This window comes from Xenopus laevis, chromosome 1S (genome assembly GCF_017654675.1).
Source record: "Xenopus laevis strain J_2021 chromosome 1S, Xenopus_laevis_v10.1, whole genome shotgun sequence".
NCBI lineage: Eukaryota > Metazoa > Chordata > Amphibia > Anura > Pipidae > Xenopus > Xenopus laevis.
In genome coordinates this window covers 142,246,770-142,390,948 of record NC_054372.1, presented here as the reverse complement: position 1 = coordinate 142,390,948, position 144,179 = coordinate 142,246,770, and the positions used below count along the sequence as shown (strand labels likewise).

At 39.3% G+C, this 144,179-nt stretch overlaps 6 protein-coding genes across 14 annotated transcripts in view; all 6 read left to right on the top strand.

Annotated features, from left to right (window-relative positions):
• cltcl1.S (clathrin heavy chain like 1 S homeolog) overlaps positions 1-20,295 on the top strand; it is a 47,407-nt gene extending 27,112 nt beyond the window's left edge. For 2 of the 3 annotated variants that reach the window (XM_018244110.2, XM_018244109.2), the window contains 22 exons: positions 1,441-1,578; positions 1,702-1,866; positions 2,046-2,226; positions 2,694-2,857; positions 3,577-3,702; positions 4,278-4,420; positions 5,251-5,485; positions 5,574-5,696; positions 6,092-6,237; positions 6,342-6,525; positions 6,897-7,089; positions 8,364-8,521; positions 9,706-9,870; positions 10,323-10,430; positions 10,529-10,696; positions 11,343-11,492; positions 12,110-12,241; positions 14,488-14,598; positions 15,830-16,000; positions 17,985-18,206; positions 18,348-18,423; positions 19,565-20,295. In XM_018244110.2, the coding sequence (XP_018099599.1) occupies positions 1,441-1,578; positions 1,702-1,866; positions 2,046-2,226; positions 2,694-2,857; positions 3,577-3,702; positions 4,278-4,420; positions 5,251-5,485; positions 5,574-5,696; positions 6,092-6,237; positions 6,342-6,525; positions 6,897-7,089; positions 8,364-8,521; positions 9,706-9,870; positions 10,323-10,430; positions 10,529-10,696; positions 11,343-11,492; positions 12,110-12,241; positions 14,488-14,598; positions 15,830-16,000; positions 17,985-18,206; positions 18,348-18,423; positions 19,565-19,704 (3,399 nt within the window). In that variant the 3' untranslated portion in view covers positions 19,705-20,295. Of the gene's footprint in view, positions 1-1,440; positions 1,579-1,701; positions 1,867-2,045; positions 2,227-2,693; positions 2,858-3,576; positions 3,703-4,277; positions 4,421-5,250; positions 5,486-5,573; positions 5,697-6,091; positions 6,238-6,341; positions 6,526-6,896; positions 7,090-8,363; positions 8,522-9,705; positions 9,871-10,322; positions 10,431-10,528; positions 10,697-11,342; positions 11,493-12,109; positions 12,242-14,487; positions 14,599-15,829; positions 16,001-17,984; positions 18,207-18,347; positions 18,531-19,564 lie in introns of those variants that run through there. The other variant, XM_041580298.1, reaches the window with a different exon arrangement.
• A 9,161-nt stretch (positions 20,296-29,456) lies between these two features.
• slc25a1-b (solute carrier family 25 (mitochondrial carrier; citrate transporter), member 1 b) lies at positions 29,457-58,860 on the top strand. 2 transcript variants are annotated; one of them, NM_001098709.1, is given in 9 exon segments: positions 29,457-29,714; positions 51,654-51,761; positions 54,119-54,218; positions 54,542-54,680; positions 56,673-56,757; positions 56,856-56,960; positions 57,215-57,330; positions 57,871-57,944; positions 58,089-58,860. In NM_001098709.1, coding segments are annotated over 9 exon segments (1,005 nt in total). In that variant the 5' UTR covers positions 29,457-29,551; the 3' UTR covers positions 58,204-58,860.
• Positions 58,861-67,483: 8,623 nt separating this feature from the next.
• Positions 67,484-79,816, top strand: gsc2.S (goosecoid2 S homeolog). Of its 2 annotated transcripts, XM_041580297.1 has the most exons (4): positions 67,484-68,217; positions 71,556-71,707; positions 75,858-76,108; positions 77,932-79,816. In XM_041580297.1, exons 1-4 carry the CDS (start codon positions 68,144-68,146, stop codon positions 78,031-78,033), a joined length of 579 nt encoding a protein of 192 aa, XP_041436231.1. In that variant the 5' UTR covers positions 67,484-68,143; the 3' UTR covers positions 78,034-79,816. The 2 variants fall into 2 exon arrangements, with proteins under 2 accessions (XP_041436231.1, XP_018099597.1); XM_018244108.2 differs by lacking the exon at positions 67,484-68,217 and having other exon boundaries at positions 70,073-71,707.
• A 1,822-nt stretch (positions 79,817-81,638) lies between these two features.
• ess2.S (ess-2 splicing factor homolog S homeolog) lies at positions 81,639-96,809 on the top strand. Of its 2 annotated transcripts, none has more exon segments than NM_001091896.1 (10): positions 81,639-81,932; positions 85,883-86,051; positions 87,334-87,417; positions 87,589-87,758; positions 88,358-88,475; positions 88,715-88,848; positions 89,023-89,125; positions 89,350-89,459; positions 91,455-91,570; positions 94,540-95,024. In NM_001091896.1, coding segments are annotated over 10 exon segments (1,431 nt in total). In that variant the 5' UTR covers positions 81,639-81,779; the 3' UTR covers positions 94,814-95,024.
• A 1,826-nt stretch (positions 96,810-98,635) lies between these two features.
• On the top strand, positions 98,636-129,326 carry dgcr2.S (DiGeorge syndrome critical region gene 2 S homeolog). Of its 4 annotated transcripts, none has more exons than XM_018237164.2 (11): positions 98,636-99,092; positions 105,539-105,571; positions 111,716-111,838; positions 113,248-113,373; positions 120,090-120,300; positions 122,056-122,132; positions 122,270-122,440; positions 123,453-123,656; positions 124,755-124,907; positions 125,207-125,443; positions 126,292-129,269. In XM_018237164.2, exons 1-11 carry the CDS (start codon positions 99,014-99,016, stop codon positions 126,549-126,551), a joined length of 1,674 nt encoding a protein of 557 aa, XP_018092653.1. In that variant the 5' UTR covers positions 98,636-99,013; the 3' UTR covers positions 126,552-129,269.
• Positions 129,327-140,378: 11,052 nt separating this feature from the next.
• Positions 140,379-144,179, top strand: part of XB5797209.S (provisional ortholog of carbonic anhydrase 15 S homeolog) — a 9,548-nt gene continuing 5,747 nt past the window's right edge. The window contains exons 1-2 of the mRNA XM_018244105.2: positions 140,379-140,521; positions 142,228-142,263. Coding sequence (XP_018099594.1) covers positions 140,455-140,521; positions 142,228-142,263 — 103 coding nt within the window. The 5' untranslated portion in view covers positions 140,379-140,454. The remainder of the gene's footprint in view (positions 140,522-142,227; positions 142,264-144,179) is intronic.

Sequence of the window (144,179 nt, the reverse complement as noted above, 5' to 3'; positions counted from 1 at the left end):
TTTGAAATAAATATTGAAGATTTCCTACAGTCCTGTGTGCCTTTGCAATTCCTTTGCTGTACTAAGCAGACCAATTGCACAATTGCAGCATTTCCCATTCTATTTGAATGGGGGTGAGATCTGCAGCATATCTGCAGGGGTGCCATTACCCTTAGGAAACTACCACAGTCATGGGATTTGTCGCAAAACTAGATTTCTAATTACTTAGTACAACTAATTCTGAAGGGGGAATGTAATTGAAATCGCAAGCATTGTTTTAAATGGTGTTTTTGCGAACGTTGAGCTTGCATAGTAAAATTATTGACTAGCGAATTTTACATTGCTTATTAATGCTTAGCAACAGTTGGCGTTAACACCGGTTCTGGAGTTTCGTTTTATTACATTCACTGCACATGTTGGCAAAAGCTATTTGTTCTCAAACTTTGAATGGAAGACTTTGGAATTGCTCATAAAGGATGCAAACAATGAACATCTCGGTCGCTAACATTCATAAAGGTGTTTGTGAATGTTTTTTGCTCTAACGAAGCGTATTACATTTGCCTATTAATGTTTAAATAAAGAAAACAAATGTGTTCACCCATTCCAACAGTAGTAAGAGATGTTAGGAGTCTTTGTATCCAGCTGCATCCTCTAAGATTATTCATTCTGTTCTTATAATAAATTTAGATAATTATGGTGTGATTACTTCTCTTGGTTGCAGGATGCTGTGTAAAGCAATTATGGGTCATCTGTGGTGCAAAATGCATTTAAAGGTTAATTTTTTACATCTGTTTTAGTTTATAAATGTTTGTATGTCTAGAAAAATATGTTTACATGTATCCACATAACTAATATCTGTTCTGGGCATCAACCTTCTTTTGAATTGTATTGTAGCAGTTGGATTGTATTAAAGGAGAATTCAACCCTAACGTTAAAAAAACCCCTACCCTACATAGACCCCCCACTCTCCTCCCCCAGCCTAAGTGTTACCCCGGGCAAATGCCCCTAACGTTTTACTTACCCCTCAGTGCAGATTCAGGCATCAGAGTTCACGGGGGGCAATCTTCAGCCACTTCGGTAATCTTCTGAATGAGACCAGTGTGGCGTTGCATGCACAGTTGGAGCAATTTTCTGTTTCGCGACAAATGAGCATGCGCCAAAACTCACGAAAATTGCAGAATCACTGGTCTCATTCCGAAGATTGCCGAAGCGTCTGAGCATGGCGCCCGTTAACTCCAATGCCTGAATCTGCACCGAGGGGTAAGTTAAACATTAGGGGCATTTGCCCAGGGTAACACTTAGGCTGGAGGGAGGGGGGTCTTTGTAGGGTAGGGGTGTAGGGTTTTTTTAAAGTTAGAGTTGATTTCTCCTTTAAGTAATACCTGGTGGAACACTGTTATTACAGATGCAATTGCACTTTGTTTTTTCTCCCTATTCTTACCATCTTTCCTTGGTCCTTAGATTGTGGATGTTTTCATGGAGAACAGTCTGATCCAGCAGTGTACTTCATTCCTGCTTGATGCTCTCAAAAACAATAGGCCGTCTGAAGGCCACCACCAGACTAGGCTTCTAGAGATGAATTTGATCCATGCTCCACAGGTACTGCAGCTATCTTTCTTTGCTTATTTAACCTTTAGTGGTTGAGTTGGGTGTAAAACAACCTACCTACTTATTTGTTGGCATGTTATCTGTTCCAAACATAGATTTTCAATTTTCCTTTAGGTAGCAGATGCAATCCTGGGGAACCAGATGTTTACTCATTATGATCGAGCCCACATTGCCCAGTTGTGTGAGAAAGCTGGACTACTACAAAGAGCTCTAGAGCATTACACAGATCCTTACGACATCAAACGTGCTGTGGTGCACACACACCTTCTGAACGCAGAAGTAAGTATATTAGTGGATCTCTACAGTCCATTGCTAGTTTATTTTTGCCTTAAGCTACTTCTATTTCATAATTTCTCTTGCTGATGTTCTGTATTTCTAAATATCTGTGGATTTGGAGTCCTAGTTTTTATATGTGATTTGTACTCCAAAACTTTGATTTATGTTTGTACTTTTTTTAGTGGCTGGTGAATTTTTTTGGCTCACTGTCAGTGGAGGATTCTGTTGAGTGCCTTCGAGCCATGCTGTCTGCCAATATTCGGCAGAACTTACAACTTTGTGTTCAAGTGGCATCTAAATACCATGAGCAACTTGGGACCCAGTCACTGGTTGAGCTTTTTGAGTCATTCAAGAGTTATGAAGGTATCTCTTTAAATTATTTGATTGTCTTGTCTAAAAATCGGTGCTTATTAAATAAACAAGTTACGTAAAAGATTAAGTGATACAATTTAAAAAGACAAGAGAATGGGGGTCCCTGCCCCATAGAGCTTACAAATTAAATGTGTAATTATATCTCCTAAAAACTGGTCAAATTAATGGAGATACAAATATTCTATAAGCAGAGCAGGTTCTATTAAAAACTGATTAAATTACTAGATATAAAATATTCTATAAGCAGAGCAGTTTACCAAATTGCAATCTATAGAGATATAATACCAATAGAATCAAAATTTTGTGTTTTCCCATGTTATTCTGCAAATTCTGCACATTTGATTTCTTAGGTTAAGCATCCATTTAGCTCATCAGTCTTTTTATTTTGTTGTAAAGTAAATTATTACTGCTTGCTTCCTGGTGACTTGTGGTTTTTGATATAATGGTGCATCTTTCAGGTCTCTTCTACTTTCTTGGAACGATTGTAAATTTCAGCCAAGATCCTGATGTCCACTTTAAGTACATCCAATCAGCCTGCAAAACAGGGCAAATAAAAGAAGTAGAACGGATATGCAGGGAAAGCAACTGTTACAACCCAGAGCTTGTCAAAAATTTTCTGAAGGTCAGTTCTTCTTTTTTGGCAATGGTCAAAAAAAAATTTTCATTTTCAATATTTTAAGCATTGCACTTGCAGCATGCCACATGTTCTCATGGGTTTCGTACAAGAGATTTTTACTACACATTGCAACTTAGCCATTGATTTATAAAAGCCTTACCGTTTCAACATCCATTTACACAGGGGGCGATCCTGGCCCCTCCACTACCTGAGGCAGTTTGCTGCTGCTGCTGCCCCCCTCCCCCGTGCACTCACCTTTATGCGCTAGGGTGTGGTCCACAACGTTGACAGAGGGGTCCAGGAGGTTTGAAAAATGGCATATGACTGTGCCGTGCAATATGATATGATGATAATTGAGAATATTCAAGCAACAAATAATACATTTCAATAAAAAGAAATACACAAGAAACACTTAATATTTCAATATTTCAAACTTCAGAAATATTTTTATATTTTGATAAGCCTCCCGTTTCTCACTCCTAAAGCATAACTTCATATATCTACATTGAAACTGTGTCTTTTTTAAGCCCCCATGTTACTTCATTTGTGCATAACTGGCTCCACCTAGTTGCCTACCTTGTCTACCTCAACTTTTTCCAGTAGTGTATTCTGCTATCCATTTCATAACATATTTTCAACATATACTTTCCCTTTTTCAGATCCTGTCTGTCTGCTATATATCTGTACATTATTGGTTTACTGTTTTTTTTCTTTTATAATTATAGGAGGCTAAACTTACAGACCAGCTTCCACTGATTATTGTTTGTGACCGTTTTGACTTTGTCCATGACTTGGTCCTCTATCTGTACCGTAACAACCTCCAGAAATACATTGAAATATATGTGCAGAAGGTAAGAGCACACGTAAATATTTATTTTCATGATGTCAGAAGCCAATATCTGCAATTATTTCTATCCCATAAACAATTCATTGACACTGGTCCTTAATTAATGTGACATTATTGCAGCCTGAAATGCTCGGAGGATGGGGTTTACACCAGAGGCCTACCAAAGTCAAGACTTTTCAAAAATGTTTTAAAGAAACTAAAATTTGAGTAACTTTATAGTGTGGTTAAAAAGTAGGGTAATGAATGATGATATCTGTTCAAGTAACAACCAGAGTGAATGCTGCTTTCAGTAGCAATTCTTTTTACAAATAACTTTAAAAACACTGACAATTTTTAATAAATGTATATCGGAAAGTTGCTTAGAATTGTGTTTTCTTTAATTAGGTAAATTTTATGTTGCCATTGACTTGCCCATGAAGTATGTAATACATAACCCACAAAGTGGTTAAACCTTGTAACTACCCATTTCACGTCAGCATGATTTCATTCTGTTTTTAAAAATATTCATTCAATATTCATTTTATAGCGGTGGTTAACAAATGTGATCTTCAGACTTTTGCAATTTATTTGTTCTTGCAGGTAAACCCTAGCCGTATCCCAGCTGTAGTAGGCGGGCTTCTGGATGTAGACTGTTCTGAAGATGTCATAAAAAATCTGATAATGGTGGTACATGGGCAGTTCTCCACTGATGAATTAGTGGCAGAAGTGGAGAAAAGAAACAGGTGGGAAGGTGATGCAGACAATAAAAAGTAATATCTGAATGCAACTGTAATGTCATTCAGACATTATGTAGTTTAAAATGGCAAGTCACATTTTGCCACATTTAGCAGTACTGAATAAACTGAATGTTCTGACCTCTGAAATACTATTATGGGTCATTCTTCTTGCATACGTTAAACCGGTGATACATGCTAACTTATAGAATTATTAATTAGTTTTTTTGTAAAGGGCTGCTGCCCTTATTAAGAAATGCACTCAATTATATTCCATCCCTAGAAATTGTAATTTCAGAAAAGTTGGATTACTCTCCACATGTCTGTTGTAAACTACTCTAATGTCCAAAATGTTCTTTTTGTAACTGTGCTTTTATATAACGATAAATAGCTCTAGCATAGTTTAAAAAAAAAAGTGGTCTTTCTCAAGGAGTTCTTTGTTAAATATAACTGGCTCAAAGCATTTATGAATTGATCAGATAATTATTTTTTGGGAGGGCCCCATACACTGGAGTGGACTGCTGTGGGCACATTTGAGTCATATGTTTATTTTCTGTCCAAGATATTTTTCGTTTTATTCCACGAAAAAGTTACCCATAAAACAACATTTTCAAATACCATTAACTCTGTAGAAGGGGGTTCTGAGCAAATGTTGGCTCTTGGAGGGGGTGCCATAAGCTAGTTTCAACAGAAGCTGTAGTAAATGCATACTCCTGACTTTTAGTATATTTCATGTATAAATGCACATGTTGAATTTTAATTGTGTTACTTTAAGGGTGCAGTATGTTATATGGGATTTATATAAATCATTGCTTAGATATAATCTCTTGTCTCATTAGGCTGAAATTACTTCTTCCATGGTTGGAATCCCGAATCCATGAAGGATGTGAGGAGCCAGCTACACATAATGCTCTAGCGAAAATCTATATTGATAGCAATAACAACCCAGAACGCTTCCTTCGGGAGAACCCCTACTATGACAGCTGTGTTGTGGGCAAGTACTGTGTAAAAAGAGACCCTCATCTTGCCTGTGTGGCATATGAGAGAGGAGAGTGTGACCTTGAGCTCATTAAGGTAAGAAATGTGCACATTAGATGATTGGAATTGTGTTGGATTTAAGTTTGTGGAATATAATTTCTTACAAGTTTTGTCTGGTAACCAGGTGTGCAATGAAAACTCCTTGTTCAAAAGTGAGGCCCGTTACCTTGTGCGTAGAAAAGATGCTGAACTGTGGGCAAATGTCCTAGAAGAAAACAATCCATTCAGGAGACAACTGATTGATCAGGTTAGTTGTTACAGTGATCTTGTTATGGTGAGTTGGTTCACAGTCCAACATAAAACGACTCAGGACCACAACTAGGGCTGGGCAGGAGAAGCGTGTGCCATGGGTGCAATAGTAGTGGTGGTGGGAGCACTAGGCACGTACCTCTTTTTTTCACCTACTCCTAGTCTGGCTCTTGTAACAACACTTGTTCCTTTTGTGCGCTTATTTGCACACTAATTTGAGTGCCACAGGTGAACAAGTGTGTGCATTAATAAGCCCACACGAGTGAACAAGCGGGGGTAAGGGCGACGTGACTTGCTTGGTCTGGTGCTGAAACAACTAGAAAATGATTTGTTGGAGTTGACATTCAAAGTGCAGAGGTTAAAAGTCTATTTGTATACATTTTCTGTCCTCAGGTGGTGCAAACTGCTCTGTCTGAGACACAAGACCCAGAAGAGGTGTCAGTGACTGTGAAGTCATTCATGACTGCTGATCTTCCCAATGAGCTTATTGAGCTTCTGGAGAAAATAGTGCTGGATAATTCAGTTTTCAGTGAACACAGGTCAGATATATACGTCTTAAGGCACCATTGGGATGAATAAAACTGTATTATTGGTGGACTCGATTTTAAACAGATTGTGACTTATCCATACTTTTTGCTTGTAGAAACTTGCAAAATCTGCTAATTCTGACAGCAATTAAAGCTGACCGAACTAGAGTGATGGAATACATCAACCGTTTAGATAACTATGATGCCCCTGATATTGCCAATATAGCTATCAGTAACCAGCTTTTTGAGGAAGCTTTTGCCATATTCAGGAAGTTCGATGTGAACACATCTGCAATCCAAGTGAGTGTTTCATTTGAACGTTCTGTTTTGGTTCCTTTGCAACAATTAAATAACTTACAAAACAAGGAAGCTGGTTGACCAGTGACCATCATTGGCACATGTATGCAGTATTATTATTTATATAGAGCCATAGTGCGATTTTCTGATTTTGTTTCAATTACAGAAAACCAGAAATACCATCAAAAAGAATTATGGAACACATGGACAGCACACAAACAATAAAAATAAATTTGAAACTCAAACTTATTGCCCCTTCAGTGCCCTATTTTGCATTAGACACCCACTGGCCCAACTTGTGTTATTGTAAAGCTTACATACAATATGTGTTTTTCAAACAGAGATTATTTCTAGTAAATTCAAATTTTCTATAGGTTTTGATTGAGCACATAGGGAATCTGGACCGTGCGTATGAGTTTGCTGAGAGGTGTAATGAGTCTGCTGTATGGAGTCAGTTGGGCCGAGCACAGCTCCAGAAGGACCTTGTTAAAGAAGCTATAGACTCTTACATCAAAGCCAATGATCCTTCATCTTATATGGAAGTTGTACAGGCTGCTAGTAGGAATAGTAAGTGACTCTAACGTTATACTAAACAGAATTAACACTAGGGACAGGCATTGCTATTTATCTTCATGCTTTTCCTTGAATTATAGTATGTTAATGTTACCTCTCTTACTACTCTATTTATAGATGACACCTCTGTTAAAATAAAAGTAATCTATTGATTTCATAAGTATTGAGATTAGGATTTCCATTTAATTGTTGACTTAGTGCCAGTTAAATGCTAAAGGAAGAATTTGAAAACAGGAGATCATAATCTACACATGGGATTTGCAGCCACAAAACTCTTTTATAGCTGATTTTGGAGCAACATTTATGATGATATTCACTTGTCTCAAATGCCCAGCAACCTTGCCGATACAACAGTCACTTATGGGGAAACTTATCTCATGTGGTGCTTCTGGGAAGGACTAATGAGGATCTTAGGCTTATTTCATAATAAGGATCTGAGGTTCACGGCAGAAGGTTTTTCAGCTGGCAGAGAAGCGTCCAAATCCTCCTGTGTAGCATATTACAAAAGGTGACAGGTGGTTTCTGTTAAAGCTAATGACGGGCTCTTACTCAGGTTCAGGCATTTCTCCCTGTGGACAACGTATCCCTTTTGCCACGAGTCTTAAGGTGGCCATACAGGGGCAAATCCTGAATCAAATTAGTAGCATATCCAGCAGGAAGTGAAGAGGAGCAGCAGCTCCTCTTCTGTATTGCCAGATGAAATTTTTTAGCCTGTCCAATCAGCAAACCAACAAAGAGGTTGGGATTGTTTGGCCAGCATACATGTTCCAAAAATTGTACATATGTATTGGTAGGTCCTTGGTATCTGGAGAACCATTTGATTTACCAAAGTCTACCCTATATGGTCAACTCTTAGCAGAATAATTGTTTACTAAGCTTAGTTTAGCTTAGTGATTATTCCTGAAGTGAGTATGCCCTTTTATCTGCCACTGTTTCAATGATGGACCATCTCCCAGGCAGCTCTCAGGTACCTACAAATATATAGGTAATAATGAGTATCAGATTGGTGGATGAAGATGGGGGAATGCAGCAAAGTTTATAGAAACACATTGCAATTTATGTTATGGAGATATGGCTCACCTAGACTACTAGTCCGGGTTATCAGGGAAAACATTATTATTACTGGGGGTAATAATATTTTCGAACCCCTAGTGATTATAGCTTTTTTTCTTCTTATATATGTAATGCTGTACTTGAAGAAATTGTTTCTATCTGACATGTGGACCATTTTATTTCTCTCTCTCGCTTTTTTTGGGCTTGTGCTACAGGTAACTGGGAAGACTTGGTAAAATTTTTGCAGATGGCAAGAAAAAAGGCAAGAGAATCTTATGTAGAGACTGAACTTATCTTTGCATTGGCAAAAACAAATCGTCTCTCTGAGCTTGAGGAGTTTGTCAGTGGCCCTAACAATGCCCACATTCAACAGGTACTGACCCATAAATTGTATTATTCATGTTTATAAAGCACCAACACTTTACACAGCGCTGTACAATAAATGGGTGTATAAATTAAACAAACATCAAACCCATACAGGGGATTAAATGGACCCTGCCCAGTAAAGCTAAAAAGGACATGTAAACCCCCCACACAAAAATGTAATCAGTGAACAACCTCTTTGAAATCTTCAGATAACTGCCACTCTGGTTATTGAAAGGTTAACAGTAAGGCTGCATCATCCCCTACTTCACTTAGAATTCCTTCTCCTCCTCTAACCCACTCTGCCCCCTCTCTAGGGAATTTACTTTGGCTGTTGGCTCATGAGCATGCTCAGTTCTTCTCAGCTCAGATTACTAAACACACCCTCCAGTCTAACAGCCAATGAAGAGATAACATTGCTGGTTCCCATAGAAACGCTAGCTGTCTTTTCCTGTGTTTTCTCCTAACCACCTCTCCCGAGCTCAGCTTAACCATTAACTTTACAGTATACATGTCCTGTTTGCACATGTCAATGTTACTGATGATGTGACAGAGGGAAAATGGCCGACGGGTGAAAACTGATATTTGTTTTAGGAAAATGTGATGGCTCTGGCAAATGGAGGGGGTATATGAAGTACAAATGACTTGGTGGGGAAGATAGCCCCAATTTATATACATGGTAGGAAAATGTCCTTTAATAAAGACTCTTCCGCTGCGCACACTTTATATAGTGAACAAAGTACTCCCTATTGTAAAACATAGGTATATTATAAGTCACTGAGGAATTCCATAACTGTATAAAAACACAAGGCTAAAGGCATTGTGCTTTTTTTCAGGTCATGGAACTCTGAGTTTACTTCTAATATCCTCATATTTTCCAGCAAGGGGTACTTTATATATTATTAATATACACGTTTTAGTGAGTCAAGTTACAAAAATTACATCACTAAGCTCCGTTTATAACTGATGACATCACAAAGAGATGTTTATGAGGATATAATTTACAAGCTATTGATAGCTTTTGTGTATTATAATGATATAATTATCAACCAGGGTGGCATAATTAAAGCAGGTCCAGAGTTTGCACATAGAAATGTGTCCGTATTTAACTTCAAAATGTATTAACTGTGTGCAATTCTATTTCCTCCTTGCCTCTTATATACGAGTAATGTGCTATTATATTTGTAATGGCAGGTGGGAGACCGCTGTTATGAAGAAGGCATGTATGAGGCTGCCAAACTGCTATATAATAATGTATCTAACTTTGCTCGTTTGGCATCTACATTGGTACATCTCGGGGAATATCAGGCTGCTGTGGACAGTGCAAGAAAAGCCAATAGCACCCGCACTTGGAAAGAGGTAATTCAACTTATTTAGAGCCAGATGTATAGCCAAAAGTATACAGGCCATAAGTATTGCATGTCCTCAAATGGAACACTCACATCCTCTGCTGTGATAAATGGCATTACTTGCAGGCATTACCTGCCTTAAAGCATAATGTGTACGTTGTGGCATCAGTTGGGAGAAGTCCCTTTCCAGTTTTCAGCAAATTAATGCCCGTATGCACAAAGCAAGAGCCTTAAAGAATTTCTTGGTTGAGATGGAAGTGTAAAAACTTGACTGACCTACGTAGAGCCAACTCAATGCCTGTGGGATAAATTTGAAAGCCAGCTTACAAGCAAGGGCATGATCACCAACATCATTTCCTAATCCCACTAATAAGTCTACATGTAGTGGAAAGTCTTTCATTGGGAATTTATATTTTTGTTTTCATGACTCTTTTACATGTTTTGTACCGTTATTTCTCTTAGGTGTGTTTTGCTTGTGTGGATGGAACAGAGTTCCGCCTGGCTCAGATATGTGGCCTGCACATTGTGATTCATGCAGATGAACTTGAAGAGCTGATCAGTTATTACCAGGTAATGTCTCAGGCTGTTTTTCAGAAATTACTCTTGCATATTTACTGGGTACCCAATTTATTCCCACCTCTTCTGTTAATTATTATTTTCTTACACAGGACAGTGGATATTTTGAGGAGCTCATTGCTCTACTAGAAGCAGCATTGGGTTTGGAACGAGCCCACATGGGAATGTTCACTGAACTCGCCATTTTGTACTCCAAGTTTAAACCTCAGAAGATGCGGGAGCACTTAGAACTTTTCTGGTCACGTGTCAATATTCCCAAGGTGAGAGCACAGAAAATTAAATTTGTTAAACCATATTGCCAAAATAACTGATAACCAATAATAACAAATGTTTATAACACACCAACAATAATCTGTATACATCTAATATACAGATTGGATGCAACTGCTAACTTACACAAGAGGGAATGTGAACCCTGCTTGCATGGGCTAGCCGTGAAAATACAGAAGGGGCATGAGACATAACATGCGGGCAGGGCTTGGCAGGATGAGTAGTAAGAAAAGTGAGGGATGTGGCATTGAGTATTATTATTATTATACTTAACAGGTGGCAAGAATGGTCTTTCAGATCAAATACATAGTACAGGTATGAGATCTGTTATCCGGAAAGCCTGGCATCTGGGTTTTTCCAGATAAAGGATCTTTCTGTAAATAGGATCAGCATACTGTAAGTCTGCTTGGTTATGATCACATACAAGGTACTGTTTTATTATTAGAGGAAAAGGAATTTTTTTTTATTTTTTACTTAAAATCGACTATATTGAAGATGCCATTCTCATAATGCGGAACTTTCTGGATAAGGGGTCCCATACCTGTATTCTTTACAGGGTGGAACAGTGAAGAGAGGCACACAATGCTGAAACGTATTATAGTATAAGGTTAACATGCACATGCTTTTTCTTCATAGGTACTGAGGGCAGCTGAGGAGGCCCATCTCTGGGGTGAGCTGGTCTTCCTATACGATAAATATGAGGAATATGATAATGCCATTATCACCATGATGAACCATCCAACCAGTGCATGGAAGGAGGGACAATTTAAGGATATTGTTACCAAGGTAATGCCTTGTATTCTTTGTGGATGATGCCATTCCTTGCCAGTATTGAGGGATGCTGGTGAACCAATTTAGGCTGAGGCAAATTGTCTAAAAGCAATCAAGTAATCTCTGCTATGGGAAGTTTTATTTTTATGGGTAATGTCTGATTTATGTGATTTTTCTGTTTACATCCTCAGCAGTGACTGTGAACTTTTATCTTGGAATGTCTTTATCTTGGGGAGCAGACAGGTTCTGTGCTATGTCCAAAATTGTGTAACGTTCGACAGTTCATTTCAGCCGCTCTGTTGATTGCACAGGACTGCAGTGCAAATGATCTTAAATATTTGGAGGATAAATCAAAGAGTTCAAACATAGTAAAGTAAAAGGAAGCTTCACAAATGGGGTGGAATTTTTATTTTAATGACCTTGGTTGTATACAAAATAGTTCTGCTATTGCAGAATATAAGGCTGGCTCAAATGGTGTCCTTTCAAATCCTTCTGTAACTTAGGCCTTTTGAAAACAAGCAACAATGTATTATGTACTTTCATTATGTTTCTTTACTTACTGTGTTAAATGCTGCATACCTGTATTTTACTCCTTTCTTTGCACCCTTTCTGACTAATAATTCTCATTATAGGTTGCCAATGTTGAGCTGTATTACAAAGCCCTGCAGTTTTACATGGGGTACAAACCTCTTTTAATCAACGACCTCCTCATAGTATTATCTCCACGTCTAGACCATACTCGGACTGTCAACTATTTTTTCAAGGTACAGTAATAACTGATGTTACCTATGTAACTATGTTGCTATCTATTTAAAGGTATATGCATAACATGGACAGTGGTGGTGTAGTCAAAACTAAAACTGCAAGTCATTAACTAGTAGGGATGCACCGAATCCACTATTTTGGATTCACGAAGGATTCGGCCGAAAACTGAACCAAATCCTAATTTGCATATTATGCAAATTAGGGGTGGGAAGGGGAAAACATTTTTTACTTCCTTGTTTTGTGACAAAGTCACGTGATTTCCCTCGCCGCCCCTAATTTGCATATGCAAATTAGGATTCGGATTCAGTTCGGCCGGACAGAAGGATTCTGTTGAATCCGAATCCTGCTGAAAAAGGCCGAATCCCGAATTGGAACTCTAATTTGTATATGCAAATCAGTGAGGAGGAGGGAATTTTTTTTTACTTCCTTGTTTTGTGACAAAAAGTCACATGATTTTAAGGATTCGGATTCGGTTCAGCCAGGCACAAGGATTCGGCCGAATCTTAATCCTGCTGAAAATGTCCGAATCCTGGACGAATACCAAACCAAATCCTGGATTCAGTGCATCCCTATCATTAACACATTCATGGAACCTCAGAGTAACTAAACAAGGAAGAAAATACTCATTTATAATGCTATTTCAGTTTATAAATTAAAAAAAGGAAATCTAAAAGAAGGCATGACGGCTATTTAATATTTGGTCTTCTTATTATAATAACACTTGGCAGTGACCTTTATTCCACTGATAGATAATGAATAATACATAGCAGTCACTATGGGTTCACTTGAAAGTAACAGCTTCAAAATAAATCCTTGACATATGTAAACTGTTCTAAGGAGAGGCACAAATACCTTGTTTGCTAATATGCAATTGAGCCATGTACATACTGATTCAAAAATAAGTACAGAGGGCCCTATTCTGTAGGTGTTTTTTTTTATTAAACTCCTATCTAACTTTGAAAACATAAATCATTTGTTTAATTAGGCTTCTGGTGCAGTAAGTTTATGTTAGTATACAAAATAGAGCATTTCTAGCATTTTATACTTTAGTTCCCCTTTGCCCATTGCCCATACACCGACCAGTAGTGTCAGTTTAATAAAAAAAAAATACTGAATTTGTTTATGGGGATAAATGTGCACAATTTATCTCAGTGTAGAGAGAGTGATTGGGACACTTGGGGCAGATTTATCGAAGTCGAAGTGAATTTGGAATCTAAAAATGTAAATTTTTCGAGTTTATTTTAGTGAAATTCAACTAGGGAATAGTTAAAATTCGATTTTTTGATTTGAGTTTTTTTTTTTTTAAAAAAATTGAATTTCGAAATGTATCATGTACTGGCCCTTTAAGAATTCAAATTTGACTTCACCACCTTAAACTTTCCGAATTGCTGTTTTAGCCTTTGGGGGACGTCCTGGAATCAATTTGGAGTTTTTTGGAGACATCCTGAAAATCAACGTTTTTTTGCTGAAAAAACTGAAATCGAATTCTATTCAAATTTGACTCGAGTTTGCGGTTGATCCCATTTTCACCCGAATTTGAAAATTTTGATTTTATTTATTTTTTTTTACATTATGATTGGTCTTCTTTTTCCCGAATTTCGCAAGTTTATGGGAATTTTTACAAACTCCCATGAACTCGACATTCGACCCTTGATAAATCTGCCCCTAAAGGTAATAATTAGAGGTAGAGGTATATAAAAAGCTTGTTACATCTGAACTGTTTCATAAAAAATGGTACACTTTCCCTGTCACGAGACAAATACATCTAGTAAAGATTTAATTGTGTGGACTAGTGACGTACCTATGTTACGGCAGACCATTGCACTCCTGCCCGGGCCAATTGGCATATATGTACACATGACTGCATGGTCTTGGGTAAATGGATGCAGGGGACCCTATAAAAATCACCTTATGCCTTGTTGACTATATTGCCCTCACCAATGTGATATATCTTTTGAGCTCTGTACACTGTAACGTTTCTATGCTTGTTTACACTCTGCAATTATTCTGCTGTATGACAAAATTTCATAAATAAAAATATTTTTTTTAAAAAAAAAAATCACCTTATGCCTCATATTTGAGCTTCCATTATTCTTTATGAAACATACTGTGCATTTGTGCTGTTCATTTTTACATTTACACAGTCATATTAAGTGTTTCAACTTACAAATACATGAGTGTGAGTTTATTTGCTGCACATAACATGGCCCTAAATTCTCTGAACAAATTTTTAAATTCTCCTCAGGTCAATCAGCTGCCCCTGGTTAAACAATACCTGCGCTCAGTGCAAAACCACAACAACAAGTGTGTAAATGAGGCTCTCAATAATCTACTGACTGAAGAGGAGGATTATCAGGTAAATCATCGCGGTTTATTTGAATAGCTCTTTCAAGGATTATGACATATTAAATCTAATGAGGAAGTAGCATTGTGTGATTCTGAAATTGTCAGCGTTAAACAAAGTCTTTTTTTAAAGCCTGATTCGCCTCGATTGTTCTATATTTGGTAATGTATTGGGTGTTAACTACTCCTGTCCTTTTACACCATGTGTAATGTTTGAAATTATGCTGTACGCAGTGCTTCTAAATAAATCAACCTTAAAGGAGAAGGAAAGCTAGCAAAGCAGTTTATTGCCAATAGAGTAGCCACAATAGTGCAAGCTATAACACTATATTTATTCTGTAGAATGCTTTACCATACCTGAGTAAACAACTCTAGAAGCTCTCTCTGTTTGTTTAGGATAGGAGCTGCCATATTAGCATGGTGTGACATCATTTCCTGCCTGAGTTTCCCTGCTCACTCATAGCTCTGGGCTCAGATTACAGCAGGGAGGGATGGGGAGAGGGAGAGAGGATCAAACTGAGCATGCTCAAGCCCTGCCCTGGAGGTTTAAACTGAAAACAGGAAGTCTGATACAGAAGCCCATGTGTACACAATAGAAGGAAAGAAATGCTGTGCTTCTTTTGACAGAGGACTCAAAACTTGAAACTTTGAGGGTTTACTGGTGTATTTATATAGAGTAGACCTTTCTGATAAAGCTTACTTAATTTTAGCCTTTCCTTCTCCTTTAAAGGAAAGAAAATCATCAATCACTGGTGGTGCTAAGTCGCCCAGCCACAAATCTCTTTTTCGTGCAACTAATCTCCCCAAAAAGCCTTCCCGTCGGCAAGAATGTGAATCGCTGGCGGGATGGCACTTGGATTGCTTCGGTTTTACCTAGTGAGGCAACTTCGGGTGACTTCGGAAAACGAATCAATCCGAGTGCCATCCCGCCGGCGATTCATATTCTTGCCGGCGGGAAGGCTTTTCGGGGAGATTAGTCGCCCAAAGAAGAGGAGATTTGTCGTTGGGCGACTAATATCTGTGATCAATATGTCTTGATTTTATCCTACATCATGTCCAAATGTTTCATTTCAAATAGATTGCAAGTGAAATTGAGTAGTTTAAATATTTAAATCCTTTTAGGAAACAAATACCTTTGTCTATAAACCATTACTTGGATTATATTTATAAATGGACTGCAAATATTGTATTCACATTTCAGTTTGTTAAAGTTCAAAGATAGCTTGTATTTTCCTTTCTTTTAGGGTTTGAGAGCATCCATTGATGCCTATGATAACTTCGATAATATCAGCCTGGCCCAGCGACTGGAGAAACATGAGCTGATTGAATTTCGCAGAATTGCGGCTTATCTGTACAAGGGGAACAACCGTTGGAAGCAAAGTGTAGAACTGTGCAAAAAGGATCGGCTGTATAAGGTGAGATCGAAGGCAAATTAAAATATCTTTTTTGCCATCTATGGCTAATGTTATACAATGGAGAGATTTAAGACAGAAAACAGGCTGTAAGGGCAAAGACACGCTCAGATTCTGTGAGATTAGTCGCCCAGCATCAGATCTCCTCTTCTTCAGGGCGATTAATCTCCCTGAACTGATTTATAATGTAAATCACTGGCAGGATGGCAATCGGAGCGATTTGTTTTCCTAAGTTGCCCGAAGTTTCCTCGTAAGGCAACTTTGGAAAATGAAGCGCACTGATTGCCATTCCACCGGCGATTTACATTCTAGCCGATGGGAGGCAGTTTGGGGAGATTAGTCGCTGGGCGACTAATCTCCCCGAATCTGAGCGTGTGTCTCTGCCCTAAATGTTTCAAACGTGGCCATACAAAGACCAATAAAATCTGCTGACTCGTTCTTTCTAGGTCTGTTTATGGGGCCCACTGACAGGCTTGGTAGATCAGTATCTGGCAGATTTGATTTTACTATCCGACAAGGATTGCATCAGCACAATGATACGGTCCATAAGCCCTTACATATGATCCACCGATGAGTGGATCAGCCCTACGGGCCAGTGTGTTGGTGGAACAAGCAGATCTTTTAGTGTATGCCCAACTTTAGTACTATATAACGCAAATAAAGAATTCATTTGTTTACCCTAAATGCTTCTAACAGTTTGGCAAAACGGCCCAACCCAGCATGTATACCAAGACCTGGGCATGACCAGCCTAGAAAGGTAATTTAGACAGTTGCTCAATTTAGTGTTCCTTCATACTACAGTCATTATTGTAGCTACAGAAGAACAAAACTAAATCACACTTACAGGGATTGTTCACCTTCCAAACACTTTTTTCAATTCAGTTGTTTTTATATTGTTCCCCAGAAATAAAGACTTTTTTCAATTACTTTCCATTATTTATTTTTTACTGACTGTTTTTCCAAAATCTAAGTTTAAAGTTGCATTTCCCTGTCTATGGTGTTTTAGTCTGGCAGCTCAGTAATTCAGGCGCAGACTCTAAACTGTTATAATTTTGCAACATTGAGTTGATACATTTCTCAGCAGCATCTCTGGAGAATTCACAACTATTGTATCAATTCTTACAGCTGCCTGTAATGAAACCTAGACATTCTGCTTAGCAGGTACAAAGATAAGAAATGCATCAACTAAATGTATCCAGTTAGAACAGTCAACAGGGTCTGCGACCCCCCCTCCCAGAGCTGCTTCATACATTACAAATCAATATTAGAAAAACGGTCACACATAAAAAAGGGGTCATTGGAAAAAGTCGTAATTTCTGGTGATCTATCTGAAAACAATTAGTTGTTTGAAGGTGAACCACCCCTTACTCACACCAATTATTTTTTAGATGTAGAGCCCTTCCCTGAGCCTAATCAGGGTCTGGTACAGAGTTGTGTAAAGTCTGTTTATGTTACAGCCACCACCTCTTGATATACCAGCAGAGAAAATCTAAATCATACACAGACACAGAATAGTTGGAATTTGAGTAGGATTAAGATCCTCGAACGATCGGACTTTCCCATCTCCCGACCTGCCACTAACCATTCAGATCAAATAAAGTAGAAAAGAACAGATCAGCCGATGTTCTGCCCCTGACAGCAATCATATATGTCCAACAAAGGCTAGTGACAGTCTCCCACTGACAATCGTACGATTGGCAATACATGCAGAGATATTATCAGCAGCCGACTTTTTCTACTCTGTCTGAACGACCAAACGTCCGTTCTCCGCTGGACGAAAAATGTCGGGACTTTCCACACACAGTACATAAAATCGTACAAATCCTCAATTTGTACAATCGGATCTTTGCATCTATGGCCAGCTTTAGAGCCATGATCATTATTGTTCTGAATTTGCACTAGGTGTATCTGAACTGATGGTCACTGTTGCATAAAATGCCATTGTTATTGAATTGTTTAATTCCGTTATTGATGTGTACTTTCACAGGATGCCATGCAGTATGCTGCGGAATCAAAGGATACTGAACTGGCTGAAAAGCTATTACAATGGTTTTTGGAAGAAGGGAAACACGAGTGTTTTGCTGCCACTTTGTTCACTTGTTATGACTTGCTGCATGCAGATATTGTACTGGAGCTTGCCTGGAGACACCATATAATGGATTTTGCAATGCCTTACTTCATCCAGGTTATGAGGGAATATCTCACTAAAGTAAGGCGATTTTACATCATATACAAATTTGTATAAGTTCCCAGTTTTGCATACAGATACACAATGGTTGTTTGATTCTTTTTAATTATTTTTCAGATTAAACAGATCTGTTGTTTTTTTTTTAATTTGATGTGATTTAAGGTGGACAAGCTGCATGCTGCAGAAAGCCTGAGGAAGGAAGCAGAACAGGTTACAGAACCTACTCCAATTGTTTTTGGTGCGTATGGAATATAGCATCCCATCTGTACTAGCATTTTGTAAATTGTGCAGAGTGGGTTTAACTGGGTTAGTAGTTTTATCAGACTCCTGTCTCATAGCTCGTGAGCAACATGTTGCTCTCCAACCCCTTGGATGTTGCTCTCCGTGTACTTAAAGCAGGTGTTAATTTTTGAATACCAGGCTTGAAAGCAAGTTTTGGTTGCATAAAAACTAAGTATAGGGCCAAGTAGAGCCTCTTGTAGGCTGCCAGTTCACATAGGGGCTACCCCAAGGGACTTTTTCATGCTTGTGTTGCTCCCTAAATATTTTTACATTTGAATGTGGTTCATGGGTTAAAAAGGTTGGGGACCCCTGCTATAGAGAAATCAGACTCGGGTAGCCCAGGCCATATAGGAGATAAAGGGGAAAAGTTGCTCTAAAGTTTTTGTGAGCCCTAAAATATTTGTTGTTGTGGGGCCCGGTAACTTCTAGTTTCACACTTGAAGATGAATATGGTGATCACTGTGGGTGATGAAGCTTCTGATGGTATTGCACCTTGCTTGGAATCAGCCCCCCCCCCCAGCAGCCCATCATCAAATACCCAGCAACCAAATAACAGCTCTCTGGTAGATATTAGAACAGCACTCAATAGTAAAAATCCATGCCCCACTGAGACTCAATTACATTGAGTAGAAGAAACAATAGCCTGCCTGAAAGCAGTTCCATCCTAAAGTGCTGGCTCTTTCTGAAAGCACATGACCAGGCAAAATAACCTGAGATGGCTGCCTACACACCAATATTACAACTAAAATACACTTGTAAGGAGTTATTTACTAAACTTTCAATGCAAAAATCATGATTTTTTTTCTTATAAAATCGGACTTTTAAAAAAAAATCACAAATTTATGGCAAATTCCGAATCTGAAAATCCGGCATCTCAGACCTGTCGAGGTTGCATATAAGTGCAATGGGAGAAGTCCCAATGATTTTTTGACGTGCGCTGGGTTTCGTGCAATACCCTGAATTTTTCTTGAGTTTTCGGGTGAAAATTCTGAAAAATATTATGTTCATAATGCTATTTCTAGCCGATTAGAAAAAAAGTATTGCAGACATGCTTACAGCACTGTATAACTTTACCCTGCTATGGTTCCTCTCCACAGGTCAGCAACTGATGCTTACAGCTGGTACTAATGGTGTGGTGCCACCTCAACCCAACTTCCCCTATGGATATGCTGCACCCACCAACTTCACCCAGCCTCCTCCACCCTCTGTCTCTCCTGGCTATGGCTTTAACATGTAACCTCCAAGGATCCCTGTTCTTTCACCTACTTTAAACCAGGAAGAGCAATTGGAGCCCTCTTATATTGACTGCAGTTCATGTCGGACACCTTTATTTATTACATTTGCTCTTACAGACTATTATCCAAAAACTGCAGCTTTTTAGCAAGTCACAACCATAATATCTTGAAAAGTGTTTTTATTTCCTTGGGTTTTTTTTTGTTTTGTATAAAAGGGAATGACCTTGATTTATCAGCACTGGTTTCAAGATTATTCCATATGTTATTGGACAACCATTTTGTACTGTAAACTACTGCTCGTGAACCGCTGCAGCACCATGTCACTCTAATACCCTTCTCAACTACTGCTTCTATCTATGTATCCAAATTCACAAGATAAAAACAGTCAAAACTGAAATTGCTGCTGTCTCCTGAGTTAGAGTTAAAGCAGATTGTTTATTCCTATCACACTGGTAGAACAGTGCCCCTGATCCTGTCCATATCATTAAAAAGGAAGACCCCCCAAACAATGTAGGTCTCTATAAAAAGATATCGCATAAAACAGCTCATATGTAAAACCCTGCTTCACGTAAATAAACCATTTTCATAATAATATACTTTTCTAGTAGTATGTGCCATTGGGCAATCATAAATAGAAATTGCCATTTTAAAAAATAAGGGCCACCCCATGGGATCGTAGGATTCACGGTGCACACAAACATACCAACAAATATACTTGTTAGGTCACATGAGCCAATTAACAGACAGAGTTCTTTCTTTTGCTTCAATACTTCTTCCTGTTACAGTTATAGTGTTTCTGGTCAGGAGATCTCTAAGGCAGCACACAGACCATCATGAAATGGTGGCTCAAGGCAAGAGAGGTAAAAGGGCAATATTTACTTAAACATATAGACCAGTTTGGTAAGATTCTTTAATATGCCACTTAATATGTAAACTATCTGTTGCTTAAGTATTCATTTTTGGGGTATAGTTTTCCTTTAACGGTGAAAAAAAACCCTACCCTGCCTGGGCAGACCCTCCTCCCCCCAGGAGCACATTTATCAAGGGTTGAAGGGTTTATAAAAACTCCCATAAATTTGAAAAAAAAAAACACCAATCGAAATTTATAAAAAAAAATTGGAAGTTTTTAAAATTTGGGTGAATAGGATCGACCTGCAAATTCGAATCAAATCAAATTCGATTCGAAGTTTTTCAACAACAAAAAATTGATTTTCAAAAGTCCACCAAATTACATCAAATTGATTGTAGGAGGCCCCCCCTTAGGCTAAAACACAAATTCGGCAGGATTTATATGGCGAATATTCGAATTCTTAAAACTCGATTTGGATTTGGACTATTCCCTAGTCAAATTACACTAAAATAAACTTGAAATTCGAGTTAAAAAATTTGGATTTTCAATCTGCCCCTTAATGCATTTTCTCAGACTGCAATTTTGCAAATCCCTGATTGAGTATTTCAGACCTTATCTAGAGAAACACTGAATTAAGTCAGGTACAGTGTTAACCTTTGCCAGATTGACTGCTGAAGCCCCATGCTTGTATTTCTGCGCTCCATGAGTGGGAAACCATTTTTGATCAACATTTTACTGGATCAAGTCTTTTATTGTCCCCACAACCTATACAGTGAAATCATTCAAATAGTTCTACATTGTCTTTTCTGGTTTATTTGTTGGTCTGCTATTTAAAGGAAAACTAAAGCTAACATTCAAGTGGAAGGCTCTGCATTTAAAAATAATATAATGTGACTAAAATGAACAAAATATGCCACGTGAAATCAGTCATCAGATCATGAAATATCTCTGTATAGTGTATATCAAATATATTAATATATAATAAAGCAATCAAATACAGAAGCATTTTAAAAAGAACACTGACAATTGTGGAGGATATCTCCTCTAAAGCTATGAGGGATTGCTGGCTCTTTGCAGACCATGCTGTAATGGACTCTGTGACTGCTTGGTTATAACTTAAAGGACCAGTAACATCAAAACATTTTTTTTAAAAATTCATTAGTATACATAGAAAAAAACCACCAAGACAAATTAAACTTTAAAATCGCAAAGCCTTTATTAAGAAATAACTTACCAAAACTGCTTCCGCTCCTCTTCAGAAAAGGTGACACGGCGGCGATCCATCGTGCGGCGCTCGATTTCTCCTCCCTGACTATCTCCTATAAGGAAAGCAGGGAGGAGAAATCGAGCACCACATGATGGATCACCTGATCGCTTTCTGAAGAGGAGTGCAAGTGGAGTTTCGGTAAGTTATTTCTTAATAAAGACTTTTATTTTAAAGCTTCATTTGTCTTTGTTTTTTTTTTTTTTTCGATGTATACTAACGAATTTTTAAATGTTACTAGTTCTTTAATAGTACTGGTATCTCATTGGTCTGTCACATATGTGTGCTGTACTAACAGCTTTCACATTTCATGTGCTGCTTTTCATCTACATTGGGAAGCTGTTTTTATTTTCTGCTTCTTAAATACAAGTACCCCAACAATATTCAGCTGCTCAGGGGGTGGTTATTGCAATGGAAAACATCTACCTACTTGCTAAAAACAATGCATGATACTGCAGATATTACCAGTGCACTACATTTGTAGATAATATGAAAAGCACTGTGTATTCTAGCGATAGTTTTCCTTTAAAAATAACTTTTTTCTACATCAAGCCAGCATGTGCCAAAATGTTTTTTTTCTGTAGATGTTATACTATGTGTTAAAAAAACAATACACATATATATACAGTATATATATTATAAACAACTATATACTATTTTTTTTTTTTTTTAAAGCAAACTCTTGTTATTAAACGTTCGAGTTGCAGAATGTGCAGGTCCACTCTATGGGAACATCAGTGCTGTGCTAATGTCCTGGTTGAACAGCATGCTACTCTGTGCAATAGCCAGTGGAAATATATAGAAACTCTTTATCCAGCTAAGGAAAACTAATAGTAGGCAACAGGGACAGCATTTATTGTACAAATCTTCCAAGGATAATGTCCTATGAATAACTGTATTCTGTCTATTCATCAGGTGAAAATGTGAATGCTAATCCTTTTATCTGTCCATTTTACACAGTACCGGGCATGCATATTATTTACACTGTACCTTCAATTACAGATATATGCATTTGTATTGAAGTACGATTATCTCTTTGCCTTCTTTCTCTGAGGGTTCATTCATTGACCATACATAAAAGGCAATCATGGTTAATATTTTCCTTGTTTATTTTTTTTCTTTCTTTCTGTAATCCTTCTGGTGCTTTAGAAACTTTAATATCACAACGCATTTATTTATATTTTTCATATGATTTTGTTGTGCCGTGCCCTTTCCAGGCTACATATTTCTTTAACATTTTATGTACTGGTGTTTTATTGTATAATTTTTGACTTTGAGTATTGTGCAGATCACAAATATTATATAAAGGAAAGGCCTTCATAGCTTGTTATTTGAGCTGTGAGCTGTCCTGCTAGTGGAATGCTGCTGATTAAACTGTATTTCATTTTGTTGTGTTCAAAATAATAGCAGTATGTTTAAAAAAGTGAATAAAGCTCAGAATCCTTATAATCGCTTTTATTTCCATACACGAAAATGCAGTGGGAGCATTGCACATTCTATTCGAAATCAAAATTTATCAAATTTGTTATTCCTTTTGCAGAAAGTGAAGAAAAGGGAATATTTAAAAAAAATAGTATCAGCATTCTTCTTTACAAACTGCTGAAACAGTCACTGTGTAAACTGAAAAATTTATAAAAGATTTTGCTTTCCTTTGAATCAGTGAAAAAAATATTCAGTTGTATAATCAGTGTTTGAAAACTGCTGCACATCTGTGTTGCATTGAGTCGACCCCGACTTCTGGCACCTGTTACATTCCACAGTTCTTCTGTATTTCTTGGTTTTGCCTTAAAAACAGCATTTTTGATGTCACCCACAAGTTTTCTATTGGATTAAGGTCCAAGTATTGGGCTGGTCACTCCATAAGGTTAATCTTATTGGTCTAGAACTAAGATGTTGCTCATTTACTGGTGTGTTTGGGGTCATTGTCTTGCTGAAACATCCATTTCAAGGACATTTCCTCTTCAGCATAAGGCAACATGACCTCTTCAAGTATTTTGATGTATTGAAATTGACCCATGATCCCTGGTATGAGATAAATAGGCCCAACACCATAATATGAGAAACATCCCCATATCATGATGCTTGTGCCACCATGCTTCATTGTCTTGTACTGTGACTTGAAATCAGTGTTTGGGGTCATCTGACAAACTGTCTGCGGCCCCTAGACCCAAAAAGAACAATCTTGCCTTAATCAGTCTACAAAACGTTTCACCATTTCTCTTTAGACCAGTCAATGTGTTCTTTGTCAAATTGTAACCTCTTCAGCACGTCTTTTTTTTTTCAACTATGGGGGCGGCTTCTTGCCTATAGTTTGGCTTCACATAGACTTCTTCTAATTGTAACAGTACTTGCAGGTAACTTTAGACCTTCTTTGATCTTTCTGGTTATTCTTCTATCCATTCAAATTGTAGTTTTCAATTTTCTTCTTTCAGGTTTTGGTTGCCATTTTAAAGCTTTTGAGATCATGTTAGCTGAGCAGCATATCATCTTCTGCACTTCTTTATATGTTTTCCTGTCTCTAATCGACTTTTTAATCAAAGTTCATTGTTCTTCTGGACCAGTTTTACTCAGAGAGAAATGCACTCTAACCAGCATGCGCAACATATGCCTGCCTTCCTTCCTTAAAGGGCATGTAAAGGCAAAAAAAATAAAGCCTCATTTTTGCTTTCTTTAATGAAAAAGAAACCTATCTCCAATATACTTTAATTAAAACATGTGTACCGTTTTTAATAAGAAACCTGACTGTATGCAGTGAAATTCTCCCTTCATTTACTACTGTGGATAGGAATTGTCAGACGGTCCCTTACTGCTCTGCAGGGAAACAATCATACTTATGAACAGCAGGGGGAGCCCCCCGCCTTACTTCCCAGCCATGCAGAACCCAAGCAGCTTTGTTTGTTTCCCTGTAGAGCAGTCCGCGATTGTATAGAGATTTGTATTGGATTTTTATTTTGGCTTTACATCCCCTTTACTGTTTCCAACTCCAGCTGCAGGGACAAAGATCATGGTGCCAGAGTTAAACAGATAAACTGGGATTCTATTTAGAGGATGATTGTGCTGCAGCCACTGGTTCTGCAGAGTTAGAGAACGTTTGTATTAAACAATACAAAAACTATAACATCCACATTAGATTACATGACAACACAGGACCCAGTGCAGTCTGCCTTTTCTGATTATTAATCAGTCTTACTGTATAGGCTTCTGGCAGATATTTTTTTACGTGTTCTGTTTTGATAATTTAAGACGATCCCTAAGCAGCCCAGACCACACTGAGCATGTGCACAGTCTTGGAAAGATGTTTAACAAAATTACAAGATGGTGACCCCCTGTGGCCAATTTTGAAAGCATAAATCATTTGTTTTATTAGGCTTGTGGTGCAGTAAGTTCATGTTTATGTTTAGTATACAAAATACAGCATTTCTAGCCTTATTCTATTTTAGACTTTAGTTGCCCTTTAAATAAGGGCCATAATTGAAACCTGTTTTTTCACAGAATGAATGAGCTCAATAATTGAACTCCACACTGCTATTACATGGAAGAAGATACTATTATTATTTGGAACAAGCCTCAATTAATGATTCAGTTACACAGAATCAGCAGCATGCATGTCATGAATGTTGGGTCTGTTGGTTTCCAATTACTCTACTACACCTATTAGTAAATTATTTGCCATGTAGAAATATAATTTTTAACCTAAACAGTGATTGATCAGGTTAGTGATACTGGACTGCTGCTGTTATTTTGAACACAACTGTACATGCAATATTATTTATTGCTTATATTTATATACAAATTCCATTTTGACAGGTTTAAACATTTTATATGCCATGTTGACAGATACTGGGTCAGTGTATGGCCATTTTTGGCCATGTCAAGCCCTTGATTTCCTGTGTCCTGTGCTTGTCAGACCCGAGCTCCCGTCTAATACAGCATGGATCTGGTAGTCTGAAGATACACTCACCCTGTTAATAACCCTGCTTTGATTTTGTTTTTTTATGTCCATGAAGCAAACAGATTGCTCCTATTGGTTCTGAAGATAAATGTGCTGTTGGACAATATGATCGATTTCACACTTGAGCATAATATACAGAGTAATGGTTGTACCATGAACTTTATTCACAGACCATTTGAACTGTTTTTTTTTTTACAATATTCAAACACTGTATGTAGCAGTTAATCCAGAATAAAGACTATAATTTGCCTGAGAACAATAACGGCAGCAGACATGTTTCTCTTTTGTATCTATAGAGGTACCTCTGACATTGTGATAAGCTACCTATATTTTAATGTAAACCATTGTTATTCAATTTAATGTTTAATTTGTATTTACTGTGCAAGTTATTCCATGTTCTTTATCATTTAAGGATCAAGCACTTCTACTTTTAAGTATAAACTAGTGTCTTACTTCACTAACTACAGTCAGGTCGGTATAGCCTATAAGATTCTGCTCAGAGTTGGTTAATTCAAGGAGCTGGCTGACAATTGTATGTCTATGTAAACTGGACTCCATTCATTTGGATGGCTTAAAAAGCTACCTGTAGTTATGTTCAGTATTTGGCCCAATATATTCTAACTTTTCAGGCCACTAGAGGGCCATGTGGGATATAAAAGCAGTGTACTTATCCAGTTTGAAGAGGTTGTTTTTTTTCTTCTAAATATTGGAGATATTTGCCTTCATTAATACATATTAGTGGATGCACAAATCCAATATTTTGGATTTGGCCCAACCCTCGAATCCTTTGCAAAAGATTTGGCCTAATACCGAACCAAATCCTTATTTGCATATGCAAATTAGGGGTGGGAAGGGGAAAACATTTTTACTTCCTTGTTTTGTGACAAAAAGTCACACGATTTCCCTACCTGCCCCTAATTTACATATGCAAATTCGGTTTGGCTGGGCAGAAGGATTCGGTGAATCCCTAGTATTGACTGTTTCCAGCTTTCTTACTTGAATTCTCTAGTGACTTGCCCCTTCTTTAATCTACTCTGACACTGAACTTTTGCAGGTGTCCTGATACCTTTCAAGGGGTGTACTATTTAATTTCCAGCTAGAAAGTCCAAAACAAATTATACAAATAAACATAGTGTCTTCAGGCACACAGCACAATTTTTTTTAACCCCACACCACACTGTGAAACTGAAACCTGGGGGCTGCTTGCACAACAGGAGTAGTGCTTTATTTAAATATTAAAGGCTATGCACAATGTTTTAGCATATTCTCTTCAATTGAGAATTTTGTTTATATGACATTTTTGGTGTTTCTTGTTACATTGTTGGGGGGACATTTATTGTAAGCATTTCAATGTTTTGCCATGGTTACCAATATACTGTGGTATCCAACCCTGGTCTGGTCCCTATTGGATTTAGCTATTCCTGAAACTAAAAGGCAGTGTATGTAAGGGCTCTTACTCACTGGCGTTCTGACCTGCGCTCCCCTAGACGCATGTCATAGGGGAATAGACGCATGTCATTATTTCAAATGGGGCTGTACTCACTCAGGCGTGTGTAGGCGCCGAACGCAGGTTGAGACGCAACATGCTGCATTTTTCCTGCGTTCGGCGCCTACACGCGCCTGAGTGAGTACAGCCCCATTTGATATAATGACATGCGTCTATTCCTGCGCTCCCCTGCGGCTGAACGCCAAAAAACGGAACGCAGGGGAGCGCAGGTCAGAACGCCAGTGAGTAAGAGCCCTTAAAACGTTGATTTGATGTGCAAATTGTGATTTGAGCAGGGGTGTTGTTGGTGCATGCAGTTAAAGCACCTGCAAATTCTAGGCGTACTCAAAACCATGTACATCATTGGCTTTTACATTCAGTGTGGCACAAATATATAAACTAGGTCCTCCAGTGGTTCAGGGCCCCATTGCTACTGCAATGTGAACATTTCTGCAAATAACAAGCAGGCCATAAAGATCACTAAAGCTATCCCAGGAGGCTGTCAGTGGGGAGGGAGAGGGACTTTTTTTCTTATTGATGATCTAGTTTCTTCATTGTTCCTTTATCCTGATAAACTGATTTATTTGATCACCATTGTAACATCTAACATGTGCAACCTAATAGAGCAGGAGGGGAGCCATCAGTAGTGACGTGCTGATTGGTTGAAGTTGCATGGTTGGAAAGAGTGTGGGGCATTTATTGGGTCTGGGAGCCGCATTGTTTCCTAGGACATTGGCCATTGCAGAGTTTAGATAAGAGAGAATAGCGACCAATGAAGGGAGGTTGGGGGACTCAATTTGAGTGGGGGTGGGGCTATATAAATAATTGATTTCTAACGTGACCTTGCAGCTGTTTTTAATCTTTTCACTGCCAATGTTTAACACCTACGGCATACAGTGGGGCTCATTTATCAACACTGAGCAAATTTGCCCTTGGGCAGTTACCTATAGCAACCAATCCGTGATCAGCTTTTTAAAGCCAGCTGCAATTTGATTGGTTACAGTCCATGGCAAATTTGCCCAGTGTTGATAAATGACCCCTAGACTCCAGCTCATGGCAACGTGCCCAAATATGCCCTTTCTTTTGTAAAATTCGGCCAGAAAATACATGAAACTGTTGGTGGAATGAGCACAAGCGGCAGTTAACTAAATGCCAGGCTGTATGGGCGTGTCCCTGCTCAGGACCGGAGCACTCAATGCAGAATAAGCAATTTAGGCCTTAGGCCGAATTTGTAGCTGAACAAACAGCTGGGGAGCACGAATACGAAGTCTCCAATATACACACTAAGGGAATGAATCGTTCCGTAGACATTATTTATCGGCTACATCGTCCAATCACCTCTGGAAAAAGCGAAACCAGTGTCAATCCCCTCTGCCCTTAAACTGCCCCCGCCCCGCGTGTTTACTCTCAAACCCGAGCACTGTGACATCGTTATCTGGAGGATTCGCCTTCCCTTGGCCGCAATCATTCTTAAAAAGCAAATATGTCTGACTCGGACTACACAATTCTATCTAGAGCCGGAGCTCCCTCCTGTGTGTGCGTATGTGGCAGCGGGTTTAAAAGCAGACACTTGGTGAGCGGGTTGGTCAGCTGGAACCTCCAATAGGCTCTCCTCATATCTGCCGATAGACTGGCGGCTGCTGGCCCCGCCCATTTAATTGAGAGGCGTGTCAGGCGTGAGTCCGCTGCTATTGCTGCCGCCACAGAGATGTGAGGGCAAAGGCGCAGTAGTGTCATAATGGGTTACTAATTCCCCGTGCCATTTTTTTGTTTCAGTACAGACAATTGTTCGATAGATTCACAAACAAGGTGTGTGCTGGTGTATTATTATAGAGATTTGAGTGAATGGGCTTGAAGGAATGATTGCTATAGAGCGCTGTCTCACACACACACTACACTTATACACCGCGGTGCTGACTCGGTCCTGTGCCTATTCCTCCAGCACATGCGACAAGCGCCTCTGTTCTACCATGAACTACATTTCCCGTGCTCCTTTACGAGCTGAAGCTGAAATACAATAAGAAGCAGAGGTTGTCTGCTCTTCATTCCAGCTCGTGTTATTTGTCTCTTGTGGCCCCTCCCATCAAGGCGGCACGGACTCGGGTTATCCCCGGACTGGGCGGGGCTCAGGCTGGGAAATAGAATTAGCTCTGCCCCCTCTACAAGGATCCCGGACACAGTGGCTGCCGGAACCAGGGGAACCCGAGCTGCTCCCGGTCTCCACGTCCCAGAGAGGCAGCAGTTCCACGTCACTGTGTCCGGGCAGCGGCTCTCCAGCTTCCACCCTGTCAGTAATCATGGGCTCCAAGTCAGACTCCCCTTGCCTCCCGCAGGCACGATCACCTCTCTTTGCCCTCATGGGATCCCCTGTGGCAGTGCCAGTCGGGGCGCGATCTCTGGCTGCCGCCGCTCCTGCAGGAGGTTCCAAACTTACTCACCCGGGGAAAGCCATCCTGGCAGGTGAGTGACAGTGAGGCAGCACTTTCTGCCACTATATGTGTGTGTGAGGCATCCAACCGTACATTAGTTCTTTGTTTGTGTGTCCCTGGCAGCAGAAATGGCATGACTGGCTACTAGTAGCCGTGCCACAGGTGTGTGTAACCCCCCCCCAACTCTGGAATAATGGTACGTTCTGCAGGAGCACAGAACAGTGTGTGTTGCAGAGATGCTGCGCTTAGGGGGGACAGTCCCAAAGCAACACATTGATTTGCTCCAAAAGTCACGTACTGCTCTTTCACTTGCCTCAGACTTATCCTTTGTACCCCCACTGTGCTTTAGCTAGGCTGCCCTCCCCTTTCACTCCTTCATTCAAATAATGTCCCCCAGGTCTGCTGGAAGGTGAATAGGAACCGTGTCATGGTTATCCTTGTAAAGGGTTAACACATCTGCACAGGGCTGTTCTCTTCCAGCAGCCTGGACTTTTTCTCCTGTGTGTTTAACATCATAGAAACACTGCACACATCTATCAATACAGTCACTTAGACTATGTGCATGACTTCATCCTGCTGTCAGTGTGCTGCCTGCTAATGTAATATTACTCATCCATCATAGAATTACAAAACACTACTGTAATGCAGGAGTGCCCATACTTTACTAATGCAAGGTCTACATTTAATAATGTTGTCCTATTATGATCTACATCTATAAAAGCATTATTAGCATTCTGTTCAATGAAAAATATAACTTAACTATTGATTTATTAGAAAATGTATATTGTTATATTTAACAACTATTTCTTATGTAACCGTAACCTAATAAATATCTGAATGAAAAGAATGAAACAGGAGGCTAAGTTAGACAAGCTGATTGGTGACATCACTGATCTACTGGTTGATCCCAATCTTCCTTTTGGGCACCCTTGCTGTAATGTATATGGCTTTTCTTCCTGGGTAGGATATTCCCATGATAACTTTTTGCTTGTGGTAGCTGTGATAGCTGAACTAGAATTCTTCCATGATTAGTCTATTTAATGTATACACTGCAGCTACAGTTTCTGTGGATGAGAATGTTCAGTATGTGTCTGAGCGTGTCTGTGGGTGTGGGTGAGCGTGTCTGTGGGTGAGTGTGTCTGTGGGTGAGCGTGTCTGTGGGTGAGCGTGTCTGTGGGTGAGCATGTCTGTGGATGCAAAACCACAAATCCAAGCACTCTTAGAAACAAGGAGAAGAGAGAAAACAATAAATTTTTACTGGCTAATGGAATTTTGTAAAAATTTCCTAATTATATCACACAATTTATTGGTCATCTGTTTAAAAGCTGTGGAAATACGGGGTATCGTTATTCTTTTTTTAAAACACTGAATTTATACTGACATAGTAATACGCCTGGTACAATTCCAGCAAATCAAGCCATTTTAATAGTGGATCTAATTCTTTTTGCATAAACTCGTATGTCTGTGGGCGAGTGTGTCTGTGGATGAGGTTTCCTCTTTACAACAATCATTCAAATAACATGAAATGGGCCAGCTTCAATGAGATGAAAAGTGTCTCCTAATTCAGTGCCCCCATAGTTTTCAGTTTGATTAGAAAAACATATCTGTATCTTGGGCATTATGTTAGATCAAGGCACATAACAAAAAGATACATCTGCCAATATAGCAGCCTGCTTAGAAGATATGACTACACATTTGTGCTGACATTCTTTATAATATAGATGAATCGATTATGGACTGTTTGGTTCCTTCAAGCTGTGGCACAATAGCCCTGTACATTGTTTTTGCGTTAGGTGTGGAACTAAGAACATCCACAGCAGTGGTATCAGTTGAAGTTAGTAGGTCAATCAGAAAAAAATCTCTTTTTAATTCCCCAAATCACGATAAGCACAAATATGGGATTCTTTATCTACAAACCTGTTGTCCAGAAGCTCCTTATTACGAGTCAATAGACTCCTGTAGAATCCATTTTAAGCAAATAAATTCAAAATTGTATTTATTGCTTTTACTTATCTCTGTAATAATAAATCTGTATCTTGAAGTTACATGAATCCATATTGGTGGCAGAATAATCCTATTGAGTTTTAAATATTTTTTATAAGCCTTAAAGGAAAATGAATGTTCCAATACATAGGGGCTGCCAACTGTTAAGGCACCCCCCAAGGATTGTAATGGCTTATCTGATATCCCTGGCTGGTGCTCCTGTAAGCAGAAAACTGCACCAGCCAAGGGCATTAGCAAGTGAGCAATCCTCTTCCACCTTCTTATTTCTTTAGAATCCAGTGGCTGACTTCTGCACAGTACAGCGAAAAAGACAACTTTTTTAAATTAAAGCCAGTCTCTTAACTTTACTGTGTTTGTGCACGCATGCCTATGCAAAGAAAGAAGGAAGGAAGAGTTTTGCTCATTCACTAGTGCCCCGGGCCATTGGAGTTTTCTGCTAACAGGGGCACTGGTCGGAGGTACCAGGTAAGTCATTACAATCCTTGAGGGTGCCCCTATCAATTGAGCTTTCATTCTCCTTTAATCTAGAAAACCCAATAATTACTGAATAAAAGGTCTGTATGTTAACTAGCACATTAGTGAGAACCCCCACCAGGCCTCCCAGCAATGTCTGGCTCTGCTGTCTCTGTTGTTAAACCCCCGAGTGGCAAGTAGTACATAACTAAAGTTCAGAAACAGATTGTCTGTCCTGTTTTTTCTGACACTTTAGCAACCAAACCTTGGAGAGGCATTCATCAGCCATTCCTTCCCCTCCTCCCATTCATTACTCACAGTATGACTGGCGTATCAGAATAAATTCATCAGTCCTTTGCCTGTGACACGGTCTTTCTACTGTCTTTGAAGCACAGCTAGGAGGAAATACATGGACACATCAGATGATTTATATAGTTGATTCTAATAACACATATACAGTATCTTCAATAACCATCCAGAGCAGCACACAAAATCAAATCCATATGTCGGCATAGTCTTGGTTGTGGCACCTCATATTTTAAAGGTAATTTAATATCCCTCCCATATATTTATATGAGAGTAGTAATGCTCAGTGCTGCAAGACTTTTTCATCTTGCATCTGTATGTGACACGCTCCTTGGGAATTCAGAGATCTCACTATAAGGTAACCTTGACCCGGCCTTGCTCTACATGCACATATATTATTAGGGGGAGTGGATTGTATGGCAAGTGCTCCTAGATTTATTTAGCCTGATTATATTCAAATTGTGTCTCCAGTTTTTGCTGGGATTTATAGTTCAGCAAAAACCGGAGACATTATTTGAAGATAATCAGGCTAAATAATATTGATAAGATTGTATTCATGCATTACTTACCTGCTTGATCTGCTTTGCAATTTAGTTACTCTGCATGACCAATATAAGGATAACAATTCACATAGAATACACAAAAGACTTGGCCAAAGACTTACTAAATCCAGACAGTAATTTGCGTATTAAAATGGAGCACACTTGTTCGATATAGTTAGCAAGGCAGCTTTTGGCTAGCATATCTTGAGTTGTCTAGGGCAAGTAAAGCTGGCCATAGATGTAAAGATTTTTAAAAGATCCGATTGTCATTGTGAGACCACGATTATCTTGAAACGATCGTACGAATTGTCCATCAACTAAAAAGACCATTTGCCAGGAAAACAAAAGAGTAGCTGCCTGCTTGTCCCTGCAAACAAAGATAGATTGCACTGGGGCCGGTAAAGATTTTTTTAACCTGGCCGATCAATTTTCTGACAGATGTCGGCCGAAAAATCGTAAGATGTATGATCGTTCGAATCCCACTAACCAAACGATAATTTCAAAATCGGTTGTTCGGCAAGAAAAATCTTTGCGTCCATGGGGACCTTTAGTCACATCAAATAAGGGCTCATCTAATGACATCTTAAGCTGGCCATAGATGCAAAGATCCGATCGTACGAATCATCGTACGATCAGACTTTCCCATCTCCCGACCCGTCACTAACCATTCAGATTAAAGTCTTACCATTCAGATTAGTTAAAGAACAGATCAGCAATGTTCTGCCCCTGACAGCAATCGTACGATATCTATGTCCAACCAAAGCTAGTGACAGTCTCCCACTGAAAATCGTACGATCGGCAATACACGCAGAGATATTATCGGCAGCCGACAGAAATTTTCTAACCTGCCCGATCAACCAAACGACCGATCTCCGCCGGACGAAAAATGTCGGGACTCTCCACACACACGGTCGTAATATCGTACGAATCCTCGATTCATACGATCAGATCTTTGCGTCTATGGCCAGCTTTAGGGTCTCGACAAGTCTTATTTGCCATCAGGAAGCTGCAACCCCCATTATTCAATTAATTAGCAGGAGACTTTGAAATAACCCCATTAATGTCTGCTATGTTTTCAGATAACTGAAGGTGTAGGGTATACTTAGTGCTTTTTATTGGCTACAGGAAGCAATCCTAGCAAGTGATTTATGATTACTACTCCTTGTAGTGATGTAATGCCTAGTGTGTCCTAGCTGTTGGATTGTGGAGAGTTAAATAAATAAATAAAAAGTCAAGATTGTGGACAAATGACCTTTGTACTATTCTCTGCAAATCTATCTATTGCTTATCAGGTTAGTTTGCCTTTCTTTTTCTTATTATAGGTCAGAGGTCAGCAACCTTTACTATCAAAAGAGCCATTTTGCCCCCTCTTCCACTGTTACAACAACAGAATACAACAAACAAATATACAGTGTGCATGTGTAGGCTTATTTGAAATAAATTAAACACTGAATAGCCCTATTAATTAATACTAATGTTCACATCAGTTTAAAGGCAAGGGCTATAAGCGTCATTAAAATATGCGTCACATCCTCGTCTATAGCTCTTGCACCTGTTGCAGCTGAACTCTGGTTGTGGTGTGCGACCGCAGTAAGGACCATAATGAATCATCTTGCTGCGGCACGTTCTTGCCTGGCATGTCTATACAGGCCTCGCACCTGCTGGCGGCATCTTGAGTGTGCGACAGCGGTAAGCTAACGGTTAGCTTGCCACGGTCACACACTCAAGAAGCCGTAAAGCAGGTGCGAGGGCTCTATACACTATGTGACAGGCAAAGCCGTAAGACTGAGCCACAGCAAGCAGGATGAAGAGCCAAATGAGGCTCCGGAGCCACGGGTTGCCTACCCCTGTTATAGGTAGTTCCAAAGATCTATAAATGCACTTCTCCTCCTCTCCTTTCTACAAGTGTACAGTAAGCATTTAGCTCAGTTGCTGTTTGTCTTTATTTTGTTAGTGGCACTTTCAACTTTGTTCTCAAAATGAAATGTAAGCAAAAAATTAAAAGGAACACAAACAACTGGTATAGGGTCAACGAGCACATGGCATAAGTGGGGGAAGGCTCACTAATCACATTACAGTGCTTGGAAGTGAGATAGGTGAGAGAGTCTATGGAAGAAAGTATATAGGGGGGGAGCCACAGTCAATATATTTTTCTTGTATTTAAAGGGAAACTTCACTCAAAACCACCCACTCCTTTTTTTTTGCACAATGAAAGAAAATGTAATTCTAATTATCTTTTTGATATACATAAAAAAAAATTGCAAATGGTTTTACTGTTATGAAAAATTTAAATTTCCGTTAAAAGCAGTGTTTCTCCCTTTCTGTTCTCTGCGTCAAATTTAAATTTCCATTAAAAGCAGTGTTTCTCCCTTTCTGTTCTCTGGGTCTAACACTTTGACAATAACACACAGAGCTGTTTGTCGTGGCGACAGAATGCTAGAAAATACCCTGCGATATGCAATACAGAAATTTGTCTCTGCTAAGTCTCCTAAATAGAGTAATTGAATTTCTGAGTGTTTAGCAGAGACAATTTCAGTATTGTCTATGACGGTAATTTCTGGCATTTTGTAGCCATGACAAATAACACTGTTTGCTATTGCCCTAAAACAATGTAACTAAAGTCAGTTCTATTACGGTAATCATCTTTCATCATTTGTCTTGCAACATTGTTTCGGGAGTCAGAGCCAGGAGTGCAGAGATTAAAAACAGATGGATTCTACATGCCACTCTCCACATGAATACATTGATGCTAAATCAGGAAGTGCTGTATTCATGTGGGAAACAAAGTTCAGCGCACTGAATTGTGGAGTACAAGAACCTGTGGCCAGATGCGTGATGGCAGGGCAGGATGCAAGAAAAGAAAAACCTGGCGGCATGCACTTGTTGCTTGCTCCTTAAAGGGATACTGTCATGGGAAAAAAAAAAATTTCAAAATGAATCAGTTAATAGTGCTGCTCCAGCAGAATTCTGCACTAAAATCCATTTCTGAAAAGAGCAAACTGGTTTTTTTATATTCAATTTTGAAATCTGACATGGGGCTAGACATTTTTGTCAATTTCCCAGCTGCCCCAAGTCATGTGACTTGTGCTTTGATAAACTTAAATCACTCTTTACTGCTGTACTGCAAGTTGGATTGATATCAACCCCTCCCTTTTCCCCCCCAGCAGCCAAACAAAAGAACAATGGGAAGGTAACCAGATAACAGCTCCCTAACACAAGATAACAGCTGCCTGGTAGATCTAAGAACAGCACTCAATGGTAAAAAGCCATGTCCCACTGAGACACATTTAGTTACATTGAGAAGGAAAAGCAGCAGCCTGCCAGAAAGCATTTCTCTCCTAAAGTGCAGGCACAAGTCACATGACATGGGGCAGCTGGGAAATTGACAAAATGTCTAGCCCCATGTCAGATTTCAAAATTGAATATAAAAAAATCTGTTTGCTCTTTCGAGAAATTGATTTCAGTGCAGAATTCTGCTGGAGCAGCACTATTAACTGATTTATTTTGAAAATAATTTTTGTCCCATGACAGTATCCCTTTAAGGTGGCCATACACGGGCAGATAAAGCTGCCGATATCGGTCATTTGGACCGATTTGACAGCTTATCTGCCCGTGTATGGGGGCTTCCGACGGGTCTTCCCGATCGATATCTGGCCACGATATCGATCGGGAAGGTTTGATTTTCAACCGACCCGTCGGAGCCCCTTGGCGCATCGTAATTCGATGTCGCCAAACGATGTCTGCCATCAGTAAATAACCCCTTATGTTGTCATATTCACATATAAGATATATACAGTACATTCACTACCTATGCTTTGCCTAGAGACCATTAAATCAAATAATTGTTTTAGGATTTAAATATTTCTTTTTACCTGGGGAATACAGTTTTTCTCAGAAGCTGCCCCAACCATCTACTTTGTATATTAATAATACTGTTTCTTATCTGAAAGGCATGCAGAGAGCAATAGCCTTGTCTGTTACCATTTGATGCTTTAAAGCAATAGTCTTGTCAACTTTTACTCCTAATAAATATTAATGTCATTTGAAAGAACAGTTTCTGCTTATGTGCAGCTACACAGAGCCAAGCAAGATGATCAGCCTAAAAATTGCAAAAGCAAGCAATTTTGCTCTACTGTGCTAGGCTCTGTGTATCTGCACACAAGTAGAATCTGTTCTTTCAAATACAGCACTTCTCTTTGCCTCATTAATATTCATTAGGAGAAGGGGACACTAGTGTGCTCTCAACCGTAAGTACCAAGTCTGCCCATGTATGACCAACTTAAGTTGCTGATTTAGCCCCTTCAGACTGAGTCCGCAGATTATCCACATGTGTATAGGCCCTAGCAGACAGCCTATCCAGCATCCAATTTTTAGCCTCTTATCTATCAGATAGTTTAAAATTCCTGTTGGGACATGGGCTGCATCTGCTTGTTGATGGTCTGCATTTGACACCTATTATATCAGGCAAGGGTCTGGTTGTTTGGCAACTTTGCCAGATGAGTGGATCTTAAGGGGGAAGACACACAGAGCTACTAGTAACAGCTATTTATTATGGCTACAAAATAGACAATAGGGATAACTGTCTTTAGTGCCGGGCCGAGTTGTCTGGGCGCCCTAGGCAACCCAGCCGACTATGTTGTCACCCTCTACATGTGTGTGCACAAACAATCATGTGCGCATGCACGGACCAGCACACACGCCGAGATGCGTACGTGCACGCATGGAGGATTGTGATCGGCTGGGTCCGAACTAGGAGGAATCCGCCAGAAGAGGTATCATGCCTGGTGACCCTCCAACTTTGAGCCCTAGGCACGTGCCTCTTCTGCCTACCCCTAGTTCCGGCCCTGACTGTCTTTACTAAGACACTATGTGTGTTTTAGCAGAGACAACTCTCAGCATTGTCTATGGCAGGGTATTTTGTAGCCACAAAAAGTAGCTGCTACTAGTAGCTCCACATAGACAATACTGAAAGTTACCTCTGTAAAACTTAAAGGAACAGTAACACCAATAAATAATTTGCTTCACAAACCCTACTATAGTTCATATAAACAAGCTGCTGTGTAGCAATGGCAGAAATTGAAAAAAGGCTATATGGCGCAGGCTAAATAGTGGATAACACCATTATGTTTTACAGAGCTTATCTGCTATCTGCTGTGTAACCTGAACATTTTCTCCTTTGCTTGGCTGCCCCCATTACTACACAGCAGCTTATTTATATAAACAAACAATAGCAATGTTTCTGAAGCAATCACACCATTTTTTCCAGTGCAGCACAATACTGCAACATATTTGTATTACTTTTAAAAAAAATCATTTTTTGATGTTACTGTTGCTTTAAGTAGTGGCTTAGTAAAGTTAGTTATCAGTATTGTCTATTTCAGGGGTCCCCAACCTTTTATACCCAGGAGCAACACAAGGATGAAAATTGGACATTTGGTAGCCCCTATGTGGACAGTCAGCTTACAAGAGGCTTTGTTTAGCAATACATCTGGTTTTTATGCAAAACAGAAATTCAAAAATAGGCACCTGCTTTGAGGATACTCGGAGCAATGTCCAATGGGTGGGTGAGCAACATGTTGCTCACGAGCCGCTGGTCTATTTTGTAGCCATGCCAGGTAGCTGCTACTAGTAGATCTGTGTGTCTTTATCCTAAGGTGTATGGCCACCTTTAATTACAGAAGCAGATTTATCAATGAGAAATAACCAGCATGACCAATTGGTAACTTTTAATGTACATGAATCATTTTTTCACAATGATCTTTCATAATTTCTTTTGATATTATAAAGCAGTTTTGTAGTGTCCATATCACCTTAAAGGGCATGTAAATGTAAAAATAAGATTTTACCTTCCAAAATTAAATGTAATTTTAAACAACTTTCCAATAAATATTTAGTAGATAATTAATGTATATTGGATAGTTTTTTAATAAGAATTTTTAGTTTTTACATTTATTTGCAAAGGAAATATGTAGCTATTAAAATCAGTTTAGCTAAAAGCTGGCCCCTTAAGAAGCATGTAAGGCACTGTAGGACTTAGTCTTGGCTGGGGTAGAGCTAATCTCAGCTACATTGTTTCAATAGTCAGAACCATCAGTGAGAGAAGAGAATTGCATGGACCAGAAAGATCATGCTTGAAATTACATATATCTTTAAAATAATTGAAAATTCATGTTAAATATGTACCAGAAAGTTGCATAAAATTATTTTCTTATCGTCCTTCAGGCAGCACACTTGAGATAGATCATATCCAATCCCCTGGTAGGACAGAAAATATATCACAACCAATTAAAACAGCCTATATTAACCCCCTCCTCACATCTCCCAGTAGTGTTTTTTTCTGTCCTTTCCAGTGTAGGATGTAAAGGGACTTAAGGTCTGAAGATCCAGACAGGTGGCTGTCTGAAGGCCGTGTGAATAATCACCTTAGGGTGGGTTATTCTGAGGGACTGTTCCCTTTAGGCATACCTGGCGAGGAATAGAAGCGATCCCTGTATCTCCAGTGGGGATAGAGTTGATGCGCTGTGATGGTGGATTTGCCTCGCCATGCTTCAGCGTGTTCTCGCAAGCGCATTGCGTTTAGTGAGCGGCGCTTGGTGATGACGTCATCGGCGGCGCCAAGTTCAAATCGGTTTGGTGAGTATTGAATTTATGGATTTATGGAGGAAATTGGCAGCGTTTTCATCAGGTACATATACCTGCTGATAGACCAGTGCTCACTGCTGCTTCCTGTTGTAGTTCCTGCAGATCTGTGCTGTCAGGCTGCAAGCGTGTGTGAGGCTGCATAAGGTACAATAATGCTAACCTGTTCAGCCGGTTTACATGTGGATTTTGACTTTTTTTCATTAAAAGTACATTATCTCCCTTCTTTTTCCTCCAGATGTCTATTCCTACTGGATCTGGGAAAAGAAGGAGAAAGTCAAAACATGCTCTGTGTGCTCAATGTGAGCAGCCATTACCTGAGGATTATAGGCATGCAAAATGTGATCTATGTTTAAATCCTTGTCCAAAACAACCTGTGATAGATCACAACTTTGTCTCCTGGTTTAAAAAATTTTTGTCGGACACGTTGACAGAAATAAAAACTTCATCTGCAACGACTCCGGTGACCATGAGTGAAAATGTACAGTCATCAGATACTGAGTTACCTTCTATTAGTTCAGATGACATGGATTCTTCCTCATCTTCAACTTCAAAAAATAGGAAAGATGAACTTTTTCTTTTACCTGTAGAGAAAGTCTCAAAGTTGATAAAGGAGGTTAAAAAAGTCGTTGGTCAAAAAGATGCAACTGCTTCCACATCTGGAATTGGCCAACAACTTCCTTTTTTTGGGGAGAAAAAGTCTGTGGGGTTTCCAGTGCATGACTCAATAAAGAAATTATTAGAGCAAGAATGGCAAGGCCCAGGGAAAAAAACAGATTTTTCCAAGAGATTTAAGCTCATGTTTCCGTTTGATTCTGCGGACATAGGTACTTGGGAAGATCCTCCAAAAGTAGATGTTCCAGTGGCTAGATTATCAAAAAATACTAAGATTCCGGTCGAGGAGTCAGGGATGAAAGATCAGATGGATCGAAGGGCTGAATGCTCCCTTCGTAGAACTTATGTGACTGGGTCTAACACATGTAAACCTGCGATTGCAGCCATTTCGGTTTCAAGATCGTTTTGGCTTTTCAAGAAAATTTTGGCTTAATTCTCTTGAGGAGGAAATAGATGCAGGAACATCAAGGGATGATATTGATATGCTGTATCCCATTAAGATGGCATCGGATTTCTTGTGTGATGTGGCTGTTGATGTGTTGAAACTGGGAGCAAGAACCATGGCACTCTCTACTGCTGGAAGAAGGGCCTTATGGCTAAAAGCATGGGCTGCAGATACAGCTTCAAAGAATAGCCTTATTGCCATGCCCTTTGAACCTGGTCGACTTTTTGGCAGCCATTTGGATAAATTGCTGGAAAATTTGGAATCAGGAAAAGGGAAAATTCTGCCACAGGATAGACCCAAAAGTCAGAGAAAACATTTTTTTCGTGCCTCATCAAAAAAGTCTCCACCCAGATCATCCTATTTCAAAAGATCTTTCAGATATAATGACAGACGAAGAGACAGTGGATTCAGAAATAAGCCTTTCAGACCCCGTAATGAGTCAAAAGACTCGTTCCAAAAGAAAGATAACACCCAGAACAAAGGTTCAAATTTCTGACGCCAGAAGTCAAGAAGAAGTGGGCGGGAGAATCGCTTATTTTCTTCCTGTTTGGGAAAACACCACATCGGATTCATGGGTCCTTTCGATAGTAAGAGAAGGTTACTATATAGCCTTCCATACTCTACCAAAACAAAGGTTTTGTATAACTCACAAAAAAAGGGACATTATACAACAAGAAGCCCTAGAAAAGGCCATATCGGATTTCATAGATATGAAAGTCTTGGAGCCAGTTCCACCATCAGAAATTCGAGAAGGAATTTACTCACACGTTTTTCTGGTTCCAAAACCAGGAGGAAAATTCAGGCTTGTGGTAGACTTAAAATACCTCAATCAGTATGTGAAGAAAGAAAAATTCAGGATGGAGACAATTCGGTCAACAATCAGTATTCTTCAAGAAAAATATGTCATGATCTCAATAGATCTAAAAGATGCTTATCTCCATATTCCTGTCCACCCATCCAGCAGAAGATTTCTTCGAATTGCAGTTTATCAGGGATCAAACCTATATCACTTTCAATTCAAAGTTCTTCCATTTGGGATCACCTCAGCTCCGAGGGTCTTCACAAAAGTGGTGATAGTGTTGGCAGCAGCACTCAGAAAACAGGGCATATACCTAGTTCCTTATCTAGACGATTGGCTTGTAAAAGCAGCTTCCAGAGAAGATCTTATTCTTCATCGGGATCTGACATTGAAATTTCTAAAAGACCATGGTTGGATTATAAACGAAGAAAAATCAAATTTGCAACCAACCACCTCAACAAGATTCTTGGGTCTGGTGTTGGACACTGACACTGGTGTTGGTCGATATCTTCATTGGACAAAACATTCAAAGTTTTGGTCAACTTGAAGAGGAAACTGAGTTGGTGGTGCAACACCAAGATGCTATCCAAGGGGAAGTCGTTCGGAAATCCAACGTTCATTTCACTAACAACGGATGCATCTGCCTTGGGATGGGGAGCTCATGTAGCAGACAAAATTGTACAAGAGAAATGGTCCCTGTGGGAGAGAACTCATTCATCCAATTTCAAAGAGTTGAAGGCTGTCAGACTTGCACTGATGAGATTCAAAATTCAACTCAGGAACCAACATGTTTTGGTCCATTCGGACAACAGAGTGGTGGTTTCATACCTCAACAGACAGGGGGGTACCAGAATTCCACTGTTAATGAGGGAGTGCCAGAGAATTATGAACTGGGCAGAGTGGAATCTTCTCTCCATCAAAGCAGTACACATAAAAGGTGTAGACAATGTGTTGGCAGACTCTCTAAGCAGAAGATCCATGAGTCAGGGGGATTGGGAACTCAACGACCAGGTTTTTCATCAGATAGTGAAGAAATGGGGGTGGCCTCAGATAGATCTGATGGCGTCGGCAAAGAACAGGAAACTCCCTCTATTTTGTTCATTGAAAAGGTCGGACAACCCGACGTTTGTGGATGCAATGTCAATTCAATGGACATTCGACCTGGCATACATATTTCCCCCGTTACCCATGATTCAGAGAGTATTACAGAAAGTCAGACAAGACCAGGCATCGGTAATCCTGATAGCTCCATTCTGGCCCAGGAGAGTTTGGTTTTCGGATCTGTTGTACCTTTCCAAAGGGGAATATTGGAGGATTCCATCGAAGGAAGATCTTCTGTTCCAGACACGGATAAAACATCCGGATCCATCCAGATGGAATGTAACAGCATGGAGGTTGAGAGGGAATTATTGACAGATCAAGGTCTTTCGGCTGAAGTTATAGATACTTTGATTCTTTCCTGAAAACCATCCACAACTCAGGTGTACAGAAGGGTCTGGAGAGTTTTTTCCTTGTGGTGTTCTATGAAAAAAATCCCACCTAAGAATTGTTATACTTCAGCAATTCTTCAATTTTTACAAGATGGTTTTTCAAAAGGGTTAAAACCAAATACTTTAAAAGTTCAAGTATCCGCGCTGTCTTATTTTCTATCAAAAAATTTGACTCTAGAACCTTTGATCAAGAGATTTTTGAAAGCAGTCTCGAAAATTAGACCAAGAATCCGCTCAACGATTCCTCCATGGGATTTAAACTTGGTTTTATCCTGTTTGGCTGAAGCTCCATTTGAACCTTTACAGACTATTACTCTAAAACACTTATCTTGGAAAACTGCTTTTCTCATAGCAATTGCATCTGCAAGGAGGATTAGTGAATTACAAGCTTTGGCGGCAGTCCCCCCTTACACTGTTTTCTTCCAAGATAAAGTAATATTGAAAACTTTACCTTTTTTCACTCCAAAAGTGCCTTCCATTTCAAATATAAATGCTCAAATAATTTTACCTGCATTCTGTCAACAACCGGAGAATTCTACCCAGGAAAAATTGTGTACTTTAGATGTGCACAGATGTCTATCTGAGTACATAGACAAGACAAAGCAATTCAGATCCACAGATCATCTGTTTGTGTTATTTGTTCGTAAGAGAAAAGGAGAAAAGGCTGCTAAATCTACCATTGCCTCATGGGTAAAGAATACAATATCTTCCTATAAGGAAGCAGGAAAAGAACCTCCTTCACAATTAAGGGCTCATTCTACCAGAGCTGTCTCTACATCATGGGCAGAGAAATCATCTGTCAATATCGAGGAAATTTGTCGAGCAGCCTCCTGGAGCAATGTTCATACCTTTATCAAGCATTACAGGTTAGACGTTGCAGCCTCACAAGATACAGCCTTTGGTAGCAGAATATTGGAAGCAGCTGTTCAACCATAGAAACCCTCCCACGATAGCTTGCTAAGTCTCAAGTGTGCTGCCTGAAGGACGATAAGAAAACTGAAAATTTGTCTTACCTGAAATTTTCCTTTTCTTGAGTCCGTAAGGCAGCACAATTTATCCCTCCCTATTAAACGTTATTGCATCAAATGATTGTGTGCTTGTTTCCTTTGGGGTAGCTTGAAAATTAACACTACTGGGAGATGTGAGGAGGGGGTTAATATAGGCTGTTTTAATTGGTTGTGATATATTTTCTGTCCTACCAGGGGATTGGATATGATCTATCTCAAGTGTGCTACCTTACGGACTCAAGAAAAGGAAAATTTCAGGTAAGACAAATTTTCAGTATTTGCTTTTACTTTTGGGTTTACATCCCCTTTAATAGGAAAATATTCAACTCTGCTATGCTTTAGTTTGATAGATTGATAATTAACAGCAAGTACTTTTCGAGACCACTAAAGCGAATCAAATGTCCGAAGCTGGCATGTGAATATTTTATCAGGGGTGACCATATTCCTTTAACAATAATAATATCCAGCATGGATATTGTGCACTTTAAGCACAGTCAACATATCCATTGTGTCCAGAAAGCCTAAAATGGTATATTGTCCAGACAAGACTGCCATAAATTATCAGACGGATTTTCACTTCCATGAGACATGTACCAATCTTTCATGTCCCTGGAGTCTGACAATTTTCCTATTACTTTGACAGTTCATTCCAGATGCTGCACAGTATAAATAATTGGCTATACATATTATGTTGGAACTGTTTGGACAGAATCATCTGTAATGCACACATTTATTATTAGTAAATTTGATACATATCCACAGCATTGTATATTAGGTATGTTTACTCTGTATTTGGGCTATTCAGTATCGGTGTTTCTGTATCCAAAAGTTGTAACCAATAACAACCAATGAGAAATTATTTCTCACTAGTTAATTGTAGCAAGAATGATGAAAGCAATATTTTGATTGGATGTTATGGTTTATCAATCTGATATGTAAAGATCCACTTGTGGTACAGGGTAGCTTGTCTGAGTTGGTGTCTTAAAGGATGATTCACCTTCAAACACTTTTTCAGTTCAGTTAGTTTCAGACAGATCAACAGAAATAAAGGCTTTTCTCTATTACTTTCTATTTACGATTTGAGACCATTTTTTAATTTTTTAAGTGTAAAGTTTTAGTTTTCACCTTCTAAAGCAGCGGGGGGAGGGGGTCGCCAACTGAGCAGAATCCCTGAGTTTCATTAAAGGGGAACTCCGGCTGAAATCCAGCTGTTTAACAGTCCATTTCTTTCTGCATCATTTAAAACCAGGCAGGGAAGGAGGGACTAAACACTGATGTTACAAATTGTAACAACTTCTCCACAGATTACAGACAGCATGCAACTACATAACCCACAATGCATTGCATTGTGATGTTCCTTTTTTTATTGAAATCACGTGTGCAGGGAATTGTGGGGTTTGGAGGATGCAGGCTGAGGACAGATGGCTGCTGATACAAAGTAACAGTAGTCAGCCAGCTCAGCAAAGTAGTCAGAAAGATCAGCAGGAGAGCAGGGGCTAGGCTTAGGGAACTGTCAGAAACCATTAAAAATCATGAAAAGTCTGCATAATTTTTAAATTGATGTATATTGCAAATTATGTTTACTTTTCAAAAAGCTTTTTGGAGTTCCCCTTTAAGGATAGCTGTTAAATTGATACAATAGTTGCTAATATTCCACAGATACTGCTGAGAAATGTATTAACTAATTGTATCAACTAAATGTAGCAAATTGTAACAGTTCAGAATCTGCTCCTGGATCACTGAGCTGCCAGACTGAAACGCTAGCGACACAAACATAAACTCAAACAATGCAACTTAAAAAAGTGTTAGGAAGGTGAACAACCCCTTCAAGTTAACTTTTAGTATATTATAGAATGCCTAATTCTAAGCAACTTTTCAATTGGTCTTCATTATTTATTTTTTATACTTTGCCTTTTTCTGACTCTTTCCAGCTTTCAAACAGGGGTCCATGAGCCCTTCTAAAAAACATATGCCCTGTAAGGCTACACATTTATTGTTATTGCTTCATTTTATTACTCATCTTTCTATTCAGGCCCTCTCCTATTCATATTCCAGTCTCTTATACAAATCAATACATGGTTGCTAGGGTAATTTGGACCCTAGCAACCAAACCAATGAAACGTCAAACTGGACAGTGGCTGAATAAGATGCCTAAATAACTCCAAAAAAACAAATAATAAAAAAATGAAAACCAACTACAGATTGTCTCACAATATGGCTCTGTCATACTACCAATTCATTTAAAGGTGAATAACACCTTTAAAGGAGAAGGAAAGGCTAAAACTAAGTAAGCTTTATGAGAAAGGTCTATATAAATACACCAGTAAATTCTCAAAGTAATCCTGCTTTGAGTCCTCTGTCAAAAGAAACACCACATTTCTTTCCTTCTATTGTGTACACATGGGCTTCTGTATCAGACTTCCTGTTTTCAGCTTATACCTCCAGGGCACGGCCTTGAGCATGCTCAGTTTGCTCCTCTCTCCCTCCCTCCTCCCCTCCCTGCTGTAATCTGAGCCCAGAGCTATGAGTGAGCAGGGAGAGACTCAGGCAGGAAGTGATGTCACACCAAGCGAATATGGCAGCTGCTATCCTAAACAAACAGAGATTCTAGAGCTGTTTACTCAGGTATGGTAAAGCATTCTGCAAAATAAATATAGTGTTATAGCTTGCACTATTTTGGCTAATCCATTGGCAATAAACTGCTTCAGTAGCTTTCCATCTCCTTTAAGCAGCAAATGCATTGAAATGCCATGTGTGTGACTCCCAAGGCCATTAACTGGATCATACCAAGATTATGTTAAAGGACAACTAACCACAATGGCTTTTTATCTGTTATCCACCCTGTCCCCACCCAACTTGGCAACCAGGAGCGTGTGCAACTCTAGTTGGTCCTGGACAGTGCACATGATTCTGGTTGCCAATCACTTCAGTTCATGCGCCGGTATGGGGGATTTTACTTGGGGCAGTGGGAGCGATGCTATTGGGGAGAAGGCAGGGGAAAATGTGGACTGGTACTAACAGTTAAAACTACACAGGGGTTAATTTCCCCAATAAATACTCTCTTTTCTCTGATGGAGAAAACGCAGCTATGGCCCTGTACCACCGCATGAGTACTAGCTTAGATAAATAGCATCTGCCTTTCACTGTGACCATGAGTGGATATTTGCCATAAAAAGCTCAAGTGTTCGTTTTCTCGCCAAAATCAGCCCTGTGAGTGCAGTGACAGGTAGATGCCAGGAGCGACAAATCTCATAAATACTTTTCCCTTCACTAACATTTGTATTGCTGTATGTAAAACACAATGCATGTGGCAATCCAGCCTGTAGGGTTGGGCACTAATTTTACCTTCAGGCTGGTCATTAAATAACTTTTAGTAGAACATACTGTATGTAAGTATTGATCTCAAATCTCAATGCAGTTGTACTTCAGACCTGTGATAACCCCTTCATGATCTTGGATTTTTCCCCTTCATTCACAATAATAGTTGGCAGTGCCACCATTTGCCAGGATTTAAAATATTTGGTATTCATAAAATGATATATGATCATACATAGGCAGTGTGTGTGCTGCTCATAAACTACTTACATTCTCCCCTAGTTACCTTTCACCTGGTGAAGAGTAGATGGATGGTTCTGTCCCAAAGACTTATAAATAGGCACTGTGGATTTATTCTCTTTTCCATCAGTGGATTGGAGTAGGATACAAATAGCAATTGACTTTGCACTAAAGGCAAAAAGAGCCACAGCAGTCCCTATGTATTGAGTGCTGCAAACCATTGCAACATATTATGCCTGCATGCAAGAGAACATGATTGTTTTTCTCTATTGCACAGTGTTGGGAAATTGCCTATTAAATAAATAGGAATTGGGATATTTGTGCATATTTGGCACAACAGTATTTGGTAAACTGACTTAATATGGAGCCTCTCTATAAAGGCCTGCCCAACTGTCAAGAATCAGATGGATATCTATCAAGCAGATTAGAAAACGCTGCCAAACAATGACTACATTTTGTTTTGATGTGTGCATAGGCCTGCAGTATGTGTCAGTTGTTGCCTGGGGACAAACATTGGATCAGCTGATTTGGTCCATCAAGTGGGTGGACATTAGTGTTCCCATCTGGCCAATATTTCACCTGCACATCCGGGGCGGGTATTGCAAATTTACCAGCAATGTATATTGAACTAATCCTTTGGCCCTGACACACCTCTGTTCCCCCTAAAATGCCACAATTCTTTAGCCTTCTGGTTTGGCATGTAAACATCATTTTAGTTGCTAGTCTCTATATGTCTCTAGTAAGAATTCCTGAGTGTTAAAAAAGAAAAAAAAAGATAAGCAATAAATAATCAACAAAATACAATACTAGCAGTGTAATCTAGCTGATTCTGGCAACACTAGAAGGTTTATTGTAGAATAATTTGTACAACAGAATGACACTGCAAAAAAGGATACTGATCATTTCTGTAGAGGGGAATGCACATGATATTTTTTTTTTGAGTCTATGTTGTTTGTTACATTCTTTCCCATCAACACAGATTTTATTTCAGCTTTCCCTTTTGCCTCTTTATACCCCTACTCTGTTGAACTCCCCCCACCCAGGACTTTCTCTGGCCTGGCTGTTCTTTCTGGAATGTGGTCTTTTCATGTGCTTGTTCTTTTAGCTATGAGGAAAGACTGGCCAAATTGGGGATGTTCACGCTGGAGAAGAGGCGCTTAAGGGATGATATGATGACTATGTATAAATATATAAGGGGATCATATAACAATCTCTCTAATGCTTTATTTACCAGTAGGTCTTTCCAGCTGACACGAGGTCACCCATTCCGATTAGAAGAAAAGGGGTTCCGCCTAAATATTCGGAAGGGGTTTTTTACAGTGAGAGCTGTGAAGATGTGGAATTCTCTCCCTGAATCAGTGGTACAGGCTGATACATTAGATAGCTTTAAGAAGGGGTTGGATGGCTTTTTAGCAAGTAAGGGAATACAGGGTTATGGGAAAAAGCTCATAGTCCAAGTTGATCCAGGGACTAGTCCGATTGCCATTTTGGAGTCAGGAAGGAATTTTTCCCCCTCTAAGGCAAATTGGAGAGGCTTCAGATGGGTTTTTTTGCCTTCCTCTGGATCAACTGGCAGATAGGTAGTTAATAAAAAAAAAAAAAAAAAAAAAAAAAAGGTTGAACTCGATGGACATGTGTCTTTTTTCAACCTTACTTACTATGTTACTATGTTACTATGTAGTGTGTTTACATGTACAGTCTTTGTTCCTAGCCTGGGCCTCAGGCCCATAAAGCACTTACAGAGAGTGGGTAGTCTGTAGGGATTGATGGCTAGCCGCATTGCAAGGCGAGAGGCTGAGGGATAATATAATTATACTCCCATTCACTAAGGGCTGCTAAATTTTTTGCATACTTAGCTGTTCTAACAATCCTGTGCCCCTAAAAAGCACATTCGTCCCTGTTAAATCCTATTTCCTGCTTTTATCCCAGTCTGGAACTGCTAGTTAATAAGAAAATACATGTATTCCCCCAATAGTCTGTTTCAGTGCAGTATTTTACCTATCCTTTTAGATTTTGCCTCAAGCTTTAGGAATTGGATTGTCCGACTTGTTGGCTTGGTGCACAACAGGCCCTAGAATTCCCTGACAAACCGGAATTGACAGAAAAGAAGTAATTGATGATGAAAGATTAGGGAGAGGGAAGGCACTCGCTGGGCTGGTTTGATTTGATTGGTATCCTGCTGACATCTGAGAGCATGAACCAATCATTGGCTTGTGAATAGAACACACACACACACTATCTTGTCCTTGTGGTATTACTCAGTAGTAATGGGGGATGTGTCTCATCTCACCAATCAGAGAGAAGCTTCCTGGTGGCACATTGACTCATGCTTATCATGCTCTATAAATGAAGGCCAGGCACATTAACATGCAGACAAAAGGCAGTTAGATGGGAGGTAACACTACAAAATGAAAATGCTTTGTTCATGTTGCATCACTTTCTCACTTGCGTACGGATCATCTAAATGTAAGCACTGTGCTCAAGAGCTGTGAGACCAAACGGGTGGGGAATTATTTAGTTAACAAATAATAAATGCCCGCAGACACCAGACCTGAAAGCTGCAGCATGGCAATAAACATCAAGGAAACTGATTAACATACTGGACCCCATCTAAAAACAAATGCTCTGTTAGGGTTAGTTCACACGAGATTCGGGGAGATTTTGTCACCTGGCGACTAATCTCCTCGTCTTCTGAGCGACTATCTCCCCGAACTGCCTCAGCGTGTTTTCCCATAGGCTATAAAGAAAAGTCGCCTGCGCTAATGCACACGTGGCGATGCGTTTTCCATAGAGGCAACTTCGGGCGACTATAGAAAACGCATCGCTGCGTGTGCATTAGCTTTAGGGCTAGTCCACACGGGGAGATAGCGACGCGTTTGCGGTCGCGGCGACAAAGCGCCGCGACAGTCGCCGCGACCGGCGCAGGCGACAGTTTTGTATGGGCGCCTATGTAAAAACGCCTGTGCTAACCACACGAGGCGATGCGCTTTTCAACAGTCGCCTGAAAATGCCTCGCCAGGCTTTTTCAGGCGACTGTTGAAAAGCGCATCGCCTCGTGTGGTTAGCACAGGCGTTTTTACATAGGCGCCCATACAAAACTGTCGCCTGCGGCGACTGTCGCGGCTCTTTGTCGCCGCGACCGCAAACGCGTCGCTATCTCCCCGTGTGGAATAGCCCTTAGAGTATAATTTTCATTATAGCCTATGGGAAAACACATTGAGGCAGTTAAGGGGAGATAGTTGCTCAGAAGACGAGGCGATTAGTCGCCAGGCGACAAAATCTCCCCGAATCTCCTCGTTTGGCCTTACCCTAAGGCTACTTTTTATTACTTATCTTTCTATTCAGGCCCTCTCCTATTCATATTCCAGTCTCTTATTTAAATCATTGCATTGCAGGATAATTAGGGCTTTAGCTACCAAATTGCTGAAACTGCAAACTGGAGAGCTGCTGAAAATAAATAAATAAATAAATAACTCAAACACCACAAATTATAAAAAATGAAAACCAATTGCAAATTGTCTCAGAACATCACTCTTTACTTCATACTAAAAGTTAATTTAAAGGTTAACAACCCCATTAAACTGGAACTAATTGAGATGATTAGAAGGCGCACATGCATAAGGGCGATGGCACACTAGGTATAATCTTATATTGTTTTTTTTTTGTTTTGGTCTGAAAAGTACCAGTGCCTCCTCTACAATGTGTGTCCCATTAAAATATATAGGAGGTGGAAGCACAGGCCCAGTTAAGCACCATCAGTAGAATTGTAAGAAGCTCCAATTTATAAACAGCTTTTCCTTTTAAACTACATTTTTTAAATGTTTCTATTAGACAACTTGTCAAAATCTCCCAGTGACAATAAATGTATATAGACATTTTCAGACTTTTCAGTACCACACTGGCATTGATCGACAGCCTGCAACTTTCTCTTTGTGCTACAACTTTTTTTTATTACATATTTAACCGTATTGATAGCCCTGTATATATACCCATCATACCATGGCATTACTTGTATCCTTATAAAATAACGATGAGACCATACCTCCAATTAGGGTTATTGTTTTCAGCCACATTGAAAATCAGTTTTCTGATTCTCATTGTCTTTGCTTCAATAGGTGGCATTGCTGGCGGAATAGAAATCTGCATCACATTCCCTACAGAATATGTCAAGACACAGCTACAGCTTGACGAGAAGGCAAATCCTCCGCGGTACCGAGGCATATGTGAGTATTGGGGGGGGGGGGCTAAGCAAATACCATGGGATTGAAACATTTTGGGGAGTATTATTCGTGTGTACATAGCTTTTTCTGCAGAAGTTCTGAAAGGGCAGTCAATTTCCTTAAAAAAAAAAAACACACAAGTCTGTTTTATTACTTACAAAATACAAAACTGTACAGATATGGGAATACGTTTAACTACATTTAGGGGAAATAAATACAAATTCAAGAACGTAAACCATATATGTACAAATCTATTTTTCTAGCCAAATAACATATAAGGTGGCTTGTTTGGGACACATGGGGACATTATCATTTGTGTTGGCTGACAAATACATACATACATAGGTTGGTGCAGCCCTTGGTATGCTGGATTTTAATATTCGAGGGTCTGATCATATATTGATTAGAAAATGGGTAATTTAGGGGAGCATCTGCCAAGCAATGCAACAAAGATCTTATCTACAACTAGTATTAGTAGTGTTTGGGCACCTTTGCATGCAAGTTTGCACTACAGCAGTAACCAATCAATATTTTGCTTTAATTAGTCTAGAACATTGCTGTCCAACTGTTGTCTGACTGAAGTTTTATGGACCAGAAGTCATTCTACAAGGGATGTTTGTGACTCCCAGATTGCCAATGGCTTTTAATTACATGCATTTTATTTGATTATAAATTGGGCAGCATTTGTCTAACTGCATTAGACTGAGCCTATGAATTGTTCATTGGCTGCTATTGGTTACTTAGTAAAAGCAAATTTGTACCTTTATTTATGTATTTCACCTATCTGCTTCATGGCCTCTAACAGTTCCTTTTTTTTGGGGGCATCCCTGAATTTACGAGTTTGCTTTGAAAGTCCAGCCTCGAGGCTTACCTTCTGCCTTTTCATAACCTGGTCTCAGACTGGTCTCAATTATGTCAGTGCTTGCCTCTACCCTAGTGCCTTCATAAATAAGTATTGCTCTTCTGCCTTTAGAATGTCACAGGTGGAGATAAACAGCCTCACTATCTAGACTGGGGTTGATATCTGTTCAACCAGTACTTTATACTTAACTTACTTTTTAGAGAGCTTCATGCAGACTTAATAACATATCTTGAAGAAGAATGTATTAACCTATTTCACACCCTACCCAGCAGTTCTAAAGGTGATTGATGTTTGTATAAAAAATAGGAACTGCCATATTTATACACCATGCCAAAAGCAGCCAGTTTATGCCTTAAGAGGGAACTATCGCAAAAATGTAAATTTTATAGAAGCTTCCTCATACTGAAGTAAGAAACTTTCTAAATACAATTTATTAAATATTCTGTACTGTTTCTAAAGTAATCAAGTTTATCTTCACTCTCTCAGCATCTGTTTCTCTTTATTCTGTCTTCATGCAGCAGTTGGGTGTCAGAAGAATGATCCAATATATCTTATAGGGGACTCCCTTTCCTAGCAGATGTATTAGAGCTCACTCAAATAACTGATTCCAGTACTAACAAAATCTAACAAAATAACTGCCTTTTGCACAAATTCTGCATGTAGAGAGACAGGATTTCTGGCGATTTTCCTAGTAAGCTGTAATACATCTTCTAGGCAAAAGGAAGCCACCCTATAAGATATATTGGATCATTCATCTGACACCCAACTCCAGAATGAGGAGAAACAGATGCTGAGAGAGCAATAGTGATTATATCAGAAACAGTACAGAATATTTCTTATTTCAGTATGCTGAAGCTTATATTACATTTTCATTTTTGCGATAGTTCCCCTTTAAGGTGGCCATGTACATGTAAAGATCTGCTTGTTTGGTGAGGTCACCAAACGAGCAGATTTTTTACCGATTTGTCCACCTGTCTGCAGCTTTTCTCTGTCCTTCTTTGGCCACCTTTTGTTGGGCCACACTTATTGCTTTCTTCACTTTTGTTAAAAGCCTCACTGATGTCACTTCACTGATGTGCTCTATATGATTTTAGCAAATACACCCCACACTAATGATAAGCTGTATCATCGCTGTTAATGATACTTGGGGGTAATGAGTTTGATTGTTGTAAGAACACAAGACTCCCCGTGTCTTATTTTTCTTCCCATTCTAAGCACGTATACTGCTTTCCCTGCTTGAAGGTATTTTCCATAAAAAGCATTAATATCTGTCAAATGGTTGGTGGAAGCTATCTCCTTATCCGTGCATGGTTACACATCTGTCACAAAAAGGAAGAGGAAAAACAACTCATGGCTGAAGACTTGAGGACAGCTTTTCGTATATTAATGTGAAATATATCTAATAAATTCTGATGCTACCTATGCTTGTTCCTTGATAAAATGAAGTGAAGAGCAGAAATTAGTTAATGTCTTCCTCTCCCATGATTCTCTCCTTTAGGGGATTGTGTGAAACAAACAGTAGATGGGCATGGAGTGAAAGGGTTGTATCGGGGTCTTAGTTCCTTGCTGTATGGATCCATCCCCAAATCAGCTGTTAGGTAAGAAAACAAACTTGCTCCTATAGGACTGTTGCTAGAACCTCAGCATGCATGGTAATTATGTCATATGTTCACTTGTCTTGTGTCTTCAGTTTCATTTTTCTTCTGCAACAACAATATGGATTGTGCAAATGCAGGTTCATATTCTGAAAAAGTGAATGTGCTCCGTCTTCTCACAATTGCTACTGCTTTATGTCTCTGTATGGCGTATTAGTCTGTTATCTTTGCTAAATCAGCCCTTATATAGGCAGCCCTTGCCTATATTTTTCCCTAGCACCGCTTATCTGTTTTCCTGTCCCATATTTCCCTTTCTTTACCCGCAGGTTTGGAATGTTTGAGTTTCTAAGCAATCAAATGCGGGATGCTAATGGAAAGCTTGACAGTAAGAGCAGTTTGCTGTGTGGTCTGGGGGCAGGTGTGGCCGAAGCTATAGTTGTGGTCTGTCCCATGGAGACCATTAAGGTGGGAGCCTTCTTTTTGTACCTGTTTGTGTACATGTACTTATACCTTTGCTGATCAGTACAGCAATTATCTGACTAGCAGAAATCTGAATTTACTGGTACATCCATGTTCTAGATATTTTTGGCCAAGTATGGGAAGAATGTTTATCTTCTCTCTATGCTAAAAATGGCCCATAGTGTGTTTAGTCACTTGCTAGCCCAGCACCCTGCAACAGGTAGGTCTATGTTGGAAGAGTTGTACAGAATGAATAGCACAGGTTTATGTCCAGTAGTATGTCATGGATCCCACCCACCATAAACAACATACTGTGGCATTGCAGCATTTTATTAGTTAAATTTAATTTCTAAGACCATTTGAAATCCACCTTCATTTCTTATTTTATATGTTTTTCTAATTATTTAAGGTTTTGTTCTACACCTCTCTAAGTATGAATTTGAACAACCAACTGGCTGCTAGTTTCCCACCCTAGCAACCAGAGAGACATTTGCAAGTCAGGCTGGAAGATGAAGGGGTTTCTATAAAAAGATAAGCAAGAAAAAGTGAGAATAATATTTTAGCTTCAAGGAGTAACAGTCTTTTGGTTGTTGGGGGTAATTGAACCCCAATAGCCAGGTGGCATTTTAAATTGCAAACTTGAAGAATAGAGACATAAAAAGAAAAAAACATAATAAAATATGAAGACCAGTTGAAACATTGCTATTAGTAGAACAATCTGTAACACCATAAAAGTAAAAATAAAGGGGAACCTCACATGCATGAGATGAGGAGACAAAATTTGTATCCCTAATCCAGAGAGTTTACCTTCTAGCGGAGACACTGAGCTCTACCCGGCAGTCACAGCCTCGGTGGCTTAAGACAGAACATCTAGCTCAGATCTGTCTAAGAAAAGAAATGTTATCGTCTGTGCTTGAGGTTAAAGTAGACCATTATTGAAATCTACATTTTGCACAGTAGAATGTATTTTTATTAAATGTGAAAGGATAGGACATAACCATGTGGTGATGTGTAGAGCAGTACAATTCAGCTGTGTCATCCAGAACAGCAGGAGGCAGCAGTGTAAAAATGTGCACATCAATAAACCAGACTTAAACCACCATTTGGTAAAGAAACAAATAAACAAATGAGAGATATCTGGGTATGTCAATATGGAATTAATTTGCTTAGCAGAGAAAGAAGTCATGGTTACCCCTTTGTACCCCAGGCAGCAGCTGCATAGGATATCCAGGCCCTGTAGCCGACTGGGCCTCTTTCCTGTTGCATCATCCAGGGGCCTTTAGTACAGTGTGTAGCTATATTGCTGCATAGTTAGAGGCTGCTTATGTTTTTCCCCACCCACAACCCTTTAATTGTGGCAGAAATACTGTTCCCCTGTGTGGCTTTTTAAATACATTGGCAAAATTGTATTGCTTAATGCTTTAGTCCTATGGGCATCCTGTACTAATAAAATGTAGAAATATTAGTAATAACAGATCCCATGATATCTGCACACCATCTGGCCCTTGGGGTATGAACTAACCATGCATGTTATGAATGCATGTTTCCAATTCTGTCAAATAAAAATGATTAGCATGAATGCTTTGTTGCACATCTCCATCTAGTGTTCATTCCTTGTAATTACAGTTAGTTGGTTATAAGCATAGTGGAAAACCTCAGACGTGCATTCTTCAATGTGTCCACTACAGCACTTTCAGTCTACCTTCGCTTTTAATATCCATAATGGAGATATTAAAAGCTGAACATGTGTAATTTTCTATTTGCTTGATTCCTGCAGAAATTCTGCAACGGTATTGTTGGATCAGCCTGCAGTTTTAGGGTCATGTCATACGATATACACTAACCAAGGTATAGGTGGGGGGGGTTTTAACTCAAAAAGCAGAAATATAGCTTTATCCCCCCATGACTTAGATTCTACATTCTTTGGCTACATATATAATTCCAGACAAAAAATATGAATGGCTATATTTAGATTAAAATAGTTTCTTGTTCCTATAGGTGAAATTTATTCATGATCAGTGCTCCTCCAACCCAAAATACAGAGGTTTCTTCCATGGTGTACGAGAGATCATTAGAGACCAAGGTAATTGTCTGTCTTGCTGACTTTTTTATTTTTTCTTCTCCATATTTTCATCAATTACTTAGAATGCTTATGTGTAAATCCAATTTCATTTTGTGTAGGTATAAAGGGGACATATCAGGGTTTGACAGCCACTGTGCTCAAGCAGGGATCCAACCAAGCTATTCGCTTTTTTGTCATGACATCTTTAAGGAATTGGTACAGAGGTAAGTAGAGCTGCCAGTCTAAAATCGTTACTCTACTGTTTGATTCATAGTTGAGAGATGCAATATGGCAGATCTTACATAGTGAGAGAAAGAATGATCTGTATAATAAGTTATGTATTCTTACTTTGTGGTCTTTTTTTCTGAATAATAAATAGGGTAACATTTCCCTTTCCATCTAAAATCATACCAGAAGGATGTTATAACAATTCTATTGCTACATATTCTACAGATGTACCTCTCTTGTCTTTTTTTAGGGGACAACCCCAACAAACCAATGAACCCATTAGTGACTGGTGCCTTTGGGGCCATTGCTGGTGCTGCTAGTGTGTTTGGCAACACCCCATTAGATGTGATAAAGACTAGGATGCAGGTATGTGTTTCTAGCAGGAATTATTATGGGCAGATATATATTAAAGGGGTGGTTCACCTTTAAGTTAACTTTTAGTATGTTCTAGAATGGCATATTCCTAGCAGCTTTGCAATTGGTTTTCATTATTTTTTAAAGATTTTGAATTATTTTCCTTTCTCATCTCACCCTTTCCAGCTTTCAATTGGGGGTCACTGGCCCAGCAGCCAAAAACGATTACTCTGTGAGGCTACAATTTTACTGCTTTTGTTACTTTTTATTACTTATCTTTCTATACAGGCCCTCTCCTATCCAAAGTCCAGTTTCCCATCCAAACCACTGCCGAGTAAATAGGAACCTAGCAACTAGATAGCTGCTGAAATACTGAACTGAACTGGAGAGCTGCTGAATATAAAGCTAAATAACTGAAAACTCATAAACAATGAAGAGCAATTGTGAAGTTTCTTAGAATCACAATGTCTATATAATACTTAAGGAATTTAAAGATGAACAACCCCTTTAAAAGGCATAATTTACATATGTTTAATGTTGTCTTTTATGCAGGGTCTGGAAGCCCACAAATACAAGAGCACTTGGGATTGTGCCTATAAAATTCTCAAATATGAAGGACCCAAAGCGTAAGTCTGAATCTGTTTGTCTCCTTCATCCTTTCTGTTTTCCCTGGGCTTGACTATCCTATTTTATGACTAAAATACTTAGCAGAATTTTTGTTGCTATCTACTGCACAGGTTTATCCCAGACTATTCTTCTTTATTTCATAGGTTCTATAAGGGTACAGTACCCCGTCTTGGACGTGTCTGTCTAGATGTTGCCATAGTCTTCATCATTTATGATGAGGTAGTCAAAGTCTTGAACAAGGTGTGGAAGACAGACTGAGTTGCAGCATTGGCGATGCTCTAAACAGGCTTGGAGAATTTGGAGCTGCTCCATGCTCTCGGGTGCCAAAGGTTCCAATCGACCATTGCTATGAACCCCTTATCCTTCTGGTACCAAACTGATCCAGTCCCTTTCCAACCCTGAGGAACGGATATACCGCATCCATATTTATTCATATGTTCCCACTGCTTCTGCGTCACGCAGCCAAGCAAATTCATCAGCAAAGTAGTATGTCATGATTTTCCTCTGCAGTGTGGGAGATTACTGGATATCAAACGTCTGGTGCACTGTGTCCCTGCACCTTGTGGTTTCATTTTAAATTTGTTTTTTATGGATTTTTATTTTCATTTTTTAATGTTCAGAGCATCTCTTAATCCCCCCCCCCCACCATGTAAATAATCTTTAAAATCTTTGCTAAGAATGTTTCCAATATATGTGACAAATTGAAATGTAATGAGATTGGGTTGTTTGGTGACAAACTGCAATACTGACATAGCCAGCATCTTGTTCTCTTTTTTCAGCATGTGCTTTCCTGCTAAAGAAATCCCCTAATGGGAGTGCAGACATTATTAATGTTGCTCGTGTAAATGTGAAAGTAACTGGGTTGTTAATGTTACAATGTCTTAATGAGAGGAACATAATCTGCTTTTTAACTTATCTCTATTGAGAATTCTAGACTTTATTCCTGATGTACAACCCTCTTGTGTTGTTTTTACTGTGCCAAACATTGCTTCATTGCCGAGAGTCTAAATTTGTGCCAAAATATTTGTCCCAAAGCCCACCTTTTTCCCCACCTTTTGTGCCTCTGAAATTCCTGCAGGGGGCAGAACTGGGTATCTATTTACAAACACCAAAATGCCTTCTACGTTATTCATTTTAAATATTACCCAATATATATATATATATATATATATATATATATATATATATATATATATATATATATATATATATATATATATATATATATATATATATATATAGTTCTCAATTGTTTTGACGCTCAATTCAGAGTCATGTAGGCTTTACTATCACCCCCCGCAACTGAAATAAAACTCTCTAAAGTTTTACTTATTCTTTTGCTAATGGCCATATCAGTCAAGGACCTGATTATATGTTGATAACATGGGGCTGGGTTAGACAACTTACAGAATACTTTAGTTGGTGAAGCCAAGGAAAGAAGCAATTATCTCATGGGTTGGTAATTTAATCTGATATACTGCTTTAATATGAAACTTGCATAAGGTGAGTCTTGTCTGCTGCCCTCCAGCTGTTGTGGGATTGCAAATAGTAATATCCCTTATGGCTGCTGTTCCTTCTAATTGGGGCCATTACTGAAACTTATAAAAAGAAAAAATGTTACTTCAAGCAAGAGAGGCACAGCAAGCCTGGGGAATGGAGTTCCATCACTTGAGCACCATTCCTCTTTATATGGCTTATGGCCTGGTTTAAAAGATGCGGAAACACATTATCACATTTACTCTGACAAATCACTTATTGCTACTTATATTATAGACAGGTATGAGGCTGGTCCTCTAACTTCAATAATATTAACTCTATTTTTGAATTCATTGAGTAAAACTTAATGATATAGGTTATCCTGCACGTGGAGGTGGGTTATCAACCTGTTGCTATTTATTTGTGTGGTTGTTAGGAGTTAATACCTCACATACATACACATCCAGTCATTATAAGCTGCACATTGTGGTTGTTTTATTACAAAGATTGGGGAAAATGATGAGTATTAAAATTGATTAAGCTGCTGTCTGTATACTCTGCAAGTTCTGTCATACCAGCTGGAAGAACAAGAAGAATGTACGTTTTGATTCCTTCTACACTAAAAAGAATTCAAAACAACTGACATTTGCTGGGATAAGACAGTCAAGTTCCAAAATGATGAGGTGCAGCATAACTTTCTCATGTTTGCTATGGAATAATCAAGTTCACCTTTACAGCATGCAGGAAATAGGGGCAGCAGGCCCAAACTGGATCTGTGAATCCTGGCAAATGCCAAAGAGGGGCTGCCAGGGAGATGCCATAGACACTTACTATTTATTGGGTGTGGAAAGAGCAGGCCCAGATTTGTGGCAAGGCCTGGGCTAGGGCGCAGAATTTTAGGGGGCAGCATGCCGCCCAACTACACCTGAATTGGTTTGGAAGCACTGGGGATTCGTAAGAGATACAATAGTTTTTAAAATTTACTGTGCACCAATTCCCAGTACTCTGAACCCGATGCTGAAAATTTGCACATGTGCACAATGTAAGGAGAGAAGAAGGGGAAGGGAGTGCGTGCTATGTGAATCCGGCTCTGGGGGGAGGGGGAGTTTGGGCCTCTGTGTACAGGGCCTATTTTAAATCGCAGTCCAGACCTGAACGGCAGTGTATTTACAATTTACTGTTCGTGTAGTTTGTCCAAAAAAAAAAAAAAAATCAAATCTATCTGTAGCCTTCCACAAGTTGTCACAGTCTACATTCATCTTCTGCTTGGTAGTCTGTACTGTCATGGAAATCAGTGGTCCCTTATATTAATTCCCTTTCATTGACTATTTCACAGAAATTAATTTGCTGCCGACACATAGGGCTGTATTTATATATATATATATATATATATATATATATATATATATATATATATATATACAGTATATATATATATATATATAGAGATAGATATATATATATATATATATATATATATATATATTGAAGGCCCGTGCCTAAGATGGCAGCTTTAGGGTGCCTGTATAGTAAATTATAATTGTTATAAATAAAATAAAAAAAATCTCCCCTATTGCCATATAAATCTGGCAGCGGGGCGGGGGTGAGTGATATTAGGCGAATAGTTATCATGGCACGAAAGTGATGCCACACACAATCATACGCATGACGTTATTTCCGCAAGCTGAGGCTGCACTTACGTCCGGTGCCTAATTGCAAAAGCAACAGTTACCTTTAATACAGCTCAGCTAAGAAAAAATACAAGGTTCAATGTACTACCGTTTGTACAATGGATTCTATAGTCTAATGGGGGGATGTAATAAAAGTTGCAAACAGCAAATCAGTTTGCACAAATAAGAATAAAAATTTGCATTTTGCAATGTAATATTCTGTTAGTGAATTGTGAATTTTCATTGCACACTTTTAAGAAGAGCTTAAAGGTGTCATCATCTCTTGGAGCAAACATTATTATTATTAGGATACATGATCCCACTAAAAACCCCACTAATTAAAGGTACTTGTGTAAAGGACCTTAGCGTCAATGGGTGCAGCATAGTTGCAGCTAAAGAATAGGGTGCATATATCTAAATAAATAAATAGCCACAAATAAAACTACTTCAAAAATGTTTTGCTACTTTTGAAGCATCGTCCCCAATTGAACCAGTTTCAGTTCCCCCTTTCAACAGCATCAAGTCTGGGAATCTGGGGAAAATACAGCATTATAGGGAAACAAATCACAATTCCACTTTTTTTTACTGCACTTGCGGACGTAAATGAGCCCATAAGTCCTGATGAATAGAACCAATCACTACATGCCATGATATGTGGTGGAAAGCAGAGGAACACAAGGAAATACAATTGCAGTAAAAATATGCTGATGGGTGTAGGAAATAGGTAAGAAGGGGCCCTGTAAATGCAGGAATGTTGGGGTTCACATTTGATGTGTGGGAATATGAATCAGGAATGGATAGCTTGATATTCTCCCAAATCCCACTGTAATCCTCTGGTCTGATGGAAGATAAAGGTTGAATTGAACTTAAAATGCTGTTTAGTAATTGCATAAAACCTCAAAAATTATGAATTTTTTTCGTGCAGGGAATTATCCAGCAGTTTTTATACAGTCTTGTGATTGTGAGGGAGCATATGTAGTTTGATACAGTGACTTTTTATTCATTACAAATTATGCAAGGTGGGCAAAAAGTGATCCAGCAATTTAATCCATGTGTATTATTGTATTATTATTATCCACCTGTATCTTGAAAATTGACTGATCCATTCCCCCCCCCCCCACCAGTCCCTTCTTAATTGGGATCAGGGGGTGCAGTTGAGAAAAGACTTGAAGGTATAAAGGAACAGTAACAACATAAATTTTATTTGTTTTAAAGTAATGAAAATATCATGTACTGTTGCCCTGCACTGGTAAAACTGATCTGTTTGCTTCAACAAGCTATAACCAAGCTGCTGTGTAGCAATGGTGGAAATTGAAAAAAGACTATATGGCACAGGATAAATAGTGGATAACAGATAACACCATTATGTTCTACAGAGCTTATCTGCTGTGTAACCTGAACCCTTTCTCCTTTAAATGGCTGTCCCTATTACAACACAGCAGCTTATTTATATAAAATATATCAGTGTTTCTGAAGCAAATAGAGGAGTTTTACCCAGCCCAATTCTAAGGAAATCGCCACCTGAGGCGGCTCCTGCAATGCCACCCCCCTCGCCGGCTTTCCCGTCAGGAGGGGAGGCAGGAACACTAATGCGGAGAGTGCAATTGTGGTCTCTCGCATTAAAATGGAAATTCGGCTCTTAAAGGTACCAGGAGTGGCTTTTTGCCACCCCTGGAAACCTCTCCAGCGTGCTGCCTGAGGCGAGTTTCTCAATTCGCCTCATTGTCAGCGCGCCCCTGGTTTTACCAGTGCAGGGCAACACTGCATTATATTTTTATTATTATAAAACATTTTAATTTTTTGATGTTACTATTCCTTTAAACCTGCCCCTTCATCTGACATCAGGGGGAACAGGCTTCAGGAACACTATCTCACCAGTACAGTCATCCAAAATCTGTATTGCCACTTCAGTGAACATACAAAAACTTTTGTTCACTGTGGTGAGAAATACCAACCCATGCCCGAAGAGATAGGAACCCTAACAACATGCCATGCATTATTACTGGGAATCTATAGTTACAAAATTTATTTTGTCATATACCTGAAAGTCTCTTCCAAACATGTTCTAAAGCAGGGGTGTCCAAACTACGGCCCATGGGCCAAATGCGGGCCGCGATTTTTAATTGGCCCGCAGCAGGTAATGACAAGCTGCTCTCACCGCGCCCCCTGCATTTCAGATCTAGGGTGTCTGGCTGAGCTGCTCAGCAGAATGTGTCTCCTTCATTATGGACCAGTGGAAAGTGCAGGAGCTCCAGGACTTTGTGCTGTTGTGTCAGAGCAACCCAGACATTTTGCACTGCCCAGAGTTGAAGTTCTTTACGGACTGGCTCATTAGGTAATGGCTTGCAACTGGGGTGCCACTTCCATACTGGACGTTTTGGTTCATTTACACCAGGCAGCAGCATGTAAAAGACATTTTTAATTAATTGCAAATTGTAAGCAATATTTTTTCAGCATTCAATCAATATGAATGCCTGTGCCCCAACATGGCTGCTCCTGGCAGAAGCTCCCTCCCGGTGGGGGTGGCCTAGCGCTGTTGGGGGGGGGGGAAAAAAAACTACTTTTAGGCCCAACAAGAGTGTGGGTTCTATTAGCCCGCACCTTTGGTTGGAGTTCCTCAGCATCAGCCCTTATACTGGTTGGGGAAATACTGGAAAGCACATTAACTCAGTTGTTTGTCACGGCAAGAATAAAAATATGTAAAATCAGCTAAAATCCTATGCATTTTCAATAATTTGCCCTGAGGGAAATGTGGCACTCCAAATAGCACTCCAAAGAGCATTAACTTCCATTTGCCCAATATGCCATTAAATATCAGGTATTCTACCAACCTAAGATCTCTGCATAACCCAACCACTTCTAACACTGCCATTGAGCTAAACACCACATACAAAGCTGATGGAAAAAAATAAAAACTGGGTAAATAGGCTGTGCACAAAATATTTTCAATATAGTTAGCCAAAAATGTAATGTATAAAGGCTGGAGTAACTGGATGTCTAAATAATAGCCAGAACACTACTTCCTGTTTTTCAGCTCTCTTGGTTTCCACGAATTAGTTACCAGTCAGTAACCAATCAGTGACTTGAGGGGGGCCACATGGGTCATAACTGTTGCTTTTGAATCTGAGCCGCATCTGATCACCTGCTTAAATATATTGCAATATATGGACAAACAATCCCTGTTTTGTTTAAAGGGTAAGGCATTTTTTAGTAGCAGTATGCACAAAATGTCTCTGTCTTAAATATATTGATAATGGGTTGAGTGCAGAGGACTCTTGTATTTGTCTATATGTATTTTGTGGTCACAGCCTCATTGCACCCCCGCCTAATGGTTTTAAAAAATAGTGGTGAGCACAACTTTCCCTTGTTTGTTATAGTTATACAGGAGCAGTGACCAGCTCCATGTTGTAGCTCCCACCCCTCCCAGCTATAGTCAGGTGATCCCACTGGTGTCTAATAAAAGGGCAGCCAAGTTTGGGAGTTTTACTTTGAAAGCAGCAAGTAAGTTGCAGGTAAAACCTAGTCCCTTTGTAAAATATATAATGAAGCAATAGAATTCTTAATGAATCAGATAAAATTGAGCATAGGACTGGCCAGATATGGGATGACTTTGACGTAGTTGGCCAGCTTAAATATATTGCAATATATGGACAAACAATCCCTGTTTTGTTTAAAGGGTAAGGCATTTTTTAGTAGCAGTATGCACAAAATGTCGCTGTCTTAAATATATTGATAATGGGTTGAGTGCAGAGGACTCTTGTAGTTGACTATATGTATTTTGTGGTCACAGCCTCATTGCACCCCCGCCTAATGGTTTTAAAAAATAGTGGTGAGCACAACTTTCCCTTGTTTGTTATAGTTATACAGGAGCAGAGACCAGCTCCATGTTGTATCTCCCACCCCTCCCAGCTATAGTCAGGTGATCCCACTGGTGTCTAATAAAAGGGCAGCCAAGTATGGGGGTTTACTTTGAAAGCAGCAAGTAAGTTGCAGGTAAAACCTAGTCCCTTTGTAAAATGTATAATGAAGCAATAGAATTCTTAATGAATCAGATAAAATTGAGCATAGGACTGGCCAGATATGGGATGACTTTGACGTAGTTGGCCAGCTTAAATATATTGCAATATATGGACAAACAATCCCTGTTTTGTTTAAAGGGTAAGGCATTTTTTAGTAGCAGAGCAGTATGCACAAAATGTCGCTATCTTAAATATATTGATAATGGGTTGAGTGCAGAGGACTCTTGTAGTTGACTATATATATATATATATATATATATATATATATATATATATATATATATATATATATATATATATATAGTGCTTGAATTGGGAACAAAAAGGTGAAGGGATGGTGTATGTGTGATGTGCAGCCCCGCCCACAGAAATGGTCTGGTATGAGGTATAACTTATAAGGGGGCCCCTGCCGCCAATGTTTTTGTTTTTTTTTTAAAAAAAATTTTGGGGCCCCAATTTGTTTTTAACTTGAAAGGGGTCCCCTGCCACCAGTTTTTTTTTTTCAAATTTTTTTTTGGGGCCCCAATTTGTTTTTAACTTATAAGGGGGCCCCTGCCGCCAATGTTTGTTTATTTTTTAGGTTTTTTTACATTTTTTTTTTGTTGGGGCCCCAAGTTTTTTTTAACTTATAAGGGGGCCCCTGCCACCAATGTTTTTTTAAAAAAAATGTAATTTTTTTTTTGGGGCCCCAATTTTTTATAAGGGGGCCCTGACCATCAATAGCTTTTTACAACTTGTGTGGGGGGGGGGTTACTTTTTTAGTGCTGATGTCTGTGTGGTCTTTTAACTGCGATGTGGAGTGGGCAGGATATGGGGTGGAGCTTGGTCGTCAGTGTGGGCCAGGGGGCCCCAAAAATTTTGTTGTACGGGGCCCCGTGATTTCTAATGGCAGCCCTGCATAGGGGATCCAGTGCTCAGGTAGGTGCTTGCATGTAACACCTAGGACAATCAAGACCAGCCCCCATGCTTTATGCTCAGAAAGTGACAGGTGAGTACAGGGAGGTGACTGCCCTTTTGCCAGTTTGGCTTGATAAAAAGTCCTCTGCTCTTCCATCTATTCTCCCTCCTTATGCTTTTCTCACCCCAAATGTCATTCTTTCCCACCTTCTGCCCCTCTCTCCTCCTGCTCTTCTTACCTCCCACTCACCTTCCCTTTCTCACTTTTCTACCCCTTTCTCCTCCTGATATTCAAATTCTCTCTGTCTAGTCTGGCTAGTAGTGTGTGTGTGTGTGTGTGTGTGTGTGTGAGGCAGGGGCAGAGCAGACAGTTTTACCACGGCTGGGCTTAGTGGTGTGGTGCGACTGTCCTACCAACTCCGTCCTGATTTAGTGGTGATTCCTGGGCTGACTGGACTTGAGGGATGTCCCGCATTGTGTTATGCGTACCTCCAATCCATGTGCAGGCAAGTCTAGATAGGCTTGGACTGCTCCATTTGAAAAAAAATACTGGGGTGGTTGTGGCCCAGCACTGAGTCATTGATTGAATTTGTTTGTTCCTGGATAACCTTCGTTCCTTGTTCCTGAAATCCTAGTTCCAGTGCTCTTGTTCCTGTGATCTTGTTCCAGCATTCCTTGCCTTCCTGTTAATGACTTTGTTTTGACCTTGTATTTGATTTTGGCCTGTTCCTGTTTTCTTCTGTTACCATTAAACCTGCAATATCACTATGCCTTCTCCACTTGTTTATGGCTATCCCCCTGGGCTTCCACCATACCCATTACCAAGTGTGAGACTAACTCCTGTTACAACGGCTTCCCGCTGTGAACTTACACATAGGTGCAAACGCAAAAAAACACATTTGTATATGCCAACACCAATTCATATTTTGTATACACTTGCACTTACGCCCGCACAAAATAAATAAGTTATTATGTTTTTTTAACATGCATACAAAGTTTTATATATATTTTTTTTAATACGTTATATTTGCTCACACATGCACACAAATACACCTATTTCTACTTACCACAACATAATTCTTTTTTCAGGGGAATATTACAGTGATCTTATCAGTGTCAACAGCTTCTCACATAATCCTTCCCCTCCTACTTACTTTTATTACCTTCAGATAACTCAAATCCTTCTGATAGATCTGCTTCTAAATCCCCTAATTCTTTATACAAAAGGAGATATTTATTCCATTTTCTGTTGCTGAAATGCATGAGTGAGAGGGATCTCTGCTAACCTTTTGTATATTGTTTTGTGCTTTAACCCTTATGGAACCTTCTGCTCACAAGAAATATATATATATATATATATATATATATATATATATATATATATTAAATATAAGAGTAGTACACTGTGCTGACCCCAGATACCATCCCCAGACAGCACCACAGTTAGTACCGTCTATCTGACTTTCACTTACATATATATTGTTCTGCTGATTATATGTCATAAATATGTCGGTCTTCTCCTATCTACCTAATCTATTATCCTGGAGTAGGAACAGATACTTGATTAAAGGATAACTGATCTTAACAATAATATATCCTTTTGGAAGGGTGTTTCCCATAAGACGATTGCCTAAGGACAGTCAGAAGGGAACAGTCTCCCACTTGAAACCTGCAAGTGACCAATCTACCAAAATATCTTTCAGGAGCATAAATTGTTATTCACCCTAAATCTTTTTTTTTTTTATTGAAGCCCAATTAAGTTCATCAAATTCACAGAGAGCGAAAACTTCATTTAAAAAACACACAAAGTACATATAAGGATGTATGTAAACTAATACTAATACTTCACCCTTTACCCGGACAGATGAATAGCAATGTGTCTTTGGTCCCACTGTTGCCACCAGGGTAAGGGAGTCCCTTTAACCCCTACCCTCCAGCCAAAATGCTTCCAAGGTAGAAAGTACTGAGCAGACCTCTGGGGGAATCCCATCCACTTTTTCGCAACACTGCAGACCACATCAAGTGGGGGAAGAAATCTAAATGCCACTTATACCCAATGTCTCCCTTGTGCTCAGAAAATGGGAAATTTATACTAAAGTGTCTTAGTATGGATGTGTTTCCCTTTCTCTCTGCAGCATGCTTGCAGAACAGACAAGTAAATCTAATTCATCTGCATGTATTCACCTCTGTACAGAATACTATAAAGCTGGGTAAGTAATAAAACGCACAATATGCCTTTAAGGGACATTATCATTTTTTTAATCAAGTGCTGTAGTATCCTTCATTTAGCAAACAGTATCTGTCATTTAGCAAAAACTTTTATTCTAACTAAAAGGTTTTAGTTGTATTTGCTTGTGTGGGATGATCTTGCCTAAGCTACAGTGTAACCCAGCTGTATGTTATCTTTCCTACCTGCATTCTCCTGCCATAGACTCATTCGGATCTAATTCATCCACCTATAGAGGTAAATCTATGCCATAGTTGTGTACTCTGTCTAGAGACAAGAAAAAAGGGTTGGTTTCAATGATGCCTGGAGCTTTTGCCACAAGTCCATTTTCTGAGGATTTTAGTAATGCAATTTATTTATAGTTTTCACTGCATGCTCCATTTAGTGGTAGAATTATGAATCAGACTAATCTATTTATATTTGTAAATTAACTGTTTATGTGAAAAAATCTAAAGTCATTGGGATACAGTTTCCTCCATTAATGTTTGTATATTTAGTCACTGCAATTACTCTTTTTTTTTTTCAGTTAGTCATTTTTTTAACTTTCCAACTTTCAAATGGGGGTCACTGACCCCTTTAGTCATAAAACTATTGATATGTGAGGCTACAATGTTAATAATATTGTTGAATGGTCACAGTCAGCCCTGAAAAAAAAACACACTTGATAACCATCTTTAAAGGGGACCCGTCACCCAAAAGAAATATTCAAAATCCTATTTTATCACATTAGTCAAGCAAAATGAACTTTATTTACACTATATAATTTATTTGAATCTTCTTTCTTTCAGTCTAGGAATTCAAAATTATAGCAAGCAGGCAGGAGCCATTTTGTGGACACTGTCATTAAGGCAAGCATTATATCATCTCAGAATCTTGTTTGTGCACCAGAATGGGGGAACTGATGTCCATCCCCATGCACTGGCTACACAATTAAACAGTGAAGAGAATGGGGGAATGTGTGGAGAGCAGTGATACCTAGGAAGTGCTGAATGGAAAGTGAAAGTAATTGTCTGCCCTGCCTCTATGCCATTGGCATAGAGGAGGGGCAGACAATATTTGATTGACAGCTGATATTTTTAAATGAGCTTACAACTGCTATGAATGCTTTAATAAAAAATAGAAATTGGATTTCATGTTTAATTTGAAAAGGACTTTTATTATACAGATTTTTGTGTCTGGGTGACAGGTTCACTTTAAATAATGAGGGGCAAAGGAGGTATATATATGTTGTGTCACATTGCACACCGCATTGACTTGTTAGAACACTAGCAATGAATACTGTAAGTCCTGGTTAATGTTGTTTTCTATGGAGAACAGGTGCTTGCAAGGAGTCATGATTACACTTACATTATAGACAGATAGATAGGGCATTATAGACAGATCGTGGGGGATTTTTTTCCCATAGAAAAGAGGAGGCCACCCCTTTAGACTGGAGGAACTGAACTTTCATTTGAAGCATTTTATGAAGTGCTTCACAGTAAGGGCAATGAGTTTGTGGAATGTCATGTCAGGTGTTGTGATGGCAGATTCTATTAATGCCTTTTAATAGGGGCTTGGATGATTTCTTGAATAAGCAGTTAGTATAGGTATTGGTATATATTGGTATATATATTGGTATAAATACATGTTATATATGTGAGTGTATAGATCGGTCTGTATGTATTTATATATATATATATATATATATATATATATATATATATATATATATATATATATATATATATATATATATATATATATATATATATATATGCACTGTGTTTGTTTTGGAGAAATTTAACTTTTTCAACCCTGCTTAACTATGTATCTAGTGTGGGGCAAGCTGGCTGGGTGTTCTAGGCAACCCATCCATCCACCTCCTCCAGTGAAACATGCCTGGTCATGTGGAGGTAGAAAAAGAGTAAAGAGTGGGGAGCAGGTGGGACTGGAGATCCTGGACTACAAGAGGTACATGCCTAGCACACCCCCCCCCATTGTGGTGCCTAAGCACATGCTTTTTTTGCCTCCCCCTAGTCCCGGCAATGTAACTTAAAACAGTTTATTTTTTGCACAATTAAAAAGACTTGTAATTCTAAGCAACTTCAATATACATTAATTAAAGGTCAAAAAAGGAATTTATAAAACATGTCACCCCTGCAGAGGAATTCTACCCCTCTCCTAAGATACAATACTAACACAATACTGTTCTGTTTGCCTTATTAAAAATAAATAAATCATTGAATAGAGCGGTGTAGCTACCTTGCTCTTACAGTCTCTTTAAAAATGTTCACTTGTTTTTAAAATTATTTGTAAATGCAGTGGCATTCGTTTGTTTATCCAAGAGTCTAAACTCTTGAAACAATGTAGCAAATTTCAGTTCTTCATAAGGTTAATCAGCTGGGTTCTCCTACATTGTTTCAGCCAGACAGGTAGTATTTTCAATACTAATTACATTTACAACTGACTTTAAAACCAATGACAATTTTTAATCAATGGATATCGGTAATTGACTTAGAATTACATGTGTTATGTGGTTGGAGATCCCCATTAAGTCAAGTGAAATTGCCTTTAATAAGAAAAAAAATTCTATTTTATGAAAACCATTGTAACAGCCATCTTGTTTTGATGGTTCAGTCGCTCATGTGAGCTGAATGGAGTTCAGTTCTATATTAATGTGTCTAATATGACAGCCTTGCCTGATTGCACAGGTATTTCAACACAAAAGTATGAAGGGATAATTGTTCTCTGTAATCCCTTTCTGTTGTATAGAAACGATTCTGATATCAGCCCATTCCCTCCACATACAATGCCCATCAAACAATCAGCCTGGAACTCCAGATGCAGGGAACAGATTTTTTTTTTTTACTCAGTCTCCGCTCGGATTAACAAGATCTCAGATTCACAACTCACTGCAAACAAAACCAGCTGAGATTAGAAGGCCAGTTATCGTATTCATGGGGTTTAGCATTTCTGTACGGGGGATTATGGAAGCTCTTTTCTCTCTCTCTGCCATAAAATGGTCTGAGTTTTAAAGCAGCAGCTTTAGTGGAATGAGGAAAAGGTATTTAAAATACAGAAAACTTCCAGTATAAAGAAATGAAAGGAAAATGCTTTAAGCTGAAAGTATTAAGGTAAAAGGGGTCTCTGTGTGAGCGACACTGATATGCTGTTTTATAAGGCCATCCATCCAAGGAGGAGCGGTACAGAGAGTGTGGAGATAAACTAGCTTGATCAACACAGTTGCACCAACAGTATGTCATCTAATGGGGACAGTGTTAAAAAGAAGATGAGCCCTTTCTCAATTGAAAGCATTCTTTCTCTCCCATCACAAATGACTAGTGCTCTCCAACAGGAGTCTGGGTTGACAAGAAAGATGCAGAGCCCAAAGGATTTCTTGGTAGTCACCTCTCAAGATGAAGTTTTGGTAACAGCTTGTAACTGCTGCTGCTGCTCCCATTCCATCCATTTCACTCAGGATTCCTCGTGGGTTGGTAAGTACACATAACTCTCGATAGATAAATAGATCGATAGATGGCTGGGAAACATGTACCTGTACCATGCCTCTGAATTATTTGATTGTTTGTCTCTGTGGTCAAGTACCTGTCAAGTTATTGTCTTCTTTATTTGTTACAATGTCTTACTTTCCATGGTGATTTTTTTTAATCTTTTTTTTCCACTGTATACATTAACCTGGTATGCAAATATCACAACCTTTTGCATCTTGCAAAGCACAAATGATGAATTTGTGTATCACAGACTTTAGTGTTCCAGCTGTGCCTATAGAAATAATGTTTTATTTTACACAGTGTGTAATCATGTCTGGAAGGACGGACAGACCCAGTTCAGGCTGTATTTAGCTAGTATCTCAAAGCCATTAGTGTGTGTTTAAGTCTTCTAGATTTTTGAGCTACTGATCATTTTAGAATGCTTTCTATTGAAGTAGCTTGCTCATAAGAATCTTATGAATAACATAAGGGAGATTTCTGTTTGCAAAATTCCTGAGCTACTTTAAAGGAGTTGTTCATCTTTGAGTTACCGTTTAGATTTTTATTCAGCAGCTCTCCATTTTGCAGTTTCAGCTGGTTGTTAGGGTCCAAATTACCCTAGCATCTGTGCATTGATTTGAATACTACCGCAGTCCTGAAGTACTGGTCCTTCTGTTGTTCAGCAATAATTTTCTCCCCAAAGTTATAGGTTTAGAGTCATTCAAGTTATTGACAGACTGCCCCACTGACCAAGTGGCTGAACAAACAAAAACAATTTGCTCTACTCTTTCTGCCAACAACAGGGGATGGTCCTATTACTTTAGAGTCTTCCAATTTTTTTAACCTGGGCATGTACATAAGTGGGGGAGGGGCAGTTTAGATAGATAATCCAGCAGTGCTTGTGGATCCAGGATTATCTGTAATATCTGGCCTAGAGAAAATAGAGAGGAGTCAAATGTGTAGGGTTCTCGTATGATACCTATTTTGCCCATGGTAAAATGGGTCAGTACCATATTAGTAGTCTAGGTCTGTTAAAATGTCTGTATATTAGGAAACTTATTGGTTTAAAGCAACTGTATGTAGAGATAAATAATGTACACAAATACCAAAGTTCTTGGGGGAGAGAGAAAGATGATAAAATAGTGAGAGAAAAAGTCCAAATACTCCAAGAGTTAAATATAATTGATTCAATACTCCAAGAGTTAAATACAAATGGTTTAATCCCCCAAGGGTTAAATATAAATGGTCCAATAGCTCCAAGAAATGTTCCACGTGGGGTGCTGCCTCCTTGATCTGCTGGTCCAAAGCAGGCAAAGTCTATATGTCAACAGCATTACAGGACACTATGTTGAAACGACTATAGATAGGTCCAGATAGAAATGGACAGGGAAGTAAGGCCAAAATCAGACTTCCCTACAAGTTAGCCTTTTATTTGCCTTTTTTCAGTCTATTGCCTTGAAAGTTTGCTTATCTTACTTATTTACAATCACACATAATTTGTTCATTTTCCTGCTTCATCTTTGACTTTACAACAGAATGCTATCTTCTATCATTTTTATGCAGAACTTAAAACTGACAGGGCTCACACCATACTTCAAAGAGGCATTTGCAGGGGTAACCAGACACTCCAGATACACTATTGTAAGCAATTTTAACATTGTTTGCCAAGCTCCATTCGTTCAGTTCAGTTTCAATAAAAAAAAAACGTGTCTCTACTAGGGATGTCGCGGACTGTTCGCCCGCGAACTAATTCGCGCGAACATCGACTATTCGCGTTCGGCGAATGTTCGCGAACGTCGCGCGACGTTCGCCAATTTGGGTTCGCCTTAGCTGGCGCTTATTTTTGCCCTCTCACCCCAGACCAGCAGATACATGGCAGCCAATCAGGAAGCTCTCCCTCCTGGACCACCCCCACACCCCCTGGACCACTCCCCTTCCATATATAAACTGAAGCCCTGCAGCGTTTTTTCATTCTGCCTGTGTGTGCTTGGAAGAGCTAGTGTAGGGAGAGAGCTGTTAGTGATTTGAGGGACAGTTGATAGTAACTTTGCTGGCTAGTAATCTACTTGATACTGCTCTGTATTGTAGGGACAGAACTCTGCAGGGATTTGAGGGACATTTTAGGTTAGGTAGCTTTGCTGGCTAGTAATCTACCTTCTACTGCAGTGCTCTGTATGTAGCTGCTGTGGGCAGCTGTCTGTCCTGCTGCTGATCTCTCATCTGCATCTGTTCTTCAAACAACTGCCACCTAGCTGTCTAAATATCAATAATAATACCGTCTCCAGAAACACCACCCGAGTGACGTTTTTCAAGCAGCAATAATATATTCCGTATCCAACGGCTGTAGTGTATACGTTGACCTTGCAGGCATTATTTGCCCAGTCTTTAACCAAGTGCCACCTAGCTGTGTGAGCTTTTTCACATTCCGTGTCCAGAAACATCACCTGAGTGACGTAGTGTGATTTCTGCCCTTTACAGCACAAAACGCAGCGCTGTGTCAACAATGGATTTTTCAGATACATTTTTGCCCTTGATCCCCCTCTGGCATGCCACTGTCCAGGTCGTTGCACCCTTTAAACAACTTTAAAATCATTTTTCTGGCCAGAAATGTCTTTTCTAGCTTTTAAAATTCGCCTTCCCATTGAAGTCTATGGGGTTCGCGACGTTCGCGAACTATTCGCATGTTTTGTCGCAAGTTCGCGAATATGTTCGCGAACATTTTTTCCGCCGTTCGCTACATCCCTAGTCTCTACACACAGATTAATTTAGTTTCCATCTTGTTACATTGTATTACTTTTCTCTCAAAAGCGGATTTGTTAGTAACTACTGTATACTACTTAATGCTGTTTTACTATTATGATCTATTTACTTCTGTTTGCTTCCAGTGTTGGACTGGACCACAGGGATATCAGGAAAACTCCCGGTGGGCCCAGGTGTCAGTGGGCCCTCTTGCTTCTAACCATTTGGCCTATTTCATGATCATTTCCTATTTCTTTAAGGGGCTTAATAATGGAAGAATAGAGTATAATATGTAGAGATAAAAGACTAGGAGAATAAAGAGGTTGAGTGAAGAGAGCAGGAATAATAGTTTGGAAAGTGGGCCCTCAGCCTAAGGTTTTCTGGTGGGCCCCTGGCATCCCAGTCCGACACTGTTTGCTTCCCCCTATCACCATATGAGGGCACATGTACATCCGCAAGTGCAGGTGCAAGTGAGTAAAGTGCAAATTCAACTGCAGTCACCATGTTTTTTCACACAGTGCAGGGTTTGTTTGTGATATGCATTGCATCGCAAATCAGAAGTCTGTCTGGTGTATTTTACAGTGTTCAACCTGCAAGTGAAGTCTGTGCCCAATATTTAAAGGAGAAGGAAAGCCCCAGGGCGCAAAACCCCTCCCCCCTCCCCTGTGATGCCCCCCCTCCCCCCTGGCCTACCTGTCCCCCTGGGCAAATGCCCCTAACTTGTTACTCACCCCTCTGCGCAGGTCCTGTCCACGGAGTTCGCAGTCGCCATCTTCTCCCACGCGCGTCTTCTTCCTGCTCTGACCGGCGTCTTCTGGCGCATGCGCAGTAGAAACAGGTACGGTACAGCTCTATTGCGCATGCGCCGAATGTCACGAAGTGAAATCGGAAAACTTCGTGACATTCGGCGCATGCGCAATAGAGCTGTACTGGTACCTGTTCCTACTGCGCATGCGCCAGAAGACGCCGGTCAGAGCAGGAAGAAGACGCGCGTGGGAGAAGATGGCGACTGCGAACTCCGTGGACAGGACCTGCGCAGAGGGGTGAGTAACAAGTTAGGGGCATTTGCCCAGGGGGACAGGTAGGCCAGGGGGGAGGAGGGAGGGGGGGCAACACAGGGGAGGGGGGAGGGGTTTTGCGCCCTGGGGCTTTCCTTCTCCTTTAAGTGCAAGCGTGCAGTGCCTTGAGACACTGAGTGCAAAAGGTGACCATGGGACTACTGCCTGGTCAGAAGGTCAATAGGTGCAGCAGCGAACTATTCGAAATGGAAGAAGGGAAGGACTGTGCAACTATATAGAAGTCCTAAATGTAGGACTGCAACTGCATTTAAGGACATCTATACACCCTATGGATTTCTTTGCTTCTTTTTAACCTTTCCTCCTGTTTTTATTCCTATTTTGGTTGTTTTTATCTCAAGCCTCCAGGATACATTGGCCTCTACACATGGTACATGCTAATCATGGAGATGCTGATGCTGTGGTAACAGTGGAACCCCCAACACTCCTTTCATTGCCTCACACACAGAGGCGAACACGGCGTCACCGCACCATCTTCACAGAAGAACAACTACAAGCTTTGGAAGAAACTTTTCACCACAACCAGTATCCTGATGTCATTGCTAGAGAACAGCTAGCAGGCAGGATCCAGCTCAAAGAGGAGAGGGTGGAGGTAAGAGACAAACAAGTGGATCTTTCTCCCGATATGTCCACGAAATGCAGGGTGATATCGGCTAATCAATTTCAACAATGGGAATAGTTGCCGACAGGACAAGGACCTCATCAACTAGCCGATACCGTCTACAATCGGGGGGTAAAATTAAAGCTGCCCAATTGATATCTGGCTGATTTTTGGCCAGATATCGGTCAGGAAGGCCTGTTGGAAGACCCCATACACGGGCAGATAAGTTGAGAATTGGTCTGAAGGACCCGAATTGGCAGTTTAAATCTGCCTGTCAGGTCACCTTAATAATGTAATAGTGTCATTGATTACAGGTCGGTTGTAGCCACACCCATTTAACAGTTGGTTGCACATACAGTAGACAGCAATGAAAATGGGTTCTCAAACCTCAGTGAAAGTGGTAAAATAGGTTTTATAAATCTCCAGTGTGGAGAACTTAAGCTTTTGGTCCCAATAACTTCAATGGAAAGACATTGCTAACACATGTGAATTGCTGCTTTGAGTACATTCAGAATCGATTTAGCTGGCCTAGGTGCAGAAACCAATGAAACTGCCAGGAGTATATATTAACACTGGGTAGATTTTAACCAGGGCAGAAAGCCATAGCAATCAATCAGTGATTAACTTTGTTCAGCTTACTGTAAAAAAAAATTGGTCGGCTGCCATCATCTGAATGAGGACAAGCCCAATTTTAGTAAAGTAACCAATTAACTTTGTTGGGTGATTAGTATATGATTGCCAAGGATAACCAAGCGCTTAAAGGACAGGTAGAAATACTGTATTAGATAGCCTCCAGGGATTCTAAATGCAGACCACCAAACTCCTCTGGTGCACCAGTATCATCTATGCCAGGGGTCCCCAACCACTGGGCCACGGGCCAGAACTGGGCTGCAGACAGTCTTGAACTGGGCCGCCAAGCCTAGCGACCAATTAACCAATTGATGAATTGGATGCCGGTGCACCAGAATTGGACACGACCCCTCCCAACAACCCCCCGTCCTTGCAAAATAAAAAAGGTTGGGGACGACTAATCTATGCCCTCCTAGGCATATTACAGAATTTCTACAATTTCTGTAAAGTGCAACTGCAGAGAATGCTGCGACACTGATATTTTAAAGCGGAATGCCAATGAGAAATAAAGTACCTCAGGCAGGTGCATTTTTGTAAGAAGAGGAACACTGGCTCTTTTATATATCTATATGCTAAAAGGAAGTCCCTCCTCCAGGAACTGGGCATCTGCAGAGCTGGGTTAGGGCAGCGGTAGAGCTGGAGTGATGTAAGGGGTGGGCTCCAGGGCCTTTACATAAATGAAACTACCCTGGATTAAATTTAGAGCAGAAAACTCATTACATGATTGGTGCTATGGATTCCACTGTGAGGCATGATTCTCTGGAAAGACCAGTGGGTGGACAAAGCTCAGTGATGAAGTGCCCACCAGGCACATGGCTTACTTGCTTAATCTCTGACCCCAGCCCCTAAGTCATTTGTTCTTAAATGAATTAATTTGTTGACTCAAATATGATGATATGATATCATTCAATGTCTTATGCTGTGCACTTTTTTCTTTTTTTGTATTGAATTTTCAGCAGACGCAATTGGATATTTGGTAGAGGTGTTAAAATAACGTCTACAGCGCTTTCTATCATTGTAAATAATTTGTTTCAGCACATACAATGGTTACGTAGCTATCTTTTAAATGTTTCTATTGTAAGGTACTCTACCTCTTTTTGAATGTAATATTTTGATGCAGGGGTTTATGGAAAGTTAAACGTACATAAAATGAAAAATGATTTATTTTGTAAATGTGCCCTCAGGTATGGTTCAAGAACCGAAGAGCTAAGTGGAGAAGACAAAAGAGAGGAGCAGCTTCAGTGATTTTCCTTCAAGCAGCAAAAAAAGTAGTTGAAACCTGTTAGTATACCAACAGCACACATCCATTTACAACCCATAAAATACCTCTGCTCGGTGTATAACCCCTTTTGATAGGAGTGCATAACAGGAGAAAAAAAATCTTATTATATTTTTGCAAGTGAGTTATGTAGAGACCAGGTGTGCGCACAGTACTTAATGCCGCTGCAATCCTCAATGAAGTTTCATACTCTCTGATGATCTCTGTATAATGGAACAGAGTTTGGGACTAACCCCTTCTTCAGAGAGGAAAACCAAAGCTGAAGGGGCCACATTAAATATTAATACAATTGAAATGATAGATTTTTGCTTTAGGACCACTTTGGTAGGACTTTGCAAAAGGTGAATGTCCCCTTTAATCTATAAATGTAGTTATTTGTATAGGGGCAGTTGTAGGGTATTGTGTGGCTTTTAAAGGGGAACTATCTTGAAAATTAAAAATAAATACAACTTTCATTCCACCGAAATAAGAATCTTTCTAAATATATTAATTTAAAAATGTTGTACCATTTCTAAAATAATAAAGCTACTCTTCACTAGGGATGTGCCAAATGCAGGATTCGGTTTGGGATTCGGCCTTTTTCAGCAGGATTCAAATCCGAATTCTAATTTGCATATGCAAATTAGGGGCAGGAGGGAAATCGTGTGACTTTTTGTCAAGGAAGTAAAAAATGTTTTCCCCTTCCCAGCCCAAATTTGCATATGCAAATTTGGATTTGGTTCGGTATTTGGCCTAATCTTTCATGAAGGAGGCTTTACTTGGTAGTGACCTTTATGCCTACAAAACAGGAATTAAAAAGGAGCACCTGCTTTAAGGCCTCTGGAAGAAACATCAAATAGGTTAGTGAACAACAAGTTGCTCTTGAGCCACATGCCTGGAGTACACCATTACCTTAATACAATATCCTCTGCCTTCTGCCCCATCTATCTGCATGTACTGATGTGCAGGGGACCTACTAGTTAGCACACACAGAGTAAACTTAGGTTGGCAATAGACATGCAGATTTCATTCTTTGAGTGACGAGCACTTGTTCGTGTCCGTTTGCAGATCTACAACTAACCATTCAGATTCAATAACTAGGAAAATTAACATATCAAATGATGTTCTGGCCATTAATTGACAGCCAGCATTTGTACAAAAGGTATGTCCAACAAATAGTAGTGGCAATCGCCCATTGATATCATCAGATAAGCAATACCAGCAGAGATCTTATCGGTAGCTGAAATAAATATCTTAACCTGTCAGATCGACTAAACAACCAATCCCCATTTTGGAAAAAAGGTTGGGACATTCCACACATGATCAGAAAATCTATATCTTTGCATCTATGGCCAGCTTTAGTCACAAAAACATTGAAGTATGCATTTTCACACAGAAATTTGCTGTGTGAGTGCTAAAAAACAGATCCTATTCCATGCCAGTGCACACAAAAATAGAGGGCATAGAAGGTAGTGAGTCAGCTACCCATGTGCCATTAGCCATACCAAGCAGTGCTGCTTTTGTACTCATTTTAATAATGTGCCAGTATCCTTTTAATTAATCAATACAACATGTGATTAGGGAATATTCCATTATGTAGGTCTTCATTAGTTTTGTTCATACTCTGTTTTGGGTTGGAAGTAGGTTTGCCGCCTTTCAACTCATCGAAATTTGGGTGGGGCATGTGATAATTTATGGGCAGTGTAGTGGCGTCAGGGTGGCTTTTAATATTTTGTATGGAGAATATCTACTCAACACTGAATTTCTTATACCCAGTCATGATGGAGAAACAAACAGTGCAATAAACATATAAGCACATTAAATTGTGTGTCATTACTTGTAAAATTGTATATTTCTAAAAAATATTAATCTCTCTAATTATACACTAAATCAAAAAAAAACAAAAAAATAGACCGCTCCAGCTCACCGATCTTCCCTTCGTCCAGGTGCTCAATCGTCAGTGTCCCCACTGTAAGTATAGCAAAAACTCAACAGGCAGTTGGCACTTCTGGATAGATTTATTGGGAAAGAAACTGCTGTGAACCGCCTGACGCGTTTCGGGTTTGTATCCCTTAATCATAGGTTAGCCTATAGGTTAGTATTTAGTGGGCTGGTGGGGGCTGTTTGGGCCTCTTTGTATCTGAAATGCCAGGGCCTATTTTAATTCTCAGTCCGGATCTGGTTATGACGTGGGTCAGGGTTATTGCATCACTTAGACACAATTGGCTGCCTTTCTGTCCAGTTTTCTCAATTTTTTAAATGGGACAGAAAGTTTTGAATGGTTAGCCATTTGAAAAACTGATATGTCCAGTTAGGGTTGTCACCTTTCTTTGGCCCACGATCCAGACAGGGGGTGGAGTAACTGACATTGTTTGCAGATTGAGAGACGTCACAGGCTATGAAATGGCCAGCGATTGGCTGATCACCATGTCAATAAAGGGAGATATGTCTTGTCTTGACTCAGAAAGCCCTTCTGAAAACCGGGCTGTCCAGGTCAAATCCAGACAGATGACAACCCTATGTCCAGTTGAAACTCTACACAGGTGGCAACCTTCCATTATCTATTCTGCCCGATGAGTAAGACCAATCCTTTCACTAAAGGTGTGGGATCTATTATATAGAAATCAGTTACCCAGAAAGCTCTGAGATACAGCAATGCTATTTTTTTTTTATTTTTGATTGATTAACTTTTTTTGTTTCTGTAATGATAAGACATTAACTGCACTTGATAATAACTAAGCCATGCTGAGGTGTATCTTGGTATTAAGGGTCAGGACACACAGGCAGATTCAGGGAGATTGTTCGCCTGGCCACAAATCTCCTTTTCTTCGGGGCAACTAATCTCCCTGAAATGCCTCCCCTGCCGGAGGGTTGGCACTTGAAGGAATTCGTTTTCCAAAGTCGCACAAAGTTTCCTCGTGAGGCAACTTCGGGCGACTAATCTCTTGGAATTTGCCTGTGTGCCCTGACCCTAGGGTTGCCACCTTTCCTAAATGTTTTACCGGCGGGAAGGGGCATGGCCATGACGTAAAGGGGGCCTTGGCCACGCCGCGGAGATTTCTTGACAGGGGACATAGTCAAAAAAGCTAAGTTTACAGGGGATTGGGGGCAGGCCGAGGGGTCTTTTTAAGGGTATTACAAATTTACCGGCAGCTACAATGCGGGTAAATTTGTAATAACGGCCCCGGCCTTGGCAGGTGTTTTACCGGCTAACCGGCTGGGTGGCAACACTACCTGACCATTAGATGGTTTTCACTTATTGGCCACAAGGTTTAGGTTTTACAAGGCTGAAAACCAAACAGACCTTAGAAAAACAGAACCCCCCCACACACACACACAGCCAGAGCTGCTCTAGGGAGTCATGAGATGGTTAAAAATTAATCTTGGAATTTCAACAGAAATAAAAAGCAACTGAAAAAAATGCCACTTTATATTTTAAAAATAGTGCAAGTATTTACACTTGAAAATATAAATGGTATAAAGCTGGAACCATTACTTAACACGCCAATGAGAAATTAACTTCCGCTATATCTAAAATACAACTTCCGGTGATGTATCGCCATCACAACTACATTTCCCAGCAGCCTTGTGCTATTCCATTTCATCTTCCGGCAAAAGCTGTGTTTGTATGGTGTCCGAGGAGGCTCTATTAAACGTAGTTGTGTTGCGGTGGGATTGCGCGTAATTGTAACAAACGCTGTATACTGCAAGAATCCTTGTGGCTTTTTCTATGTAAGCGTTTGCCTGTGGGTGTCTCTGTGCCTGGACAGCGGGATGGCAGCCCCTGAAGCGGAGAGTACAAACACTGGGGCATTAGTAAAACACAAACCTGGGGCAGTAGCTTTAGACGTGCAAAGGAAAGTTCCCGTGGCAGCAGAAATCAGCAGGCCGAAGAAGAAGGTGCTGAGTGAAGAGACTTACATACAGGTAAGGTCACGTGCTCTAGAATGTGTGTTTTGGGGTGGCCATCAACTCTGGGAAACCCCATCAATTTAACAAGAACTGCGCTGAGTACTGGCGGTATATTATATATCAACAAGATATACACTGCGTTCTTAAGGTCCAAACTCCATGGGAGATTTTGATAGGATTTTGTGGGTCAGATTTTATCTGATCCTGCAGCACAATACTACATAATTGCACAAGATTTTGTAGGATGGTACACAATCTGATGACTAAGCCCATGACTAAGCGCCCTGAATGGGTGCGAAACGCGTACAGTGGATGGAGATGCAGATTTATATTTTTGTATAAATAAAATATTCTTTTAATTGAATTTCTCTGGTCCTGTGGATCCGTTTGAGTGCCGGTCGGCCCTGCTTCTTTTCTTTGCCGTATCACTCCCTAAAGATCTGGTGCTGGTGCACCCGGACCACATTCACTACTCGGTGAGTCTTTTACATTTTATTCTGGATCACCTTGTTCTCTTCTAATTACCGAAAAACAAAATCTGATCCCCCATAGCTATAATGTCAGATGGAGTATTTTGTTCATGCATTTACATACGACATTCAGTGTATTTCAATGGCATAAAAAAGTGATACCCACATCATCCGTTTTTATTTTGATGGATGAAGACACGGCATGTTGCTTTACTAGGTGTCACGTCGGACGGCAAAAGTTAAATGGAGTTGACACTTTTTTTTTCGGTCCCATTATATTTTAATCCATACGACTACATCCGAAATTGTATGATGCATTGTCAATCTGACACCGTCCTACAAATTTGCCTGTGGAGTTTAGCCCTTAAACTGCTATTTGGTTGTTGTTTATTAGTAGACGTGAGTCAAAACCCATGAGAGTGGATAAATATTACTAAAAAATGGGGATGTCCGTAGACATCTCCACAAGATATAAGCTTTTTATGAGAAAGATCCCTTAGCGACATAAAAGAAAGGTTAAAAAATGGTCAATACTAGTAGATATCTTCCAGTTTGTAAAAATTAAGCATTGCTGTAGTCCAACATTATAGCAGATGAAAGGTAAGATGGTTGGTCCCTCCTTTCCTGGAGGGCCCTGGGCAAATGCCACTTTGGCTGTAGAGCAAAATTATATATTATGTATAATTTCCAAAGGCAAGTTTTACTCAGCATCCACAGTAGGGTTGCCACCTTTACTCAAAAAGATTACCGGCCTATGGGGGACGGGCACAAAAAAGGGGTGGTTTGTGATGTAAAAGGGGGCGGAGCTACGTGACATGCCATAAAAGGGGCGGAGCAACATCGCAGAGACGTCCACGGCGCTGGAAAAAGGTAAGTTCTTTGCGGATTGGGGGCAGGCCAGGGGCTTTTTTTTAAAGTGTATTACAAATTACCGGCAACTGCATTGCAGGTAAATTTGTAATACCGGCCCCGGCCTTGGCAGGTGTTTTACCGGCTAGGCCGGTAAAATACCGGCCGGGTGGCAACTCTAATCCAGTAACTAAAGACTGGCTCAGAGTGTAAACATTTGAATGTATATGTGTGTGTGTTTCTATACTTGATATCCAAGATAGTGCTGAGATGCCATAGGCCACCTGGGTGCCTACCAATAATCATAGTTTGTTTTTTTAAAAAAAAAAAAAAAAAACGAACTGTTAAATGTATAATATCTTAGAAGACAGTGGAGCTCAGCTATGAGCAGGTGTCAGCGGTATCATCATACACAGCTTTATATTACACATAAGAAGACTTCTTTCTTTAAAGCTCTGTTACAGTTGTACAAATTATTAAAATTGTATTGGACAAACCAGAACATTTCCAGAGTTTGATGCTATTTATATACGGAATGTTTTTTGTTTGGCTTTAAAGGGGACCCGTCACCCAAAAAAATTATTCCAAATTCTATTTTATCATGTTAGTCAAGCAATATTAACTTTAATTACACTGTATAAATTATTTGAAACTTGTTTCCATCAATCTGGGAACTCATAATTAATGCAAGCAGGCAGGAGCCATTTTGTGGACACTGTTATTATGGCAAGCCTTGCATCATCTCAGAATCTTGTTTGTGCACCAGAATGGGGGACCTGATGTCCATCCCCATGCACTGGCTACACAATTAAATGGTTAAGAGAACTGGGGGGAATGTGGGGAGAGTACTGACATATAGAAAGTGCTGAATGGAAAGTTAAAGTAATTGCTTGCCCCACCTCTATGCCTAAGGCATAGAGGAGGGGCTGCCAGTATTTGATTGACAGCTGAGATGTTTAAATGAGTTTACAAAAGCTATCAATGCTTTAATAAAAAAAAAAGAAATTGGATTTCATGTTTAATTTGAAAAGGACTTTTATTATACAGCTTTTTATGTCTGGATGACAGGTTCACTTTAAGTTTCTAATGAAACGGTTGTGTTGACTTAGGTGTTGCATATCAGTACATAACAAGAGATAGAGCTGTGCTTAGGGCCAGACGATACGGATATCCACAGATGGAGAATCCGCTGCCCTGCAGCTCTTCTCTTCTGCAGGTAGGGTAGATTTTGGTGCTAAATGATGCATTTCGGCACTGAAATTCACTGAGTCGGCCTGCACCTGACTGGTAACTATGTTTCCAGGTGAAGACAGTGGCGGAGCAGTGGCGGAGCAGATACTTGGCCTGTGTTTTAGAATTATACCTGTATCTGACGCACCTGATCAAAATATTCCACCTGGCCTGATTTACGAGCTGATGGATATCCAAGAGTCCTTACTGAAGTGATAGAAAACCACTTAGTATGCCAGTTTTTTATGACTGACCCTATTATATTTAACAATGAATATACAGATATAATTTCAGTGTTCGCCCCAGTCACTTTTAGCTGGGCACACCACCTGGCATTGTTTTAAAGGCACCTGACTCTACTGTCGTCTGATGAATACAGTTCACCTAAAAGCCTCCACCTATCTTGCCTACATTAATAGAACACTTTTTATAGAAGATGTTAGGAGTATGCACATCTGCAGGCAAGGATCTATATGTATCTATAACATTAGCACTAATAATAAAAAGTAGTGGTGATGTTATTCATATCTTCAAACTTTAAGAGCTTATACAGATTAATAGTCCACTGGTTCTCCTTTTATTGCGTAAAAGGTAAAGTATTGTAATTAATGGAGTATGGATAAATTATAAGAGTAATTGGAACACCAGTTGGAAACAAATACATATTACCGTATATACTCGAGTATAAGCCGAGTTTTTCAGCCCCCAAAATATGCTGAAAAACTCTTCCTCGGCTTATACTAGGGTCAAGCGTAAAAACGTCTAAGAATAGTCGCCGGCGCCTAAGAATAGTCGCCGGCGTCCAAGAATAGTCGCTGGCGTCCAAGAATAGTCTCCAAGAATATTCCCCGGCGTCCAAGAATAGTCGCCGGCATCCAAAAATGAGACGCCGGCACCTCCAATGGGAGCAGAAACCCTCAATTTTTTGATTGAAACTTACCAGAAGCTGCTGCATTTCTCACCCTAGGCTTATACTCGAGTCAATAAGCTTTCCCAGTTTTTGGAGGTAAAATTAGGTACCTCGGCTTATACTCTGGACGGCTTATACTCAAGTATATACGGTATATGTGATGTTACTTCTATGGCCATGCATACTTCCTGCTGCTAAGAGCAATTGTTATTTAAATTCTAATTCCTCTTATCAGCAGAATAACACTTAAATGAAGTACCACCATAACCCCCTAAAACTGTAATTGGCTATTTTTTGCAAGCCTGGAATTCATTACATATATGCAACTTTAGTTTTTTTTTTTTTTTTTAATAAATTATAACTATGGGGAGTGTGTGTAGAATTTTGATTTGTATATTTTGTAAGTAATAACATTATTCAGTCTTTGTCTGTCCTATCTTATGTACTGCATAGCCAACAGTAACTGACAGTTTATCAAACCACCTTCTTCCTCTGTCTTCTTGCAGAATCTTCATAAAATCATACAAAGAGATTTCTTCCCAGATGTGGAAAAATTGCAGGCTCAGAAGGAATATTTGGAAGCAGAGGAATGTGGAGACCTTGAGAAGATGAGACAGATTTCCATCAAATTTGGCTCCAACTTGGGCAAATCAACTCGGGATACTCCACTGCCTTGTAAGTTAATATTCCTGGAAAGCTCATGGGATAGATTACATTACTTTGTTTCTCTATATTAAATACACATACTTCACCATTAAAGGAACAGTAACACCAAAAAATGTAAGTGTTTTAAAGTAATGAAAATATCATGTAGTGTTGCCCTGCACTGGTAAAACGGATGTGTTTGCTTCAGAAACACTATTATAGTTCATATAAACCAGCTGCTGTGGAGCAATGGTGGAAATTGAAAAACGGCTATATGGCACAGGTTAACTAATGGATAACAGATAACACCATTAGACAGACAGAGCTTATTTGCTATCTGCTGTGTAACTTGAGCTTTTTCTCCTTTGAATGGCTGCCCCCATTGCTACACATCAGCTTATTTATATAAACAATAGTAGTGTTTCTTAAGCAAACACAGCAGTTTTACCAGTGCAGCGCAACACTGCATTATACTTTCATTACTTTAAAACACTTATATTTTTTTGAGGTTACTGTTCCTTTAATGCTGTTGCTACTTGGGTTTTATATCATGGGATTGTCTGCTAAAAATAAACATCTAACGGGTATGTGTAATTAAAAGATCTAAACTTTGCCTATGCCTAGTAACCCAAAGCAGCCAATCAGTAACTAGTAGTTGCTACAGGCTGATTGATTGCTTTGGGTTTCTAAACAAACCATATATATGTTTAAAAACCCAAAGCAATCAACCAGGCTGTAGCTACTCCCAGGTATAATAATGAGTATAAATGGAATGGTAAAAATAGGTACGGTATGGCCAAGGCTGGAGTAGTGAAAGAATGGTTTAAGGAAGGATAGCAGTGGAAGTAGGTGGCAGTGGCTCAGAAAAACTTGAAAAATGCTTTCAGCTAGAATGAAAGTACCATATACAAATTAATATTTTAAGTGAATAAAGTTTTTTTTTTTTTTGGACTTTTTAAAATTATTTACATTATTTTGTTTGGCAATCTGCAGGAGATATGAATAGGAGAGTGCCTGGACATAAAGAGAAGCAATACAAACTTCCAAAACAGTTTTTTGCATATTTTAATAAGTGTAATACTAACCATTTTCCAATTTACATGAATCAAAAAAAAAAAAAAACAGTTATTTTTAAATGTAATTCAAAGCAGCATCTTTTTATAACTTTCTATTCTCGATGTCTGCCTCAGAGCATCAGGTTAATTGTTTCTTCATGCGAAGGCTGTGTGCTGAGTCAGCATATTTAATTTCTGTGATTTACATTTTTATTGGCAAATGCAAATATGGGAGCTTTGTTTTTTTCATTTTGCAGATGTTACACCAGCAACCTTTGAAACTCCTAGTGGAGTTCCTGGTACTCCCTCCATAGCAACTATGCATAGAACAGGAGAGGAAGGTAAGTGTTTATTGTTTTTTGAAGGTGACCTATCATTCAGACATTAAAAGCTGTATACGGTTTGGAATTATTTCTTATGGTGACAGGTCCCCTTTAATATGACTACATTGAAAACAATATATTCACTACTTTGCACACTGCTAGTTTAAATTGGAATACATTTAACAACAGATGGAGCATCAGCAGAAGACAAAGTAGAAGAGCTTCCTGGTTTGGACAGCTTTTTGGCCAGACACACAAGTGAGGATAATGCTTCTTTTGAACAGATAATGGAAGTTGCTAAAGAGAAGGAGAGGAGCAAACATTCTTGGCTTTATGAAGCAGAGGAAGAGTATAAAGAGGTAAGGGAGAGAGTCATTTGAAAACAAATACATACTATAAAAGTTTGTAAGGGCGAGTACTCGCTCATATACAGTAGGGTTTTCTGCATGTCCCTACACTCTAACCCAAGTGTCAATTGATTTCAGTCTTCCCTGTTGTCTGAACCCACAGGAATGGTCATCACTTCAAATAATTTAATCATGTTTCAGCTATTATTCCAGCTAACACACATTTTTCACAGATTGCACCCCAAATAGCCTTCTGACTGGGCACCCCAGTTTTGGACCTACTGCTTAAAAGGTTTGCTATCATCCCCAAATTTCCTTTTCACCCAGTTGTGGGTTATGGGATGTCTTTTATATTTTTAGTGTCTGTATCCAAGCTCTTCTTGGACACTTGCTGGTCTTATACTTCAGTACAAAGATTTTAATGTATTCAGACACTAATCAATAAATAATGTCTGTCATTGGAGCATCTACTTTCTACTCATAAAATAGGCCATGCTTCTTTATTTATATTAATACCATTTTGCGAAAAGTCAAAACTTGTTTTTTTTTTCCTTTACAGGTAAAGAACTGGCACCAAACCTTATTTTTTTTTTTTATTTTCTCCCTTTCAGAAACTCCAGCAGAATTTGGCTCTGCCTTCAGCCGAGATGCAAGCCATAGAGTGTGGGAAGGCAGGTCTGGACACATGGGAATACAAAGCCCAAAACTCTCTTATGTATTATCCTGCAGGTATGTTTCCCACACTGCAGTTTGGAGGGGGCATGTTTTTTCAGAAAATACAGAGATGGGGCTTCATTTTGGAGATCATTATAGTCACGTGTGTGACATAGGATCAGTCCCATCCTTTGATCCTGCATTACACACATGTACTTTAAACTAGATAGTGCACTTTCTACACATTCAAATCCTATAAAAATAATATAAACTTCTGTCCCAGCTGACTAATCAAAACAAGCCTCTATTTACAGGTGTCCCAGATAACGATAACATCTTCAAGAAGCCTCGAGAAGTAGTTCATAGGAACACCAGACTTCAGAAGGACCCCTTCAGTCAAGCGCTAAGTAAAACACAGTTACAGCAGGCAGCAGCTCTCAATGCACAGGTACCAATTACCTTTGTCTTTATCACTTATTCCATTGGCTGTGCTGAGGAAAAACAATGGTCTACAAAATGGTAGACCTTTTACTTGTTTTAAGTTTTTGCTAACATAAGTCTGTTTGGTGTACTGGTTCACTTCCTTGTATTGTGCTAACAAAACATTTCTTTGTGCTGACAGTACAAACAGGGAAAGGTTGGTCCTGATGGGAAGGAGCTGATACCTCAGGAATCTCCAAAGGTCGGTGGCTTTGGATTTGTTGCCACACCATCTCCAGCTCCAGGTAAAACTAGTCAATCTCTATGTACATGCGGTATATTGCATTGGGTTCTTGCACATAAATGTAATCTGCTTTGTGTTTAATAGCAGTATAATATGAAACATGTGCATAACCTCCTTTCCTTTCATTGGTCATAATATATATTGTTGCTAATCCATTATTATCTATCAGTCTTATTATTATTTTTACAGCTGGTATACTTTATGAGCTATATTGTGTTTTTACAGGAGTCAATGAATCGCCTCTCATGACTTGGGGTGAAGTTGAGAGCACACCCTTTAGGCTAGATGGATCAGAAACACCATACCTGGAGAAAACACCTGGACCGTCTTTTAAGGTATTAGCTCTCCTAATACAATGCAGTAGAAACCTGAAGTTTGGGTGACTGGCAGCTGTCTGGGTTTTTTTTTTTATTTAGTTTTCATATTTACAATAGCATAATAAAATGTATACCAAAAATACAAAAACAGAATGAGCTTATACAGGCAAATTAAGGGGCCAGTCAACAAATGGTTGTTTCAAGTCAACAAAAATAATCTAATCAGGATAACTTCACTGTTGTAGAAGGAATTTGTGCTTGGGCATGGGAAATTGACATGGGAGTAGAAGTGGAGTGATATTGGTAGAATTCAAAGGGCATTTACTTAAAGTAGCAACTTGTTACCAAATAGAATATTACCTTGAATTTTTTTACATTTCTTTAGATTTATGTATATATTTGTATGCTTCTGAATTGAATTTCATCCATGAACGAAATTGTGTATGTGATCTGTATGTTAAGTGTATACTTATTTATTGTACAGCACTGCAGAATGTTTATTTTATACATAATAAATACAACTCCAGCAGAATTTGCTATCAGTGTGTTACCTGTGGTTAAGAAGCTTATTATTCTATTTTTTTTATCCTTCAGTATGATTTTTTTACAGGATTAAACTGAAATAGTTTTTCAGATTAACTTTGAAACTAATTATGCAAATCTTTACAATTTTGCTGCCTGTAACTAGTATGAAATCTGAGTTAAAAGTAGCAAACAGTCAACACCTCCATTATACTGGAAGCTAATATTACATTATTTTTAGAAGCCCTGGCCAACCTCCTGTACCGGGGAACCCAGACACCACAAATCATTACCACTCCAATGCTAAACATGATTAATGCATTCCAAAAGGCTCTCAAACAAGCACAAGGGCAGAGGTCTGTGTGGTCAAAATGGGAACTGTTATGGGGCAACAGATCCTTCCTGCATCTCTCCTCCCTCCCTGATATAGCTATATGGGCCTCACAGGGCATCAAGCTTCTTAATGATATTGTGTTAGATGGGGACATAAAGCAGTTGCAACCTCTCAAAGAGAGCCATCATTTACAGAAAAACACGTTCTTTAGGTATCTCCAGCTCTCACATGCTTTCCGAGCACAATTCCCTATTAGCCCAATAGAGGTATTGGATACCACTCTGGACAAATACCTCAGAATGGAAGGTCTCACTAAGCCTCTATCCCACTCTTATACCATTTTAGGGCAAACCACCCAGGACACACTTGCTAAAACCCTAGGGAAATGGAAAAGGGACATCCCAAACCTTATAGAAATGTTGTGGGACAGATCCATTCAAATGAAATTTCTAAACCAGGTATATCTCACTCTATACAGGATCTCCAAAATGTTCCCCCAGGCACCTTATACTGTGTAAAATGTGACAGGGACATTGGTTCTTATATGCATGTATTCTGGCACTGCCCAATAATCCTTCTGGAGAGACATTGTGTACTAAATATCTGATGTTTTAGAGTTACGTGGACTATTTTCACCTCTGATTTACCTACTTGGAGTAGAAGAAGATATGAACATTAATAACTACACCAGACTGTGTTACCTTCAACTTGTTTAGAAGAAAGCTATTCTTTTGAATTGGAAAGCAACAACCCCCCGACAATACCAACCTGACGCAACCTGATTAATAACTCTACCTAACCAGAAACTGACATATCTTGCCAGTGGTTGCCCGCAGAAATTCGGTGCAGTCTGGGGTACTTGGGTATCATTCCATGAAGCAAAAATTAATTCCACTGGATGTGTACAAGAATAAGTCGACATGTATTCTGTTGACTCCTTCCCCCTCCTCTCTCGGCTCCAAACCTTTCTCTTCTCTTTTTTTCTTCATACCTTATAACAACAATGTTGTTTAAAATTTAAAATGCAAAAATTAAAACTTATAAAAAAAAAGTAGCAAACAGTGAATATTAAATATATGTATGATTCTAGTTTTTGTTTTTAAATGTATTTAAATGTGATATACGGTTTTAAATTGTGTGGGTTTTTTTTGGATTAGATATTGGAGCCAGGCCGAAGGGAACGTCTTGGCCTTAAAATGGCAACTGAGGCAGCAGCAAAGAACAGAGCAAAGAAGGAAGAAGCATTAAGAAAAGTAACCGAGAATCTAGCAAGGTGAGTGTACAGCACTATATTAAAAACATGAAAAATTTACACCGTGGTCAGTTACTTGTACTCCTGTTCTCATTTTAACACATTAATGCCATTAGGGATTCATATTGCCTTAAAAGCAAACAAAATTATGTTTTATCCACAGCTATATATTTTGGCCCTGTGTATCATAACCGTTCAGCCACTTAAATATTTTATTGGAAACATTTGAATAAAAGTGATACCCGATATTCGTTTCAACACTTAAAGGAATTGTTCAGTATAAAAGTAAAAACTGGATAAATAGGCTGTGCAAAATAAAAAATGTTTTAAATATAGTTAGCCAGAAATGTAATGTATAAAGGCTGGAGTGACTGGGTGTCTAACATAATAGCCAGGACACTACTTCCTGCTTTTCAGCTCTCTTGGGGGCAAATTCACTAAGATGCGAAGTTGCGCCAGGCGCAACTTCGCCGCACTTCGCCAGGCGTAGTTTCGCCAGGGCTCCGCAAATTCACTAAAATCCGAAGTTGCGCACAGGGGTAGCGTAAGGTTGCGAAGTTGCGCTAGCGTTGATTCGCCATATAAAGCGAAGTTACGCTAGCGAAGGCTAATTTGCATACGGCGCAAAATTCAAATTTCAATGGAAGAACACGTATCTGCACTATAAATGCCTAGAAAACCTTCAAATCAGCAAATAAAAATTTTATTTTGCCCTACACATGTGCCCACTGTCTAGGTAAGTTGCCATGAGTCAGGAAATGTAGGGGGGAGGAAGGGGAGCCCCAAAAATTTTTCGATCTTTTTCAGCCTATCAGCCATCATGTAGAAAACACGCCAGCGTTTTTTTGGGACTTAGAAAAAAAATTGACTTTTTTTTAAACAATCCCTATCTACTCTATTGCGCTTCGCCAGGTCTGAGGTGGCGAAGGAAGTGTAGCGTAAAAGGTAGCGTTCAGTACACTGCGCAAGTTAGTGAATTTGCGTAGTTTCGTCGCTAGCGAACATTCGCCTGGCGTAAGGTTGCGAAGAAACCCTAGCGAAACGACGCCAGCGTTCGTTAGTGAATTTGAGCAGTAGCGAAAATGCCAAACGCTAGCGTCCGGCGCTTCGCGGCTTAGTGAATTTGCCCCTTGGTTTCTTGGTTACCAGGCAGTGACTTGAGGTGGGGGGCACATGGGTCATAACTTGTTTGCTTTTTTGTATCTGACCTTCATGCTGCGTATCAAAAGCAAACTCTTTGAACAGTTATGTCCTAAGAGGCCTCCCTTCAAGTCACTGACTAACTTGGAGTTAAAGAGCTGAAAAGCAGAAAGTTGTATTCTGTTCTGTTATGTTAGACATCTGTTCACTCCAGCCTTTATACATTACATTTTTGACTAACTAACAATATTAGAGACATTTTTTATTTTTCACAGCATATCTATTGTCCCAGTTTTTATTTTTACACTGAACTGTTCCTTTTAGAAAAATTTTAGCATGTAGAGTGATATTCTGAGACAATTTGCAATTTGTTTTAATGTTTTATTATTGAAGGTTTTTGTGTTATTTAGCTTTTTTTAAAGCTCTTCAATGTGTATCTTAAGCATTCTGGTAACTAGGGTCCAAATTACCCTAAACATAGAGAAAAAGAAGAGAAATTGATCAATGCACATTCCCTGGTCCCCTGTCATATAAGTAATCTATGCAGATGCATGTATTTACAAAGACAGGGTTTTTTTTAGTTACAAAATTATGATCATAAGATTGATAAGCCACCATACCACATCAAGGTAAAACCAATATGGCGATCCATAACTATTTACCTCTGGTCATAATATCAAATGCTAAAGCCTCCCGGCATAAGAGCATTACCTGAAATAAAGGTCTCCTGACCTGAGCATTGGTTTCAATCATAGGGCTTAGTCCTCCCCCGCCATTAGCTTTCAAAGGGGAAAAGATAACCTAGACCCCAACATTGGTTCCATGAGATTAATCCTCCCCCGCTTGTGGATTTTAAGAGAGAGAAACTTGGTCTGGGCAGTTTCTGTCTCTTAAAAGCAGCAAGCAGGGGAGGATTAATCTCATTGGCCAGATCAGTAGCACTTCCATTGTATTTTAGTACATTTTTATTAAGCCACAACCTTTCTTTTTTTAATCCAAATTACCCTAGCAACCATGCATTGATTTGAATAAGAGACTGGAATATAAATAGCAGAGGGTGTGAATAGAAGGATCAGTAATAAAAGTAACAATTACAATACATTTGTAGCCTTACAGAACATTTGATCTTTAGAAGGGAGTCAGCAACGCCCATTTGAGAGCTGCAAAAAGTAGGAAGAAAAAGGCAAATAACTATAAAAAATAAATAATGAAAACCAACTGAAAAGTTGCTTAGAATTGGCCATTCTATAACAAAAAGGGGCAGATTTACAAAATTCGAGTGAAGAATTCGAATGTAAAAAACTTCGAATTTCCGAAGTCAATGTTAGCCTATGGGGAAGGTCCCCATAGGCTTGCCTGTGATTTTTTGATCGAAGGATTTTCCTTCGATCGTTGGATTAAAATCCTTCGAATCGTTCGATTCGAAGGATTTGATCGATCGATCGCAGGATTTGCGCAAAATCGTTCGACTTCGATATTCGAAGTCGAACGATTTTAGTTCCCAGTCGAATATCGAGGGTTAATTAACCCTCGAAATTCGACTATTGATGAATCGGCCCCTATAAGTTACCTTAAAGGTGAACCACCGCTTTAAGGTCTCGTTATCCGTTATAAGAGACTGAAGAACTGACCCTAAAATCTTGCAATCAAAAATCTATTCATGTAGTTTATAAAGGGCATCACAACAAGGCAGTCTCTTCTTGCTTCTGTGAATGGCTTACATGATACAGAGCACCACTTGAGCACAATGCACTGTACAACATTGCAATTAGGAAAGTGTTTGTTACCCTGTTGATCCACTTTGATATTCATGTTTTCTTTAATAATGCCCTTGTTGTTTGTTTCCACAGTTTGACCCCAAAAGGACTAAATCCATCAATGTCTCCAGCACTACAGAGGCTGGTAAACAGGACTAACAAATATACAGATAAGGCGTTGAGAGCCAGCTACACACCATCCCCTGCACACACCACAACTCCCAAAACACCTGGAGGCCTCCACACACCTACTGTTACCCCCACAACGAGAACTGCATCACAGACTCCTGTTGCTCCAGATCCCACATCTATCACTGATAACTTGCTTCATTTGCCCAAAAGGAGGAAGGCATCAGACTTCTTCTGAAGGATTAAATCCCTGTGTGCTACCCACAGCTTCTTAGCTATGTTATATAGACTATGTTTGTAGCACATAGCTTGGAACTGGCTCATCTTTTCATGAGAACTTTTAAAAACAATTACTAATTAAGGCATCCCTAAACAAAATTTTGCTTGTACAACTTGAAATTTAAATGCTGTAAAGAGAAACTGGAAGCAAATAAGACGTTTATTCCACATTTTTAAGTTTTTGGAGAGTTTTTGTACTAAAAGGAAAAAAATCTTCCCTTAAGAAAACCTTGCCTTTCTGAACATCATTTGATGTTTTTACTTGTAGATTATTGTTTAAATCATGCCCTTTACAGCAAACACGTTTTTTTGTATAGCTTTCATTTACTCAGAAAACATATTAGTCTTATGTTCTGTTTCTACAATGCATCACTGTATGGATAGTCATGTGTTGCCTATAACACCGTAATCAATTTAGAGCTTTGTATACTTGTTTGTGTCTTGTGATGCAATGAATTATAACTTTTATCAGTACTCAAAGAAGAATCTATTATCCAGAGCAAATGGAGCATAGAGGTTTTTTTTTCAAGAATTAGGAGCACTGTGCTAGTGAAAAAGTGCAATAGTTTTGCTAGATGCATCGAGCTTCACTGTCTTAACTTCAGTTACAGTACACTGTGATATAATTCTATTATGGATCTCTTATTCAGAATTTCAGGGACTTGAGGTTTTCCAGATCCCCAGAGGGGTCTTTTTGGAATTGGAATTACCTTACCTTAGGTCTACTAAAAACATTTAACAATGGGGCTATTTTATCACCGATATTGATTTATGCAGCTTAGCTACCATCACAAAATGCTTTATTACTACAAAGAAAAAGCAAATTATAAAACAAGTTATAACATTGTGAAATGTGCATAATAAGATGCCTCCTGCATGTGTTCACTCAGTGGGACAGGTTGTTCGCATATTTAACAGCAGAAATCTGAGCATCAGTATCCTAAATTAAAAATGTAATTATGTGTAAGAGTAGGAGTGCATGTGGGTCCACACAAGACATGATTGCAGGAATATGTCATGTTGCGTATTTTGTCTTAGGCTGCTGTGTGTGGGTGTGTGGGGTACAGGGCCTGCATTTGTGTGTTTAGGGTTTCTTTCTAATTGAATATGCTTATATTGCAATGTGGTAGCAAGCAAGCTGAAAAAAAAGTAGCTGGGATCCCACCCACTAAATTAGCGATTGGCTGTGCCTATTTAATTGTGACATTTAATTCTGAAAAAGTGCATAAAGTACTATTTTAAAGTGATTTTCATCTATTTTATTCATGGCTTAATGCAAAGGCACAGACTTGTTTTGTACCACTTCAAACTGCATTCTATGGAAGATGGCTTTATTTTGAAGCTTTCTAGATAACCCATACTACAACTATATTTTTATATACTGTCTGAATGAAGATCAAACATAAATATTTCCACATGTGTTGAAAAGAAAAAAACTTAACATAGGGTATTTTTACTTTTTCCTCATAACTGTATGTATAAATATGTAACATCTATTTGGGAACAGCCTGCTTACTGGAAGCTTCTACTTGATGGCACCCAGACTTCCTTTTGCCAATGGTAACTCCTGGCAAGGCACCTGTTCCATGCAATTTACTCTTAAGGTGGTCATAGACGCACCAATAATATTGTATGAAACTTTATTTCATATGATATTCAGTGCTTCTATGGCGGGCGACTAACTGGCCGAAGACTTGGATTTCGGTCGGCTCGTCGACCATTGGTTGTAGGAAATATCATAATTGTAACTTCTATTGCTATTCTTACTGTACTGCTGGAGAAAGTGTTGACCACACAGTATCCCACATACAAAGCTGATTTATACAATAATTTGGGTGCCAGTGGTTCTTAAAAGAAAATGACAACTCTTTTGAACAGATATTATACAAATTTTTGGTGGGTGTTATGCAGATGGTAGTCATACTATAAATCCATTCAATAAATATTTCAGACTCTCTGGGCCTATTTATCATGCTGTGCAAAACTTTAGAGAAAAACATCACGAGTGGTGTTGCCCATAGCAACCAAATAGTAATTAAGTTTTAATAGACATCTACATGTTATAAAATGAAAGCAAAAAATCACCAGTGATGTGGCGGTAACCTCACAATCACAGCTGTAGTGTTCATAGCACCCCAGTGGTTATATTGGATATTTGCTAAAACAATCCCCAGCTCTAAGCAAAGTTCTCACTGGTCTTTTGCTCTTGGAAGCTGTTATTCTTGTCTGCAGGTTGCTAGTCCTTTCTGAATTGAGTCTCTGGCTGCTCTAACTACCCTCATTCTGCCTCTCATTACTACAATGAGCCATTAAATCTTTTCTAGCACTCCTTCCACCTTCTGGGACCTACCTCTGCCTCCGGCCCTTCAACACATTGCCTCCTCCAGCAAGTGGGGACCAAAAGAGACAGAACATGTGGTGATTTGCGTTTTTAAGGTTACTGGGTAACACTGACACCCCTGATGAACTAGCAAGGGACATGCTCCCCTCCCAACTGTAATACAGGCCCCACGCTGAACTAGCCAAAATCCTCATGGGGACTACATGAAATAGGTTTTAACAGGGGAGGAGTATAAGAAATGATGCAGTACATTTCATGATTTACTGAAATAGGTGAAAGGAGGGAATGTGGGAGGTTGGTTAGTAGCAAGTTGCAGTATTCTAGGAGACAATAATGCCATAGATGAGTAAAGGGGAAAGGGCATCAGGTTTTGTCATTGGTTGTAACCATGAGTAGACAGGGTCACAATTGGTGGGGGGAGTACACCAGTCAAGGGCCCTAAGTCAGAGGGGGCCCCAAGATATGTAATAGTGTAATTTGCATGTTGGAAAAACACCTTCATTTATGTTTCCTGGAATCTGCCAGATTTATTTACAGTTCTTTTGTGGGTAACTGGAATGTCCGGTGGTGTGACAGAGTGTGGACATTGGACTGGTTATGGCATAAGAGGGAATATAATGAGGGGCAAAATTCTCATGGAAATTGCCCAGTGATTGACATCTCTGCAAACACATTACACAAGAAAAGCTGATTCTAAAAAATGGGAGCAATCACATAATGCTTTAATGGCACTAAAATCTTTTTCGCTGCACAATGAATTTAAACATCTCTCGTGTCATTTATTGCCCCCTTGAGACCTGCAGTACACGTTAGAAAAGACTGACGTTGACAATATTTTATACGCAGCTGCCGAAGAGACGCATTTTACTTTTTGCATCTGTATAGCAAGTATTTTATGTTTTCCAACTTCCTGTAAAGGTATTTTACCGGCCTGGCCGGTAAAAATGATGATTGATCCCAATGTTATTAATAGGGAAAAAATAAATTTATAGGAAGGCCGGTAATTTTTTCCAGAAAAGGTGGCAACCCTATGTAAAGGGGTGTTTCACCTTTGAGGTTACTTTTAGTATGTTATAGAATGTCAACTTCCTAGCAACTTTGCAATTGGTCTTGATTATTTATATGTTATACGTTTTGAGTTATTTGCCTTTTTCTTCTGATACTTTCCAGCTTTCAAATGGAGGTTATTGACCCCCATCTAAAAACAAATGCTCTAAGGCTATGCATTTATTGTTATTGCTACTTTTTAACACTTATCTTCCTATTCATATTCCAGTATCTTGTGCAAATCAGTGCACGGTTGCTAGGGTAATTTGGACCCTAGCAAGCAGACTGCTAAAATGGCAAACTGGAGAGCAGCTGAATAAAAAGCTAAATAACTCAAAAACCAATAAAAAATGAAGAGCAATTGCAAATGGTCTGCGAATATCAACCTCTACATCATGCTAAAAGTTCATTTAAAGGTGAACAATCACATCAGCCTAGAATCACCGCTTTCCCACGTGACGTTATCAGCGGTACGAACTTCCGTGTCGCTCACTTCCTTTTTCACGGACTAATCGGTACAGCCCTCCTTCTGCTCTCTGATTGGCTATGGAGCGTCCTGTTTGTTGTGAGGGGGACGGAGGTCGCCATCTTGTTCTCGGCGCTAACTGAGGCTGGCTGCCAACCGGTACCGGAATCCTAGAGCTGAAACATGTCCCTGGAGACCTAATATTTGCGTTATTTGTAGAGAGCGTCAAAGCTCATCCCAGTTTTTCACCACTCCGGCAAAGTGCCCGGTTTTCGCGTCTGCGGGTGAGGATGAACGGAGGATAAATGGTGCCCAAACCGGACAGCGGCACCTTCCTTCTCCTTTTTTTGCTTGTACTTACACTGACTGAGCCGCTGCGGCCAGGTGAGTTGAGGAAGTGCGAGGCCTATGCGGAGGCATTAATATCCAGAAGCAGTAGTATAGACAAGTGCAGGCTGTCTGATTATTGTAATGTGTAGGCACCACACATATATACACTGATCATAATATGGAGTATCCAGCTTGGGTTATTTAGATGATGAATGTCAATCAGTAGGCGTGTCAGAGAGTCTCGCATGGTGTTGCTAATATAGGATAAAGCCTGTATTTCCTTCTGCAAACATGGTGGCATCCTAAGCCTGCTCATCACCAGAGGCCAGACATTATCTCTTTCAGTCTCTTGGAATTTTACTTTTATGTCATTGTAATGACATTTTGCTGAAAGACCCGCTGGGAGGCGGAGACAGAAACAAAATTCCCATTGACCAGGTACCACTTGTCTGTTTTCGGCTTCATTTATGAACATTAGAAATGTTTGTATAAGGGCAATTTATATCGCACGCACTGGATCCGAAGGTGCTGCAAGATCCAAAAGCGTGATATATATACACGAGGCTTCAGACTTACTGACCTCCAGCTGTTGCATTAAAGGAATTGTTCAGTGTAAAAATATAAAAACTGGCTATATGCATAGGCTGTGCAAAATAGAAACTGTTTCAAATATAGTTAATCAGCCAAAAATGTACTGTTTAAAGGCTGGAGTGACTGGATCTCGAACAGAACACTACTTCCTGCTTTGCAGTTCTCTTGGTTTTCACTGATTGGTTACCAGGCAGTAACCAATCAGTGACTTGAGGGGGGGCCAAATGGCTCATAACTGTTGCTTTTGAATCATCTTCTCTCTTTGCTGTGCATACTCACTGAAACCGTAGTCTACAGAGTAAATTCACTTTATTCCAACAGGTTGTGTTGAGCCCCAAATTTGTTTTTATCCTAGGAGTCTGTTCCATGTCCAAGGTACACGGTATAAGGATTATATAGAGAAATAGATGGAATCAGACCAGGAAAAGCGCCGTACTTTGCTGCAAGTTATCCTTTTATTAGACACTACATGTTTCGAGCAGAGTTGCCCTTTATCAAGTGATAAAGGGCAACTCTGCTTGAAACATGTAGTGTCTAATAAAAGGATAACTTGCAGCAAAGTACTGCGCTTTTCCTGGTCTGATTCCATCTATTTCTCTATAAAGTCTACAGAGTACTTGATTCCCAAAGTTAATGAATGAAATGTCTGTTTTGCACCTGCTACATAAATATAACTGAGCAGCGTATTCTTGACACTGTTTCTGGAAACTTTCTGGCATTAGGGTGTTCACATAGCTTAGCTCTAATCAGTACCTGCATATTCCCCTGACACATTATCCTACATGTTTTATTTTCACTCAGTTCACATTGATATATTAGCAGGTAATGACTAGATGTTTGTTTTTAGATCATGCATTTGACAATTTGGTTGTGTTGACGTTTCCTTGTCTCAAGAATGTAATTTGTTATTATACTATGTTTTCAGTATATGAAGATGTTTGATTTTTATTTTCTTAGTCGGAATTATTGCACAGAGTGGTATTAACTTTCCTGCTTTGGGAAAAGTAAAGTTTGTTTATTGATCTCTTCAAATCTATTTTATGTTGATTATTGAATATGAACAATAAAGCATGTAATCTAACAGATCATAAGCCATTTGGCTGATGGCACCCATGGTCTGGTGAGTGTTTTTATTATAAAAACTGGTAATGCTGGTGCTTGCAGGGGTCCCCAATTGGAGTCAATGGGAGCCAGAGAAGCTGATTTCAGGCCACGTGCTGTACCTCATAGACATCCCTTAACAATGTTTGCTGTTAGTAGTCATATTAAGTATGATTGCTGTATTTGCTTGATTTGCCTTACCTCAATTCAAGTTATATCTGACAATTGAATAAATAAAGCACTGCAGAATATTGTCACACTTTTTAAGACAAATTAACAAACAAAGCTGCACAGTCCTATATTAGTTGAAAAATTACATGTTCATAGGGTGTTAAACGTAAGCATCTCAAAAGCGCTACACAAAATTTATTTTGGCTTTAACCCTTTCTCACCCTGTAACAACTGTGACCTGGGTGTAAAGACCCCAGGTCAAACACTTCAGCATAAACCGCAATAAAGAGAAGCCGCCTGAAGACGGGAAAACACTCACCCGACGTATCGAGTGGTCCGGGTGCATCGCCCCGAACCCGTAGCAATGGGTGTTTGTATGCGATATGAATGATTACGTATCGTTCAGATACGAAACGCGTCAGGATGTAATGGTTTTAACTTGTTAAAATAAAAGCTGAATTTTACCAAAAGAGGGGTTTCCAGAGTGCTTGTCGATCTTCTTCACACTTTAAGACAACACTACAGTATTTGCTTAACATCTGTGTTTATTGGAGTCACTGTGGGCTATATTAACATAAGTTGGCCACTTGTAATTTTAGAAAAACTAGACATTGATCTGACAGGCTTGGGTTTAACAGCAGAATGAAGAAAGCACTTAAGTTCTCTAATGTGACTCACCATTATTTATAGACTGAGTGAAGTGTTAGTTCTTGGGATATTGTTATTTCAACCCACAATAGCTTGATAGTGGTTACATGGTACATATAGTCATTTCTGTAGAATTATATTTGTATTATTATACATGTCAAAGTTTTATTTAAAGAAGTCCAAAATACAAATAACTTGTTGCCACAAACCGTATATATCAGTGATAGCTCAATCTGACGGTGCTTAAATGCATCTTGAATAAACGTCTTCACTGTTTCACTAAAACAGTTCTCCAGTGAAATCTTAATTTTCTACATTTTATTTAAAGAAGCCGTATTGTGTTATCGTACCAGAGCATTATGCTCTTGAATACAAAAGGGAAGTGCTTAACAAGTAGTGTTTTGGGATTATTTATTGAAAATTACTGCAAAACCCCTATTAGCCCCTCCCATCTGTTCCACTTCTTGCCTCCTTTCCCAGGCTGTGCAGGGTAGCTGGCAGCACACTGCGTTGTAAGATAGGGACCAATCAGCAGCTAGGCTGTCCTGATAGGGAACTGAAATATTTCTTCACTTGTGTCACTGCAGGGCTGTGAATTTCTATCCCCCTCCTACAGTGCTTTTGGTTGGGGCCATTGGGACACACCCACCCCCATATAAATACATTAAAAGGGACCATAGAAGATCTATAGTGATCTCCAATAAAGGGACCATTTTTAAAGTTCATATAACTTTTAGCCCAAAGTTAAATCCGCTCCATATAATACTCATCATTGCCTAAAATATTGTTTTTTTTTATTTGTCCCTGTATGTTTCCTTAAAAATATGAATGTTAAACAACCGAACCAGAAGCTGTTGGAGAACTTTTGGATCCTTTTAGCCCATCTCACCCTAACCAGTTTCTGCTATGTTAATCATTCCCACTCAGATTTTGGGCTTGGGTTGATTGTATCCAGTAACAGCGGCAGACAACAGCACTGTCCTTGGTATATACAGTAAGAGGCCTTTTGAAACTTGAACTTTCATTGCCACCCAATGCAAAGGAAGGGGGAACTAACATGAATGCATGTTAGGGTGAGATTTAACATTACTGCGAAAGCTTAGCCCGCTGATCAATCATGGTAAATTTTTGGGTAAACACCTTTTCTCTTTGTTCTAGATACGAGTGCAGTGTACAAAGTGCAATCTCTATCTATTGCAAGTTGGGATTTTTTTTTATTTTTTTTTTAAAACCTACAATGTTGTGTTTTCCCCCCAAAGTCCAATATAATTATGATGCTTTTAGATGGTGGCAGCTCTGGGTTCGACTGCAGCATCAATAGGTGCACTGGACACAATTTAAAAGTGTAGGCAGTACACAACCAGTGTCTCTGAGTGCAACTATGCAGAAGTGCAAGGAGTGACTTTAGAAGCAAGTATCTGTAATGAATGGCAAATGTTTATACAGGTATCGGATACGTTATCCAGAAAGCTCCAAATTACGGAAATGCTGTCTCTCATAGACTCCATTTCCCATTTCTCTGTAATAATAAAACTTGTGCCTTGTACTTGATCCTAACTAAGAAATTATTAATAGTTATTGAACGCAAAACCAGCCTACTGGTTTTATTTAATGTTTACATGATTTTTTTAGCAGATTTAAGGTATGAGCATGCAATTTACAGAAAGATCCGGAAAACCCCAGGTCCCAGGCATTCTGGATACCAGGTCCCATACCTATACAACGACTGTGCCTAAATCTTTGTGCCTGCAACTGATATATATATATATATATATAAGAGCCCTTAGAGGTTTGATCTTGTGAAATCTGTATTAGGTGATCTCTGAACTGCTAATTTAGGGTTCAAGCACCCGGGAGATTTGGTCGTTTGGCGACTAATGGCCTCTTCTGAGGGTCGACAATCTCCCTGAACTGCCTTCCCCCCACCTGCCTGCCGCCTGCTATAATGACAAAACCCCAGCACCAATGCACTTGCGTCCCTTCGATTTCCCAAGTCGCCTGAAGTTTCCTTGTGAGGAAAGTTCCCCCTCTATTTATAGACCTGTGCCTGCCCTGCAGTGATGTCACAAAAGGTGCGGGCGAGAGTCTATAAAATTAGACCCCGAAAGCCGGCAGTGCTAGGTTGCGGAAGGGGAGAGCAAGAGAAGAGCTCAGCCCAGACCCACCCATGACCTGAAGATTTTGTGCAGGAGCTAGCCCGCACAGCACTACTAGAGACATGAACATTAAGCTTTAAACTTAAATTTTGGGAAAACGATAAAAAATAAAAGATGGAAAGCAATTGAAAAAAGGCTTTGTTTATGGTGAACAATCTAAAAAAAGGAAGGTGAACAACCCCTTTAACTAATTAACAGACCTGCGATATGCATGCTTGGCAATGTGGAAATTTGAGTGTTGTGTGGAAGAGAGCTGGTTTCTACTACATTGTTTCATTCAGTCAGAACCAGCAGTGCAGAAACCAATGCATTTTCTAAAGAATATTGAATTACATTTTCTCTCATTATAAACACATAAATGCAGTTTAGGTGTCCTTCCCCTTAATTTTGGGGAAAGTTATGTATTTTTTGCACCTGGGCCTTTTGTATACTTTTTTTACACTCATCTGATTCTCATTCTCACCTGGTTTCTGCAAAATGATCCCCCTAATGATAACATTGGCGTAATTTTTCCGACCAGGTGGCAACACTATCTGAGTCAGGTATTAGTCAGTGGTCTGAAGTCCTTTTTGTCCTCTTATATGAAAAGAAGAGTGGAAGAAAAAAAATTACATTATGTGAAACAATTCGGCTAACAAGTTTTGTGAAAATAAGATCACTTGGCCACAGCACAAAACACACAGCACTGTTTGATGTTTATAATAAGTGCAATGAAAAATGGGGACATTTTATACAATCTACAGTGGCTACAGAGTTATGACTAGCTAGGTTTCAACATATATTGCTTCATTTTATGATAATTCTGTCATCTTAAAGGAAGCGCAAATATTTTCATTTCTAGAAAAAGTTAAATTTTTATTATTAATATGTAATTTTTTTTATCATAAACATGCAAAACAGTGTTTCAGTTACAAACAGTTTTTCATGGTGGTGCTGGTTTCCCCTTAATACACAGAATATTGGACCACACTGGTGATTGTAACATCAGTTTGTGGTGATCCATTTATTACACGTCTTTAAAAACAAAGTTGTTTCTGAAACTGGTTTATTTCCTCTTTCTGATATTTCAGTGCCAAAAGGAAAAAATAGTAGTCAGTGTGGATTTGTGTTTTATGTGTATGCCTCTGGCTTAAACAGTCTTGCTCCATTTTGCTCCAATAGGTGTTGCATTTTGTAAAATGATCAGATTAGAACAGATCCTTACATATGTTTTTAATACACTCAAAAGTATAGATGCACATCTATGACGTAATGAAAGCTATGTCTATGTGTGTGTTTTTATCAGTGCCAGTTCCCCTTTAACCATTGTATTACACCTGTTTTTTATGTGTGGGTGGAGTTGCCAGACAACATTCAATCTCGCCTAGAGATATACAATCTGTAGTGCTGGCATAGATGTCACAGCCCATGCTGTGCAATGCTTTAAAGGAATTGTTCACTATAAAAATAAAAACCGGGTAAATAGATGGGCCATACAAAATAATAAATATATGTTAATAACAAAATAATGTTTTCAATAGTTATTCAAAATTTCATAAGAAACTTTAACTGACAGGCTGAGATGGGACAGTCAGGTTGGCAAAACAGTCAGGTTTAGGAACTTCAACTAACAATTACTTACAAAAACAAACCTCTCAACAAAAAACAATCAACATGACCTATAGGTAACTTTTAACATACTCATATTTTAAAAAGTAGTTTTTTAGTGTCAGTACCACTTTAAGAAATATTTTAAGAACATTTTACATGTTTTACTCTTTCACATTGTTATGTGGGCAATTAGATTGTAGCTATAATTATTTTGGTAAGTTTATTGTAAATTTTAACTTTCAGGTCCAGGAATAGTTCTGGCAAGACTGCAATCAGGTGAGCATGCTTCTAGCTGTGGTAGTGAGTAGAATGAATGGTAGAAATTGTTGTTTAACATTGTTAGATTTTAAAGGCATATAGATGTAGATTTAAAATGACATCAATTTAAACATTCTTGTTTTTGTACTAACACTTTGAGCATATTTATAAAGGTGTGTTATAAAAAAAAAAGAGAGAAACTGTAAGAATACAATAAGTCACTTTGTTATACTGATTTATGTCTCTTTTAGCCATAAAACTATGTAATGAAATCTATAGCTGTGTTTATATAAGTTTTGATATAAAAATGTAGGCTTAAGCTTGAAAAAAGCTGGTGGTGCGTGTTGTTACATTTTGTAGTAAATAAAAATACACACCTTTATAATTATACTACTTTTAACTTTGTAATAGATTCTGTTTGATCATTTCTGAAATGAAAAGACAGGACTAAGGAGACCAATTTTATGTTACATATTTTTTGTTATTTTTTATATTGGTCACATTTTTTATACATATTTTTTGTATTTTAATATTATACATATTTTTTGTTATTTTTTATATTGGTCACAGGACTAAGGAGACCAATTTTATGTTACATATTTTTTACATATTCTTTTATATTGGTCACATTTTAAATTGACATTTTGTGTCAGCCCTGGTCCACCAATCTGATAATACTGTGGGCTTATACCCGCCAGGAAAGAACTTCATCAGTGCAGTTCTTCTAGATACCAAAATGGCAGGGCATCAGAAAGGAACCATCTATGGGCAAAAATGCTTTCACCTTGGTCTGGAGGGATGTTGGCAGCTTTTACTGGCCTTTTGTATGGCCACTTTAAGTGCTAGGACCATTTACCAGAATGCTTGAATACTTCTAAAGATTATTATTTTTCTGTATATTTACTCTTCACTTCACAAGTTCTAACATGAGTTGTCCAGCATTTTTTCATACTCCTATATCATATACTTTGGTGTCAGATTATTTTATGTGCCGTAAGAGATGCGCTGAACAAGATCATAGTTATATATTTTTTTGGTAAACAGTTGACTCCAGGGAAAATGTCAACAAGTAAGGTTGTGTTATTTTACCAGCTTAGGAAAAGATGATTGCATAGAGGAGATCATGGTCGGCCCTCCATTCCATACTCCATTTAGTTTTTGAAACTAAAAGGTGTGGGTAGTACTCTCTGGATGCCTCCCTGTGTTGGAGGGGGTTGCAGATGATTAAGTGTTTGGAACACGAAATGCGTCAGGCTGCTTGACACAATAAAACTTCTTCACATTTGAACATTTGCCTGGTGGAAGTTTTGCCTTCTTGAGTGCCTGCTCCATATTGATTTGTCGGAGTTGCAGTGTTGCCTGAAGTTAAGTGAGGCTAGTGAGCTGGTATCCCTGGAGGGAAGAGGGAGCAGGGCTTAGTGAGAAGCCACGATTGTTGCATTTGAGTGTGGAAGCCACTGTGAATGGTGAGAGCCCCAGAAAGAGAAAAGTCGTGATTGCACGTTCTTGAAACTCTAGTAAACGGTGTTCCTGTGACCTTTTCTGTTAGGAAGAGTTTGCCAAAATAAACCCCTGTTTTTGCCTGAAAACGTGGTGTTCCCTGTCTTTATGCTCCAGATCCTACATTTATCTGCCTACAATAGCTAATTTCCCCCAAAAACTATGTACAGGCAGCCAGCTTGTCACAATGCTTTCATTCAAATAATTCTTTGGCAGTCCTGGGGCTGTAAAAATGCCTTCATTGGGACACTTTGGAACCAGAACCACCGGTGCTGATATTCCTCAATGTGGAACCACAAGGAAAACATATTCACGTGTATACCACTATTTACTCTTTGAAATGTGTATGTGTAATCCCCGACAGGGCAGGTAAAAGTCAACAACTACCTCTCGGACCCGTTTGAGCTTCATCGAGGCACAAGACAGGGCTGCCCTCTTTCCCCCCTTTTGTTCGCGTTAGCGATAGAACCACTGGCCATTCGGATTCGCAGAGATCCGGGCATAGTGGGTCTTAGATTAGGTCAGCTGGAGGAGAAGGTGTCCTTGTATGCCGATGATATGCTGGTATACCTGGCAGATCCGGGGGCCTCGCTAACTAGGCTCCTGCAAGTGGTTGACCAGTTCGGTGTTCACTCTGGGCTTAGGGTAAATTGGGAGAAATCTACAATATTTCCAATAGATCAGATACCTCCCCTGGCTCGAACTCCTTCCCCACTGCAATGGACTTGCTCCTTTAAGTACCTAGGTGTGATTATTCATAGAGACCCCAAAGAATACATATCTAACAACTTAGACCCTGTCTTACAAGAGTACCGCAGGAAAACCACCACCTGGGCCAACCTTCCGCTTTCCCTAGTGGGAAGGGCGAACCTTGTTAAGATGGTATTCCTGCCTAAATTCTTGTATAAGCTTCATAATGCCCCAGCATATATACCCCAAAGCTGGTTTAAACAACTGGACAAAATCACCAGCTCCTTTCTCTGGGAGAATCGAGCCCCCCGCATCAGTTTGACAACCCTCCAGGCCCCTGTATCAGGGGGAGGCCTGGCGTTGCCAAATTTTTTACTCTATTACCACGCCTCACAACTGGTTTATGCCCACTGGTGGCTGACGTTTGATTTGAATAATCATGCCCTTTTGGCGGAAGCGGCATGTGCCACCTCACTTGAGGCTCTGGCAAATCATTTGTACAGAGGAGGGAACTCTGTTTTTCCTCAGACTTCATCTATGACCCCAGTGATGAAAATTTTTAATCTATATATTAAGCACATGTACCCCCACCAAGACACCTGGTCACCTGGCACCCCCTTATGGGAAAATCCCAACCTCCAGCACTTTAGGGGGCTTCCCGATTCTGGGCTTTGGGCGTCTCTGGGAATCAAATACTTGACCCAAATTGTAGAGAGAGGGCAGCTTAAACCCTTCCAGACCTTGAGAACAGAGCACCAGCTCCCTACTAATATGATATTTCGCTATCTGCAATTGAGTCATGCCTTCCAGGCCCAGTTTCGGGTTCGTCCTTTAAACTTAAACCAATGCTCGTTGGAACGATACCTCAGGCAGCCAGGGCTGCAAAAAGCCATATCTTGGTTTTATGCTATTTTACAGAAATCCTTGGGCTCACATATAGACCGTTTACGCCTAAAATGGGAAGTGGATATCCCAGGTCTGGATGAGGAGGCCTGGACGGGTGTCATAGAGCAGATTCCAGAACTTTTCATGTCTAATAGGGATAGACTGATACAGTTAAAATTTTTCAACAGGGTGTATCTTACTCCCCAACGGCTTGCCAAGATCTACCCGGGAACGCCAGACACCTGCTACAAATGTGGGGTAGAGGTTGGTACTCTCTTCCATGTGTTTTGGGAATGCCCTAGTATTCAAGGTTACTGGGGGAGAGTACTAGATTTTATTCAGTCTAGTTTTGACTTACCGAATATTCGCTCCCCGGAGCTATGCCTAATGGGTCACACTGAACCACTTACTTTCCCCCAGTGCCAGAGATTGTTTTATTTGCAATTACTTTTTTTTTTATTATGCTAAGAAAGCCATCTTGTTGACTTGGAAGGATACTTCCCCTCCCTCTTTAAGTCGATGGAAACGACTGATAAACGAAATTCTCCCCCTGCAGAAGGCAGTGTATTTGGCTAGAGGGTGCCCGGAAAAATTCCTAAAGATATGGGGCCCTTGGCTTGAGTTGCCTGACACTGCTACTCACTCATTTCAAGCATTGACTTAGGCATGGTGATATTGCTCCTCTTGAAGCTAATGCATGTATATTGTTTTGTAGTACCTACTATGTAACCTTTGGTAGACAATTGTAAGACTCTCTTTTCTTCTGTACTTTGTATGTCTTTTTGAAAAAAGTTAATAAAAACAAATTTAAAAAAAAAAGAAATGTGTATGTGTAGAACAAGAGCAGCGTGCATAGTATGCACATTCCATGAATTTTGTAGGTTAACAGCTTTGTTGTCATTCCTTTCACACACAGTGTGCATGGTTTATTTAATATAAGTCATTCTAAAACAACTCGACTTGCTGAGTAATCATTGAAGACGTTTCACTACTCATCCGAGCAGCTTCCTCAGTCCTCGGTATATATCATGTGTTCATTACATGATGCATAATCTTCTCATATACCTCAGCACTTAGGTCTTGAAAGATCTAATTATTTGTTCTTACTGGATTCTGTAAGGCCCAGGCCCCACTGCAGTGCAGTCACTCGAGAGTAAGATTTATTGTAAAGCTTCTGCCTCATTTGTACACAGCAAGCGAATAAATCTGTAAAGCCAAATCCTTTATCTGGAAAGAAATGATTCAGCATTCTCATGTTTTTTTTCACATTAGGAATGGCTGCTAATGACAGGTTACATGCATAATTATATTTAGGGAATGACTTGTATAGGACACATTGTATATTTCTTAAAATGCACGCAAATTATACATTTGAATGGTGAATTTGTCTGTAAATATTATCATAATGTGTTATCCACAAACTTTAGTGTAAAAAAGTGAACTGTTTCACATCTCTTTGGGTTAAATCAAACATATGAAGATGCTCTTAGTACATCTAGATCATACAGCATATACCGTATAGACTTTTCAAATTCCTCCACATTTTGCACCACACTTACTCTAAATTTAAGACACTTTGACTTTGCAGGATTTTTGGTCAGTAATATGTTTGTAGTAGTTGGCCCTTTAGAAGCTAAAAGAGTTTCAAATTGATGTAAATAAATAGAAATGTTGTCTACCTTTGTGAAAACCAAGGGGTCGCTTCATAGCAGACCACACAGAAACCTTGTTGTTCATACTCTTAGGGCTGCCCTCAGGAATACATTAGTTCCAGGCAGAATCTCTTCAGATGATACAAAGGTTTTATGCAATTCTGACTTAGCCTGATTTGCCTTGTACAGATGATATTACTGGCTTGAATATAATTTCTCTTTATGCAAGATTTGTCCAAACTAAACCTAACTTGTTCCCTCTTTTACTGCAGTGTTCAGGGGAATCTTTTAATATAGCCTGATATGACAAGCTTAATGTTAGGGACTAACAATATGGATATTATACAATTATAATATAACAATTTAAGTGAAATTAATAAAAATATACCAAGATTAGTATACAGGCCCCTGCATACATTGGCACACTTTGACAAATGTCAGTGTATGTAGACATCTTGTCCTATGAAGCTTTCTTGGCAACATATTTATCTGCTAAACTCACCCCCCCCCCATTTAGAGCTACTTCCCAGAAAGGGCATATATTTATGTGGAGCTAGGGAGATTATTTGGTTTACGTATTAGGGCCTAAGAAAGCACGGGATGTTTGCCCCGGTACCACTTTGTATTTAGTGCAACGGTATAGAGGCTGGTTTTAGGCACTTTAAATAAAGTGGATTTTAAGCTTCATTTAGCTTGCCATTCGAGACAATGCTGCATTTTAAATATGCCTCCAAATAATTGGTTTAAAGAACATCAGATCTTCCCACACTGACACTCTATGACCACAGAGATGGTTGCTGACCCATACAGCCTATGTCACTGCAATATCTTGGTAATGACATCAACCTATTTGTCACCTCTCTGCTGCATACCTATAGGCCTCAAGTGGGCCGTTTTGGCACTTTGGTGCAACATTTTTGTCTACTTAAAAGTCCCCCTAAATTGCCTCTTGTACCATTGCTTTAAGAAGTAGAATTAAAGCCCAGTCCAAAGCAGAAAGTACAGATAAGCTCTGAAGTCACAGTGGCACAGGTATGGCCTCTATTATCCTGAATGCTTGGGACCTAGGTTTTCTGGATAAGGGACCCTTTCTATAGTTTCAATCACCAAAAGTTAAGTCTATTTAAACATGAATTGTAGGATTGTGCCATCAATATGGATTTTTTTTCAGCTTATGTACATTAAGTACAGGGTTCTTTTTTATTATTTGAGAAAAAGGCAATCATTTCAAAATAATTAATTATTTGCTTAAAATGAACTCTGTGCCAGATCACCTTCCCATAGTTTGGAGCCATCTGGATATCGGTCTACTATCTCAGTGATCCCATACCTGTGCTTTATTTTCTGTACTATTTCAACTGCTATGAAGTAAAAATGTATACAAGCTAAATTCCTAAAAAAACCTAAGAAAATTGGGGTGTTTTCTCTCTTGCAGAGCTGCGCTGCACACCAGGGCAGTTTGCGTGCCACAGTGGTACCATACAGTGTATCCCCCTTCACTGGCAGTGTGATGGATGGCCAGCATGTGAAGATGAGAGTGATGAGGTCAACTGTCCAGGTAGGCCTTTAAATCATACATGCACCAACACACAATCACAAATTGTTCATGAATGTTAGGTGCCAGTGACACTGCTTTGAGAGATTTATAGCTATAGTAGGAAAATAAACAAACTTAAAACTATATACAGTGTGCTGTATTTGGCAGGATTACAATGTCTGTGAGAGCATTCCACATCACAGCTCTCACTGGAAAAATAAAAAAGGGTTTGTTTTTTTTGGCACCTTGATTTGAAACATTCTAACCTCAAAGTCTTCGCAAGACCGATCATCTGGTGATAAAGGCAGTAGAGATTGTATATGTTGCACTTATAAATTACATATTGCAACTAGGCCCTTACCAGTGCTTTTCTAATGGAAAGAAGTACCCTCTTTTTTTTCTGTGAATCAAAATGCCAATAATAGGTACATAATTGGGACCACTGCCCCTTCCCCAGCAATTATTTTCCTTCTCTCCACATTTAAAAGGGATCTAATTAACAAAACCCTCATGTTACTCTACTAAGAGTTCTCCACTGCAGTTTATACATATTTTATATTTTTTTGTGGATTGTGTTCTGCATCAGGTTGTTTTGGGTTAGATCCGCTTTAGGTTGCATATTGTCTTGCAAAATGTGATAAGTATTAACTAAGCTTTCTGAAGTAGTGTTAACACATGCCAATCGAGCTGCTCAAGGTTTTAACTACTGGTCATGCCTGTCCTATGCCATCATTCCCTGCAGCACTCCCCACATTCACTTCCTCAACATCTAATTGTGTGGGCAGGGGTATCAGGCCCCCCATTCAGGCACAGAAACAATATTTTGGCATGATGCAAAGCTTGCCTTAATAACAATGTCTACAAAATGGCGCTTGCCAGCTTGTTGTGATTGTGAATTCAAAAAAATAAAAAATAATTTTTATAGTGAAGTTTATTTTGCTTGACTAACATAATAAAATAGGAGTTGGAATTATTTCTTATGTTGGCAGGTCCCCTTTAACCAAATCCTCTATTGCTGCCACTTTAATTTCTCTCTTCTTTCTAATACTCCTCTTCCACCCGTTCTAGACCAGCTGACCTCTATAGTGCTTTGAGAGTGTTCCATACATGCTTGTTCCGAACTGTTCTCCCAAACATTTTCATGCAAACCATTTTCAGACCTATTCATCCATATGACAATTATTTCCAATTAGAATCGCCATTTTAGTTCATGCTACCAAATTGGCCTCTCGTGACATAATTATTACTCATGGGTAAGCTAAGGAGGCTTTTTGGAGGAAATAAATTGTAGAACAAAAGTAAAGCTGTGGTTTCTTTACAGCAGGGTACGTTGCATCAGGAGGATAATAATTTCATAATGTGCATATTAGAAAATAACAATAAAAATGATCTTAAAGATGATGCTTTTAACTTTTTCTATTGTATGACAGGTCTGGCTGGAGACCAGCGAACATTTCATGGAAAGGAGAGTGTGGACACACGTTTTAACAGAGGTCGGAATGGGGAAACCCCTCGATTTCATACAGTGAACTTTGCCCAGCCTGTCCGTTTCAGCAGTAAGTTGCATTGAAAAAACAATTTTCAAATCAGTACTGAATTGAGTACATGCACTCAGATTAAAAGTGTACTGTTAATTCTACTCCTAGAGTAAAGGTTATTGTTGAGATTTTAAGTGTCAAAAAAGACATGGACATGAATCTAGAGATTGGCAAACAGAAAATATTAGGAAGGGAATATTTGCTAGAGGATCACTTTGTAGTGCTCACTGAGAAAACCCCCAGGCTGGTGCAATTTTTTTGCTAACAGGTGCACTGGCCCTTTGTCACCATTCCTTCATCTTTAAATAAGGTATTTTTACTTACCGTAAAATCCTTTTCTAGACGGCCTGGACTGTCAGTGCAGACACCATGGGGTTAAGTATCCACCTCCGGAGGCAGGACAGAAGAAGAAGAAGAATCTCAGCTCCTCCCCCTTGATATAAGCTGCTTGCTCCTCCTGTTCCCCTCAGTTTGTGTATGTCAGCTTAGTTAGTAGAAGAACAGAGAGTAGAGTAGAGAGGAGCGACAAGAGATTCATACAAGTAACATTCAATAACAATTAAGAACATTGAACAATAAAACTGAACAGAAGGGCGGGGGCTTACTGCACTGACAGTCCAGGCCGTCTAGAAAAGGATTTTACGGTAAGTAAAAATACCTTATTTCTCTAGACCGGCCCTTCCTGTCAGTGCAGACACCATGGGGACGTTCAAAAGCTGTCCCACTTCAGGTTTGGGTTCAGATTAGAATTAGTGGTGCCCAATTGCAGCCTGAAGCACTTTTCTACCAAAAGCTGCAGGTGCCGAATGGAACACATGTAATTTGTAAAATTTAGCAAAAGTCGACAATGAGGCCCAAGTGGCCGCTTTACAAATTTGCTCAGGGGTAGCTAAATTTTGCAGAGCCCAAGAGGTACTCAGAGCTCTGGTGGAATGTGCCCTGACCTTGAAGGGTCGGGTCTTGTTACTGATATCATAAGCACAATTTATTGTGTCAACAAGCCATCGAGCTATGGTGCGTTTAGATGCAGGCGATCCTTGATTAGCACCATAAGTGACCAAAAAAACATCAGTCTTCCGAAAGGACTTGGATCTGTCAAGATAATATCGCACTGCTCTGACCACATCTAGTTTGTGTAAGGACTTCTCTTTGGCATTAGACGGGTTTGGACACAAGGAAGGAAGATTGATCTCTTCATTAATATGAAAGGCTGAGACAACTTTGGGCGTAAAGGATGGAACTGTCCTGAAAACCGCCCTATCCTGGTGAATTATGAGCCATTGTTCTTTATGAGATAAGGCCGCTAAATCGGAAACTCGCTTAGCTGAGGTGATAGCCAAGAGAAAAGTCATCTTCCAGGTAAGGAACTTCAGTGCACAAGACGCTAACGGCTCAAAAGGAGGTCCTTGAAGAACATTCAAAACCGTAGTGAGATCCCAGGGCGGTGTAGGGTCTCTGTAAGGCGGTCTGACTTTACGTATGCCCTGCACAAATTGAACAATGTCCGGATCCCGTGCCCAGGGATGTTGAAGCAAGATCGCCAACGCCGATAGCTGACCCTTCAAAGTAGCCAAGGAGAGACCCAAGTGGAACCCTTGAGTGAGGAACTCAACAATCGTCTGTGTAGTTGCATGCTTCCATGGAATAGTCCTGGACTCGCAGAAAACCATGAACGCACGCCAAGTCCTATAATACACTTTAGTAGTGGATGGCTTCCTGGCATGCATTAAAATGTCAGTGGCCTTGGCAGAAAACCCTTTGGACCGCCAGATCTCGGTTTCAATAACCAGGCCGTTAAATGGAGTCGCTGTAGATCGCTGTGTTTTATTGGACCCTGAGTAAGTAAATCCGGACGAAGAGGTAGACGCCATGGCGGAGCTGCCGACATTGTGATGAGGTCCGAGTACCATGCCCTCCTTGGCCAATCTGGAGCAATGAGAATGGTTGTCGTCCCCTCCTGCCGCACCTTGCGTATGATACGTGGTAGGATCGCGAGAGGGGGGAAAGCATAAACCGTGTTGAAAATCCAAGGTATGACTAAGGCGTCCACAAACGCCGCCCCCGGGTCTTGTGACCTGGTGCAGTATGTAGGAACCTTGTAATTGTGTCTTGATGCAAGAATGTCCACGTCTGGTAGACCCCATCTGGACACCAGTTGTTGGAATATCTCCGGATGAAGCGACCACTCTCCTGGATCGATCTGTTGTCGACTGAGATAATCCGCTTCCCAGTTCAGAACACCTGGGATGAACACCGCTGAAATGGCTGGGACGTGGTGTTCTGCCCAACTGAGTATCTGAGCTACTTCTCGCATAGCTCGATTGCTGCGTGTTCCCCCTTGTTTGTTTATGTAAGCCACTGCCGTGGCGTTGTCTGACTGTATGCCGAGTGGTTGATTTGTTAACTCTCTTGACCAATGCAGGATCGCATTTCGGATTGCTCTGATTTCCAGCACATTTATTGGTATTCGAGACTCTTCTGGCGACCAGAGTCCCTGGCATGTGCGTGGTGGCCAGGTTGCTCCCCAGCCCGTGAGGCTGGCGTCCGTGGTGACTACTGTCCACTGATGGAGAGCCCATGACCTGCCCTGTGCTAGGTTGTGTGGAAACGTCCACCAACTGAGAGAATCCTTGACCAACCTGCTGAGTGGTATCTGTTGAGAGAGGTCGAGATGGTTCTTGTTCCAACTGCGTAGAAAATGGTTTTGAAACAAGCGCATGTGGAAACGGCCGTATGGTAGCGCCTCCAAGGCCGCTACCATGTAGCCTAGAAGTTGCAAGCACTTTTCCGCTGAAATTGTGTTCTGAAGGCGGACAACTTGGGCGGATTGCGTCAGTGTCTGAATCTTTTCCTGTGTCAAGGCAATGGTTTGTAGGGATGAGTCGAACCACATTCCCAAGAATTAGATTCGTTGTGTTGGAATGAGGTGACTTTTGTTGTGGTTCACTATCCAACCGAACCGTGTCAATGTTGTGACACAGGTCTGGGTGTCCGTGAGACTCTGTTGGTAAGATGGAGATCTGATGAGCAGGTCGTCCAGATACGGAGTGACGGAGATCCCTAGGCGCCTGAGGTGAGCAATAAGAGGGCTGAGTATTTTTGTGAACACTCTGGGCGCAGTGCAGAGGCCGAAAGGGAGCGCAGTGAACTGATAATGATCGTCCAGAATTGTAAACCTCAGATATCGTTGGGATTCCGGTCTGATCGGGACATGCAAGTAGGCATCCTGAAGATCCACCTTTGTCAGATAGCACCCCTGTGTCATTGACATCAGCACTGACCGGATGGACTCCATGCGGAATTTTTGTGTGGACACAAAGAGATTGAGGGACTTTAAGTTGAGTACTGGTCGGAAAGATCCGTCTTTCTTTGAAACTAGAAATAAATTTGAGTAGAATCCCTTGTAACGCTCTGAGGGGGGGGACACTGGTAATCACATTGTTGCTGAGAAGGTCCGAAACTATGTTTAGTAGAGCAGTTTTTCTTACAATATTTGTCGGATCGGTTGAGCGTTTGAACGTGCGAGGAGGTAGAGCCTTGAACGGAATTCGGTATCCCTCTGTGACTATGGATATCACCCAGTTGTCTTGAATGTGGGTGCGCCACAATGGAAAAAATTGCTGAAGCCGTCCGCCTACCTTTCCTGCACTTGAGTTCTGGAAGTCAGGAAGAGTTAGGTTTGGGGGGTCCTGGTTTCCTGGCTTGTCGTGTTTGGTTGGACCAAGCCGGTCTACCCCTCTTGGCCTCCCCCGCCGAGTGCGGATTCCGGAAAGTGGAACTCCTGGAGGTACGAAAGGAGCGTCCTTGCGCACCCCATGACCTGTTGTATGGTCTGTGTGGCTGATCCGTTCTGGGTTTCTTCCCAGATGGTAGGAATGTGCTTTTCCCACCGGTGACCTCTGTAATAATCTGTCTGAGGTCAGGACCAAAAAGTGAGTCCCCAGTAAACTTTAGGTTAATCAATTTGTTTTTGGAGGCCGTGTCCCCTGACCAGTGCCGCAGCCACAGAGCTCTCCTCGCAACCACCGTGTCAACACTGGTTTTGGCCGCCAATCTGACTGTGTCCATGGCTGAGTCCGAGAGGAAAGCCAGTGCGGAACTAATTCTTTGTAGTTCCTCCTGTAAATCCTCAGGTGGAGGAGGATTCTTTAACAGTTCTTGGCACCAGAATCTAGCCGTACGTGCTAGACCTGCGGATGCCACAGCTGGTCTGAGGATAGCAGTGGCATGAGTGTAGCCCCGCCTTAAAGAGGTTTCCATCTTTTTGTCCATAGGCTCTCTGAAAGCAGCTTCCTCTGTTGGTAGTGTTGTTTGCTTGGAGAGGCGAGCTATAGCGGAATCCACTTTAGGAGCCTTGTCCCAAATTTTTTGCTGATCCTCCGGTATCGGATAATTGCTAAGGAAACGTTGAGTCAGTGCTAGACGATGATCAGGTCGAGACCATTCATTCTCTATCAATTGCGAAACAGATTTAAAAATGGGAAAAACTCTGGACCGCCGTGGTTGGACCCCGAGGACTCTTATCAGCCTTTGAGGTGGCCGCTGTCTCGTCTTTGATTTCGAGTGTGGCCAGCATTTCACGTAAGAGACGTTTTGCGGTGTCTGGCCCTGCAAGTGAACGATACTGTTGTTCCCTATCTGAGTCATCAGAGGAAATGTCGCTAGCTGATAATTCCCCCGGTTCTGGATCACTATCTTGATCACTAGTGTGATTCGAGTCAGAAGAATTTGCATCCAAGCTCATCTGAGCCCGTCGCTTTTTGGTATGAGGAATTGGATGCCTCATGGAGGATTGAATTGTGGACTTGATCCAATCAAATAACTCCTCCATCTGAGGAGGTTTTGCTGAAGTGGAAGGATCTTGTGCCTCAACATTCTGGGGGCTACTATTAGATTGTAGTAAATGCGGTGGCGACAATGTCGGTGCAGAAATAGGTGGGTCTGTGCAATCTAAGCAAATCTCCTGTTCCCCTTTACGCAAGGTATGTTTGCAAGTCTTGCATTTCTTAAATTGATTGTGAGCCTTTTTGCTTGGTGCCTTTCTTGTCTTTGGAGTATTGACAACTGTGGTCATATCCCTCCTAAGATCTTCCAGTTCTAGCTGTGGATCCATATTGAGGTATCTGTATAACAGAGATAAGACTAGCTTCAGTAACTGGAAACTGTACCTTGAGACACCCCCTCATGTGTGTATTAGATGCCCTGTAGGCCTTAATATTATAAGTATGGACCTGGCTGCTATAATACTACACCAGCTCTGAGGATGGTGAGAAGAAAGGTGCCTCTGCCTTGTAGGCATTAAAAGGTTAATAAGGCTTGTGTCCAACAAACTTAATACCCCTTAGAGTGATCTGCCGTATAGGCATCCAGTCTGGCAGTCTTGGGGATTAAGCCATGCAATAGCCTAAGGGCTGTGCTTACCCCTGCGCTGACTAGCGTTACATAATAATAATGTGAGCACTTGACACTCCGCTGCTCCATGAGTACTGGTTTGGAAACTGTACCTGATGCGACTCAGCGTTGCTGTGCTGTGTCGGATAGCTGTGTGCTGATCGCGGCAAAAATCCAAGATGGCGGCCGCTGTACGCGTCACTAGAGGCACGCGTGCACGTTGCGCCTCACTTTGGCGCCTTTGCGAAAACCCGGAAGTGCGCGCCGACCTGAAGGGCTGCCGAGGAATCGCTCACCTCGCACCCCGAATCAGCACAGGACCATTCTCTGTGAGAAGGTATGCTGTGTAAAGCAGTTGCCCTTCCTCTAGTAATGCCACCAATCCTGAGGATGGTCAAAGGCATTTGGGAAACGGAAAGGGCTGCTATGATCTGAGCTAGGATGCCTCCTGCTCAATCGATCGATCTTCTTTGTAGAAGTGATGGAAAAATTATAAAATGAACAAGGAAAAACAATTTAAAGATTAAATAAAATTAAAAATAGATGCTGTCCTAACCTCCAGCAGGACAGAAGAAAAAACTGAGGGGAACAGGAGGAGCAAGCAGCTTATATCAAGGGGGAGGAGCTGAGATTCTTCTTCTTCTTCTGTCCTGCCTCCGGAGGTGGATACTTAACCCCATGGTGTCTGCACTGACAGGAAGGGCCGGTCTAGAGAAAGCAGCTTTACATGGGTTGCTAGCAGGCTCTATACACAGGACTTTGACACTAAAATAGAACAAAAGGAGTTCACAAGCTCACCCTTCAAGAAAAATAACAACATGGCAGGTTTAGAAAAAATAAACCACAAATTCACTAATTGCAACACAATCCATGGATGTATGGAGGAATAAACATGCTGCCCAACTTGCTTCCAAGTATTCCTCTAGGGACTCAGAACTGAAACCTCATTGATCTTCTACTGATGTCAGTCGTGCAGCCACCGTCCATAGACCAAAAAAAAAAATACCCAAAAGAACCTGCCTGTAATGACATCCAGGTTTAACATGCTACAGAGAGCATTGCCATTTTTATTCTCTAGCGTTCATCATGGCTTTTTAGTTTGCATATTTAAGTGAGTTATAATCTTGCTCATAAATCCTACTTCCATTAAGTTTGTCATATATTGAATTGTGCTATTTTTTCCAATGCTAAATACTACCTTAGTTAGGTTTGGTTTTGGGGAGCCTGAAGCTCCATGATGTTTATCAGATATTGTGATGTTTTGTCATCAATGATACTGATGTTTTTTCCATAGATGTTTATATCTTGGGGTGTGTTCCCTTTTTCTCATGCATGTTTCCTAGGAAAATGTCCATCAGGATGGCATCATTATGAAGGAACAGCCAGCTGTTATAAGGTATACTCATCAGGAGAAAATTACTGGGATGCTGTACAAATATGTCAGAAGGTAAATGGGTCTCTGGCAACCTTCACTACAGACCAGGAGCTGAAATTCATTTTGGCCCAAGAGTGGGACGTGGCGGAAAGACCATTTGGAAGGAAGGATCAGCTGAGGTAAGGCATAACCAATTCTTTAAAAAGAATCAAGCGCTTTCATACAGTCATATGAAAAAGTTTGGGAACCCCTCTTAATTCTTTAGAGTTTTGTTTATCATTGGCTTAGCTTTCAAAGTAGAAACTTCCTTTTAATATATAACATGCCTTATGGAAACAGTAGTATTTCAGCAGTGACATAAAGTTTATTTGATTAACAGAAAATATGCAATATGCATCATAAAATTAGACAGGTGCATATACGTGGGCACCCCAACAGAGATATTACTTCAATACTTAGTTGAGCCTCCTTTTGCAAATGTAACAGCCTCTAGACGCCTCCTTTAGCCTTTGATGAGTGTCTGGATGGCGGTATTTTTGACAATTTGTCCATACAAAATCTCTCCAGTTCAGTTAATTTTGATGGCTGCCGATCATGGAGAGCCTGCTTCAAATCATCCCATAGATTTTCGATGATATTCAAGTAGGGGGACTGTGACGGCCATTCCAGAATATTGTACCTCTCCCTCTGTATAAATTCCTTTGTAGATTTCGATGTGTGTTTAGGGTCATTGTTTTGTTGGAATATCCAACCCCTGTGTAACTTCAACGTTATGACTGATGCTTGAACATTCTCCTGAAGAGTTGATCTTTAGTTGAATTCATCCGACCCTCGACTTTAACAAGGGCCCCAGTTCCTGAACTAGTCACACAGCCCCACAGCATGATGTTACCTCCACCAAATTTGATAGTAGGCAGAAGGTGCTCTTCTTGGAATGGGGTGTTCTTCTTCCGCCATGCAAAGCTTTTTTTGTTATGACCAAATAACTAAAAATAATTTTCATCAGTCCAAAGCACTTTTTTACAAAATGACTGTGGCTTGTCTAAATGAGCTTTTGCATACAACAAGCAACTCTGGTTGTGGCGTGAGTGTAGAAAGGGCTTCTTTCTCATCACCCTGCCATACAGATGTTCTTTGTGCAAATTGTGCTGAATTGTAGAACCATGTACAGATACACCATCTGCAGCAAGATGTTCTTGCAGGTCTTTGGAGGTGATATTTGGGTTGTCTGTAACCATTTTCACAATCCTCCTCATATGCCACTCCTGTGTTTTTCTTGACCTTCCAGACCTGGGTTTTACAGCAACTGTGCCTGTGGCCTTCCATTTCCTGATTACATTCCTTACAGTTGAAACTTACAGTTTAGAACTCTGAGATAGCTTTTTGTAGCCTTCCCCTAAACCATGATACTGAACAATGATACAGAAGCACAACTTGCAATTGGCCACCTTAAATACTGTACCTTTTCTAATGATTAGACACACCTGCCTATGAAGTTCAAGGCTTAACAAGCTAATCAAACCAATTAATGTTGCCAGTAATCAGTATTGAGTAGTTACATGCATACAAATTAGCAAAATTACAAGGGTACCCCAATTTTTGCACAGCCAGTTTTTCACATTTAATTTAATTTCATATAACTTCACTAAAAAGCTTTGTTCAGAAAACACCCCAGTACTCCGATGTTCCTGGGAAAAGACATACCACTGTTATCTTTTTTGTTGAAAGTGGAGTAAATTATTATGCAGGCTGAGAGGGGTTCCCAAATGTTTTCATATGGCTGTATATATACCTTAGGCTAATTTTCTTCACCAGTGGATAAGATGACTTGGGGCAGATGTTTATTTGATCTGAGGGTTAATTTATTTACAGGTTACTATTGCTTATTTATACTATTGAATACAAGGATCCTTCATTTATTTTCTCCTAAATAGATTGTGGGTTGGCTACCAGTTTGTTATTACCAGCAGGAACCATTCTATGGAGGGTCATTGGGAAGTAGCATATAAAGGTTAGTGCATTCATGCCACTGGTTTTGTTTGTGTTGTAATGTTTTCTATAATAGATTCTAAATTCTTCACTCGCTAGTTTGTAAATTTAGAAGAATAATCAACATACTTCACAGTCATGTCTATTGTTGTTTTATAGGATCTGCTGAGGTTTTCTTGCCCCCCGTGCCCATCTTTGGAACAGCCGACAATGAGAATATCTTGTGCGCCCAGTTGCAGTGCTTTAATTTGCCATCTTTGAGAAATCTTGGTCTGCACAGCTGGTTTGCAGAAAACTGCTATGAAAAGTCATCCTTCCTCTGCAAGCGAAGTAAGTTAGGTGTTTGGCAGCCATGTGCCATGGACTAATGGCAACATTGAGTTGAATGGCCTCAAGTTTTTTTTTTGTTTTTTTTTAGTATGCTGTAATATAAGCTGCATTTGATATAACTTGAATCTGGTGCAGGAACAATATGCAGTCTCACTTACATGAGGGTGTCTGTAAAAATGTGCTTTGTTCTTCAATATAGAAAGCCAAGTGTTTACTAAACCCATATTGCTGAGTAATTCCATGTTTATAGTTACAATATGCTGCATATTCATTACGGGCATGGGATCGATTAACCCAGAAACCGGTTATCCAAAAAGCTCAGAATTATGGAAAGACTGTCTCCCATAGACTCCATTCTAATCAAATATATTTTAGAAATTATTTTCTTTTTAGAAATTATTCCTCTGTAATAATAAAAAAGTACCTTGTACTTGATCCCAGCTAAGATTTGATTAATCAATGGAAGCAAAACCAGCCTTTTGGGTTTATTTAATGTTTACAGGATTTCCCAGGTATTAGGGTCCAAATTACAGAAAAATCTGTTATCAAGAAAGCACAAGGTCCTGAGCATTACAGATAATGGGTCCCATACCTGTACTTATTTATGAACAAACTTTCAATATAAAAAAAAAACCAATCAAATAAAATGTTAAAAAAAAAAAATAGATTGAATGCAGCGCTTTTGTATTCTATTCATCATTTTCAGCCCTCTATACCAAAAAAAAGAACCTGTCAGATTTTAGAAGCCAAGTTTTTAAATATTTATGTTTTTGAAAAATCATATTTTGAAAACTTGAATTTGAATTCACAAGTTTTAGTGCAAAAAAACTTGAATTGCGGTAAAAATTTGAATTTGCATATTGATTAACCAGCCTGTGTGTATGAATGGCCACCATCTCTCAATGCCAGCATTTCTAAATTTCCACACTGTAATGCTGTGACTGCTTCTCTCACAAATTGTAGTATAATTAATTACAGTTCCCTATCCTTCCCCATTTTTTTGTGTATGTAGGCCAGACATGTGTTGATATCAAGGACAACATTGTTGATGAAGGCTACTACTTTACACCTAAGGGAGATGACCCGTGCTTGAGCTGCACTTGCCACAATGGTGAGCCAGAAATGTGTGTTGCTGCTCTTTGTGAAAGACCTCAGGGCTGTCAGCAATTTCGCAAGGACCCCAAGGAATGCTGCAAATTTACCTGCCTTGATCCAGGTAAGGCACAGGGTGTGGAACTGATTCTGAATTATGCATGCAAAAGCCCTACACTCTTTATACTTGCCATGCAGAGGCAGCTTTTGCCATATTTTCTCATTCTCTCTCAATAGTGATCTACATCAATTATTTTAGAGTATATTGGATTATTCCTTGTCTCTGCACAATTAATGTGTTAAAACAAGAGTAACTACAGAGGAAGCAGACCCTGTGGTTGCAAGGGGACCCAGTAAGGCCCCAATTAATGAGAAATGTCAATATATAATATATATATTAAATGTCAGCATCTATGTATCTTGGTAGCATAGGTTAATTTAGCAATGTTTCGGGACCCTAAATGGAATTTGCTGTGGGCCCCCATTAACATTTATGCCAATTCTATACATAATAGATACTTATTCCTTTAGATAAATTGTATAACTTGACTAGCTGTGCCATTATAACCCACTAGATGGAAGCAGATTTTTACTTTTGCCTTGGAAAATGTCCACATTAGTGGAAACACAAATTTCCATTATAATGCTAGAGATTTGGGGGTTAGTTATCAAAATCCGAATTTTTGTGATTTTTTAAATAAAAAAGTTTGACCAAACTAGAATTCACAATTTGACCTTATTTATTATTAAAAATAATACATTTAATCGGTTCAGGTAAAAACTCAATAAAACCGTGCGAAAACCTGAATCGTACGGTTTTCTGTGTTTTTTTCAGGCTTTTTTGCCCGAAAAGGTCAGATTTCAGTGCTGCACTGTAATTTTTAAAAAATCTTATTTATTATGACCCTCTAATTGCTGAGCAGAATGATGGATCAAAATTAGGGAATTAATAATTTTGAAAATAAAATGAATTTTTGGCTATCCAGTGACCTGAATCATAGGAATGCTATTAATTCCCTATCATTTAACAACATCCTATTAACTAGGTTTGAAATGTATGTCTGGAATAGAAATACAAACAGATTAGGCTGTCAGAAATCATGGAAGGTGAGTCTGTGCAGAATGCTGTATGGGGCAGTAGGATGGGGGTTCAAAAAGAGGGTTTAATTATGCTATTATTTTATTTATTTATTTTTTACTGATTTTGTATATTTATCTTTAGATGGAAGCAGCCTTTTTGACTCTATGGCCAGTGGTATGCGCTTGATTGTGAGCTGTATCTCCTCTTTCCTCATTCTGTCTCTTCTGCTCTTCATGGTTCATCGTCTAAGACAGAGACGCAGGGAACGTATTGAGTCCTTAATAGGAGCCAACTGTAAGTATGTTGAAGAGTGTATAATGGATCAATCTTGAACTGCATATTGTGAATCCTGTACAAAGTATATGCCAATGTATTTTCCATGATAAAAAAAATATATCTGCTAAGGGTCAAAAGCAAACAACCCAATTAAATGACTATTTTTCTGAATATAATATTGTTTAATAACAGAAGCTTTCACCCCCCAGTAAAATTTAACTGTATATCAATAATTCTTACTCCTTTATACATGTAGTTATCTACTGCAGAACTCATTTTTTCTTCATAAATTGATAATTTTTATTTCTTCTCCACAGTGCACCACTTTAGTCTTGGCCGCAGAATGCCAGGCTTTGACTATGGACCTGATGGTTTTGGAACAGGCCTGACACCACTTCATCTTTCAGATGATGGAGAGGGTGGGGCATTTCACTTCCATGAGCCACCTCCACCTTATACAGCTTACAAATACTCTGATATCCAGCATCCAGATGATCCGCCCCCACCCTACGAAGCATCCATTAGTCCTGATATTATACTGTGCTCAAGTCCAGGTATCCGTTATTTGAAAAATAGTTTCTATTTTTATATATGTAGTGGTTACAATGCCTTAACAGCTATAAGGCTTTGTTAAAACATTAAGGAAAGGGTTGTTTTGGTGTGCATACGATTAGTTGCTGTCGAAAGTAATTATTAGTTTCTTTATTAAAGGGGTGGTTCACCTTTAAGTTAACTTCTAGCAAGTTATAGAATGGCCAATTCTAAGCAACTTTTCAATTGATCTTCATTATTTATTTTTTTATAGTTTTTTAATTATTCACATTCCTATTATTGCCTCCTTCTTCTTCTTCTTCTGACTCTTGCCAGCTTTCAAATGGGAGTCACTGACCCCAAATGCTCTGTAAGGCTACAAATGTATTGTTGGTACTACAGTTTAATTCTCATCCAGTTCCTCTCCTATTCATATCCCTTTCTCTTATTCAAATCAGTGCATGAATGCTACGGTTATTTGGACACTAGCAACCAGATTGCTGATAATGCCAATTGGACAGCTGCTGAATAAAAAGCTAAATGTCTCAAACCACAACTAATAAATAAAAAATTCAACCAATTGCAGATTGTCTCAGAATATCACTCTCTAGATCATACTAAAAGTTAATTTAAAGGTGAACAACCTCTTTAATATAGTGGCAACTATAATATTTGCACACATTACCTGTAATCTATATGTCTTGTACGGATATGTAATATATTTTAACAAACACAAGCAGAGTCACTTGATTACAGCTGTTTGAGCTGCAGTTACAGTAATAGATATGGTCGATTTATTTATTGTAGTTGTTAGTCATATCATTATCCTCCCTTCTATTTTATCTTATTTGCCTTGTTTTTCCCTGTGCAGATCAAGCGATTCATCAAGCTGCTGTCCTGGACCAGTTGTCAACTGCAAGCAGCAGCAATACATCCACCCCTCAAACAACAGAAGGGCCTTTGCCCCCAGCAGTGCCATGTCTTGCCCAATCTCAAAGTGACAACACAAGCTCTGGGGATGTCAGTAGTACTTTGCTGATGTCCCCCAAAAGCCTGCAGAGTGAAGCCTTCACTAGCGAAACTCAATCTGGACATTCACCTAGCAATTGTTCTCTCAACACCGTTGTTTAAAACAGCTTACAAACAGTTGCCAGCTGTGCTTAGTTTAGGGGGATTTGGGGGATTTTTTCTTTCTTCTTAACCCCTTTGCTACCTAAGATCTCCGCCTCATTTTGCAAAGCTCCACCGGCAGCTCAGGTGTTAAACAGGCTATTAAGCCTTGTCTTGAAATCAGAGCGATCTATCATGTAAATATTACATTTCAAAAGCTGCACTTTCTTCATTCCCCCATGAGAGTTTTAGAGAGTGGGAAGAACAAGGCGTACTCACCTCTACATTTTTATATATAATGTGGGACTGGATTTTACTTTTTCTTGGATTACATAACTTGCAATAATCATGCAAGATCCTTAACCACAGAACTCCAGCACAGAGTATGAAGCAGTGGAAATGCACTAGAAATGTAAGAACATTGTTTTTCAGTGGGGAAAATGGACACATTTGGCTGCTATCTGACCTCTGGCAGTCGTGAATACAAACTCTGCGTTTTTCTCTGAACACGTTTATTGTGAGGTTGTTGGTATGTGAGTGGTGAGTGGATGGTTATCCTTTTGCAGTGTGTAGATAATCTCTACAGTCGGGACCAGATGTTAAGATATTTCTTTTCTGCCCAAAAGATCCCAACTCCACCATTTTAGGTGCGGCCATTTTAGAATTAAACTTGGTGTTTCTCCAAATGTCAATCTTAGTCCAGGGGATCACCAGCTGGGAACTTTATAAATGATTCTTCCTTGAATTGATTAACGTTTTGGTCCTAACCTGGGACTTTTATCAAGTATCTCCTGTCATATTTCAATGCTGGACTTTCTGGGGAATATGTTCTAGGAAGGTGCATTTTGGAGATGCAGCACACAGAACATGCATGTGAGAGTTAATGTAAACATAACATGCTCAGTATGAGCTGTTGGTGCTGGTGTAATCTCCTTTGCTTATGTTGCCATTTTGAATGCCCTGCATCACCTATGTTTGCCCATGATTTTTTTAAATATAAAAAACAATTCATTTACGGTTTAGTGATGAAATCAAATGAAATAAGCTTTGTGAGCATGGCTCAGGTTGGCGGATTTTTTTTTTTTTTAAAAAAAAAAGTAAAGCATTAAAAGTTTGGAAATTCTTTTTATGTAATATATTACATTCAAGTACTATAGAAATCCAAAATGAAGATAAACTTGTTGATATTGGATAAATGCAAATCCCAATTTATTTTGTCAAGGTTTTCTTTGCTTATTTTTTCGAAAATGAAAAATTAGAGCAGTATTTGGGGCTCACGTTATTTGGCATTACTACTTTTTTGCTACTGTTTCTGTTTATGGCTGAGCTGTGTAAAAAAAATTGAAGATCATTAGATGCATCAAAACAGATTTTTTTTTTTTTTTTAAAGCTTCATGATCTTTGGGATTGGTTTACTTTCTGAACAAGCAGAGCTCCAGGTCGCCAACTTCTGGATGTTCGTGTAGTCTGCGGTCTTAATGCAGGTTTGCACAAGCAAATCGCAGTTGAAGCTGATTCTGGACTTGGCCCAACTGAGCATGCTCCGGCAGGCTTCGCAACAGCGACGGGACCTGAAGACTACATGAAGATCCAGAAGTTGACGACCGGGAGCTCCGCTACGCTTCTCTGCAGAATTTTTTAAAGGGTTTTTTTTTTTTTTAAAACGAAAGCACATCGCGTAGTGGGGAGGGGGGCAATGCATGTAAGATTAGGGGGGAGGCTTTTGGTAGGGGGGGTTTTAGTTCTCTTTTAATGCTTAAGACTGAAAGCTCGCAAAAATATTGAAATCAAAGGAGTAGTTAATGGATGCCAATTGATGTTGTCTATGTACAATCCAGTACAGTGCAGCCTGATTATTGTGACTAAGCATCTCCATTGCTATTGGAAAGTTGACATTATTTAGGATATCTGACTGAAAAACAGGCATTTTTTTTAAATACTGCCTCTTGGTGACCAGGTGCCCATTCTCCTTTTGATTTGTGGATTTTTTTGAGCAGAGTCCAACAAAAAACATAACTGTAATGGAAAACTGGCCCACGCAAAGAAAGACGTTTAACAACTCAACTACTACAAAACTTATGAAACTGTGTTTAAACTGTGTTTAAAGATCCATAAAATAATCATGTAGCATTCTTCTTGGTGTAATGTATTCAGACAATCCAGAACAGCACGTTGGCATTTACGTAAAATCCATGGGGGGGCAAGCCGATTAGTTAGGGAAACGGTTATCACCACTTTTTTAGTCACCTTTTATAGCCAGACTGGTTAGTGTCATCTTGGAAAATTATGGTATCAATTTCAATGAGTTCAAATGCTTCACTTTGGTGCCACTTGTGCAGATTCAGAAATGTAGGCCTCCAGTTATATAGATTTTATTTGCTGCAAGAGCTCAAGCTCAAGACTACGGTTCTAAACTAGCTTGTCCTGTGAATGTGTAGGCTGCTAAATTGGGTCCATTGTTTAGTGTTTCTTAGAGATATGTTGATTATACGTAAAGCGTGGACATTTCAATTACCAAACTTTTTTAATAAATTCTATATAGGAGGTCTTCATGTGGCAGTTAAGTTGATGTCTATAACACAAGCAGGTGTAATCAGGTTATAGGGCTCTTGCACCACAACAATATCTGTCCCAGTTTGAAGTGCAATATGACCACTTTCATTTCAAGTTTCAATCTTCTTTTCTGCATTTTTTCGGTAGGCTGTATCACCACTGTACAACCTTTTTTTTTTTTTTTCTGTTACTGTGAAATTCATTCATTCAAATGGCAAAATTAAACTGTATTCTGAAAAAAAAGTTTTTTTTTTTCCTGTTTCTCTTTAATTGTCGACGAATGTTTTCAACAACACAATCTTATTTTGTTTCCTCTGACAGGTATATAAATGAATCAAAAGATTTTCAAACGGATCCGTACACACACAATTATTTGCAGTTGGGTGCTCATACTGTTGGTGGCATCATAAAAGGGGCAAGCACCCCAACTGCAAATAAATGTGTGTTTGGATATGTTCGAAAAATCTGTTGCTGTTGCTAAAGGACCCAGCCTGGTCAACAGAGGGCCAGCACCACCAGAGCAGTTGAAGTGAATACAGGTGTGCAGTTGATTTACTACATTTATATAAATTAATCAAGCCTTCACTACTCGATTTGGACCTTCACACAGCAATTTTTGACTTAACACTGTTGCTTAAAACAAATGGCTGCCTTCCATGCTGGATTTTGGTAATCAAAGCAAAATGGTGTACTCTTTGGATATAGATGTGTCCAAGTGAAGGGCAAAAATAAGCTGCATGAACTCAAATTCTTAGTTTAGGGGGAGTTGTGGTATTATTTTTCCTTTCTGTTAACCCCTTTGCTACCTAAGGTAACAGCATTGTGTTACAAAACTTCAATTTACTTTTAGGGGCTTTAACAACACACAAAATGCAGGCAGTATAGTGTTTTTGCTGATATGTCAACCATGAATATTTTTTTCAAACAAATTTAATTTTGGTGTTTAAACGTGTCTTTGTAATCCTATTCATATTGGGCACCATTCTAATCGTAACAGTATTAGTTTGTGATGATTTTGTTAAATACCAAGAACAGGTGAGAAATATTACTGTGAAAGCAAGTATTGAATAATTTTTCCGAAATTAGCAGTTTGGGGTAGAAATTAATATTACCCTTCCAAAAATGCAGACAATGTGTTAATGTGTCAGCCTTAGAAATGTCTATGACTATAGCTAATGGCAAACCAGAATAGTCCTCAGCAATATATCGTCTCTTCTGCGGGTGACTTATCTCCTGCAAATGCTTTCCTATCTGCAGTTCAAGGGCATTTCATCTTCAGCATCAGGCAACATGACCTCTTCAAGTATGTATTGATGTATTGAAACTGATCCATGATCCCTGGTATGAGATCAATAGGCCCAACACCATAGTATGAGAAACATCCTCACGCGATATGAATTTCTTACTAAAGTATTGGAACAAAAATCATGCACTACCATTGCAATAATAAGACGTAATATTAACTTTTGAGAAGGAGATTTTTGGCGTGATTTCACTGTTACCTTAGTAAGAAGGAATTGGTCTCACTAAGAAACTAAACTTAAAAGGCAAGAACTTGCTAATAGGATATAGTATCAATACTTTCTTGCAATAATATTTATTGCTTTATGTACTTAAATATATTAACTATAACATATTTCATTCACTGAAGGAGAACGTAATCCGCTAACAAACAATTCACTAAGAACAGCCATCTTCTGGTGATTAAAGGAACAGTAACACCAAAGAAATTAAGGGGCCGATTCACTAACTTCGAGTGAAGGATTCGAAGTAAAAAAACTTCGAATTTCGAAGTGTTTTTTGGGCTACTTCGACCATTGAATGGGCTACTTCGACTTCGAATCGAAGGATTCGAACTAAAAATCGTTAGACTATTCGACCGTTCGATAATCGAAGTACTGTCTCTTTAAAAAAAACTTCGACCCCCTAGTTCGCCATCTAAAACCTACCGAACTCAATGTTAGCCTATGGGGAAGGTCCCCATAGGCTTTCCTAAGTTTTTTTGATCGAAGGATATTCTTTCGATCGGTGGATTAAAATCCTTTGAATCGAAAGATTCGAAGGATTTAATCGTTCGATCGAAGGAATAATCGTTCGATCATACTATCTGCGCTAAATCCTTCGACTTCGATATTCGAAGTCAAAGGATTTTAATTCCCAGTCGAATATCGAGGGTTAATTAACCCTCGATATTCGACCCTTGGTGAATCTGCCCCTAAGTGTTTTGAAGTATTAAAAATATAATTTAAGGTGGCCATAGATGCACAGATAATATTCAAAACGAATTTCCGTGCAATATTCGGTGCGTATATGGGAGGGAAAAGAGGCGACTGATATCGGCAGAAGACTTGAATATCAGTCGGCTCGTTGATCGGGCTGGATGGAAAATTTTGATAGGGTGCCTTTGAAGGCAGTCAAACTTCGGTCATTGTTGAATCGTCAGATACAGGTAGAATTCTATTGTTTCTACCTGTATATCTGACGATTCAGCTCTATACGTGTGTATTGAAATGAACTATCTTTCTTGGAAAGATCTTTTCTAAGAAAGATCGTAATTGTTACGTCTATGGCCACCTTTAGTGTTGTGTTGCACTGGTATAACTGGTGTAATTGCTTCAGCAACACTACTATAGTTTATATAAACAAGCTGCTATGTAGCTATGAGGGCAGCCATTCAAAGCTGAAAAAGGAGAAAAGGCACAGGATACAGAGCAGATAACAGATAAACTCTGTAGTATGACAACACAGCAGTTTGTTTATATATATATACTGTGTAGCAAATACACCAGTTTGAGTGTGGAGTGAAGGACAACAGTACACTATGGGACAGATTTACTAAGGTTCGAGTGAATTTTCGAAGTCCAAAAAGTTAGAAATTCAAAGTAATTTTTTGGATACGACGACTTCGAATTTACTTCGACTTCGATTCGAAGTAAAAATCGTTCGAATATTCGATAATCGAAGTACTGTTTCTTTAAAAAAAACTTTGACTTCAATACTTCGCCAAATGAAACCTGCTGAATTGCTATGTTAGCGTATGGGGACCTTCTACAAACTTTTTCTAAGTCTTTACACAACGAATAAAAATCCTTCGATCGTAAGCTAAAATCGTTCGATTCAAACGGTTTAATCGTTTGATCGAACGATTTTTATTCGATCGCAGGATTGCCAAATTCTGTGAAAAAACGTCGAATTCGAAGTTTTGCAATTCGATAGTCGAATTTTGAAGTTTTTTGTACTTCGAAATTTGACCCTTGATAATCTGCCCCTATATGTTCATCCCTTTAAAACACTTTAATTTTTTGATGTTACTGTTCCTTTAATAGAAGTTACATATACGAAAACTATACCCCCAAAATGAATACTTAAGCAACAGATAGTTTATATCAAATTGAATGAAATATTAAAGAATCTTACCAAACTGGAATATATATTTACATAAATCTTGCCCTTTTACATCTCTTGCCTTGAACCACCATTTCGTGACTCTATCTGTGCTGCCTCAGAGATCACCTGACCAGAAATACTACAACACTAACTGTAACAGGAAGAAGTGAGGAAGCAAAAGACACAACTCTGTCTGTTAATTGGCTCATGTGACCTAACATGTGGTTTGTATGTGTACACAGTGAATCTTACGATCTCAGGGGGCGGCCCTTATTTTTAAAAATGGCAATTTTCTATTTATGATTACCCAATGGCACATACTACTAAAAAAGTATATTATTATGATAATGGTTCATTTACATGAAGCAGGGTTTTACACATGAGCTGTTTTACTCAGTATCTTTTAATAGAGACCTACATTGTTTGGGGGGTATAGTTTTCCTTTAATGCAAACTACCACGATCTAGTGGAAATCTTTGCTACAATTTAATTGACTTTAATATTGTGCTTTACTAAAGTAACCACTATGTTCAGATTTTGCCATGTCGGTCTTTATACTTCTGAATTATCAGATACATTTTTGGATAAACTTGACTTTCTACTTTATCACAGCATGTAACTTAATTGGCTTGCTATCTAATTTCTTTACAAAAGCTGATCTCCACATCCACAGCTGATCTCCACATCTTAGAGTTTTCCTACCAAATATGATGGGAAAACGTATGAAAGAAACAAATCTAAAAATACAAAACTGATGCTACTCTTACAAAGTCCTCAAAACCAAAGTGATCAACAGTTAGTGAACCTTCTTTACTGGCTTAAGAAGTGGTGAAGATTCTCAATTCGACTATGGAAGTAACAGTTGCAGCTATGATAGTGAATGAATACTTCAAATATGTAAAAGGCAATATTTATTATGCAACACTATGCCATATATCAAGTTAAAACCAATTAAAACCAAACTAAGCAGCGCTGCATGTACAAAGGGATCCCTTGTAATGTTCTCTAAGTGTATCACAGCATGGGTAGTGGTTAATATGCTGTAATGTGGAAGTGGCGTATCTGGAACCAACCGTAGCGCTCCAATCTTATGCCACAATCTCGATCCGTTGAGAAAAGTAAACAGTCCCAGACCATCCGATACTGATGTTCAATTAGTTGTGGCCAAAGCGTGATACTACAATGTCCCCAGGTCTCAAAAGTGCCGAAGTCACCAAGTATCAGTGAGGCACCCCTCCAGCGTAAATCTCCTCAAGATAACAACCCCGTTAAGTATTAGGGGGGGTTGTGCACCTGCCGTATGGCCGGAACCTTCACAAGGCACCCAATAAGGTGTGGGTGAATGCCGATATTTGGGATAACCAAAAGGACGCCTCGGTGGGGTGTCTACAGATATAGATATCTCCCAGCGTGGCCCCCTCAACAAATGTAAAAATATATTACCGACCATGCGGAAGTCCGTGAGTGGTCCCACTGTGAGTCCTTAAAGTGACGTGTAACAGCATCTCCGCTGCTGTTCCGTAATGAGCGGTGTGCGGCAGTCCTGGCACTTGTAGACCTGTATGAAGGGATCCTCACTTGCACAGCGCGCGCTGCACCTCAACAGCCGTTTCGCCATGAGCGTGGCTTTGTCAAGAGGTCGAAGAACCGGAAGTAGTGTGTATTTAAAAGAAACGTCATGTGACTGTGAATTCCAGATGCCCTAGATGCTGTTCCAGTTAATTGTATCCAATGGGTGATAAAGTTACATGCACCCAGCGGTTGGAGCTCCGCAACTTTTGTTGTCAGTTATTTTCTTTAAACGATTTGTTTAAGCGGTATTGTAGATTCCACATATAGGAAGATCAATGCTAGGTTAGCAATGTAAATGATACTGGTGGAGGTATACTATTGGATGACTCCATAATATTTCATGGCATCTCGGAAAACAAGGCATAATGATGAAAATCTCGTAATAAAGATCAAGTAGACAATAAACAAAATCAATAATGAATAAACCAAATTAAATTTAAACAAAATGACATAGGGAAAAGCCCCGGAATATAGAATATAACGAATGAACCTTAAATCTAAACAGGAAAATGTAAACAAAAATAATCGAAAGGAAAATAAAATGAAAAAGGAAGAAAAGTGAAATGGAAAATAAAATGAAATGGATGAAAACAATGAAAAATTAATTGATAAGAAAATTCCATGCCTAAGGGGACGGGTCTCAGCATATTCAGGGCGGAGAGGGGGGGTTTTAATTGTGAGCATGGCAGGCATTGTCAACCAGTAGTAAGTTCGACAATGCCTTAATGCACTCTTTTTAATTATTTGTGAATAAATGCTTGAAAATTTAAATGTCCATTGAGTCCAAATTCTGACTTATAGGTATTAAGTCTAAAGATCCAAGAGGTCTCCAATTGGAGTAATCTGTTTTCCAAATCACCTCCCCTTATGTCTCCATGTAAGCGATCTATACCCTGGAAAAAACAGCCCGAATATCGACCATTATGTGAGCAGTATATGTGCTTGGCGATACTGGACGTAAGATTGCAATTCTTAATATCCCGTATATGTTCGTAAATACGTCTCTTTAGCATCCTTATTGTTTTCCCCACATACATGCTGCCACAATGGCAGGTGAATAAGTATACTACGAATGTGGTAGTGCATGATATGTGATGATACATGTCAAACTTTGACTGCTCGTTAACAAAAGTGCTTGACATTTTTAGAAATGGGCACTGTTCGCAGGCTCCACATCTGAAGGTGCCTGGGGTTTTACAACAGGTCCTCTTGGACCCCCTCTGGTAATGGCTATGGGTTAACAGGTCCCCAATACTTGTATTCCTTTTGTATGTAATTAAAGGATGTGGAGAGACCAGCCGTCCCAGGGCCGGATCCCTAGTCAGTGTGTCCCAATGTTTGTGAATGCTTAGTTTGGTTTTAACTTGATATATGGCATAGTGTTGCATAATAAATATTGCCTTTTACATATTTGAAGTATTCATTCACTATCGAGTAGTTGGGGGTCACATGGGCAGGGAGTTATAGTCCCATTTTGTCGTGCATATATGTTAAATTGTTGGAGGACACCCCAGCCCATCTGCCCCCACGCATATCAGCATTATTGCATTTTGGTGCCCACACTGCACTTATAGTTTGTTGGTGTTGTTCATAATGATAAGACATACTTTCCAACTGTTCCTTTTTTTGCGGGACAGTCCTGATTTTCACAGCTCAGCCCGCAGTCTCGGATTGTTACTGAAATGTCCCGGCTTTCTCTTTTATCTCCTGCACTGAACAGCCAGAAAAATATACAAAGTTTCTAAAATGTAATTGGCTTTTGGCAGAGAGGCCAGAATATGTGGCAGGTGTACTTAGATACATTTGTAATACTTTAAGATAAGCAGAGAAACAATTGTAACTATTTAAGATAAGCAGGTCTTTTGTGAAACCATGACTTGCAGCTTAAAGGACAATTCACCTTCATTAGCAAAACTGTAATAACATAAAAACCACAGAAATGTGTTCAAACTTTCATAACCTGCCATTTTTGTAAAAATCAACATGGTAATTAGGGGATGTGAGTACAAGTGGGCTTGGTCACAACAATTACAGAGCTCAGCAAATCTTTTTGTCCCGCTCTATTTCCAAAATGTTGGGAGGTATGAATGAGATTCTTCAATACAAACTGCTAACTTTAGCGAAGCTTTGCCATTTGGTGTAGAGAGACACAAGCTATATGAATCAATTATAGTCAAGTATAGTATTAAGTATAGTATAAAGTGTGTTCAGTAGTTATATAATTGTAGCGTGAGTAAATCTGATCTCTCCTCTCCCACTGGCTCTTTAGCACTGTGTAAGGATGAGGGCAGTTTAGACATTCTATTGAAATTCTATCCTGGTGTATTGTTACAGCTATCTGTGGTTTCACATTGTATTAACCCCTTCACTGCTTCCGCCGAGCAATATCCAAAGAATCAGAGTTAAAACTTTATTTTTTCAAGTGACCCGGTCTGGGAATAATTGGCAATGAATAAGTTACTAAGCAGTAGTGTTTCATTTGAACATGCATTTATTCTGGATGTCCTGCATATATAGCCTCTGCACCTATGCTTGGATTGGAAGAGGTTAATTGGCTGATAAATCCATTCATGAATAGCTTTGTAATGGGAAGGTGTGAGGTACATTCCTTACGCAGGATATGGTTACCCCAGCAGAACACCATCATTGCATTCATGTTAAGAGAGCCAAGGCTCAAACTCAAAAAGCAACTGCCATTGAAAGATATATACCTGCATATATAATTCATTGCAGCTTCAATAATTCATTGAAGCTATAGAGCCTAGGAATTAATGGTTTATGGGCATCCTAAAGGTGTTGGTAATGGAAAACGGAAAGTAGCAATATTTAGATCTACATCACTGTATAGCAATAACAATACAAGAAACTTTTGTAGAAATCAGTCCTCTAGATTGTAAGCTTCCTGCTGCAGAGACCTCTTTGTGTCTATACGTTTAAATTGACTTCACGTCGGGGGTACATCCGTAGGGTTACAGATTGACATCTCTACAAATGTCAAATTGAAGACCTATTTCAGTCAAGCTTACTCTATCTCCCCATTGGGGAAATATGTGTAATCATATCACGTACTAATTAATAAGTCTCCTTTAAGATTAATGAAAATAGTGAAGGCTAAAAAGGAGCAATACTGTGATAAGGGCATCAATACTCTTTACTGTACTATTACGATACTGTTACACTTTTCTGCAGATCTGGTTCAGCTTTTAAAGTTTTTTACATAGTGAATAAAGTACCCCCTCTTGTAAAATATAAGGATATTATAAGTCACGGAGTTTCATAACCATATAAAAACACGAGGCCAAAGGCCGTTTTTATACAGGTCATGGAACTCCGAGGTAACTTCTAATATCCTCATATTTTGCAACAGGGGGTACTTTATTTATTATAATACACAAATTTCAGTGAGTCATGTGACTGAAATGACATCAGAACTCACCGTTTATAACTGATGACATCAGAACTCACCGTTTATAAGGATATCATTTACAAGATATTCATGGCTTTTGTGTATTATATCATGGTTATAAGCAAATGCTCTGTTACTGTATCTTCCTTGTACCCCTGTTAATGAGCTGTGGTGTACAATTAAATTCCTCTCTACTAATTCAGTTTTCTTGCTTGCTTGGCTCACAGAGTTGGGATTTTTGATAATGTGATCACTGTAAAATGTAAGTTCTGTGATTATCAAGCTTGCAATTTGGATGTTGTCTTTTCTAAATCTTTAGGATAGCTTATGCTATATTAAAACCATCAATATTTTTCCAGTAGACACCTAGAGGTACATGTAATTAGCATTGAAAATAATACAAAACATCCACATCAATTGTGTACTGAAAATCAGGGCTGGAACTCAGGGTAGGCAGAAGAAATACATGTCTATGATAGAACAGAGGAAGGGTCATATACCAGTTTACCCCTAGTTCAGCATTCTGTAATTCCAGCACCTAGACCAGCTGAGTCCCCCCCCCCCGGCTTGCCAACCCCACTGTTCATCACTTTACTGTGATGGGGCATGTCTTGGGTTCCCAACATATTTGGCATGCCACAGATCTAAATATTTTATGGAATTTAAACTATAAAGTATTACCAATGAAGTTTTAATTAAATTAAAATAATAGACAAATACAACAGGGCATCACCGTGTCATAAAGAACGCCCTCATTCAGAGGAAGCTAAACAAAAAAAAGGGGGGGTACAAGTTCCATAACTGAAGAAGGGCATCCTCTGATTATACTTTTAAATTGTTTTGAGAACTACATACTGTATTATCCAGCCCTTAGGTTTATATCTGGATTATTCAGTTTTTTTCAAAGTTAGATTAAATATTTTGCCATTACATTGCAATTAAGATTTTGACAGGTACCCAGCCTCCAACCACATATATTTTAGGTGGTCTAGTTCTTACTGCAGCCAATGACATGATGGGAGATAATTCCTCCATCAGGTATCTAGTCTTTGTCCCTCCATGGTGTACAGCCTGTAGATCATTTTCAGGCAACTTAAAGGGGTACTGTCATGATTTTTGTGGTGTCGTTTTTATGTCTAAATTACCCTGTTTACATTGCTTCTGTGTCGAATTTCATTACTAACCCAGCAAGTGTATTTTTAGTAGTAATATTGGTGTGTAGGCAGCCATCTCAGGTCATTTTGCCTGGTCATGTGCTTTCAGAAAGAGCCAGTACTGCACTATGGAACTGCTTTCTGACAGGAAATTGTTTCTCCTACTCAATGTAACTGAAGGAGTTACAGTGGGACATGGATTTTTACTATTGAGTGCTGTTCTTATATCTACCAGGCAGCTGTAATCCGGTTACCTTCCCATTATTCTACTGATAGGCTGTTGGTGTTGATATCACTCCAAGTTTGTCAGAGCACAAGTCACATGACTGGGGGCACCTGGAAAACTGACAATATGACTAGCCCCATGTCAGGTTTCAAAATTAAATATAAAAGAATGACAGTATCCCTTTAATTATTTGATATACTGCTTTGGCTATTTTTAGAAGTGGAAATCTCAAGAAGGCCACATATACAGAGAGGCATAAAGGTCCACATTATAGATAAGAAAAACATTGCTTATGCTTGTGTTTTGAGCTGTGTGATTAAATATAGGGGAAAAAAAGAAAAATCAAACGTTGACTTACCTAGACTTCAGGTCAAAATACTGAGACTGTACTTTCCAAAGCAGAACAAAAATATGTAGGCACAGATGTTTTTTTGGTGGGCCAAAGCTGAGCCCAGAGAATGTCACATTGTGTCCTAGGAAGCTTTATCATCATCATCATCATCATCATTTATTTATATAGCGCTGTCAAGATACGCATTATGGTGTCCATAATTAGGATTCAGATTTGGTATTTTGCTGAATCTTTTGCAAAGGATTCGGGGGTTCGGCCAAATCGAAAATAGTGGATTCGGTGCATCCCTAATACTAACCAGTAACAGATCAGCCTCCTTCTATCAACCCACTGCAGAGACATGTATCCTGTATTTGCCATCATCTCTAATGCTACAAATGATCATCCATTTTAGGCTAATCTATAATCCATAGCTCTAATACATATAGGTTGATGTGTCAAGCATTTCCCTGATATTATTTTTTGTGAGAAAATGTTCTGCAGCTCACTGATTTTTAAAGTCACGGAAAAAGAATGAGTTTTGCTTTACTATTAATTTAAGTGGTATATGTGCATGTCATCACTGGTACCATGTCTAGAAATAACAAAATATATTCTCCAAAATGTTTGAGATTTATATGAAATCGATGATGGCTTATATAAAGTGTAGGAAATGTCCATGGTTAATACAAAGCTCCTGCAGGGCCTCATTTGTCCCTATAGTTAGATAGGGTTGCACTGCATCAACCAGTCTTGCAGGTAGCAACATGAATGGGAAAATATCGAATCCACACATATATCCACATATTGATCAATTGGTGCAAGTTCTTTATGTGGCCAAGAACCACCATGAATCAAGAAAGGTTCAGGTTCAACAGCCCCATATAATAAAGTTAAAAGCCTTTATTGAGGCACATGGCTTTTTTCAGATTATTGTCCTCTATAAACGTATTTTTCTTTGACTGTCTACCGTGCCTTGGGCTTCTAAGTGCAGAACAAAGTACCAGTAACGTGCTTCTTTGCAGCTACAACAAGCAATGTGTCCTTTCCACTACACTCTCCAACAGGCAAAGAGTTAAAAGAATGAGTCCAGTATCACAGGAGGAGTTTGCCCCCTCCCAAGTAGAAAAGTGTGAACTGAAAATTCAGCCCTGATCTGAATAAATATTTAAGTGAGAGCTGGAGAGGGTATGTGTCCAGTTCAGCTCCACGTGAGCAAGAAGTGAAGATTGAGTGAGACTGTAGCTGAAGACACCAGAGCTTTCCTGCACTCTGACACTTCTTGGCACCAAGACATGAAGCTGCACCTGCTCTGCTTTCCTTTCTTCACATGGCCTTTAATTGTACATGGATCTAGAGGAGGTGAGCCACTTGCAAACTTGCCTTATTTCTGCCCTGAAAGTTTGACATGCATCTTTACTTACTGGACCAAAAATTTTAGAATGAGCTATTCCAAAGCAGTGAAACAACTTCTATTAAATTAAACTTCCAATTATTATAGGAATTTGTCCCAGTTTGGAGATGTTTCGCTCTTTAATTTACCCATTAAACTTCTGATAGGGTTTGGCTAGTACAGAGAACATTGGGAAATGCTCATAATTTGTGACACAATTCCGTATTCATACAGCATCAGCACATTTTGGGTAAATAATGACTTTCCCTTTTATTATGAATGATAAACTCCAGCTATGAGGGTCTCTACATGGTGTTTTACCCACAAACTAAATAATGATGAATAGTATGATTGAGGAATGTAATACTCCGACCATCTCTTTACAATTATCTGGGAAACAAAACCAACATGAGAAAATTCATGACGTGTACTTATGTAGCTTAATTGCTTTTAGGCATCTCAGGTTATTTAATCAGTTCTCTGTATTTCTCTACACACTGGCTCATTTTGTTGTATGCATTTTACTAAAAGAAAGCCTAGCAGTAAGGTGGAAACATTGCCTTGATGAATGACTTTACTATGGAAGGGTGTTTACTACGATGCTATTTGTCTACTAGGAAAGTAACTGTGCTAAATATTAATTGTGAACTGTAGAAACCCTATTTTATGTTTTTAGGGACCAGAAAAAATGGTGTTACATTTGGGAAATCATAGCAATGTATATTATGCATAATATATAGGTGGGACCACAAGTTAAATGAGGGAATGAGGATGTAAAATTTAAGTTTCACTGCATAGTGTAATTTCTAGTCATTCTTATTCCCCCTTACTGAGAAAATAATATATCGTACTTCCTAATTAGAATATAAATACATATTTTTAATGGCTTTTCTTGATGAGTAAAACAAGAACACTTTAATTTTGAGATATGACTTGTTCAAAGTAGAATTTCACAATTTTTGATCACAATTTGGCCAGAAGGAACAGTTTAATTACAATATTTGCACCAGGAAAGACCATATAGGAATGAACAGAAATACACATTAAGATGAGGCTGTGAGTGCAGAATAACACAAGGTAATACACCTTTCTAAAAAATGTAAGTTAATTGAAACTTTTCTTAGATATATGTCCCCTTAGAACTTTTTGAACCCGTCAGTAACATTCAGATGTAAAAGGATTTGGGGAGCAATTCTAGCATGAAAGATGTTCTTGGGGTGCCAAACAAGGGCTGTGATTGGTCATTTGGTAGCCCCTATGTGGACTGTCAACCTACAAGAGACTCTGTTTGTCAGTACACATGGTTTTTCTTTCTTTTCCAATTATGTTTATTGGAACACATGGTTTTTATGCAACAAAAACTTGCCTCCAAGCCTGGAATTCAAAAATAATCACCTGCTTTGAGGCCACTGGGAGCAACATCCAAGGGGTTGGAGAGCAACAGGTTGCTCATGAGCTACTGGTTGGGGATCACTGCCTTAGAATATATCAAGTGAGAATATTCTTTTGATTAATATGCCAAATGAACTTATAATCAATAGAGAAGGTGTCTTCTTAACTTGCCTTAAAAGTAAAAGAGAATAATTACAGTATGTAAAATGGCAGTTTTAAAATATATATGTTTTATGAATCATCCTATTCATTCACTTTCTAATGCTTATGTTTGTCTGCTCAGGTCGTTGGTGTTACTCTTCCCAGGACCCCAAGTGTGGTGAGTGCTGAAATTAAAAATACTGTATACAGTATAAATACAGCTCCTTGGGTGGAGGGTCTTTTTAACTCTTTGGAATGGAACCCAAAATAAAGGACAGAAAAATTAGATTAAAAAAAGAAAAGATTTTACAAGTATTGCATATCAATATATCATTGTAGATCATTCGATCATGTACTGAGGCTCGAGGCAGTTACAGGGCAGACAGATGTACAGGGTTCCGTTGCTTTCTTTTCTTATTGTGGTTTGTTAGTATTTACCGGCTGTTGGCTGGTGGTCTGAACAATGCCAAACATGGGCACTATGGTCATCCAAATAGATAGCGGAACACAGTGTTGGACTGGGACACCAGGGGCCCACCCAAAAACCTTAGACCAGGGGCCGCTCTCAGTACAATTATTATTCCTCTCCTCACTCAACCTCTATTCTCCAAGTCTCTTTTCTTTACATACTATAATCTATTATTCTGTTTAGCCTCTTTGTTCTCAGAGAAATAGGGAATGGCCATAAAATAGGCCAAATGTTTAGCAGCATGGGGTTTTCCTTGTATCCCTTCGGGCCAGTCCAATTTGCAACCAGCAAATAATGAGAAAGATACAGTATACCTAAGCTGTTTAAAAGTTTGTCTTTATTGGTGTCAGGGTAATTGTATAAGAGCCATACATAAGCTTATCTGAGCAGGTACCATTGAGTGTTATTTCTACGGTTGTCCAGATATATAAAACAGTTTCACATAAATCATGATAAAATACAGCTATGCACAGATATTGGACATGACATGAGTCATTTGAAATACATACTTGTAAAATATATGAAAGCGTCAGCACAATCTCATTCGTAGAATTTTCCTGATTAAATATGAAGAAAGGTTAAACATCCTTTCATTAAACTGCCCATTAATATTCATAAATTGCAGAGGTTAAACAAACAATAAGAAATTTGTGTACTATATCTGTGGGCTCTATACAAAAGAATGTTACTTCCAGGAAAGATTGCACCACGCAATTATCTGTTATTTTATTTCCAGTGACAATACAGTATTTACAGAGGTCTAATTTAAAAACAAAAAAAACCAAACAATTCTATCTTGGAACATATAATGCCAATAATAGTTGATAGAAAAACTATCACCAAATTAAAAAAATAGCGTGTTGGCTTAGAATTTCCAATTTTTTAACAAAAAATATGCTCCTTTGTAGCAAGAAAGGTATGGCTGTGGGGGAAATTAATAGCATAGAAGATTTAAGATAAACAGGATACAATGGTTTTTTTATAATAAGTGGTGTTAAACAGGGGGGAAATACCCACATTTGGTTTCTCAAACATGTTTTTTCTAAATGGTTTTAAAAGGTTTATTCAAGAAAAAGTGGCCAAATATTTTTAAGTGCTGCACTTTTCTTTCCTTTATAATATATTTGGCCACTTTTTGAATAAACATTTTTAAAGAATTGGATGTATGGATTATGCCAGCTCAGCATGCAAACTTTATTAGGTGTAAAAATGCCTTTGGAAAGTAAAAAAACACACATTGCCAAAAGAATTTCAATTGCAATTTCAAAACAAATTCTCTTACATAAAAAAAAAGTTTGCAACCAGGGAAGGAATTTGTTTGCTCAAAAATATATAAAGATAAGGAAACCAGTCTACTTATGTGTTGCAAGTCCATAAAAGGGTAACTGCTTTTGGGCATATACTATAAAAGCAATGGTATAGGAAAACAGAAAAAATTATTTACATATTTGTTACAGTACAAATATAACTGATAATATCAGCCAATACAAATCTAACCTGTATTAACATGAGATATGTAATAGACGCTCTAAACAGTCCACATCTCTAACATTTAGTTCTTCAACAGACCCAAAATTTGATAAGAAGCCAGCCTTCGAGAAATTAGCAGCAGGCGTGCTTTAAAT

Coding starts and splice junctions, on each gene's coding strand:
- gsc2.S (XM_018244108.2), top strand. CDS start 71,470: ATGTCATCTAATGGGGACAGTGTTAAAAAGAAGATGAGCCCTTTCTCA. Junction 71,708..75,857: donor TCAGGATTCCTCGTGGGTTG/GTAAGTACACAT, acceptor TTTTATCTCAAG/CCTCCAGGATACATTGGCCT. Junction 76,109..77,931: donor TCAAAGAGGAGAGGGTGGAG/GTAAGAGACAAA, acceptor ATGTGCCCTCAG/GTATGGTTCAAGAACCGAAG.
- dgcr2.S (XM_018237160.2), top strand. CDS start 99,014: ATGGTGCCCAAACCGGACAGCGGCACCTTCCTTCTCCTTTTTTTGCTT. Junction 113,374..120,080: donor CCAGCCTGTCCGTTTCAGCA/GTAAGTTGCATT, acceptor TTTCTCATGCAT/GTTTCCTAGGAAAATGTCCA. Junction 120,301..122,055: donor GGAAGGAAGGATCAGCTGAG/GTAAGGCATAAC, acceptor TCTCCTAAATAG/ATTGTGGGTTGGCTACCAGT.
- ess2.S (XM_041575143.1), top strand. CDS start 85,985: ATGAGACAGATTTCCATCAAATTTGGCTCCAACTTGGGCAAATCAACT. Junction 88,476..88,714: donor TCTTATGTATTATCCTGCAG/GTATGTTTCCCA, acceptor CTCTATTTACAG/GTGTCCCAGATAACGATAAC. Junction 88,849..89,022: donor CAGCAGCTCTCAATGCACAG/GTACCAATTACC, acceptor TTGTGCTGACAG/TACAAACAGGGAAAGGTTGG.